The 144,179-nt window shown below is 41.2% G+C and overlaps 2 long non-coding RNA genes across 3 annotated transcripts; both read right to left on the bottom strand.

The window, feature by feature from the left end:
- Positions 1-64,617: 64,617 nt before the first annotated feature.
- LOC122462299 lies at positions 64,618-108,792 on the bottom strand. Its single transcript, XR_006284771.1, has 4 exons — positions 108,722-108,792; positions 87,760-87,846; positions 65,057-65,127; positions 64,618-64,934 (listed from the first exon to the last, which is right to left on the bottom strand). It is a non-coding gene; the product is annotated as an uncharacterized LOC122462299 (long non-coding RNA).
- A 14,688-nt stretch (positions 108,793-123,480) lies between these two features.
- LOC122462298 lies at positions 123,481-130,224 on the bottom strand. 2 transcript variants are annotated; one of them, XR_006284768.1, is made up of 3 exons: positions 130,034-130,224; positions 125,655-126,096; positions 123,481-125,118 (listed from the first exon to the last, which is right to left on the bottom strand). It is a non-coding gene; the product is annotated as an uncharacterized LOC122462298 (long non-coding RNA). The 2 variants fall into 2 exon arrangements; XR_006284769.1 differs by having other exon boundaries at positions 125,928-126,096.
- Positions 130,225-144,179: the final 13,955 nt, after the last annotated feature.

Here is a 144,179-nt window from a genome sequence, read left to right as displayed (position 1 = left end):
GGCGGTCTATAGCACACCCCAAGCACTATCCCAGGGGAGGCTCTAATAGTTTTCTTCCCCAATTTAATTTTTGCCCAGACAGACTCAGTCATACCCATTTCATCGCTTCTTATTTCTTTACATTCTATCTTATCATTGATATACAGTGCTACTCCACCACCTTTACCTTTATTTCGGTCTTTCCTAAACAGCACATACCCTTCAATACCTGTAGCCCAGTCATGACTACTATTCCACCAGGTCTCTGTTATACCTATGATATCTGGTTTCACTTCCTGCACCAGTAACTCTAGTTCCTCCATTTTGTTACCTAGGCTCCTTGCATTAGTGTACAAACATCTTAATTTTTGCTGTTTAGCCTCACTCACATTCTGTACCCTATTAGGCACGGTTATTTTACTACCAGTATAACCTATTAGACTTGTATCTACACTGCCCTTCCTCCTACCTACAGCTGTATCCACTCTTACTTCATTTTCTTTCCACTCTATGCTGAATTCTGGCGTGGAGATTACCTGGACATCTCCCGACCATCTCCCCCAAATTCCTAGTTTAAAGCTCTCTTAATCAGTTGTGCCAGCCTCCATCCTAGAAGTCTATTTCCTTCCCTACTCAGATGAAGTCCATCCCGAGAGAACTGTCCTCTATCCATGAATGCCTCCCAATGGCCATACATCCCAAAGCCCTCCTTATAGCACCACTGCCTAAGCCATCTATTGATAGTCATAATCTTGTCACACCTTTGTTGCCCTTCTCTAGGAACAGGCAGAATCCCACTAAAGATCACCTGAGCCTCAATTTCCTTAAGCGTCCTCCCCAGCCTAGCATAGTCTCCCTTAATACTTTCCAGCGAGAATCTAGCCGTATCATTTGTTCCCACATGAAGGATAATTAGGGGATTCTTTCCCGCTCCCTTTAGAATCCTTTTCAACCTCAGGTCTACATCCCGTATCTTAGCACCCGGAAGACAGCACACCCTCCTATTTTCTGGATCAGCTCTGGTTACAGGCCTATCTATTCTTCTCAGTAAAGAGTCCCCAATCACATAGACCTGCCTTTTCCTAGTGACGGTGCTATTCTCCAGTCTATCCCCTGTTCCCTCTGGCTGCAAGTTCTTTCCATTCCCATTCTCCCTTGTAATCCTTTTTAACCCATCCTGTATCCTATTGGGGCTCATATTTGGTGTAATCTCCATTAACTCTTCCCCTTTTCCTATAGGACTAACCTCTCTTCTCTTCTTCCTTGCCCTGTCACCCTCAGTGACTACCTGCTGAGCCCCTTCTTCATTTTCCAACTCTGCAAACCTATTCTTAAGCTCTATTTCTCCTTCACTAGCCCGCCTTTTCCTCTGCCTAGTTCTTTTAGTCACATGCTTCCACTGACCACTTTGTTGTCAGACTATTATTATCTCTGATGACTCTGGCTCTGTATTCATTTCAGCATGAACTAAAAGATGGTTGGGGAGGTGATTATGGGTTTTCATGTGGAAACAGAACTCAAGTTTCTTGGTACCTAGTGTAGTGCCCTAGCCACAAGACCATGATGCATTTTAGCTATTGGTTTCATTCTTCCCCAAAGTAAGTTATACAGAGTGCTGCTTTAACGGCATGTTCCTGAGAGCAAGGGTGACCTGGGATTGAGCTTCTAGTTTTAAAAAATGATGGTCTATTCTAAGAGAAATCCAGATTTGGTTTTGGTCTTTTAAAAGAAGTGTTTAGAAGTTAAGAGCTTCCAACATAACAATCATGTGAAGTTATTGGAGGGAAAACCTCAGAGGAGCAAACGTGTAAGGATTGTATTAATTATTACGAAATCAGAGCTTGCTGGATCCATGACCCTTTCACCCTCTCACTCTACTGGTTCTCAGAACCAAGTTTTTAACTAGGAGAGATTCTCTTTCTTCTGCTGGAATTGCATACGAAAAAAGTACCTGAAAACAAGAGCTTGGTATCCTTGCTCAGTGATGGCTATGATGATAATGCTACTGCGATTTCTTTAGGATTACATCTGATGGTTGATGGCTAATCCTAATGGAAAAGCAACTCTGAACCTGCTAATCCTAATGGAAAACCAAAACCATGTTCATTTTTAATCTGAAACCCGCACATCAGATGAGCTGAAGCAAACTTGAATGTTCTCTGTGTTTCTAGGGATTAAAGGACACTTTTGTCCATGTAACTAGAATCCAAACTTGATTCAGATTATTGTATATAATTCTGACCATTCTGAAATATAGCAAGTATATAAATGGGACTTCAAAAAGTCTTTCAGTTTATAGAAATCACATAAATATTCTTGAAGTATATTAAATTAATATCAACTTTTATTCTGCTTTGAAAGCTTTCAATATCAGAACTTTTGTTCCTCAGACTGCAAAAGAAAATTTAAAAAAAAATAGCACAAATAAGTGGAGAAAAGAGTTAACAAGAATGCAAAAATCTTTCCAATGTGTAATTAATAAAATCCTTCCCCATGATACAGAAATGCTTGACTTTTGATACTCTAATAATTTACAGTTTACAGCAAAATTTAAATTATATTTGATGCAGTAATTATTATACATACAGCCCTATTATGTCTTTTGTAGTTTTGTAGGATAAATTGTGTTTTCTCTAAAAGATTAAATTATAGATTCTGGTATATTCTGCTATTTTATGTACTGCTTCAAATAAGGTTATGTCAGCATTTCTGAGATAGAACCAATTTTTCAAGGGTTTACAACTTACATGTACAAATTCGTTCCAGGCTGAACATTTATTTGATCATTTTATATTTAGAATATAATTACTGTATATTTACTGTATATGATTTTGTTAGATATACATATATATTGTATATTATACTATATTTTCTTAATGTATATTTTTGATTTTATTTATTTCAGCATCAAAAAGCGCATTCATTTATGGCTAATATATTTTGCTCTTCTACAAGTTAAAAAAATTACCTCATGTTTTAAACTGAATTTTGGGCTGCAATTAGCACACCATGTGCCTGGTCTGCAAACCAATCACAATTAATATATACCTAACCATGGACAGCTGACAGCCAGTGCAAGGATTTAGGTGTGCTGTGATATTGCAAGAGGATTGATTGAGTGTAAATCTGAACATAGAGCCAAACCTCTGTGCTCATTTACTCCCATTGCAAATCAAAGGAGCTATGCACTATTATAGCTAAGTGTATAACCAAGGGGCTATGCATTGGCCTCTATCATTGAGCAGAGGAGACAGATCATTTATGATGGCAAAAAAGGGGGAAAGGATTGGAACTATCATCTAGGGACCCAATTTTGTATTTTTGTGCACATCCAAAACTCCTATTAATTTCAGTTTTGAGTGCACCAGGAATTCAGGATTATAATCTAAAAGTGCAAATTAAAATTTCCCTTTGACATTTTGTATGTACAAGGGCCATGGTAGGTAGACCACACTAGAGATATGGAATCTACATTTAAGAAAAAACTGTCTGAACAAAAATTAACAAAACCTAGCAGCACTGATTTGAGACATCCCAATGAATTGCTGTAATGCCTAGAGGAATTGGACTGATATAGAAGGACCCAATGACATTCAGCAACAATAGCCCCATGTGGTACATTGACCTCTAAAATTATATTGGATAGTCTATTGCAATACTTTCTGTGCAGAAAGCATCACCACAGAGAAAGAAGTGAAGGAGACAGTAAGTTTGCAAACAGGATTTTGTAAAAATGTTGCTTCCTTGTGGACCAGATTCAGTCATTCTTACTCATTTTGAGTGGCATCTTATTTCCCAGTAGTCACATTTTCTTCTGTAGGACTGTGGTATGGCATTACTATACAGGCCAGATCCTCAGCTGACATCTTCATTGTAGCTCCGTTGCCTTCACTAAAGCTACACTCATTTACATGAGAGGAAAAACTGATCCTATGTAAGTAAAAGAAGTAGGTGCTTGCCCGAAATAGACAAAAACTGACATGAATTCCAGGAAGAATTCTCTTATTTATTATCCTGTGAAAAGGGATACGCCTCACATAATATCTGAAGCAAGGGTTTCAAGCCAAACCTCCTCTTGATTCTTCCATTCTCTACAACGGATTCTGAACATACTCAGAATGTTCTACATACAAAACATCCTGCTCTCCATGGTGGGAGAAGGGTATTAAGAAGACAGTGTACTCAGATGGCCTCTTATGCCTCATTCAAGCCTGACTTTGCAGGAGAACAGATCAGTGTAAGACACTTACAGCCAACAGGCCATAAGTGAATGTGATGTACCAAATAGACAGAAATCATAATCCTGTATACACTGAACCTGAGATATAAACAGCAACTACTCCATTGGTCTTAAACTTTTCAGCTATTGGCTTTTTTTAAAAAAAATAGTGATAATTTTTAGGGCCAAATTCTACCCTTTTGTGGCCAGGCCCTACCCCGACCATATTTCCTTCATTCTTATTTGAATGCCACATGAAACAATTGGATGTTTTTTTGGTTAACTGTAGTGGTTTGAGTAGTGTAAAGTTTGTCACTATGTGTATCTTTCACAAGGGTTCTGTTGGTCTAATGCATCAGGCTAATATAGGCCCGTGTGAAGTGCTCTGTTACCAAGTATATGATCCGGCCCTTATTCTAAGAGTTTATTCAGTCTATGTTTGCACTGCTATTAAACATCTGTGGCTGACCTCTGTCAGCTGAGTCAGGCTTGAGCTGCAGAAGTGCACTGTAGACATTCAGGCATAGGCTGGAGCCTGGGCTCTGGGACTCTCCCCCCCTCGCAGGTATTTAATTGTGGTGTAAACATACCCGTAGGGGCAGAGTTCAGGTAGCTATTCTATTTAGGATTTCATTGTAGATCCCAGCTACATGGGGGTGGGGCAATGAGCAAAATACAGTGTCATACCTATTCTCCATGAGGACAGATGGTGGAGGGAAGTCATTTTATACTGGCTGGTATAAGACACAAAAGCCTGTATTTGGACAGTTATATGTGAGTGAAATGTCCTTATTTAGCTCTGAACAGGAGGTTGTACTGGTGTAGGTTTGAATCTGTCACTTTCATGCTGGGTTTGATTGGCAGGTTGTAGGCTAGTACCATTTAAGCAGGGATATTGACAGTTTTGTTACTGAAAAATGGCAACTAACAGGAGGTTAGTGCTATTTATAGGGTGTCTGTGACCTCAAGGTGGAATATGCATGGGAAGTAATAAATGAAAATTTTAAGGATGGTGCTGGAATTTTAACCGTGACTTTATAAAGCTTAGTATTTTGTAGCTATGTGTTTAAGGGAAAAATATATTCAAATTTACTTTAGCTTGACAATTTTTTTATTTCTACCTTTTTCTTTTTGTCCTTGACATTTGTTTTTTTAAAGGAATTGTATGCGTTGGGTCAGATTCTCAGCAGGCGTACATTGACATGGATCTATTTATGTCAATTATGCTAGAATGATTTGTACCATCTGAGGAACTGGCCTTTTATTTGTACAATCTTCTGTCCAGGAGTCCTATAATGCAGGGTCTAAGGAAGTTTACAAGATCTGTCAGCAACTTTTAACTACCATGAGTCTCTTGGCAGGCCTTATAACAGCTACGACTCCTGTGGCTCATAGATATATGTGCTGTCAGCACTGCACTATAGGACCTGAAATGGTTAAAAGCTTCCATCTAAGTTCCAGAGTTCCGTAGTGAAGGCTCATGGCTGTTTTAAGCATTCTTGGAGAATGGATTGCACTTATAACAGTCAAGAATCTTGCAACGTTGGTCTCAGCAATTGTAAACTCAGAAGCCAGAAGAAGAAATTAGCCTTTAATCATGGTGGAGACTGGAACTATATGACACCGTTATATGGTACATGTCATTTTTATTTTGAGGCTTATGGAGATGGCAAGGTACATTCAGATCAAAGCAGACGGTATGTCACGCAGGATGGCTGCAATCAATGGAAACTAAGCAGTGGAGATGTACAGTAAGCATCATGACAAGTATTTCAGTTTTCACAGCTGCTGTGTACATAGCTGAGAAAATGTTAGATCTCTGAGTTACAGAGCTTTGGGCTAACACAGTTATCACAGACTCTAAATAAAAGCTAGTGGAATTGGTAACCAAACCGAGTCATGTATCCCAGGGCTCATGATTATTAGAAGCTCTGCCACTCAGCCAGAAGTGCTTGTAAACTGAGTTGCTTACCTGAGAATTCACATTCTTTACAGGCCCTGCCAGCAAGCCTGTATTACTGATATTAGCCCATATCTGTATTTATTCATTATTGTTATTCCTATAGTAAGTTTCTTGTGCATGGCACTTCTCACTTATTATTTAAGAGTTTGTAAAGTCCTCACATTTAGAAGTGCCACCGGCACTCAGAGCTGCTGAGAACATTTTTGTCAATGATAATGGTGCTTACAAATGCCTTGGGTGTTACAAAGATTGTGTCACACTAGTCAGAACAGCCACTTAGCAGATGAACATTAAGCTGAGCATAGATTCCTAGCGTTTTCCACCCCCCGCCCCCCAGCCACATGGAAACAGTGCAATAAACACAAGTATTAAAGTGTATTTTAAGGTTCATATACTTAGAGATACTGTTGGTTTATCAGCAGCGCTTATATCAGGGCTGTTTTGTCTATGGTAACAGGACTTAGAAACATTGTTGACAGGCCAATGACATTTATAATATTTGCCTGGTGCCTGATAAAAAGTGTTATTTTATTTATGTATTTCAGTTTATTAAAATTGGAACTTTCAGAACTCTAGCAACTTTACCTTATATTAAAAATACAGGTCAACAAAAATAAATGCAGCAGCAAAAAAGGGCTTGGAGAGAAATACTCCCAATACAGAGCCCAACTCTAAATGTGCAAATTCCAGCACTCAGAGCCTCTTCCTTCTACAAAACCCCGTAGAAAGACATGAACTTTGCAATTTGCCCTGAAACTCAACAGGTTTGGGATATGTGAGAAGAGTGAATTCCAAAGTTGAGGTCCTCCTGGAGAACACCTTCTTCCTTCCTCTTATAAGTCAACAGGTCAAGGACCCCCACTGATGGCAGCTGTGGCATATGGCACAGGCTGAGAAGCAGTCTCTCAAAGAATTAGGCTATTTAGAGCATTATATGTCAAAACCAACACCTTAAACTCCACCTGGAATCCAAAAGGAAGCCAATGCAAATCAGAGGTCTGGTTTTAAGTGTTCATGTGAGAAATGTAAGAACCAAGCAGCTCATTATGTTGGCTTTGATTTCCGAGTTGATTTAATGTGGAGCCTCATGTACAGTACATTATACTAGTCTGGTTTGTAGATGACAAAGACAAGAAACCCAGCAGCAAGGTCAGCATTCAGAATAGATGGTTGCAACCATTTAGCCAGAACTACATGGGAAAAGAAATCCTTGTTACAGCTGGTATATAATTGTCTAACAGCAGCAGGAGATCCAACAGTACTCCCAGATTACAAATTTGAGTAGCAAAAAGTGGATGCAGGGATTTCCCTACAGCCCCCTATGGGGGTGTTTAACCTCTGAATTTCCCCAACACCCTCCCCCACAGTTTTGTGAACTAGTTACATGCAGTTTTGCCAATTTAGTGATTGTTTGGAAATTTGAATTGAAATTGAAACATTAATACACACTTTAAAAGCATATAAAGTGTATCATAAAATACATGTATCTGAAAATGTATAATAGATTTGAAACGTATGAACATAGACTAGCTTCCTTATACAGCTGTTGTTTTTTATGACAATGTCAGAGCATTCATTTTGGTGATGTTGGCCAACCTAATAATTTCAAATTATGATTTGTAAACAAAGTCTATATGTGCTCTCCCTGATAGCTAGTGATGAGCTGGAGGCTGTGGGGAAAGGCTTCAGGACCAGATTGTTTTTACATTCACACCTAATCTACCTAGTTATCCAGCAAATAGAACTGTGTTGCCCAAGTGATAGATTTTGGCTGGGGTTGGGTTACAAATCACTTGAATGTGGGGGGTAAAGAAATGTTGTTATCTTTGTTGAATGAGTAAAGGGCAGTAGAACTGTACTTAGCCTGTGCTGATTGAGGGCATCAAGAGAGAGGGTGAGGGAAGGTGTTTTGCTTGAGAGTCTGCCTGAGTCACAAGTATGATTTCACCTGCCCGTCTCCACTGTTTAAAGGCAGAGCTGATTAGGCTCCATAGATAGTCTTTTGTTTTGTTAAGTGACCACTACAGCTGAAATCACTGATAATCAGGTCTAAGTGCTTAGACCTGCTGTGGGACAGTATTTCTGTGGAAGAGGCGGCCCAGTCTGCACTAGCAGCGAGGTTCCCCCAATGAGAGCTCAGCTGAAATCACTGAGAGCTGGTGGAACCTCAAGAGACCAGGTCATAGAGGTCACAGTGGCAGGTGGCAGCAGAAGCTGATGGCGCAGGGCCTTTGGCAACAGAGTGATGAAGTGAATGGTGGCACAATGAAAAACAGTGGCCAGAATGAACAGTGAGCAGCTGGAGGAGTGAGCAAGGTACCTTCTTGCCCCTCACCTGGGAGGTGAACTCATGTGAAAGCACCTCTGAACTCTGAATCTCCACTGACCAAGGACAACACCGGTGAGTGTTAATGAGGCTGTTAAGAATGCTGGAGACACAACACAGTTCATGCGAACAAACATGGCTGTGGCATCATACTTTCTATTTAGGCAAAAGATGCCACACACTACAAACTGGAGGCCAATGTTAAGTGCATTGTCACTTGTTCATCCTGAAGTTGAACGCTGGTTCCGAACAAGACCAGCAAATGCTCACTATCTTACTGCAAGAAACTCAAATGACTGGCTAGACTCATGTGGTGCAACAGTGAAAGACTCAATAGCTGAAAAAGTAAGGAACTCTCTCAACACATTCAAAAAATTGGCATACATGGCTGATGAATGCACCAATGCAAATGATCATCAAGTATTAAGTCACTGTGTACGTTATCTTGATGTCAGTGGTAGGCCAGTACATGCATTTCTAGATGTTCAAGTTATAGAAGACAAATTGGCTGCATCTGTGACAACCCTCATCTTAGAAGAGTTAAATGCTTGTCAGTTGGACCCCAAACAGATGGCTACTTGTGCATTTGATGGAGCTGCAAACTTCTCTGGAAGACATAGTGGAGCACAAGCTTTGCTCAGAGAAAAGTGTAACCCTAGTCTCTCCTATACACACTGCAGCGGCCATCTACTCCAACTAGTGCTAGTACAAGCTGCAGATTCCTCAAAAGATATTAAAAAAGCTATACATTTAATGTCTTCATTATATTCTTTTTTCAGCAAGAGTCCAAAAAGACTGAATATCTTGGAAAATATAGAAGATACACTGGGACTGAAGTTCAAATTAGTCCAACATGGGAAAAACTTCTGGCTTTCTCAGGAGCGATCCTTGGCTGTTGTCTTAAAATTACTCCAGTCATTATTACTGGCTTTGGAAGGTATCTACCAAGATGGGACGGATCAAAGTAGTGAGGTTGGTGGATTACTTTTGCTACTACGTTCAGAGAAGACTATTGCCATTCTCTCTCTTGTAAGTCTACTGTTGAAACCACTTGGGGCATTAAACAATGCTGTCATAAATATAAAGGGAAGGGTAAACCCCTTTAAAATCCCTCCTGGCCAGAGGAAAAATCCTCTCACCTGTAAAGGGTTAAGAAGCTAGGATAACCTCGCTGGCACCTGACCAAAATGACCAACGAGGAGACAAGATACTTTCAAAAGCTGGGGGGAAGGAAAAACAAAGGGTCTGTCTGTGTGATGATTTTGCCAGGGACAGAACAGGAATGGAGTCTTAGAATTTAGTAAGTAATCTAGCTAGATATGCGTTAGATTATGATTTCTTTGAATGGCTGAGAAATTAAGATGTGCTGAATAGAATGGATATTCCTGTCTGTGTGTCTTTTTGTAACTTAAGGTTTTGCCTAGAGGGATTATCTATGTTTTGAATCTAATTACCCTGTAAGGTTTTTACCATCCTGATTTTACAGAGGTGATTCTTTTTATTGTTACTTCTTTTTTACTGTTTCTTCTATTAACATTCTTCTTGTAAGACCTGAATGCTTTTTTTCATTGTTCTTAAGATCCAAGGGTTTGGGTCTGTGGTCAAATTGGTGAGGATTTTTACCAAGCCTTCCCCAGGAAGTGGGGTGCAAGGGTTGGGAGGATTTTGGGGGGAAAGATGTTTCCAAACAACACTTTCCTAATAAAATAAACCCAGATAAACGTTTGGTGGTGGCAGTGGAAGTCCAAGGGCAAAGGGTAAAATAGTTTGTACCTTGGGGAAGTTTTAACCTAAGCTGGTAAAAGTAAGCTTAGGAGGTTTTCATGTAGGTCCCCACATCTGTACCCTAGAGTTCAGAGTGGGGAAGGAACCTTGACAAATGCCATCCAGACATCTGCTACAACAGTAGCAGATCTTTGTCCAGCAATAGAAGCTACATTTGGATCAATCAGAGAGCTATCCATTGAAAAAGTACTGGAGGAAACAAAGACTTCAGTACAGAAGTTGACTAATGAAGGATTTATATTGAATCCTTAAGTGAAGAGGACAAGAAGTGTTTGTTAAGACAACTGAAAAAGTACACAGATTTGATTCTTAAAAATCTACAACAGCGACTTCTAGATTCTACTCAACCTCTATGTAGCTTTTACAGATCCCTGTCTTATAAAACACTGAAGTTGAGTGGAGTGAGGCACTACCAGCAACGGGGCTGCTATGTGCTCAGGACAGAATAGAGAATTTGAACACAAAGTGGAATATCATACGACGAATGAATGAAGATTTGACTTCAACTTCTTTTTTATCATCACTAGTGGCTCGACCCGATCTTTATGCTATGTTTCCTGGGCTGAAAGAAGTAGGAATTCATCTCTTGCTACTCCCAGTCACAACAGCTACAGCTGAGCGTTCTTTTTCATCATTGAATAGAATTTTGTGTTTTGAAAGAAGTCGCCTTCTGCCTGATCACGTGAATGAACTAATGAGCATATCAATTGAAGGAATGGAAGTACCAGAAAACACGAGAAGCCACCAAAGATGAATGCATTGCATTCAAGAAGTTCATTAACAGAGTTGTGCAAAATTATAACAGGAAACCAAGAAGGATGTAGATGTAGTGCTTCATAGAAGGCTTGAGTAGCCAACTTTAATTTGTGTGATGATTTTAAAATCTAATAAAATGATCATGAAACATTTTTCAGTTTTTACTATGGTGCCATACAGCCCACTTCACCCTCACAGTTTCACCCCTCATTGGCCCTGACCCCCCACATAAATTTGAAGACCCCCCCAATTTCAATTCCTGGGGGAAACACTGGGTGGATGCATAACCTCAGCTAAAGGCACAGACTTCCTCACAATATCTTTCATTGGCTTTCCCCAGCCAGTCAACATCACCTCAGTCTTATCTGATTTAAGCTGTGGTGGCAACTATTCCACACATTGAATTCCTCAGTAAAAATTATTGGCCTCAACTTGACCAAAGATGACTTGATATTTGTCTGCTTCAGAAGTCATTCTGTACCCATAGTATCTGTCTGCTATTCAGTGTGAATTCACTTGCTTTTGCCATAAATTAACATGAAATTTCCTCATAAAAGGAGGGATTCTTATTGGTCATAGAGAGATGACATCTTGCCTTTATCATATCAGGCTGTCCACAAGTCAGATGGAAGCAGAGAAACCATTTTCTGCCCTCTCACATAGACATGACACAAGATTTCACAAAACCAGTATACACCATTCATCAGATTCAGCATGAGACTTCAGGATATTGGGATTCTCTTTCCTTTTGCTTCATTCATTAAACTGTCATCCTTAAACAATGGTCATATGTGAGCTGGAATCAGGAAGACAAGACCTAGGGACCACTTCATCAGTAGTTTAGGACAAAATATCACATTATCCTGCAAAAACAACAATAGAATGATATGTTGAAGGAAAATACTCTACCTCAGAGGTCGCCAGGATATTCAAGTTTCATCAGCTTCCAAGAATGGACCATCGAAACCGGTACCTCTCCCTGAAAGGACTGTCCCAAGCTCAGATGGTAATTGGTCTATGATATTGGTAAAGTTTCAGAGTAGCAGCCATGTTAGTCTGTATTCACAAAAAGAAAAGGAGTACTTGTGGCACCTTAGAGACTAACCAATTTATTTGAACATAAGCTTTCGTGAGCTACAGCTCACTTCATCGGATGCATCCGATGAAGTGAGCTATAGCTCATGAAAGCTTATGCTCAAATAAATTGGTTAGTCTCTAAGGTGCCACAAGTACTCCTTTTGATATTGGTAAAGTGTCTAATTTCCTCACCTCTATTTTCAGCCCAAACACTTGATAAAGAGTATGACCAGAGGTATGAGTTAAGCCAGCGAACATCTGGGATAGTCCCATGGTCATCATGTTAACCGTGAAATCTGGAACTGTCTCGAGTCATCATCTATGTGGAAGGTAAAGTGTTGAAGCACTATCATCCTTGACTTCTTCAAAAGCATCTCACTGAGTAAACTCAGCAGATTACACAGGGACTTTGCAGTGCAGCGGGGCCATCTTTGCACAAGCATTTATCCCATTTCAGCATCATGCCAAGACAAATTTACAAGATGGACACTATTTAATCCAGTTTTGGGGAAGGAGATCTCCTATATTTGAGGCTGGATGCACATAGCACAGCCCTCCATCAGCTATCCATTGTTTCGTATAATATGGCTTGCATGGAAGCTGTGATCTGGATGGCTCAAGAAGCTTTCTTCTTAGGTAATTCTCTCCAAACTACAATATGTGAGCATTAATGTCTACTTACTTATCCAACCAATACATCACACATTGCTCCTTTAGCAAAAGTTAAAGTGTAAAATAATCAAAGCAAGAGAATGAAATGTGTAAGATTAAAAATCCTTGTAATGTTACCTGAAGATTTTCCAAAAGTGTTCAGTCTCTGCAGCAGTGTTGGCCAAATCCCAACATTAAGGAATTTCACTTTCAATAACTGCAACAACTTGAGACCAACTTTATTCACTATTTTCCTTTGAATGGCTTCTCATCGTGACCACACGAGTAGGGTTATTCTGAATGCATCTAAAGCACACTTTTTTTTCTGAAGATATTTCAGACTAATGAGGTTGTTTTTATACTTTAAAAATGAAAATAGAGTCTGGAAAAGAAGGGTGAGAACAAGAACAGTCTTGCATAAAGAAAACTGTCACAACATTAGCTATGGAACCTACACCATGGCTCCAGAATTTCAAGGATGCTTGTCAGTATTTTAATAATTAGCTACACAAAGAGCCTAAAATTCATTTCATCTGTCATGATTATATTTCTACATATTATAAAATAAGTATATATGAACAAATGACCCTGATAAACAGGTTAGGTTAGGATCATCACTTTATTAAGTATAATAAAGTATCATGTCCTGACTTATTTTAGAAATTTATGACAAGTTTGTCTTTACTTTCAGCTATTCAGAAAAGGAAATAAATGCTATTCAAATTAAAATATCTGATTAAAATCTGAATCATCACTCTTAACTTACTCCATTCTGTCTTGGTGGATTTGTTTTTTAAAGCACATTATAATACCTACCACAATATTGCAACTGCTTTTCAGGGTCCCCACAGAAAAATGTCTGCAAAATATCGATACTTCAGAATAGATTTGACATGGAATGTCTTGGATTTTGTCAGTTCAATCCAGGCCTTTCACATTATTTATCTCTTTTTTTCTTTTGTTTTTATGACTGATAATGATATGAATCTGGCTTTCCACCAGCTGGGCTTACTGGGAAGAAAAAAAAATCATTATAACTCAGCAGTTTCCATGGAAATAAACATTTCCCACATTTGGCTCCTTGTGAAATGTGGTGATGTATTTGCTTGTCAAATTTCAGAAGTTCTCCATCTCTGGAAGGTGAGTTCAGGACACTTGCAGCTCTGTTAGAGCAGTACCTCGTTACTCCTGGGTGAATTCTGCAACAAAAAATTAAACATTCTGCAACAAAAAATGAAAAATTCTCTGCATATTATTTTCAAATTCTTCAAAATTCTGCGTATTTTATTTGTCAAAATAACACAATATAATCAAACCAGATTCAATTATTTTTGGTTATTTATTTCAAAATAGCTGTCAGCAAGTATGTCTATAACAATACAGACAACAAAAAAGATTCAAGAAATTTTTTTTGACAAATAGATTCCTTATTAGTCATATTAATAGAGAACTCTGAATAATAATTCATTTTAACTACAATACAGAACCTTATTTGCTGCACCCCTCAGAAGCAGTGCAAAGACTTGGGGGAGTCAGGGGTGATGGAGGAGCTGAGGGAGAGGAAAGGGAAGGAGCCTGGGTGTGGACTTGGAGGGTTATTGGTTATGGGTGGGAGAAGTATGGAACAGGATTTTTTTTGCGGGTGGGGGAGGGATTGTTAGGGAGCTTCCTCTATGCAGACCCTGGCTGACCCCTAGCCTCTCCCATTCAGTCAGGCACATCTGCCCCATCCCCATGTGTCCCTTCACCACCATGTGTTCTTGCACCCCTATCCACATGTATGCCTCCACCCCTACTCAAACACCCACTCCCCCCAGCCCCATGTGGTCCTGCACCCCCTTCCTCTGTCCCGATGTGTCTCTGTGCCCCCATTCAGCCACCCCCTGTCCCCATGTAGCCCTGCACCTCCCTCCCCCCCATAGCTCTGTGCCTCCACTCCCATTCAGCCCCTGCCCCATTCTGTCCTCCCCCACTAGCCTTTATGAGCCCCTCTCTGACCTCCAAGCAGCCCTACACTGTCTGTCTCCCCATCGTCCGTGTCTCCTGACCTGGCCCAACAGGCACTGTGAAGAAGGCACTGCAGGCTCTTTCTCTTCCCCAGCTGGCTGGGAGTGGCTGCTCTGTTCTAGCACCACAGTACCCTCTGGTGGGCAAAAGGTGTTACTGCAGCAACATTCTGGCAGAAGAATTTTTTGGAGCAAAAAATGTAAAATATGCATGGCTCATTAATTATGCATATGCACAGTGGTGCCTAATTCCCCCAGGAGTAGCTCATGTGTATTGTGAATGTTAGTACTATGATGCACAAAACTCTGATATGCTTATAGATGCTCTACATTCACCTTACAATGATATTATCACTCAAGAACACATTTAAGGCAAGAAATACTCATAAGAAATAAACCTAAAAGCTACCTGAAAAAAAGAAAGCACTTTTCAAATGTATTTAAAATGGAGCACTCCTAATGTGATAATATAACAAACTAAAGCAATGCATTGCAGAGTGCTCACTCAAACAATAAATCAAAAACTGAAACAAATGGGCAGAAGTTACAAGGGAACTACCAATTCTAACTCATCACAAGACAGTTTTAAGCATAGGAAGAAGGTATGGATTTTTGGACAAATAAATAACCTGACATTTCAATCTTAAATTACAACACAGCAGTAAACTGTTTTGAAAACTATCTGGACAGATTTTATTACTGAATCCTGAGAACTGACAGAGGAATTTCTGACCTACTGTCTTAACAGGTTTCTCTATGTTGCGTCTTGCTTCGTTTCCTCTCTTTTCCTGCTGGCTCTCTGTGGCTTTATTCTCTTTTTTTCTTTGTTTGGACAGGAGCTGTTCTTCAAATACCCAAGTTCTATGACTGAGAAAGAAAGATTGTATTTCATCACCTCTTCAATACTGGGAATGACGTGCAGTTTTATGCAGAGGCAGCATAAGGTGTATGCACCACTCAAGTCCTATTTTGAACATTTAAGCAGTTCATAGGCCTTGCATTAGATCTCTATATTGAAGAGAATTTCAACCCTTATTTCAATTTCAAAAGATAATATAAATGAATCCTATGCCTAAGTGCTAGGTGCCTTAAATGTTAAATTGCAGTCAAGTTATAATACAATTATAGTGACTGTATTCTCATCCTGATACTTTTGTTGCCTACCCCTTCTTCTCCCATATTTCATTTTATTTCAGATACACATACTGGCTAAAGTGGAGTTGCACGTAGCTGAGTGCATCTGAGAATCTGGACACTTTTATTTAGTTGCCTGACCTTCGGTACCCATGTTTGAAAAGTCGTCCTCTGTCCCTCTTTGTGAACTTTGACTTCTTTTCATGTTTGAGTCTTCCCAAAATGTTTCCAAAATTGTGTTTGAATGAAACAGATTTTGGATCTATAATTCAAGTTTACCCTTTACTACCAGTTATTTTATCTAATCATTAATTAGTAACATCAGATCCAGGGATCGTTAATTTAAAATGTGTTCCCACTTCTGTTTGAAAAACTCATCTTTAAAAGCCAAGGGTGGAATGTTTCTGCAGTCTCTCAGTCCCCTTGAGGTTCTTTGTTCTCTCTTTAGTACATTAACAAGGGAACACTATGCCAAGTAAATCTAATTTTCTTTCTTCAAATGTTCCTCTAAATGCTTCTAATATTCCTTTCACATCTTTTTAATTGATTCAGTTCCAAAAAGATCAGTGCACTATTGCTTTCTTCCCTGAACAGAGGAGTGTGGCCCACTATATTAGCAATTTTTCAAACCATTTCCTGATACTATTTCCAGTGTGTTTTCATTGTTGACCTGGAAGCATCAGCATGTTTGCAATAATGCCATCCTCATGGCACTGCAGGGCATTAATATGTAAAGGATCTTGAATCTTTTCAATAACAAAGAAGCCACTGACTAATGTAGCTTTTCAAAACATGACATTGTCAAGTTTTTCGAGTATCAAAAAATGTGCTATGTGTCTCACAAAGAGGTAAAAATGTCCTTCCTGCCCTGAACAATGTGCAGTCTGAATTCAGTGTGACATAACAAGTGAGCTTCAGGAACAGATGAGGTGAAAGGGAGAGTAAGGATGAAAGTGACAATAGCATTCTGTGGTTGACACATCCTAAGGTGTTTTAACACAGTAATTCAGAGACAAATTAAGTAACAGGAGAGGACTGAAAGCATCTGTCAACTTGGTTGTTAGTGTTTTGGTGACCGTCCTCTTGATTTTCTTATTTCCCCTCTAAAGATAGAGGTATAAAGGATATTAAGTCCATGAGTCTCAGGCCATGGGGTCTCTTGGGTTACAACAATGTACCGAAGACACCTTGGATGGGGTCCCAGGCTACTCATTTGATGTTAACTCCATTAGTTCCTACTGCTGTCAGAGACAGAAACTTTGCTTTTTAACATAACTTCACCTCCAGGTTTTTCACCTTCTCTGGCTTGTGGCTTCTTCCCAGTTGGCACTAATTTGCAATTATCTTTGAAAAGTCATGGAACATAAGGAAAATCCAGGGAATTACAGACCAGTCAGCTTAACTTCTGTACCCAGAAATATAATGGAGCAAAAAATTAAGCAATCGATTTGCAAACACCTAGAAGATAATAAAGTGATAAATAACAGTCAGCATGGATTTGTCAAGAACAAATCATGTCAAATCAACCTGATAGCTTTCTTTGGCAGGGTAACAAGCCTTGTGGATGGGGGGAAGTGGTAGATGTGGTATATCTTGACTTTAGTAAGGCTTTTGGTACTGTCTCGCATGACCTTCTCATAAACAAATTAGGGAAATACAACCTAGATGGAGCTACTATAAGGTGGGTGCATAACTGGTTGGAAAATCGTTCCCAGAGAGTAGCGATCAGTGATTCACAGTCTTGCTGGAAGGGCTTAATGAGTGGGGTCCCACAGGGATTGGTTCTGGGTCCAGTTCTGTTCAATATCTTCATAAATGATTTAGATAATGGCATAGAGAGTACACATAAAGTTTGCTGGTGATGCCAAGCTGGGAGGGGTTGCAAGTGCTTTGGAGGATAGGATTAAAATTAAAAATGATCTGGACAAACTGGAGAAATGGTCTGAAGTAAATAGGATGAAATTCAATAAGGACAAATGCAAAGTACTCCGCTTAGGAAGGAACAATCAGTTGCACACATACAAAATGGGAAATGACTGCCTAGGAAGCAGTACTACAGAAAGGGATCTGGGGGTCATAGTGGATCACAAGCTGAATATGAGTCAACTGTGTAATGCAGTTGCAAAAAAAGCAAACATAATTCTGGGATGTATTAGCAGGAATATTGTAAGCAAAACACAAGAAGTAATTCTTCCGCTCCACTCCGCGTTGATTAGGCCTCAACTGGAGTATTGTGTCCAGTTCTGGGCACCACATTTCAGGAAACATGTGGACAGATTGGAGAAAGTCCAGAGAAGAGGAACAAAAATGATTAAAGGTCTAGAAAACATGACCTGTGAGGGAAGATTGAAAAAATTGGATTTGTTTAGTCTGGACAAGAGAAGACTGAGGGGGGACATACTAATTTTCAAGTACATAAAAGGTTGTTACAAGGAGGAGGGAGAAAAATTGTTCTTCTTAAACTCTGAGTATAGGACAAGAAGCAATGTGCTTAAATTTCAGCAATGTTGGACATTAGAAAAACTTCCTAACTGTCAGGGTGGGTAAGCACTGGAATAAATTGCCTAGGGAGGTTGTGGAAAAAATCCATCATTCGGGATTTTTAAGAGCAGATTGGACAAACACCTGTCAGGGATGGTCTAGATAATATTTAGTCCTGCCTTGAGTGCAGGGGACTGGACTAGATGACCTCTCAAAGTCCCTTCCAGTTCTATGATTCTATGAAAGCTGGTAAAGATGTAGTGCAAAAGTACTGCAGTCTGGGATTTGTAGTCCCAGATCCTCTGTACTTCCTGAGCTGTACTTAGAACGGCACCTGGGAAGGGAAGAAAGGTAACTTAAGGCCACCTTTGAATTCCTGGAGCTGGCCAGGATAAAATTTTTCCTTCTCATTGCAACTTAGAACAACCTGAAATCTGCTCTAAATTGTGTCTAGTTGCATATTTCCACAAGTCATTCTGATTTGCCAGAGCTCCACAGCTCTGTGAAGTACTTGAATAATTGACCACTACATCAGTGATTGGGAAGGCGTATGGCATAGACCCTCTAGCTTGGGACTCCCTCTGCAATGGAAATCTTTCTGAAGCTGATTAAGCTGGTTTTATTGCTCCTTTGCTTCTCCAGATGCCTAGATGGGATCCTTTAAAAACACCAATAAAAAGGCTTTTCTTTTTTCTTTTACGTACTTATTCTGAGTTCACAAGCTGGTTTTCTATCTTCTGCATGCAAAGGCAATGTTTATTAAGAGGGGGTGGACACGATTTTGAATACTGGTAAACTAAAGAAAAAGGCATCAGAATGTCCTAAAGATGCTAATAAATAAGCTTGCAAACATGAAAAGTATAAGGCAAGCTCAACAACAGTAGGAGAAACACAGAGCGGTGGTGTTAGTAAGGAAATTGAAGAGATCCTGCTTAGGGAAATCACAGCAATTGAAAATATTTGTGTGCTGATTTTGTGTGATCACAGAAGATAAACAATAGACAGGTCATAGGGGTGAAAGGTCCCTGTTCTCCTGACCTTGCTTGTGGTGTGAACTGTTCTATATTTAATTGTGTTGCAATGCTACAGTTACATGGTTACTAGTACTATCCAAGGAATAAGGGAGAACCAAAAGAGAGGATGAATGGTTGGTTTTTACATTTGCTTTGATAAGGAAGATCGAGATTAGGAAGAAGTAAGAATGAAGCAAATATGGTATATTCTATACAGTGAAAATAAATGTAAACTTCATACTAATCTGTTCAAAGCAGCTTTTAAACGACAGAAGGATCTTTTTAAAAGATAAATGATTTGTCCTTCTATGTCTTTGTTACATTTCTTAAGTGAATATCGCAATAGAGTCAGTAGCATCAGGCAATTTTTACAAACAACACTTTCCTGCAAATAATTTGAAAAGATGCTGTGAGTCTTGAATTAACTAGGAAAAACTAATTACACACCTACCGAAGCACATTGATAAATCAGCTAACAGCAGATTAAGAATTTGGTGGTTGTGGTTATCTGGGGAAAACATTACCTGTGTTTCTGTATCCATTATATTTGTAGTGGTGACAGTTGGTATTGATGGAAGACTGGGTTGTTGCACCACCAGCTAATAACCTCCAGTGACTGGAAAGGCTGTTAAATGTATATAAGGCCGACAAAGGTATATAAATCGGTTTCTGAGGCAGTGTTACTATAAGTTCTCAGGAGTGGAGTTCTGGATATTCTTCAGCAAAATACTTACATGCCTGGAAATATTATGACTCCCAGCTCACAAAAGAAGGCTTAACAACATCTGAAGAAAGGGAGGAGAAGGGGCTAATAGATGAACAAATGGAACTCAAACAGATCAGAAGTGTGTGAAAAGGGGTGGACAAACCAATCAGAATAAAACAAGACTCCACTTAATCCAGCGCCACAATAAGGGACAGATTCTGCCACCTTTCCTTACACTGAGCAGTACTTTAAGTTCTGAACCTGCAAAGATTTATGCACATGCTTAACTTTGTGCACTTTGAATAGGTTGCAGCAAATTGGACTACTCACAGAGTGCAAAATTAAGCATGTGCTGAAATCTTTGTGGGATTGGGTCCTTATTGTACAAAGTGGGGGCATTTATTTCCATGGGGCTAATCACAGAGTAAGATACTACTTAATTTGAGAAAAATCTGACCCTACAATATTTTTGAGCTCAAAAAGCCCTGGCTAAATTCCTATATATCGTGAACATAATCTTGCAAGATAGCTGGTTTTCATATTTTCTCACATGATTTTCCAGATCAAGGCATCCTATTTTTTGAGTTCTTATCTAGATCGAACTAAACCTCTAGACCATTTGGGATTTCACTATTTGTAATTAATTGGAACTTTAAAAAACATGTATTTTCCTGGGTTCCGTATATAGCAGTTTACTGTGCTTTATAGTTCAATGTGTTATTTAAATGCAGGACAAAGTATATGGGAAGGAGGGTTTGAGCAACAGTAAGCAGCCTTGCTTATCAGGCTGAAATTCTTGTTATGATACTTAGGTTCCGAAGAACTTTAATAAACCATCTCTCTGAAAAGTTATTCAATTTGATGAAAACATTTAGCAAAATGGATTGGGGCAAGAAGTTGATGCTGTTACATGCTAGTTTTCAAATCATTGCAAAATGACTTCCATATAATGATTACTCTTCACGTGAAAAAAGCGGAGATGGTTAAGGCATCTTCCCACATCCTCTTTATTATTATTATTATTTATTATTGCTGTCAAGCCCTGACAGCTTTGTCAAGAATCAGGGAGAAACAAAAAAACATTTACAACATAGATTCATAGATTCCAAGGCCGGAAGGGACCATTGTGATAATTTAGTCTGACCTCCTATATAAGACAGTCTAGACAACTTCCCCAAAATAATTTCCAGAGCATGTCTTTTAGAAAGACATCCAATCCTGATTTAAAAATTGTCAGTGATGAAGAATCCACCATGACACTTTGTAAGTTGTTCCAATGGTTAATTTTTCTAACTTAAAATGTGCACCTTATTTCCAGTCTGAATGGGTTTAGTATCAGCTTGTAGCCATTGGACCATGTTGTATCTTTCTCTGCTAGATTGAAGAGCCCATTATTAATTATTTATTCCCCATGTAGGTACTTAAACTTTAATCATCTTAACCCTCAATCTTCTCTTTGTTAAAATAAACAGATTAAGTTCCATGAGTCTATCACTAGAGCTGGAATCAGAGAGCCAAACTGTTGCCTATACACTTACTGAGCTGTGCCTTGGGTTTATACAGGGCAGGGAGGCAATCAGGAGACATGAGGCTGCTCTCTGTTAAACCTTTGAGGTGAATCTGCCAGTGGTCTGTGTCCACAGGAGGTCATGGTAAGTAAAGCACAAGCTACTTACAGCTGCTGCTGTGTGGCAATCTGGGGCTATCCACAACCTAGTATTCTAAAAGCCTGGGCTCTAGGCCCATGGGTTCTTACATGAATTCAAGTTGCAAGTGTCTTCATTTCATGTTATTTTTTTGGAGTATTTTACTCTATCTAGGGCTTTCTACAATCACTCTAACATTTAAGTACTTCTATTTGCATAAAAATAAATTCCACTGTCTAGCTACTGTATTAAAAATCATATGACTATTTTCTATGGACCCATTTTCTAAATGTGGCATAACTAAGATTTCTGCAATGTGATGTGTGATAGGCCTTTCCTGTGATACTTTGAACTCAGCATATCGGGTCTATGAAGGGTGGAATTTTCAAAGGCACCTACAGTCAACTAGGAACACAAGTCCATTGATTTTCCATTGTCAATGGGACTTCTATTCTTAACTCACTTAGGTGCCTCTGAAAATCCCACCCTGCGTCTCACAGGTCCCAATCCTTTGTTAGGGTTGTTGTAGCAGGTTACAGATATGTTTCCTACAGTGATGAAATGCTGGAAAGGGATTTTTGTAGGTGGCTGCTTGACTGAGTTCCTACTGAAAATGAGTAATTTAATGCTACTGAGATTTTATTTCATTATTCATGATGTATTAGGCTACTGAGGCCCAGATCCTTGAAGATATCTAGGCTCCTTGAAATCCATGGAAGCTAGGAAACTTAATAGCTTTGAGGATGAGCCTTGGGTAGCCTTCTTTTTATTATTATTTAAATATAAATAAGTAAATAAAATTCTGCATACACTTAATTGTATGCATATGAGTAGTCCAATTGAACCCAATAGGGCTACTCAAGTGTGTAAATCTAAGAATGTCCCTAAGTGTCTGCAGGAAAGATTCCATAACTAAGAACCCATCTACCTATCATCTGCTAACAACAAAACCTTTTAATGATACTATTTATGATAAAATATAGAACATTCTCTTCTCATGATGAGGATATAGATTTTCACCATAACATTATACATAAGTCTCCATTTTTGCAATGGGGCTTTAGTCTTGCGACTCATTGACTTTAATAGGAGTTGTCTGCTTAAAATCTCATGCACAGCTTTAAAAATTCAGAAATGTGCATTTTCCTAACTAGCTCGACATTTTCCATGTGTAATTAAACACTCCTTTGATACATGTATAGAGAATGTCATAACTATACTTAGGATTATAAGTTAACAGCCTGTAAAATTTCATTTTTTAAAATGAAAGTGTATTACTTTGTTTAAAAAATTGCTCCCAGGTTAAGAACTTTATCTATACCAAGTTTCATGCCAGAGTGACTTTTTTTGCGGTAAGTTAAGAGCCCCTCAGAAACTATGTTTAAAACGGAAACACTCTCTCAGTGCTTCAGCTTCTGCTATAGTAGCAAGTGCAGATATGATGAGAAGTATTGAATGCACACAGTATTAAAATGAGGTTTATTTATGTTTGGACTCTCCAGTGACTTTTATTTTCCATGGGCTTTAGTGCTTTTATGTAAACCCGTTAGGATGTTTTAGGTTATTTTCTCAACCCTTCCTCTGTTGTGTGGTTGGATTTTTGCTTGCTATATTGAGGAATATTGTCTCCTTACCTGCCTCCACACCTTTAATTCATCTTTCACTTCTCTGGTAAAATGTTACACTAAACATTTTATGATACTTTTTGAGACTTCAGTTATTTTACCTAACTGTTCTGTATCATTCCATGAAAGACAGGAAAATATAGCAACCACAAAATATAACCAACTATATTCTCACAGTGGACTAACACCCCCTTTTCTTTTCTTTTCTTTTCTTTTCTTTTCTTTTCTTTTCTTTCATGTTCAGCCAAAAAACCTTGTTGCTGTAATTACAGCAGCTGTTTCTATGTTCTTTGAGTTGACATGGAAACATTCCCAGACAAGATGGCAGTATAAAGGCTTGAGTGACTGGAAACAAGCAGTTGCTATTTCAGCATACTAGAGGGAGTGCAGGAAGTTGTTAACCATGCTCTGTAGCTTTTTTGGAGACAATGTGGAAGGCTTCCATAAGAGTTGACATTCCTGCATGTACACACATTCCCCTTAGTTAGAAGCTGGAAACTCCTGGCCAATCAGTGAGTTCTATCAGAGGTACAAAACTGGCAGCCATTTTGAGCACCAGTCAACTCCAACTCAGCCCTGCAGGGAGAATATAGAGCTATGAGAGTAGGTTAACCATGTGAAAATAGCTGATTGGATTTAAAAAAAGTATAGGGTATATAGTAAAGGTATATAGTAAGGGGATCTTTCAGCTCAGTGTAAAAACAAAGAGCAGGCTGATAAGCTGCTAAAAACTAAAATGTTAGGTAAAGTTAAAATAAGTTGACAGCTGCCAAAGTATTTGAGTGAAATGAAGGGGTAATATATGTGATGCCATTAAAACTGACCAACGATGAAATGACAAAGAGCAAGGGAGAAAATAAAGTGTTAGTAAGTAAGTGGCTAATTAGAAAATGAGGAGAAGAAAACAAACCATCAGCAGTGATAATTTCCCTGAACTTACTACTTTTTCAAGGACAAGGTAAGGTTGAAGGTATTACCTTTCTGGAATTACCCACCTGGAATTTTAAAAGAGCAGACTGGGAGCTATTTACCAGTAAATGTCCTGAATTTGTGAATGATCATTGTGTGAGTGATGACATACAGAATTTCAGTGACAATGTAATAAAAGGATTAATAGTAGCAGCTACTGAAGCTGTACCTAAGACACTGAAGTACCTCAAAACTGGAAATTCACTTTTATGGTGGAATGATGAGTGCAAAATGGCAGTTAGAGAAAGGAAGAAAGCATTAAAAAAGCAAAAGATACAATGAATAGTGAAGATGTAAAGAACTATAAAAGAAGTAAGGCAATAGCACAGAGAACTATAAAAAAGTCAAAGAAAGAGAGTTGGAGGAAGTACTGCAGGAAGATAAATAAAGATACAAAGACATTAGAAATACACTAGCAAATTAGAAGAATGAATGGAGTTCATGCTTATTGGGACAGGCAAAATAGAAACTTTGATAACAAGAAATCAGAAATGCTATGATGAAAATCAAAGTTCAGTTTCCCACCAGAATAAAATACAATTCATTGAAGAGAATCAGGAGCTATGATGTAGCTGGGGTAAACATGGAAATACTATACTGAAGTAACGGTGTTGTATGTGGGAACTTGAGAAAGTTATTGATATCAGCAAGAATACATTCCCAGGTAAAGATAATATGTGCAACATAGTGTTTAAATATCTCTCTGAAAGCAGTTTGAGAGCTCTCTGAGAATTATATAATACTATTTGGGGAAAAGGAGTGATACTGGTGGATACATGCTGTAGTAATTTCAATATGAAAACCAGGCAAACTATTCACAAAAGTGGATGCATATAGACGATTGTTCCTTATGTCCTGTCTGGATAAAATTATGGAGAGAATGGTGGATGAAAGATTGGTTGCCTATTTGGAAAATAATGGCATTACAGATAAGGCACAGAGTGGTTTTAGGAGAGGAAGATGCACCATTATTCACATTATCAAAATAGAAACTGAAATACAAAAGAGTTTGAGGTACAATGGTTTCATGATAGCTGTCTTTATAGAGATTGAAAAGCTATAAGACATGGTATGGAGGGGAGGTTTGTTGTACAGAGTAGACACACTAGGGATAAGAGGAAGAATGCCTGGGTGGATTAGAGAATTTTCACTTAAAAGGGCCAGGCAGGTCAGTGTTAGGAATGTTACATTGAATATATAAAATGTTAAACATGGCACACCACAGGGTATTGTTGTCAGCCTGATCTTATTTAATATTATTATAAATGATCTCCCAAAATGAATATGTGCCAGAGTAGGTGTCACACTATTCACAGGGGATTGTGCTCTGTGGGTTAAGAGCAGGAATACTGAACTGGCAAAAAAAAAAAAAAGAATCAATAAAGCATTACAAGAGACCTCTGGCTGAAGAAATGCATAAGAATCCAAGTTCTCCATTGCTAAAACCAAAGGATTGGTCTTTACAGAAAGGAAAATGACAAAGGAATGTAAACTCTGTTTGTATGGAGACCAAACAGACATAGGTAAAAGGTTAAAATTCTTAGGGGCAATATTTGATACTAAATTACTTTGGAAAGGTCATATAGACTATGTTAGAGATAAGTGTACAGGAAGCATTAACCTGCTTAAAAGTCTTGCTGGGACTACTTTGGAAGGTGTAGATAAGAAAACACTGCTGATGGTCTACAGAGCCTTAATCAGATTAGATACTGACTATGGCTGTGAAGCTTTTGGGCCAGCCTCAAAATCAGAACTTAAAAAATTATATTTAATACATGACCAGGCACTATAAATTGTGTGTGGTGCATTTATTACAATGCATATATATGTGCTACAAATAGCTTCTACTGAAATGTCAGTTACACTATGAAAGTAAATAATGGATGCACATTTCTGGGCCAAAGTTAATGGGAATTGCCAGGATGAAAGTACCAAACAGATGTGTGAGGATTACTGGGAATTTGATAGGTGAGCTATAGCACACCATGGTAGAATTCCATATGCCGCTGGAGCTAAGGGTGTAGATGCAGAAGTTGAAAGACAAGGAAAAGCTAAATGAAGTCAGAAGTTTTAGTCATGGGAAAATTAGTTATGGATGGAAAGTTGCATGCCAAAAATTTGAAGTTAGATTTATTTTATAAACTTAAGGATACAAAAGTGACAGTAGGTTTTAAAAATGAAATATACAATATATGGATGAAAAGTGGAATCATACAGATGTGTCAAAAAAAAAGAAAAGAAAAGAAAACCAGGAAGAAAAGAAAACCAGGGCGGCATACTGTGTACCAGAATTTGGAATTACTACATCTAAAAGAATATCTGACTTTATAGTTGTCATGACATCTGAACTAGTAAAAAATAATGCTAGCACTAAATTGGAGCTGGGATGTATGCCCAACACTGGTGGTCATTTTTTCTGACTGAATCTCTGGCTTTATGGAGATGAAAAAGGGTGTCTCAATATATAGAAGTGATTTAATCAATGGAATTATATTTCCATTAACAGAGTGCAGCTGGGAATACATGCAACATTAGCTTGGATCCCAGCATATATTGGGGTAAGAGGGAATGAAATGGCAGACAAAGCAGCTAAAAATGCTGTAAGAAATAGAAGTATTGGCACAGAAATACAGGAATTTAAAAGCCTAGTACAGAAAAATCTAAAAGATGTATGGCAAAAACTTTGGATTAATGAAAAAATTGGGAAGAAGATTTTTTGAATTGTGCCCTAGAGTTGAGAAAAAACAACATACTTCAGGGCCTGGATAGGAAAAACAAAGATATTTTGTTTAGAGTACTAATTGGCCATTGTGGTTTATTCAAAAATCATTTTAGACTAAACAGACAGAAAGATGGAATATATGCTCTCTGTAAGATGGAAGAAACAATTGATCACCTTCTATGGGTATACAAGGGCTTTGATAAAGAAAGGGAAAAGCTTTCTGAGGAATACAAATGTTTTAAGGTTACAAAAGTTTCACTGTGTTATTTAGTAAAAGTATCAGGGAAATGGGGAATTATTAGAAAGGCATTGTTATGTTATCTGAAAGACAGAGAGCAGAGCGAGAGAATATAAACCGCTCTGTCTTTTGTTGGGCGCTGCTATAGACTATTCAGTCAAGTCTGCTTCATCATTTAAAAAACAAAACAAAACAAAGATAGAGCTGCTAGGGGTAACCCAGACTGAGGGCTTGTCTACACTTAAAACAGTGCAACTGCACCACTGTAGCACTTCAGTGAAGACACTGTCTACACTGATGGGAGAGCTTCTCCACCTCCCCGAGAGGCAGTAGCTAGATTGATGGGAGAATTCTCCCATTGACCTAGCGCTGTCTATGCAAGGGCTTGGGTCAGTTTAACTGCGTCACTCAGGGGGGTGGATTTTTCACACACAGAGTGACATAGTTATACCAACCTAATTTCCTAGTGTAGACCAGGCCTGAACCTGTGGGTTGGGTCTTAATATGGTTTCCTGTAATTTTATAGAAGTCAGTGGGATTGAGACTGGGAAAACACCATAAAAGGGGGAATTGTAGACTGGAGGCCAAATGTCTTCATGAGTTGTATTACATCACTGAACTAAAGATACTGCAGCTACAGTAATTGCCAGGCTTTTCTCATGTGAAGATGTATATGTGCTCAATACTTTGGAAACAGTAAGAATTGGTTATGTAGTACAACTAAACGTTTTATCACATTGTCAATATAATACCCAGGGTAAACCTATGTGAAAGCAGAAGATCTCCAATTGTCAGAAGTCATAATCCCTGTGTTTATTTGGTAAGGTTTAAATACATATATTTTAGGGTATAGGCCTGGTATTATATTCTTCATTTTAAAGGAAGATAACAAATCTTTAGTTAATGTTATTACTCTAAGTAGGTGTGTTGTAATTGGGGTGCTGTAGCAGTTTACCTTTGGAGTATTATTCAGTAAAAAGAAATCTGGAACTGCTAATTGTGTGTGTGTGTGTGTGTGTGTGTGTGTCTGCACGCGTGCGTGCATGCAGCTGTCTTGTGGTAATGACTGGTATTAGATTTCTAAGAACAAAACAAAGTGAATCCTATTATAATTTCCACTTTTAGTATTCAAAGGGTTCCTATAAAAATCCAGCTGTAGTCTTCTTCAAGGATATGAATTCATGGTCTGTGCAAATACCTTAAGTCATACAGAGGAGTTCTGTAGCACAGAATTGATAAGTATATCGACTTACCTTGCCTCTATATAGGTTACACATAAGTGACTCCATTGTGTGCAGCTAGGCAGAACTCTATAACTCAGTAAACCTTGCAGACATAGAGTCATAAGCAAATTCTGAATGGGATGGCTGTGCAGCACATACAGACGCTCCCCGGGTTACACAAGACCCGATTTACGCAAATCTGCACTTTTGGGAAAAGTTCCGTAAACTAGAAATAGGAGGGTTTTGTTTTGTTTTTTTGCGTAATGGTCGGGTATATGTTTCCAACTTATGCAACATTCGAGTTATGCAAGACGTTCCAGAACGGAATGATTGCGTAAGTCAGGGAGTGTCTGTATCCAGCTTTTCCTTCTATTTAGGCAGCAGAGTCCAAGATTGTGACCTGCCAAGACACCAGGGGACTTTGACCTGATAGTTTCACCCAGGGAAGATTTTCAGAACCAGCAAACCATATGTATATGTCCCTTTATAACCTTTAGCCCAGTGAGAGAGCACAGGAGGTCCTTTGTAAGTTTACCTCAGTGTCTAGGCAGTTGCCTGGGTTGTAGCAGAGCCAGATTTGAATCCCACATCAGAGCAGTAAGAGAGAAGATTTGAATCCACATCTTCTACTTCCCAAGTGAGTGCCTTCATCATCAGGCTATAAAACTGCTCTCTGTAAAATGGAACAGCTACAATAAAAGCAACTGAGAGTCAAATAACCGATAGTCTGGTGGTCAGGCTACTCACCCAGAAGAGGAAAGCTCTGAGTTCAACTCACTGCTCCAGTGTGGGGATTCAAAGCTTGTTCTTGGACATCCAAGCTGAGTGCCCTAGCATAAAGGGGACACCTTTATATGAGGTTTAGTGGTCTGAAACAAACTTTTCCAATTTGCTGACAAATTTTGAACATTTTGAGAACTAATTTCACCCCCTGAGATTTGCTGGTCAAACTGAAAAAATCAACTATTTGTCCATCTCAATTTATTAGGTTGAAGACCAACCTACAGGTAATGAAGCGGTAGAGATAAGAAGACACACTACTTTGGGATTCCCATATTTTACCCCAAAATGTAGCTATATTTTATGTGGTGGGGACTGTTTGACTGTATTTGTTTGTTTGTTTATTTGAAAAGTGTGAATAGGGAGTGCTTTATTCCAGGTGGGCCTTCAGTGGTTGATTGAAGTGTGAACCAGATGAGGCTTTGAGCCAGAGCAAATGGGTCAAGCCAGCTGGGGACCAAGTGAGCAGCAAACGTAGGAGAAGCAAACAGGGGGAGTTTGCCTGGGATTTCACCTTGCGGGAGAACCCACAGAGTTTTTGCCTTTAAATCTTTTGCAAGCAGTAAATACCTCATTTGAAGAGGCTCTTGATACATTACAAGGAAGAAAATATGGTAGTGAGGGATCAGCTGTTGTGACCTATCTTTCTTCTGGAGAAAAGAAGTGACTTTGTCTGTATGAAGTGCAAGCTGGTAAATCCACACTGGAAGAAAAGGTTAAAGGCAGTGATGAGCTGCCAAAATCTTAACAACTGGTTCCCTCCTTACCCCACGAGGGGGTCGTGGCTCACCCCGGGACTCCTGCCCCATCCAACCCCCCGCGTTACTTGATGCCCCACCCCAGGACCCCTGCCCCATCCACCCCCTCCCCGTCCCCTGATTGCCCCCAGAACTGGGCAGGAGGGTCTCGTAGGCCACCGTAGTGGTGTCCGCCCCGCCCCTAAGAGCCAGGGGGGCAAGGTGGGGAGTCCCGGCGGTGCTTACCTGGGGCAGCTCCCAGGAAGCATCTGGCAGGTCCCTCTGGCTCCTAGGGGCAGGGTAGCACAGGGTAGCACAGCTAGGGGGCAGCAGGGAGTGGACGCTCCCCCCACTGATCACATCAAAAGTGGCACCTTAGGCGCCAACTCCCTGGGTGCTCCGGGGTTGGAGCACCCACGGGGAAAATTTCGTGGGTGCAGAGCCCCCACCGACTGGCAGCTCCCAGCTCCACCCTGCCCCGTCCCCGGCCCCAGCTCTGCCCCGCACCACCTCCGCCTCCTCCCCTGAATGCGCTGCCCTGCTCTGCTTCTCCGCCCCCTGCCCCCCGCTTCCCACGAATCAGCTGTTTGCGCGGGAAGCCGGGGAGGAATGAGAAGCAAGCAGGCGGCGGCTTCGCGCTCAGGCCCAGGGAGGCAGAGGTGAGCTGGCGCAGGGAGCGGTTCCCCTGTGACCCCCCCCCCCCGGGGTTACCTGCTGCAGTGCAGGCGGCCCTCCTCACGCCCCGCCCCCCCCGCCCCAGCTCACCTCCGCTCCGCCTCCTTTGGCCTGAGCGCGAAGCCGCCGCTTGCTTCTCAGCCCTCCCAGGCTTCCTGCACGAACAGCTGATTCGTGGGAAGCTGCGGAGGCAGAGAAGCAAAGCGGGGTGGCGCATTCAGGGGAGGAGGCGGAGGCAGAGCAGAGGTGAGCTGAGGCCAAGCGTGGGGCGTGGAACTGCCGGTGGGTGCTCTGAACCCACCAAATTTTCCCCATAGGTGCTCCAGCCCCGGAGCACCCACAGAGTCGCCCACTTTTGGCCAGTTGTTAAATTTAGAAGCCCTTTTAGAACCAATTGTCCCTCACTGGACAACCGGTTCTAAAAGGGCTTCTAAATTTAACAACCGGTTCCAGCGAACCCATGTGAACTGGCTCCAACTCACCACTGGTTAAAGGACTAGAAACCCAAGTATTGACCTGCATTGCATCAGAGAAAGTGAAGACTTCCTGGATAGAAGTCAGGATTTTGTACTGCGGGCACAGCATGCCAAAGAATCATAAAGGGCATTTCAAGGGGGACTGAAGAATGGGGAAGAAAATTGACAGTGTGACCTCCAGAAGAAGGAGGAGAACCAATATACCCCCAACACAGATAGAGGTAAGCAACTGTTTTCAGGTTCTCTGCACAAGCACTGTTGCTGAGAATGCCTTGGAAAAGTCCTCTGAAGGAAGGGATCAAAAGGAGACCCTGTCGACCAGAAGGCATGGGATGCAGGTCCTAATGATGGGGGTTCCATGACCACCACTCCCAAGAGGAGGAGAAGGGTGGTGGTGACCAGGGACTCCCTCCTAAGGGGGACAGATTCACAATTAATAGACTAATGTCAGATTGGATGGAGGTCTCATGTGGGGTTTCACAGGGATCTGTTCAGGGCCCAGTGTTTAACATGTTTATTAATGCCCTAGATGTAGGTATAGAGAGCATACTGGCCAAGTTTGCAAATGACACAAAGCTGGGGGGGTTGCCAATACTTTGGAGGATAAAGCTAAAATGCAGAGAGATCTTGATAACTTGAAGAACTGGGCTATATTCAACAAAATGAAATTCAACAATGAGAAATGTAAGGTGCTACACGTAGGGAAGAAAACCAGTTGCACAAATACAGAGTGGGGAATAAGTGACTTGACAGTGGTACTGCTGAGAAGGATCTGGGTGTTGTGATGGATCACAACCTCAACATGAGTCAGCAGTGCGATGCTGTGGCAAAAAAAGCAAATTCAATTGTAGGTTGCATTAACAGAGGCATAGCATGCAAGTCATGGGTGGTGATAGCACCACTTTACTTGGCACTGGTGAGTCTCAGCTGGAGTACTGTGTCCAGTTTTGGTCACCAATGTTTAGAAAGGATGTGGAGAAACTGGAAAGGATCCAGAGGCGAGTGACAAAGATGATCAAAGGGATGGAATGCAAGCCATGTGAGCAAAGACTGAAGGCACTGGTTATGTTTAGTTTGAAAAGAGAAAATTAAGTGGGGGACGTGATAGCTGTGTTCAAATACTTGAAAGGCTGCCATGAAAAAGATGGAGAAAAGTTGTTCTCTTGCCACAGAGGGCAGAACAAGAGACAATGGATTCAAACTACAGCATAGCAGAGTTAGATTAAATCTCATGATAAAGAAGAGTAAGACAATGGAGCAGTTTGCCTCGGTAGATAGTGAAAGCTCCTTCACTGGAGATTTTCAAAAGGAGGCTGCATAGCCATCTCTCTTGGATGGTTTAGACACAACAAATCCTCCATCTTGGCAGGGGGTTAGACTAGATGACCCTTGCAGTCCCTTCTAACCTCATGATTCTATGACAAACATCTATTTGGAAACCCACTATTGTTTCATTCTTCCCTGCCACAGACGTCACTGGCAGCCTCCTTAGCCTCCACCGGCCTTAGCCTGTGTGAGAAAGAAAGGAAAAGATTTCATGGACTGCAGTCTGATAAAAGAAACTAGTTTGCTGTGCTTGCAGTTTCCCCAAGCAGCTTCACAGCAAGCGCCGATGCAGAAAATTTCGATTCTATGGTTGCCAGAAACCTTGATTGCATAAATGCAAGAATTAAAGAACTCATGCAAGAGGGAGGCACTTCTGTAGCAGACAGCTCTACACTATGCAAACTTTGTGCACCTCAGTGCAGAGTAGCTTTTGAATGAGGAACGAGGGCAGAGGAAGCAGACTGGCTGTGAGCGATACAGCAGCCCTAAAGCTGCAGTAGTGGTCTGTGGAACATAGTCTGAAGGTATGTCTGCACTTCAGGTTGGAGGTGTAATTTCTGGCTGAAGAAGACTGAGCTAGGATGCTAAAAATAGCAGTGTAGCCTTGGTGGCTTGAGCGGCAGGATATGCTAGCCACCCTAGAACACACCTATGATCTTGGATGGGATCTTACTCAGTGCAGCTAGGCCCCTCCTGTCACTCACGCTGAACTGTAGCTCATGAAAACTTATGCTCTAATAAATTTGTTGGTCTCTAAGGTGCCACAAGTACTCTTTTTCTTTTTGTGAATACGGCTGCTACTCTGAACTCTATTTTTTGTACACTGGCTCAGTCAAAGTTAGTGCATTGTGATGGGGTATACAAATCCCATACTGGACAAGAAGGGGTTAAGGAGTTACCCTACCACACCTGCAAGGCATGCAGAGGCTGGAGGAGGAGCTAAAAGTGGGCCAGATTCAGATGCACCTTGCGAGGGAATCATTCCCCTCTATTTCCTATGAACTCAGGGTATTTGCATTAATTCTCCTTGCTTTTTGTTCATGGACTACCCATGACTTGGTGGATGGTCAAGTCACAGAAAAAGGCAGACCATGGCAGAGGTAGAGTGGCTGTTGGCAGGAGACACCCCATGGGGAGAGAGCTGCTATTCTGTGCCTGGCCACAAGGGGGCATCAGAGGTGAGTCAACCCCTTCATCATCAGTAGGTCTTTTGGGGCTGGAAATTAAACCTTCAGCTTGAAGCATAATAGTATCCTTAGTGATAATTCTGTTCATCCCCTACACCAGCTTCCATTAATGTCCTGGTACCCAGTCAAGCCATTCAGATTGCATGCTTTGGTACAAGATTTGGCCCTAATTTATAAGTTGGAGTGACTTAATACATGTAAATGGATGGACATTGACATCTTCTGATCTGTCAAGCTTTCTGAGAGTGACTGAACAGCTCATTTTAGATTAATAGAAGAATGTCTGAGGCAGCAGTGTTGATTAACCAAGCAATGCCAATGAGAGCTCACTGATATATACAAGTCATTTAGAATGCTGGAAAATGAGAAAGCTGAATGGCTTTAGGTAATGATCTATCTGTATAATATGGCTAATGAATTAGACAAGTGCTAAACTATTTGGAATTTATGTGAATAAATGGTTCATGAGCAAGCAGGCCAATTTAATGTGGAACAGTGCTGAAAGCCTGCTATTGTACGAGCCAATGACCCATGATCAAAGGCAAACAAAGGCTTTTTTTCCCCCCACTAATGTCTGTCAGTTCAGAAAATATACCCTATTCAAACAACCATTACTCTAATTGACAGATACTGCTGGATTTGGAAGACTTGTTTCTAACTCATATGTATTGGTTTAATATACTGTTGGATCATGTTAAAAATCATATCAATTGGTAAGCTGTTTAATGCATCCAATGCTTTGTCATAATTTAACATAATACAGCATAATTTGACATAGTGTGTGTCACATTTCATCATGGCTTGACACTCAGATCACTTACATTTAAGGAAAAAATCTGAGCCACTTAAACTGTTATTCTATTGATATAGCAGAAATATTCATTATCTTCCCGTGTTAATGTTTTCTGTCTTTGTTCTGTTTTTTTTTAAAAACTGTACAAGATGTGTTTTCTTTGTTACTCTGTTATGATTTTGTGAAATCAATTTAGATCACATACTGGTAAATAAACATATTTGAAAGGTTCATTCCCCCCTTTCTCACAGCACTAGAGGAATCCAAACAATTAAAATCTATAGATTGAATGAGGATGTGTTAAATGAGCACCATTTATCATCCCATTGACAAGCATTATCATGGCAAGTTATTTTCAGGGCTCATGACAATTTAAATAGAGGAATAAGGCATTTTTAAATGTTGGCTGCATTGTGTGAAGGACAAGATACTGTACATCTTAGATTGCTTCTATATTCTAGTATGTAATTGGCCCTTTATCCTCATATTAATTTTATTCAGAGGTAAAAATTCATATAACAATTTCAAGGAAACAAAAGTATGTTCTGAAGTATGTCAAGGTTTTTGGATAAACTGCAAATAATCAGCCCAGTGCAATTCTGGGAAGGATCCAAGTCCAAAGGCAGTGAAAGATGAATGACCCACTCACCAAAATCCCCTCAGATTCACCATCCAGCACTTTAAATGAATAGGAAAGTGGAGGAGGATATACTGTTCATTTCTGCCCACAAAGTGGAGTGAGGAGGAAGACTCCAGAGCTGAGCAGCAGTCTCACGAAAACCTGTCATAAGAGGAGGGTGGGTATGGAGAATTAGGAGTTTGGTGGGTAGAGAAAAAAATAAAGATTTTTTTTCTGAAATGAAACTTTCTGAGCCACTATAAGAAACAAGTTCAGGTTGGGTTCAGGTATAAGGATGGTTGGACATTCAGGTAGCATGGTTCTTACCTGTAAAATTAATTCACCAATCTCTACTCCTGACACATAGAAAACAGCATTTTAGAGTGTGTGTATTATATTTTATACGAGATTGTGATAAATATTCCATTGATTTATCACTGTAGGAAAATTAGAAGAGGATTCTGAAGCTTATAAAGTACCTCTACACACTAAGAAGCACATTGAAGACTCTGAGAAAGGCTAATAACTTTCAAATAAGGAGAACAACATTAAGAGCTAAGAGGATGAGTGACTAAAAGAGTACATTACAAAACTAGTTGCACCAGAAAGGCCTGACTGCTGGTAAAATTTAAGTAGCTCTGTTGAGGTTTTCAGGGAGATACATGGATTTTCCCCAACGTCAGTGCTTGTCCACAGTCAATTTGATTCCCACACACTCAGTTTCCCATCCCTTATTTTCCCACCTGGATTGCCTATATTCTCTCAACAACCACAGCCATTTCCAGAATGATTTGATTTTGTTTGTCATAGTTATGCCGAGTCAAATACAACTCTTCTGTGACAGGCAAGGGCAAAGTATTTGGGGGCATGTCAGTGATAATCCACTTTGCAGTAAGTAAGTGAATAAAATGATACAAGTACTCTCATGTGAAGATAAAAGTCTGAAAGGGAGAACTAAACAAAACATTCTTTAGAAGTTAGTCCATGGTTTGGGAGCCAGGAGTTCTGGATTCTATTCCCAGTTCTGTCACTGACTCACTGTATTGCCTTAGGCAAGTTACTTAGGCCTGGATCCAAAGGGATGTAGGCATTGCAGTGCCTAACTTTTAGTCACTAGAAAATAACTGGAAAAACAAGGGTATCCACAAACCTGGGTCTTGGTGCCTAGGCTTCCTATACAAGGACTGGGAAGAGATAGGCATCTAAGAGTGGGATTCACAAAAGCTGGCCCACTAGGTGGGGAGTTGCCTAAGCTAGACAATGGGAGATGGTGAAGAGAGGGGTGTGTAAGAAGCCCTCCCCCTCTCATAGAGTTAGTGCCAAAGTCCAGGCTGCAGGGAAGTACCTGTCTTTGCTTGCGATCTACAACCTGGAACCCATCTCTTGGCGCCAGGTCTAAGCTGTTTTTCCAAGAAATGGAGAAGGTGATGCAATCACCTTACTTTTAGCTCAGCGGTCAGTGCACTCACCCAAGAGGTAGGATACCCAGGTTCAATTCCCCACTCTCCCAACAGGAGAGAAGATTTGAACAGGAGGTCTGCCCTGTCACGTGAACATGCCCAAGCTGCTGGGCTATGGGTTAGTTTGACATGGGTCTCTCTCAATATCTCCTGTTTAAGGTGTTCTACCTTTATGTATTTATCCTAAGTCCTTAGGATGCATTTATCCTTTTGTGGATCTGGGCCTTAAACCCCTCTGTATATTGTCTAGAAGATGGGGATGGTAGACTGGAATGATGAGGGATTTCTGAAACACTTTGAAATAGTGTTTCTGAAACACTTTGAGATTCTCAGATATTGGGAGTGTAGCGGTACTGAGTGCAGTAATGAAGGAGGATGCTTGATCTGGTAGTGGGTAGGAATAATTCTGTGGGTATGTTATTAAATATTGAAATTGGGACCAATGGCCTGGAGGAAACCAGAGGAAAGTGGTGAATTGATTATACTACAATAAGTTGAGCTGATGAGTAGCAGCAAGTGGATAGAGTTATTGGAATAATATTCTTTGATGCAGCTGGGATTTGATCCGAGTTGGGATAGCAGAAGCTAGATGAGTAGAAAGATAAGGATCAGGCATGCAAAACCAGTGCTATGAAGGATGATGTTGGAATTGGATATGGGCTAGAGCATTGTAGGAGGCATTAAGGCTGAAGAAATAAACTTTATGATACAAAGTTACAGTCCTGGATTCATGTATTTCTATACTCAAGTTATGGGATAGACCAGTGATCATATGGATGGGAATGTATCTGGAGGAACAATGAGGAGCAGAGCCAGTGAAGGGGGAGAAGAAAGCAAATAACAGAGATGGAAAGATGTGAGACAAAGAAGAATGTCCCAATGTAACAAAAAATGAAGGGGTATCAAAGAAGAAAACAAAAAGAGCAGATTGATTGATGCCAGTTTGCTGGCTGTCAGCCTGAGGGAAAATAGCCTGATTCACCAACCAAGAAGAAAGTCAGCATTTGTCAGTCCATCACCAAGAGACAGCCAGATGTCAGACAGCAAGATAACAGCAAAATGATTACTTTGGTGGCATTCATATCCCTTTGGATGGTGACTAATCTGGATAGTTACATTGCATTACATGTAGTGGATTTAGTTGTTAGCTGTGTAACAGTACAGTGCAATTACAGTTACTTGTCATGGCTGGTATTTACTCTGTGTGATGTGGTTAATTTTTTATTAGTAGTATTATTCTGCTATCTTCTCAGTCTCAGTTCTGAAAACTCTAGCACTGCCCAGTCTTACTCCAAAGAGTACCATCATCCTGAGTTGAAGGATGACAGATGCATATTTTTCTAGTGACAGTCTTGGAGGAATGGGTGGATACAGTTGCGCCTCATTTTAGAAATAAAATGTCAAAAATGTATCAGTGTATTACAATAAAGTATAACTTAGCAAATGCAAATTAGCATCTCTACCAAATGATCTGGTTTTTAAATGGAGAAGTAATTATTATAACAATTCACCCCTGCAAAATTTAAGAAAGACAAACAATGGTGGAACTTGAGTTTAAAGCACAAGTCTCCTTCTACTGTTGTAAAGGAAAGGGGGGAAAGATTAGGAAGTGCTCTATGTCATGTGCTGCAAGAATTCTGCAGCCACCCATGGGTAGCAGCAAATAATGGAGGGTATAACTCTACTTATGTCACAAAGACACATGCTGGAGAATTACAAAAAAACCACTTTCCTTTCTCATATAGAATGCTATTCGTATTGTGTTTGCCCAAGTATGGCTAACATGAACAGAGCTCAGAGATTAAATAGACAAGGTTATAATTGGTGTTGCTCTGTGATTGATCAATCCCATTTTACTGAATATGATAAACTGTGAATTATGCATCATTTAAAGATGCTCTTGGCTGTGTAATTTGGTAGATAAATACCTAAATTCAGCTACCTAGAGAAATTTAGAAGACTGATTTTCTCTAAGTATGTTCTCTTTGGCCAATGACAATAACAGAGGCTTTAGGAGAAAGTTAATTAAATTAAATACTGTCAATATAGTATAAAGAGGAATGAATTTGAACCTGATCCAGGGCTTTCATGCAGCTCAGGAAGAAGATTGTGAACTTCAATTAGGAAGTATTTAAACAGTCAGACTTCTGCAACTTTTAGAGCAGGCGCTCAGGGTAAAATTGAGCCCGGTGATGAGGCCAGTTCATGGTCTATGCACCACTTTGAGGGCTTATGTGGCATCTACATCTTGCACTGGCCCGACTCAGCTGCAACTACAGAGTTTTGCATGTTTTTTTATCTCCAACTAGAAATGAAGCCCTGCCGCTTTACAGATCTTTAGTGTCACACCTCTTACCACTGTTCCTTGGAGCTCTTTGGTGGACAGAAGCATCCAGACAGCTGGTTTGCTCCACCCCACCCTTTTGTCATCCCTCTCCAAATCTACAAAAAATCCCTGCATCACAGTAGGTTCCCTGGCTACTGGTGCATTTTGTAATGCAAACCCCAGAAAAGGACAAATAGAAACTTCAACAGCAGGCATGGTTCGAGAGGTCCTCAGAATTCCATTTCTGCTGAATAGGGGCAGACGGCTGCTTTGGGGGCTTCCCCAAAGAGCAGAAATGTTTTTTGTGCTCACTGGGACTGTATAAGGGCAACACACTATGTTGCCTTACAACAAGTGCAAGTATTACATACATTTTTTTTAAATGGTAGCACAGGTAATTTTCCTCAAAGTGGCATTTGAAACACCAGCCTCCAGTTAACCCTAACCACCCATCATTTCTTTCTGTTCTAATGCCAAGTTCTCTAATATCTTAGAATCATTCCAGTTTATAAGAAAATTACGTACTTGCATTTGAAGTAGTACTAAAGGAAGGCAACTGTTTTCCTATAGTAATATTTCTTAGCCTGTAACATTCACTAATTGTTTTTTATGATTATCCCCGTTTTACTGAGATCAGAGTCAATTAATTAGTTCTTACTTAGATTGTGAACTCTTCAGGGCAGGGACTGTCTTGCCATTATGTGTCTGTACAATGGGGACCTGATTCATGACTGGGGTCTCTAGACACTACCATAATACCAATAATAATAATAATAATAATAGTGCAAGGCCATAGAATTAGTCAACGTGAGAGCTGAAATTAGAACTCAGGAGTGCCTGGCATAAACTCAGTCCCCCAGACAATCCCTCTCTCAGTATGAACTCATACTGTTCCATATTCTCTCTTAAACTGATAGAACTATTAGGGTAACAGACGACAGTATTCTGCATATACCATTTGGCTCAATGTGAGTGGAAAAAGAAATAAGACCGTGCAATCGGTGTTTGGACTAAGGAGAAAAATGACTGGTGCACTGTCTTCTGTTACATGGAGGGCTAACTTAAGGATCATTGGTGTTTAACATAAATACATTTTGTTGCTGGACCCTAAAGCAACCCTTTTCCTCATCCTCTGGAATATAATGCACTGCAGCCGGAGCCTAGGTCAGGGTGTTAATCGCTCTGTTTGCCCATTAGGAAGGATAAATTGTTCTATGTAGTGGCTGATATGGTAAGCACTCTTTATTTTACTGTATAGATAGTCAATTGGAGCTGCTTTTGAAAGCTCCTGTATAAACTGAGGCCTTTTTTTCCTCCAAATATGCTTGTATACCCCCTGGAATAAGTGGAAATTATTTATTAAATCTACAAGCAACCCTTAAGCTGACCCAGTTTTTGACCCTCACAGTGATAGAGTAGGTAATGCAGAAGTTGCCAATGACGGGTATATTTCTAGGAGGGTAGGTGGGGAATTTAGCCTCATGTCTCCCATTTACATTAACTGTGTGACTAGCTCTCTACATTCTATGGTCCAAATGCGCCCCCCTTAAGACTGTATGTGAGTAGGCAGAGAGTGCAATATGTAACCGGAACCAATTCTACCTTGAGATACTCAAGCACAGCTTTTGTATTTAAAAGGGTGTGTGTACAAGAATCTGAGGACAGAATGTTCCCCTCCAAACAACATTTCTGGGGGCCAGAACTGGCCCCCGAACTGGCTTCTATATACCATCCTTGCGGCACGTATAGAGGTTATAACTAGCCTGGGGAGAATTCCTTCAGCACAAAAGCAGCATAGGGCAGTAAGTGATCCCTACACCACTGTCTGTTTCTGAGGGGGATGGGAACAAGGTGGGAAGGGGCATGGCCAGAGTGCTAAGCACTGCAGGGATAACTTAGAGCAGCCCTTGGGTCCTTCACACCACCTGGGTGCTGCTATAATTCAGAGTAACCTTTCCAGAATCTAGTGAGTATAAGCTCCCTTTGCTCCTGCTCTACCTGAGCTGAAATGCTCAGGAGATTACCACTGGATCTGCCCCTGGCATTCTGGTATTTTAGAGCCAACCCATCTTATAAGGAGATGAGCACCATCAGCATTCTGCAGGATCAGGCCCTTAAAGAGGAAATCCTAGCAGAGAGAGAGGGAAAAAAAAAGTCGAACTGAACAAAAGTTCCTTAGAGTTACAGGTCCAGATCCTCAGCTGCTGTAAGTTGGCATAGTTCTACTGACCTAAAAAATAAGTGATAGGGCCTGATTATGCACTCACTTAAACTGGTCTAAATAAAGAACAATGTAACTGAAATAAGGAATAACTTAACTGAAGTCAGATTCACACACTTGTAAAACTTGTCAGTGGAAACAGTGCAGTGAGAAACCCATTAAAAGAATATAGCTCCTATGTCCCACCAAGCACCACATTATAGATAAAATATTCAGCAATATTGTGAAGTTCTCTTAACCTGATAAGAGAACAAACCAGTTACAGGAACAAGGGTCCAGTGCATCAAAGTAAAATAAGATTAAATAAAACCTGCTCAGTAGGAATAGATGTGCACTTTTGAATATTTCCTGAGCATCTAATTAAAATGCACCACCAAATTGAGCCTATTTTTATTATTACTAATAATAAGAGATAAATCACAGTATTAAAATACTTTTGCACAAAGGTTAGGAATTAAAAATACTTCTGCTGTACTTAAGTTTTAAAAAGCACCAGATGGTTTAATTAACTCTGCTATATGTGGACCAACTAATTATGATTTTTTATTTGTTCCATTATGAAGACATGCTATATTTAAGCATGCATCAATTATGACTAAGACTATAAGGGCTTTGTGATGGGGTAGGCAGACCCTGCGTTGGAGTTGGCAGGAGAAAGGTTAGTATTATTTACCAGGAAAGGGCCACAGCTGCTTCCACTGTTTACAAAGACATGCAGGAGGGAATGGGACCTTTCTTCACTCTGTATAAAAAGTGCAGTTGCTGTAAAATGTAGGAGCAGAATGAGGTACAGGGGTCCTGTCCTATAAGACTTGATGAAGAATTAATTTGATCTCTCATCCCAGGATCCTTTTGAACCTACAGGGGGCAGTATGGGAGAGGCAGCCTAATACTGATTATCAAATATGTTATACTGATTACTGTTATTCTATTTTCTCTGTGGGGAAACAATCTAGAGTCAGACTGGAAACTAGGTGGGAGAACTAGGCCTTTGTTCTTGTTTTTACCTGGTCTAGACAAGTACCAGTACAAAAGAAAGAAATGAGAAACAGCCCAGGGACTGTCCGTAAATTGCATAACACATTTTTGGTGATTTTTGAAGACCCTTTCTAACACTGAGACAAACATGCAAAATTAGGGACCTATCCACCCCCAATGTGTTATGTAATTTTTGGGCAGCCCCCAACCTAACAACTGGGACAGCTGTGCTCTAGAGACCCCAATAATGCAGCAGAGACTCCAAAACAAAATGAAGTGATCACTACTTTAAGATAATCAAAAACAGATCCCCATTAGGCCTTCCAAAGGAGGCAAAGGCAGACCCAGGGGTACATCAGAACTAAGAAGCCTGGCCTGACCAACATCAGGCAGCTTACGTCAGGGAAAAATAGGCTGTCACACTCAACCAGTGGTCCTGCAGGGATTGGTCCTTGAGATTCTGAAGGTGTTATATAGTACCATGGCTGGGGGACACTTAGGAGCAGAAGAACTTTCCCAAAAGGCTCAAAGTCAGTACTGCTGGTGTGGTTGGGACTGGTCTGTTAGGGACTTGGTAAAGTCCTGCTATAACCCCTTTGGAGTTTGCTATCTCCTGGAACACTGAACTGGGCCTCTAGGAGCTGAGCCTCTGGACTACAGCAGTAATGACTCCAGAGACCCCAGACACCATTTCCCTGCATGTTTAAGGTCTGGGGCAGGGACAGAACAGGCTGCAAAAATGAAGGGTTAAAATCCATTGCTGATGTAATAACCTGGTATATGGATTTGTGTACAGACCCAAAGTCCCGCATTTGGTCAAGAGGTCAGAGGCCTAACAAATAGTGATTAGCTAAGAGAAAGCAGAATAACCAGAGATAACCTTGCTTTTGCTAAGATATGCCTGGTCAGCAAAACGCCAGATGTTGGGGGCAATAATTGTGTCTTATTCAAAGTTGCAAATAGAACAAAGAAGCCCTGTTTCTGTTGTGTTAGTTTCTTCTGTAGGGAGATGATCTTCCCACACATCCAACCTTGAGTTTATGAAAGGTTCAAGCATGTCAGTGTAAGATATGGCCTCCTCCCACCTCCCTTTCCCAGGGACCAATGCCTGCCTTAAAACACAAATGAACAACTTGAAAGACAATCTTTATTGGCATATACTTTCACTGTTTCTTTGCTTTTACAGATATGTATCTGTTGGACAATCAAAGGAGCTACTTCATTCCTATGGACCCCAAATCAGAATTCAACATATATATTTTATACTAATACATTTATTAAAGTACTAATTATATGTTAAATGTTAATCTGTTAACTTGAGATCATGGGCAGAGACATTATGTAACCTTTGACCATTGGCTACTGTGCTATCATGTCTTGATGCTAGACCTATCCGGGGTTGTGGGACTACCTACCCCGTCACTTTCCCCTGCCCATGGAAAATCCATATATTCCATTGTAATCAATTGATTAACAGTGTCTCTGAGCCTAATAAGCAAGGTGACACTCCATCAGCGCTGTACGTAATAAACTCCTGTGCTTGACCTCTACATGGTGTGGATTTATATCCTTCAAAAAGCCAGAGAGGAGCTCCAGATGGAGCGATTTATAGAGACAGTTTGTTGGGCCAATTAGGAGCCAGGAGGGGACAAGCTGCTTCAGAGACAAAGGTATTAATTGTGGTTTCACTTGTGGGCTGCTGTTTGAGTTTGGAGGTGACTCAGGGAAAAGCAGCATGGCCTGGGGAGTCTCTGATTAACTCCCACTCCTCACAAAGGGAAACTTTGATCTGTTGTGCAATCTAGTGTGTGGCTGGATGGTTCCAGCCCTGTGGACACCAGCAATCAGGGAGACAGAGAACTAACTCAGTGCCAGCTACCAAGAGTTAGCCAAGACCTCCATTGGTCTCCAGAGCAGGGAACCAAGGGAGGACTCTGCCCCACTCATGGTTAAGACACGATAAGAGAACCCATTTATTTTTGTTTAAGCCAACCAGCATTCAGAGTGTGGCAGCACTTGTCTCAGGTCTTATCCTCTGCATGCCAGCTGCCTGGACCCATTGTGCGGAGGGAGCTGGGCAGTTGTGTAAAATGGTGAACATGGGGGGGGATTTGTTATATTGTTGATGTGTTAGTATTTTAATTAATCTTAATCCTGTCCTTTCCTAAAGCCTTTGTTTCCTGTCCCAAGTAAAATCCTTTGTGTTATACCATTCTTTTTTAATCTGGCATTGGGGCTTGTCTTAATATATTGTTCATCTACAAGGTTATATTCCTTGTGAATGCAGTGGTAGTATTAGTTATTTCCCAAGGACGAGCACCCTTTGTGGCCCAAGCACAGAGAGGAGTCACCTTGGGTGGAGGCACCATGTGCCAAAATAAAGAACCCAGGACTCAAGATATGTGAGGAGGGGGAGAAGCCACTCTGATTAGCAAACAATAGGGCAGAAACTGGAACCATGCCTCAGGGGAGGGACTACAACTCTGTGGCTCAGATGATAGTACACCCAGATCACTTATTCTGCTAATGTTCGAGTGTAGCTACAGATATACTGCTACTTCTACCTGTCACTGAGAGGGGCAACTGGCACATGCTTGTTGTAGCAGATTTATTTTCCAAGTGGTTCCACTGCCCAGTCAAAAAACAAACAAACAAACAAACAAAAAAACAAATTATTAGTGCCCATTCAAGAAGTACAAACTATTTGTTGAGCTGTTTGCTTACCACTGTGGTACACCGTAATCTGTGCTCACTGATCAGGGCTAAAACTTTGAGTCTCAGTTCTTGCAAAAGGTTTGGGCTCTGCTTGAGATAAATCAGATCAGTACTGCACCTTACCAGTCACTGTCAGATGGATTTGTGAGGCATCTGAACCATACACTGAAGGGACCGAGGAGCACCATTTAAAGTGGGGACAGGGATAGATTTGTCACCACCCCGAACACCTGACCCGCCTCTTCCCATCTCAGGAACCCAAGTTAGAGCCCAATCAGCCTGACCGGCCCTGGCCCATGAGCCCGTACTCCTTGCAGATCTGAGGGAGTGGTATTGTGATCTTGTGTATGGATTTGCAGTGTCACTCAGTTTTGGCCCAGCCACACCTTGGTTGGACCATGGCCCGGGTGCCCCACCTCTGAAGCATATGCACTGAATGCTAATAGTGTCATCTTTTGTAGGTGTCTGTCAATGGCTTGCCATGATGTTCTGTAGATCTAGTATTCAGTCATCCATGGGGTGTATGCCATACATGGTGATACTTGGGTATAACAGCATGATGGAAGAGTTGCTGGAGGAGGCAGATAATTTAGAGGGATACACTCATCCCATAGAGTACCCAATACAATTCCCAGGCCAGTTTAAGGGCATCTACAGCATGGTCAGTCAGGTGGCTGAAATACTTTATGAACAAGCGGATTTTGAATAGCTTTGTCCTAAATTATAATAGGCTAAAATCTACCTGTAAATTGAGCCAACCCATGCTATGGCCAACATGAAACAGTAGAACCAGGGTAATAATTGAGAGCATCCTTGTCAGCAAAGGAAGAGATTGGCAGTGGTCAGTGTGTTCTGTGTATCAAATCTAAACATCCCACACAAAACCAAGTCTTTTCTGATTAGAAATGAGATTCAGGATTAAAATTTGTAATTATCTGTTAATATTTCTACCATACCATAGTTTTTAAAAGAACCAGCTGGTTTAACTATTTCTACTGTATATGGACAAAGTAACAATGATTGTGTAAAATTGTTGTATTTAAGAGATACTTCAAGATCATAAGAGCTCTATTACATGTATTTTGTGTAATGCATATGTTGTACGCTGTACCTTCAGTTTTATATGTAGCGAACAGAGGACCACAAACAGGGGAGTTTGAAAGAGGGTGAAGGAGATCCCCCTGCTGAACTAACAAGGTGCGAGTACTAGTGTTGCGGTGAGTGACTTTGTTTAGCTGTTTGTGTTTTTCTTTTTCTTTCAGGTTATTTCACTTACAGGGTCAATTGGGATTGTGTGATTGGGGACAGTTTGAGCCTTTGTTTCCTTGACCAGCCTCAATCAGCCTTGTGATCACCCTCTCGCTGTGTAATTAATGAGGGGGTAGAGCTGACCTAGGAAGGAAGGCCTTAAAAGCCAGAGGCTAAGCAACCAAGGGGAGCTAGCAAACAGGGGAGTTTTTAGGAGGGAGTCATAATATTATCATTATGGTTAGGAAGGGCCACATCGCCAGTGCCAACACAGTTCCTGTCTCCTCCACCTGTGCCTGTATCCAGACAGAGAACCTAACCAGGGATGCCTCCACACAGATCCTGGTTTGGAAATGCAGAGACTGTGGCCTTCATTTCCCACTCTCAAAAAGCCAGGCTGGGGGGACCATCCAGTGTGACAGGTGCCTGCTGGTGGAATCTCTCAGGAAGCAGGTGGGAGAGCTACAGAAGGAGGTGGCTAGGCTGAGGAGCATCCATGCACATGAGAAATTCATTCACAGTATTCATATGGAGACTTCCAAGTCTGAGGAATCTATCCAGCTAGAGAGGACTGCTATCATGCCACCAGGGAAGGAGGATAAGGCTCTAGTACAGGGAGGACACTGGCTGCTGGATACTTCTGGCAGCAGTCAGTGCTCCACCCCTACTTCCAACCCACCCACCATGGTGATGGAGAACCATTATGCTGCCCTGGCAACGAGCGATGAGGAATCACCCCCAAAGGTTGAAGAGGAGAAGCCATGTACCCCCAAGGCTGGGAGGATCACAGCCACCACTCCCAGGAGGAAACATAGGATAGTGGTGGTTGGAGACTCTCTTCTGAGGGGGATGGAGGCACCCATCTGTCACCCTGATATGGCATCCCAGGAGGTATGCTGCCTGCCAGGGGCCCATATCTGAGATGTTACTGAGGGATTTTTGAGGATCATCTGGCCCTCTGACTACCCCATGCTACTCATCCATGTGGGCACTAATGATACTGCACGGTATGACCCTCAGCAGATCAGAAGTGACTGCAGGGCTCTGGGAGTAAGGGTGAGGGAGCTGGGAGTGAAGGTGGTGTTCTCTTCAGTCCTTCCAGTCAGGCCTCAGCAGAGACAGTCTCATCCTGGAGGTGAATACCTGGCTGCTAGGATGGTTTAGCCAGTAAGGCTTCGGCTTCCTTGACCATGGGATGCTGTTCCAGGAAGAAGGACTGCTAAACAGAGATGGAGTACACCTATCGAGGAAGGGGAAGAGCATATTTGGCTACAGACTGGGTAACCTAGTGAGGAGGGCTTTAAACTAGGTTTGATGGGGGCCAGGTGACCAAAGCCCACAGGTAAGTAAAAAACATGGAGACCTGGGAAAAGGGTTGGAATCTGCTGGGAGCATGGGCTGTTATAGCAGAAATAAGGGAGAGACAAGACAGAACTGCGGGGGTGGGGGGGATCAAGTCAGTATCTTAGATGTCTATATACTAATGCGAGAAGTATGGGGAATAAGCAGGAAGAACTTGAAATGCTAGTAAATAAACACAACTATGACATAGCTGGCATCACAGAGACTTGGTGGGATAATACGCATGACTGGAATACTGGTATAGAAGGATACAGCTTGCTCAGGAAGGACAGGCAGGGAGAAAAGGGAGGAGATGTTGCCTTATATATTAAAAATGTATACACTTGGACTGAGATTGAGATGGAAATAGGAGACAGACTTGTTGAAAGTCTCTGGGTAAGGATAAAAGGGGTAAAAAACAAAGCTGATGTCATGGTAGGGGTCTACTACAGACCACCAAACCAGGAAGAAGAGGTGGATGAGGCTTTTTTAAACAGCTAACAAATCATCCAAAGCACAGGACTTGGTGGTGATGGGGGACTTCAACTACCCAGACATCTGTTGGTAAAATATCACAGCAGGGCACAGATTATCAAACAAGTTCTTGGAATGTATTGGAGACATTTTTTTTATTTCAGAAGTTGGAGAAAGCTACTGGGGGGAGGCTGTTCTAGATATGATTTTGACAAATATGGAAGAACTGGTTGAGAATTTGAAAGTGGAAGGCAACTTGAGTGAAAGTGATCATGAAATGGTAGAGTTCATGATTCTAAGGAATGGTAGGAGGGAGAGCAGCACAATAAAGACAATGGATTTCAAGAAGGCAGACTTTAGGAAACTCAGGGAGTTGGTAGGTAAAATCCCATGGGAAGCAAGTCTAAGGGGAAAAACAACTGAAGACAGTTGGCAATTTTTCAAAGAGACATTATTAAGGGCACAAGAGCAAACTATCCCACTGCATAGGAAAGATAGGAAGTATGTCAAGAGACCACGCTCGCTTAACCAGGAGATCTTCAATGATCTAAAATTCAAAAAAGCGTCCTACAAAATGTGTAAAGTCGGTCAAATTACAAAGGATGAATATAAACAAATAACACAAGTATGTAGGGACAAAATTAGAAAAGCCAATGCACAAAACAAGATCAAACTAGCTAGGGACATAAAAGGAAACAAGAAAATGTTCTGCAAATTCATTAGAAGCAAGAGAAAGACCAAGGACAGAGTAGGCCTGTTACTAAATGAGGGGGGAAAGACAATAACAGAAAATGTGGAAATGGCAGAGGTGCTTAATGACTCCTTTGTTTCAGTTTTCACCAAGAAGGTTGGTGGCGATTGGACGTCTAACATAATGAATGCCAGTGAAAATGAGGTAGGATCAGAGTCTAAAATAGGGAAAGACCAAGTCAAAAATTACTTAGAGAAGTTAAATGTCTTCAAATCACCAGGACTTTATGAAATGCATCCTAGAATACTCATGGAACTGAGTGAGGAGATATCTGAGCCATTAGCAATTATCTTTGAAAAGTCATGGAAGACAGGAGACACTCCAGAGGACTGGAAAAGGGCAGAAACAGTGCCCATCTATAAAAAGGGAAATAAGGACAACCCAGGGAATTACAGACCAGTCAGCTTAACTTCTGCACCTGGAAAGATAACGGAACAAATAATTAAGCAATCAATTTGCAAACACCTAGAAGATAATAAGGTGATAAATAACAGTCAGCATGGATTTGTCAAGAACAAATCATGTCAAACCAACCTGATAGCTTTCTTTGACAGGGTAACAAGCCTTGTGGATAGGGGGAAGTGGTAGATGTGGTATATCTTGACTTTAGTAAGGCTTTTGATATGGTCTCGCATGACCTTCTCATAAACAAATTAGGGAAATACAACCTAGATGGAGCTACTATAAGGTGGGTGCATAACTGGTTGGAAAATCGTTCCCAGAGAGTAGTGATTAGTGGTTCACAGTCTTGTTGGAAGCGCATGACAAGCGGAGTCCCACAGGGATTGGTTCTGGGTCCAGTTCTGTTCAATATCTTCATAAATGATTTAGATAATGGCATAGAGTTTGCTGGTGATGCCAAGCTGGGAAGGGTTGCAAGTGCTTTGGAGGATAGGATTAAAATTAAAAATGATCTGGACAAACTGGAGAAATGGTCTGAAGTAAATAGAATGAAATTCAATAGGGACAATTGCAAAGTACTCCACTTAGGAAGGAACAATCAGTTGCACACATACAAAATGGGAAATGACTGCCTAGGAAGGAGTACTGCAGAAAGAGATCTGGGGGTCATAGTGGATCACAAGCTAAATATGAGTCAACAGTGTAACACTGTTGCAAAAAAAGCAAACATAATTCTGGGATGTATTAGCAGGAGTATTGTATCGGGGGTAGCCATGTTAGTCTGTATCCACAAAAGCAAAAAGGGGTCCAGTGGCACCTTAAAGACTAAGAGATTTATTTGGGCATAAGCTTTCGTGGGTAAAAAACCACTTCTTCAGATGTAGGAATATTATAAGCAAAACACAGGAAGTAATTCTTCTGCTCTACTCCATACTGATTAGGCCTCAACTGGAGTATTGTGTCTAGTTCTGTGCGCCACATTTCAGGAAAGATGTGGAAAAAATGGAGAAAGTCCAGAGAAGAGCAACAAAAATGATTAAAGGTCTAGAAAACATGACCTATGAGGAAAGATTGAAAAAAATTAGGTTTGTTTAATCTGGGGAAGAGAAGACTGAAAGGGGACATGGTAACAGTTTTCAAGTACATAAAAGGTTGTTACAAGGAGGAGGGAGAAAAATTGTTCTTCTTAACCTCTGAGTATAGGACAATAAGCAATGGGCTTAAATTGCAGCAAGGGCGGTTTAGGTTGGACATTAGGAAAAACTTCCTAACTGTCAGAATGGTTAAGAACAGGAATAAATTGCCTAGGGATATGGTGGAATCTCCATCATTGGGGATTTTTAAGAGCAGGTTGGACAAACACCTGTCAGGGATGGTCTAGATAATACTTAGTCCTGCCTTGGGTGCAGGGGATTGGACTAGATGACCTCTCAAGGTCCCTTCCAGTTCTATGATTCTGTGATTGTACACTGAGCAGCAGGATCGGAATGGTACTAAGAGACAATAATTTTTTTATGTGGGTAGATTATATCCAGGCAGCTTTATGTGAAAAATTAGTCTCCTTACATTGGCTGTCCATTCTTGCACTTCTGGTGCCTTAATATACATGGCTGCAATAGCAGATGCTTTAGCCAAATCTGGACAGTATTTGTGGAAGATAGCAAGTAGATCCAAAGTTGTGCTGTGCCCTACAAGCATGTAGATACTTCACTATGTGAACCATGCATAGTTTAAGTTCTGTAGGTTTGGGGATAGGGGTAAGTGGAGATCGGGCAGAGTGTAGGAAGTTTCCACATGAGTCATCAGCCCTTGGCATCCCACAGAATTTCCCTTGAGAATCTCTTTGTGAGCCAATGTCAGCTATAGGGCTGAACGAGGAATAGGAAGACCAGTGGGGAAGCCGACTGTGCCTGGTGGATGCAGCTCTGTGAAGAGCTCACAGAGAAGAAGCAGAGACTGGGACAGGAACCCAGCAGCCAGGGAGTTGAACTGAGAAGGGCCTGAAGATATCCATCAGGAACACAAAGCCAACAGCCGTCAAGGCTCTGAAAAGAACAGGAATCTGAAAGTGACAATTATTGCCACAGTGCCCTAGCCACAGTAGATCAACCTGGGGAAGGGGTCAACGTATTCTGTTTTGCTTGAAGGGAAGAGGCTGCTGTCCTCATAAAGGGCAGGTGTAGGCATATTGAACTGGGATGGGAAGGAGGGATTGAAGCCTGATTGTTGCCCACATCTGGAGCAGCCTGCTAGCAGGAGCCATGCAGAAACCACTGCATCAGCAATAGAAAGACAACCCAGAGGGGCCTCCAAAAAGACGAACTAGGATCTGATCCCTGGCCAGGAATCCTAACCACCTTGAACTGAGGAAAGGACTGAATAGGGCCAGTAGTGTAGTTGTAGAGTTTACCCACTTCTCATTTGGGGAATACGGAGTTTACCACTGCCTGGCCTGGCTCCCCGAAAAGGTTAGTTTACACACTTCTCTTTTTACCACTACACGACTGAATAGAGCATCTCCAGTACAGAGAGCCCTAACCTTCTCCTGAGTAGCATTTTCAATGACAGTAAACTTCCCTGAATAAGCTTTCCACGTGTGCAGGTTTTTCCACAGCACAGGATGGTTTATCCCTTAGTGTTATAGTATATTAGCAGATAGGCAGGTGTTTTTAATTTCAGTGCATGTTATATGTAGTGTATACAATATACAACTGTTGTAATTAAACAGCTGACTGTGTAAATGACAGCATATTCCCTTCCAGGTAAGGGAACTTTTTTAAATTCAGAAAATTAATGAATAATAGAATTGCCCCTGCAGAATTAAAAACTACCTGTAAAAACAACAGGGCAATTTTCTGGTCTGCTTTTGCAGTACTCAGCTCAAAGTGACTACCAGTGAATCTGCCTGGTATAGCAGAACTCTTCTCACTTACTTATTCCTTGTGAATGGGCCCCCCAGCTGCTGTAACTAACAGCAGGACCAGTGAGGTGCACTTGGTTCCCTGAAGCCTCTAACCACCACTGAGCCAAAGTTTGTCTCAGGCACAGTGTTTTACCTATCTATGTGCTGGATGGTGCCATAGGCTGGAGCACAAGATCCAGCACTCAAGAGAAAGTGAAATGGATGGTTTCTCATACAAGTTTCCTGTTCTGATTTGATTCAACTTAGTTATGTTATCATTTTGTTTCTCTCCCAGACCACCCCCAAAGGCCAGGTTAGGGTCTTTGCACTCACCCAGCCGCTGGTTTGCAATGTCCAGGCAATCCACCACACAAGTTCAGTCATGGGAGAGAGCCCTCTGGCTGGGGTCAGGATCATCCACTCTTTCCAGGGTTGTCAACAAACAAAAGGAAATAGCCCTCCTATGTCAGTGTAACGGTGCACATGTGACCATCATTCCTCAGAGAGCCCCTAGAAAGCCATGGCCTCAATGACACAGTAGTCTATGACAGACCCAGAACAGTAGTTCAGCATCAGGCCCTCCCTTCAGGGGACGGAGCTGTCAAGCAGCAGTCATTCAAGAATCTCCTGCCTTCAGCCAGTCATTCTGTAGGAACTGAGAATTGGATGCCTGCCCTCCTCTCTAGTTTGTCCCCAACTTTGGGATGTTCTGCATTTCTAAGTTACTCCTGCCATGTCTGATGTCTCTCATAGGTGTGGCCAGGCAGGGCCGGTTGATCTCACAATGGCTCAGTAACCCCATATTCCCCAGTGTGCAGTTTGTATACCTCATCACATGTTTCACATATGGCCCTCTGAATGACTCTCTTATCCCCTTGACATTCTGAGCCTGATACTGCTCTCACTTATATCCATTGTACACTGGCATAATTCCACTGAGCCTACTGGAGTTACTTCTGATCTGTGTCAATGGAAGTGAGAACAGAATCAATATATACTTTGTTTGATCTGCCAAATTTAGCACCTGTATCCAACCTATGTGTTAGTCTCAGGCAGGGGCAAGTGTTTTGCTTCTTGCTAGTAGGGGGAGTAGGCTATGAGGACCATAGTTTTAATTTAGACCCAGGAGAAAAGAAAGTGTTAATCAAAAAACAAAACAACTTTATGACCCTTTTCCCCTCACCAAATAGCATGAATGCTAACTTTTGCTGCAGTATACACATATTTTCTCTGATGAGAGTACAATCACATAGGAAGAGCTCAGAGAAGTAATAAAGGCTTTAAGCAGCAAAATATATCTTTAAAATACTACCCATTAAGATTACAAAGTGGATTTTCTGACAAAAATAAAAGCTTGTCAGTCAAAAAAAATTATTTAAATAGCTCCATTTTCATACTTTCTCAGGAATAAGACATGTCATGGGTGAATTTTGACATAACCTGTGTAGGAGAGATGATTTAAATGGGATTTAATCATGATAATACTACTACTAATAATAATAAAGAAAAACCTTTTCCATAAGGAATCCTAGTGCAAAAACTCAGAATTAAAGATGTATGAGTAAATCTAACCCTGTAACCAGCTTCTCTTGCTAGGGCCTAAGTCTGATACTCTTATTTCTGTTTATAGCACCTTACTCCACAAATAGACCTGTTGGGCCTGATTCCTATTCCTTTACACTGTTCTGGGTTTACACACACTTTAAAGCCCTGTTATATAGAGAGGCCTTGTGTAAATGAGAATCACTATCACTGACCTCAGTTAAGTGGTTCACAAATACTCGTGAAGTAAGGTATCATTCAGTATGAGCAATGTTACCCAAATTTGCCCCATTTCTCTTACCCCACATATTGAGTGCTGTCTTTAAAATTGTCTAAATTATTGGTAATTGCATTACACCTGATAACTTCCACCCACAAAACAAACAAGAAACACACACAGTTATATTCCTGCATCATAATAAGCTGTTATATATCAGGCTTAAGTTTGAGAGCATCTTCTAGAGGTTGCCTTCCTGGAACATTTCAGAAGCAACAAGCCAGTCGGCTGAGAAGCAAGAATGCATTCAACTACCTGCTACCAGACTCTTGGAAGGGCTACAAGAATTCTGTTCTTGGAAGAGACCCCATTTCTGTCCTATCAGCCAGAGTGAATATTATCATAATGGTGGTTTTTCAGAGCAGGACACAACAGGCTTATTATACTCAACAGAACGGGAGACATAACCCAAAATGATGATTTGATCTTGTTTGCCAGCAACAAAAAAATCTAGTCTGATGAAAGGGCTGCTAGCCTGTATGTGTATTTCCAGTTCCTCAATTATCGTACCTGCTATGTAATCACTACATCTAGCATAGGTGGCTATGCAGAAGTCCGGGATTGATTCCGTTGCACCTGAGCATGGCAGAGAAGGAGAGCTCTGTAGAGATGACACCTATAGTATCAAAGTCTCAAAAGCAATTGCCAACCCTCAGTCTAAAGATTGTTCTGACAATGTGCAAATCCTTGGGACAGATATAGTGGGCTAAATTCTGCCTTCAGAAACAATCTGTTTTTAACTTCAATTGATTTCAGTGTCTATTCTATGTCTGTTCTGTTACTGACTTCCAAAGATAAAATACTCATCCACAGACTTAAACATGTTGGACTGTGTAAATCTGGAGAAATTCCATAAACTCTGGATTTAACCTATTGTAACTGAGACTAGAATCTGGCCCATAGACCAGCAGGATTGCATTAAAGGCGAACAATGAAAGTTTGTGTGTCCCATCTTCCCCTGCTCCCTAGCTTGTAATATTTAATATATGGTGAGGACCAATGTTTTAGTCAGTGCTTAATTTGTAATGAAAGAGGTGCCAAGGCTCAAGCAATTTTTTTTTTACTTTCATGACAGATGCGGCTAGCCCAGAGGTGCCATGACTATGAACTGCCAAGCCTAAAGGTGCCGGGGCTCAGCTCTGGCAAGCCCCAGCACAAATTAAGCACTGGTTTTAGTTGCTAATCAGCTAGGACATAAGGAAAAGATGCTACTTTTGTCCAGACAGCAGTGAATAAAATGGGATGATGACAGGAAGTTGTAACCAATACTTCTCTTCTCCATCCAGAGAGAACCTTATCCTTTAGGCACTTCCTTCAGAAGACACAGATTTCTTGCTTCCACTGCAAAACAGCTCTCTAGTTCTACAAATAAATGAGTACACTGACTGCTTATTCAGTCTGCTTTCAAGTGCTATCCACAATCTGAGACAAAAACGTTGTACCACACAAGTTGTCACATCCACCATAGAACAGTCTTTACCCCTGTGCACATGAATGTTAAATAAAAGTATATTTTACATAACTTTTCCAGCTATTGATCCTATAGTGATTCTCCATTAAAAGAGGTGAGAGGATTTAAATGTGTTTCTCACATAGACTGCTATGTACAGTGGCCATACTTAAGATGTTTCTACCATTTTGAAAGATTATACTGGTCTAGGAGATTTCCCTCAACTTAAAATGGAGAATACTGGTAGTAGTGGCAATATCTTTGAAACCGGCAGAATCATTTAAAGTGCATCCATCATAATTACATAGAAATATCTAAAGTTCGAAGACACTTTTTAATAAAGCACATTTCTGCTATGTCAGTTCAGTCTTGATTACAAAGTGTCAAGTGACAAGGACAAAAAAAAAAAATTCCTAAGCAGCTGGTGACCGGCAACATTCACAGTGGATAGATACAGGCAGAACCAAAAAGGACCATTTATCAGGCCACCCAAACCAAACCTCTGGAGACTTGTGCTGTACCATTTACAACCTAGTTCATGCTCTAAGAACCACCAATTCATTTTCTTCTATGATATTTGAAGTCTCATCTCTTAATCTTGGCTGTAAATTTTTAGAGGTGTTTAACCTGTGCCAGGGATTATGCCATTTAAATCAGTGGAGGTTTTTATTTTTTTGACACTATCTTGTACTACTTTTACAAGGAGTACTTTAGAGCGTAGGAATTACACACTCGTCCAATGGGAGAGAGGCTGGAAGATTTATGAGTGCACATACACAACCTACAGCAAGTGATTTTGATGAAAATGGTAGTAGCAAGTTCACATGGGCATGGAATTCAGAGTTAGCTGCCTCAATAGCCTTGCTCTCCGCTAGCTGTTTTATTTTATTGTTCTTTTTATAAGCTTTTCTGATTTGGAGGCACTCCATAAGCAAGCAACAGCCAATTTATAGAGTATTTATAAAGCCCCAGATGACTGATTTCCTATAACACAATGAAGACCACAGACAGAATGTGAGTATTTACATAACAGTATAGTTCTCATATCTATAATCTCCTCTCCAGAGACTTCAAATGTTTCACTAACTTAAATGAATTAAGTCTCACAGCATTCCGGTGGGTTTGCTATTATTATAACCATCTGACAGATGAAGAAACTGACATATAGAGGGGTGACTTAAGCAATGTCATACAGAAAGTGAGTCACTGTCCAGACAAATATTTAGGAGCTGTCTAGACGACATATCTCCTTCTTACATAGATTCATAGATTTTAAGGCCAGAAAGGACCATTGTTTTGTGACCATCTAGTCTGACTTCCTGCATAACACAGGTCCTTGTAATTCTCATTTAAAGCCTAGTAACTTGTTGAACTAGACCATATTGATGCTGGGTAAATAGTCCAAGTGGGAACATGAATCTGCCTGAACTCATTGTGTTTGAGACTGCTAGACCAAAACTTAACACTTGTGCATTTGGGTGAGGCACGGGGGAGGGGGGGTCGATTCCCTACATATTGCACTATGGGAGCAGATTCCTGAGGATTAGACTGCAAAAGAGATTCTGGCCCAAAGGAACCTTCTGCTCCTTTGCCTCTGATAAATTCCTTAAACTCCCCCAAATATCAAACTCTCTCAGTATTTCACCAGGATAAATGCACCCACTAACATCCAGATAGCAACAAAGGGACCCAACTTCTTACTCAGCTGTCAAACCCTCGCATCAGGGAGAAGAAGTCCAGCAGACCTATCACTATTCATGTATTCAGGACAATGGGCCCCCCTCTTTGGAGCACACTCAGAAGAAGTGCACTAATGTCATGAGAAGCATCTGGCTTTGTGTTATTGCAGAAGGGAATTGGGGGGTCACCTTCCAGTAGCTGTGGCTGCATCCTTCATCTAGCACAATATTTTGTTTGTTTGTTCCTTTTTTCCCCATTCTATCATTGAACAAACATAGCAAGCAGTGTGACACGGGACTCCACATCCTGCATTTCATCCATTACAGTCTCCTTGCACCTAGTATGGTGTATCATGTTGTAGTGCTGCCAGAAACAAGGGATACACAGAAGTACTTGAACCTATAACGGGCTTAATGGCTTTCGTGAAAATAACCCATAATTCCCACACACAATACATCTTGGTCTTCTCTAGGAACTGGAAGAACAAGAGCTGCCCAATTTTGAATGTAACTCCCCAATTCTCACGGTCTCAGAGCACCCCCTTGCAGTGAGACCTGGTGTTGTTGCAGCTCTGCCTATGAGTTCCCACCACCCTCTTTAGCCTTCTCCTGTTTTAGAGGTAACTTGGCCCTATGGTCAAGCCCCTTCCAGGATAAAAACTCATTTAATCCAAGTCCAGAAACATCAAAGCAAAACAGTCTTCAGTCCTGCTGGGTTAAGCCCCTTCCCTACAAGTAGGCGCTCTAAAACAGCTGCCTTTTTCACTGCCTAACAGCCAGCTCCTGTGCTCCAATCAGCCAAACCAGTCAGGTCAAGCCCACAACCAATTCTTAGCTCAAGGCCAACGTTTTGGTTCCCATTAGAGTAGCTTGTCCACTTTACACCATGCAGCCAGCCTGCAACTGCCGGGCTTTTGTCCTCAGTCCCAAGTTCCAGTCCAGCCTCAGGTTCCTCTTGGGATCAGTCTTTACATGCATCCCCAAATCCAGCTTTCTCCTAGCCCAAGCATCCCAGTTTTGGACTTTGGATCCCCACCTCTTCCCATTTACTCAGGCTTCCCAGCCTCCTAGGCCTTCCCTAGGAAACTGCCTCCCTGCATCCTCTCCTCCTCTTAGGTCTCACACACACAGGGCAGTCTGACTTAATGGTCAAAGCCCAGAGTAGAGTCAAGATCATGGCCAGGAATCACGCCTAGGGTCACAGCCTGAGTCAGAGGCAGAATCCATGCCAGGGGCAAAGCTGGAGTCAATAACTGGGGTCAGGACAAGGGAGAGGGATCAAAACAAAGTAAGAGGAACAGCAAATGGGAACCAGGCAAGGAGGTAGGAACTTGATCTTAAAGGGTGCAGTCAGGCGCAGGTCTAACAACTAGTTGCTCAGAAAGGGGTGTGGCAGGAACAGGAAGTTTTATGTTTGGAGGTGACCAATCAGCAGATGGCTGTTAGTCAGCTGATTCTGCTCAGTCAGTGGATGTAGCTTCTGTTTGCAGGGTATCAATTGCAGTTTCCCTGTCTGGTTGGCAGTGTGGAATTAATGGCAGTGGGTACCAATTGCATACAGTTATTTGGTTAAGTGCCCTTTAGTCCAAAGTCTCAGAGAGCTGTCTTTCTTTTGAATGGAGATTACTGGGGCATCTGCGCGGATGGTAGAGCAGCAGAAAAAGTCTTTGTTTAGGTTTTCCTGGATGCACTCTCTTAAGACTTCAGAGTGGTAGCCGTGTTAGTACGTATCAGCAAAAACAACGAGGAGTCCTTGTGGCACCTTAGAGACTAACAAATGTATTTGGGTGTAAGCTTTCGTGGGCTAAAACCCACTTCATCAGATGCATGGAGTGGAAAATATAGTAGAGAGGTATAAATACACAGCATATGAAAAGATGGGAGTTGCCTTACCAAGTGCGGGGTCAGTGCTAACGAGCCAATTCAATTAAGGTGGAAGTGGGCTATTCTCAACAGTTGACAAGAAGAGGTAGAAATCACTGTTGTAGTGCTAATGAGGCCAATGTAATCAAGGTGGCCCATTTCAAACAGTTAACAAGAAGGTTTGAGTATCAGCAGGGGAAAATTAGTTTTTGTAGTGACCCATCCACTCCCAGTCTTTATTCAGGCCTAATTTGATGGTGTCCAATTTGCAAATTAATTCCAGTTCTGCAGTTTTTCATTGAAGTCTGTTTCTGAAGTTTTTTTCTTGAAGAATTGCCACTTTTAAGTCTTTTTGAGTGTCCAGGGAGATTGAAGTGTTCTACTACTGGTTTTTGAATATTATAATTCTTGATGTCAGATTTGTGTCCATTTATTCTTTTGCATAGAGACTGTCCGGTTTGGCCAACATTCACGGCAGAGGGGCATTGCTGGCACATGATGGCATATATCACATTGGTAGATGTGCAGGTGAACAAGCCCCTGATGGTATGGCTAATGTGGTTAGGTCCTATGATGGTGTCCCTTTAATAGATATGCAGACAGAGGTGGCACTGGGGTTTGTTGCAGGGTTTGGTACGGCCCCCGAACCTAAATCAAATACTCACCATCAACTACACACCACACAACAAAAACACTAACCCAGGAACCAACTCCCATCTTTTCATATGATGTGTATTTATACCTCTCTACTGTATTTTCCACTCCATGCATCTGATGAAGTGGGTTTTAGCCCATGAAAGCTTATGCCCAAATACATTTGTTAGTCTCTAAGGTGCCACAAGGACTCCTCATTGTTTTTTCTCTTACAACTGCTGACTTGGGCTTGGACATAAAATATATGCACCTAACCAGAATTTTAACTCCAGGTTGAAGGTCTACAGGACAATTGTAATCACAACGCTGGGGTAATATGTTTGCATTATGTTTTGTGAAAGCATCATGGTAGTCTTGGTATTATGTGGGGAGGGAAGGTTCATCATGAACAGCTGGTGTTTCTGCATCCAACAGAGTGACTGCGATGGGGAGGGACATCTTGGTTCTTGGAGCAAGGTTCTCTGGCTTGGGCTCTAGGATTGCAGGTTCTTGAACCCGGACAGTTTTCCCTACAGAAGCTCCATGGGAAAGAGGTATTGTGTTGGGAGCACAGATTAGCCAGGGTACCTCCAAAATCAAGGTAAAATGCAGGGAGCTAATAAAACTGAATTGTAAGACTTCTTGGTGTTAACAATCACCACTTCCAAATTAACCAGGTCTGATATCAGGGGGAACGCATCCACTGTCTCCACCACATCAGGGGTGGATTTAGATTGTGCTAGGAGGCTGAGGACCTGTGCTATGGAAAAATCCAAGAAATTTCCCCTGCTCCTGAGTCAATCAAGAGCTATTATCCAGGTCATTAGTGAAATTACTGAATAGTATCAGACCAGGACTGACACCAGTGGGACCCCACTAGATACATCCTCCCACTTTGACAACCAGTGACTGATAACTATACTTACAGTATGCTTTTTCAACCAGTTGTGCACCCACCTTATGGTAATTTAAAGTGGACCACATTTCCCTAGTTTGCATATGAGTGCGGGACTGTGTCAAAAACCTTAGTAAAATCAAGATATATCATGTCTACAGCTTCTCCCCTATCCACAAAGCCAGAAACCACATCAAAGAAGCTTAATAGGTTAGTCTGGCATGATTTGCTCCTGACAATTACTTTATAACCCTATTATTCTTGCTATTACTTTATAACCCTATTATTCTGTGGTGCTCCCCAGCTGATTGTTTTCTAATTTGTTCCAATATCTTTCCAGGTATTGATGTCCATAATTCCCAGCTCCTCTTTGCTTCCTTTTTAAAAAATAGGTCCTATGTTTGCCCTTCTCCAGTCCTTTGGGACCTTGCCTGTTCTCCATGAGTTCTCAAAGATAATTGCTAAATCATAGAAGTTTTAATGTGATTTTTTTAGAGGCCTGGATTTCTGAATTTCTTTTTCCATCAATTCTTTAAATCCATGGGGAAAGTTTAGACTATTTCACAATTCATCATACATACTACAATTAATCAAGTTCTTAAGGCTAAAACCTTTGAAGCCATGGTCTAGATTTGTTGATTTTTTTCTGTATTCAATAGGCTTTAGATCAGGTCCACAATGCTCATGCAGGATTCAACAGACTTTCTCCTAACTGGTACATTGCAATCTTTGTAGTAGAAGTGTTTTCTAAAATGAGTTGCACAGGAGCAGTGGCTTTACAGGCATGTAGATCTGTTGGTTTGCCTCAATTTTTTCCCCTGTCAATATTTTCTCACAGATTTATACAATCCACTTGACAACAAATTTTGTAGCTTTGTGTAATAGGCTATAAGGGTGATTTTAGCACACCTAATTTCCTGCAGTCACTTTCCTTCCATATGTTTTATTTGGTATATTGTATTATTTACACACTGGTTTTCTATCCGTATTAATTTTAATCTTGTTTATTTCTCCTTTTTACTTCAGTTTAGGAAAGAGCTGGATTGGTCAAGCCTGAGGGCACCTACGGCAATATCTTTAAGAGAATGCATTATCACTTATTAGACAGCTGCTGTTAAGGCATAGAGAGAGAGATCTGAGTGAATGATTTCCAACAAATAATCTAGTCAATATATTTGTTCACTTTTTCCTCACATTTATTCAAGAAAAACTTATCAAACGTTGTATTCTGTGGATTAATTGTGATTATTGGAAATCTGGGCTATGTTGCTTAGGTGTGAGTGGGCAGACAGTATCGCTCCAGTTCCTTGATTGAATGAGCAAGCAAGTTTAACTCACTGTTCAGTATGTGGTATGTGTCCCCATCTGTGCCTTATCCACAGAAGGTATGAGTCTGTTACAGCTCCCAGCTATGAGACCAGATTGTTTACTTCAAGATGAAGCTAAAGAAGCTCACGCTTTTAACTCTAGAGGTCCCTGGTTAAGTAACCAGTATGTCCATGGATCCAATATAGATGCTTACAAGTGCAAAGCTAAAGTCTGAGTTGAGTGAATACTCATGCATATGACTGTGAAATTTGCTTTCTATGTACATTTGTTGTCAGTAATACTTAGTGCTTCAAACATTTATGGAAATTCAACATAAAAGGGGCATGAAAATAGCTAAAGGAAATCCATTTAAAAATTTGAACAAATATTCACAGCAAATATTTGTATTTTCTCCAGTCTACTCAAGGGCCTATTACAATTTCTTAGATTGGAATTAACTTGTTGAAAGAATAAGAATCTTCAATGTAAAATACTGCCAAATAATCCTGACCTCTCAGAGGATTTAAGTGCAATCTGTTTAAAAAAATGTATCACTCCCACAAGCATATACATATTCCTGAGTTCCTCCTAATAAAATTATTAAATGGTACTTGTTGAATAGAGAGAATTAACATTTTATTTAAACAGGCATTGCTGAGTGTCCAAACATCACTGCAGAGAGAATCTTTGCTACTGGGTTATGAATGAGAAACATTGTTCATTAACTAACTGTAATGCTGTTGTATATGTTTTTAGTTTTCTTTTCCATTTTCATGTGAGTTTAACACTCCAGAAACATGCCATCTTGACAGCTGTAGAGACTGAAATTCTTTATTTTCAGAAAAAAAAAAAAAAGTACTGGCAGCCACAGGACCATTTTCCCAGTGCCTGGGTATTGTTCCTCAACTCTAACCTGGGGAGGCTATCCCCTACTCCTAGGGGAATGCTGCACTGCTGCACATGTGCAGAATTCATGTCCCGCACAGATTTCTTTGCGTCCCTGCAGAAAAAATGACTTTCTGATGGGGAAGCAAAGGAAAGCTGCAAGATTGGTCATGTGCCCCTCTCCAGAAGCGCAAGCACATTGTTTTGATAAATCGTGTAGGGGGAGTGCGGACTGGGGATGCCCCAGCTGGTGGTTCCTACCCTGCACCAGGCTCAGCTGCTAGTTCTGGCCGGGCTGGGGGTGGGAGAAGATGGGACTTCCTCTTCCCCTGCAAGAAGCAGCCGGGGCTAGGTCAGACCCACCCCCAGAAACATCCCCAAGTTGCAGGAAGCTCTGCACCTTCCTCCCCCTGCTTCCTGCCCCCATCACTCCTCACCTCTGGGGGAGGGGTCACTGTACATGGAGCTGCTCCCCATCTGCCTAACCCCATGCATCTGAACCCCTCCCATACCAAGACCCCCCGTCAAGCCTCACCCCCTGCACTCACCCCCCCCCACCGAGGCCCCTATACCAGATCTACCACCCTGCTAATCTTCACCCCCCTGAATCCAAAGCCACCCTTCACCCAGGCCACCCCCACTGATCCCCTCACACTCAACTCTCCATCCCGACAAGCCACATACCCCCTGCACCTGGATAAACCCAACAAGCCATATATCCCCTGCATCTGGACCACCCTGACAAGCTCCTCACACTCAGACCCTCACCCCATTAACACCAACCAGCTTCACCTGGACCCCCACCCCGCTAAGCCCCACTCCCACAGCACTCGGACCCCCCCCCTGCTGAGTCCCCCATATCCAGAACTCCCTGCTGAGCCCCAACCACCTTCACCTGGACCCCTCTGCAGAGTCCCATTGCCCCTGTACCCAGAACCCCTGAACAAGCCCCTGTTCATCCAGATCCCCCTGCATCCAGTCTCCCCACCGAGCCACCTGCACCCAGATTGCCCCACACAGAACCCTCTCCCCACACCTGGATCCCCTCCCAACACTAAGCCCCTCCACACTTGGATCTTGCTGGGCTGAGCCTGCCTGCCCACATCTGGTGTGCCTGGCATGGAGGGGCAGGACCCCAGGGTGTTTCTGAAGCAGGCCCGGCCTTTGCACTGTGTCAGGGTCAGGTGCAGTCTCACTCTTAAGTCCATGTTCCCAGGAGGGCTGCAGAGTGAACTCCCACCTCCGTGCAGCCAGTGGCCTGTGCTCCCCACTGCCACATTTATTTACTGACAAAATTTGCAGAATTTTGCTGAATTTTAAAATTTTGTGTGCAGTATTTTTATTTTTTTGGCGCAGAATTTCCTCAGGAGTAAGCCTCTTCAAGTGAAATTCTGCGAGAGAGTAGTTAACTCTGTATGCTATGTCAAACTGCAGCCTTTCAACTGTGACTGTTATCAATGATTATCTATCATAATGGTGTTTTAATCATGTGGACACCTATCCATAGGGAACAGGACTGAGATTATCAACAGTTTTATGAGCCATTCAAAAGTCAGCACCACATAACTTTTAAACCCTAGCAACTAGGGTAGATTTGAACCCCAAAGCTAGTAGTGAAAGTCGTTACATTACCTTGTGGGGCCCTCAAGTTATCCACTCTCCTAAAAAATTAAATTCTTTATAGTAGGCTCATAAAAACCTTGGGGAAGAGGTATGATGCAAGCATCACCTCTCTCCCTCTGGAGTGAACACCACCTGGTGTATGGAGGCCACTGCTGGTACAGGGTATGAACAAAGCCCTAATTATTTAAATAGAATACAGCATATATTTAACTAGAACACAAAGATACAGGATATAGATCCATGATAGAGCTGGTCAGATTTTATTAACTGACTACATTATTCTATTAACTTGAATACATTATTCAATTAACTGAATACATTATTCAATTAACAGTGCTATCATTTATTTAACATTACTATTTTTTGCAGAATCATTTATTTGCTTAATCCTTTTTGTCATTTTCTAGAGTTGTAAATAATGTTTTCCCTGAACAATTCAGCAGATTTTAATAATATTCAAGCTATTCAAAAACTATTCAAAGAATACAAGCAATACTCATTAAAGAATTTATTTGACTAATATTTCCTCTTGCTTTTTACCACCTCTCATTCGAGGGTCAGATTAGTGCTAGCTTGTTAGAGGATGGGCACTTGTTTAAGAAGTGTCCATTTCTAATTAGCTGGTAGAAGAGTAAAATGTTCATGCTGTTTGCTCAGGCAGTGGCTTAAAACAAGACAAACCTTGAGACAACCCCCCATTAGTAGCAGCGCTTTCTGTTCCACTCAGCCATATCTTTTCCACTTCTGAAACCAGTAGGATTCTGTAGAACAGAGACAAGCTCCTTACCAAGACAGCCACCATCAGATTTTTTTCTACAAATGCATAAAATGAATCCTCTACAATGTCTGCTGTGAGGGAAATAGAAAAACAAAGACAAATGTTACACCTGTTGTACCATTAAATGGTCCACTCTAGTGACATCAGAGTAGACCTGGAATCGTTGAGCCTGATCCTCAGAAGCACAGCCCACCTGCAGCGTCCACTGAATTCATGAGCAGTTGAAGCTATGTGTCAGATGTAGGTCAAGCCCTTTCAGTTTTTCTGGGAAAAAACCTCCATTTTAAAAGTTTATTCAAAATCTGTCAAAGTTCATTGTTAAAAAAAATAAATAAAAGGTGACAAAACTTGGTTACCCAAAGATAGGCACTTGGGCCCAGATCCACAAAGGTATTTAGACACCTAACTCACTGATTTCTTTGATGATCTGGACCTTATATCCATATTTAAGCACCTAAATAAAATGTCTTGATTTTCAGATAAATTGAGCACCCTCAAGAGCACCCAGTGACTTAATTTGCCACCTTTGTTAAATCAAAAATTTAAAAACTATTCCACCCTGTGATCTGGGGTGTGTGTGAAGGCTGGAGTTTGGAGTTCTTCAGCTGGAAGCATCTGATAAAAGAAAAGTCCATTTTTAAAAAGTTTCCTTTGCCAAAGTTTGTAAATATTCATCCAAATAAATATAATGGAAAATTCAAATGGCCCATGAAAGTCGTCATGTAAAATTTGGATGCTACATTGTAATTTTAATGTGTGAAATAGAGAGATTTCAGTCCTGCTTTAAATGCAAATCTCAAACTATAGAGTCACTAACACACCTGAATAATTAGCCAGTAAACATGCAAGTTATTTATCTTTATCTAAAATTCTTGAGGGTATTTGCCTATACAGTGAACATCTACAAGCTGAGGTGCAACAAAATCACATAAACATGCTTATATCTAGTGTTTGAAAGTCCATCCTGCTTTCCTATTGATTCCAGTATAGAATAATGTTCTATCTTGTTCTCTCTATTGTACTTGATATTTATTGCATTTTGCCTGTCAGCAACAAATTGGTAGCTCCTATGCTGGGAGCTGAAAAACATTCACAGCCATAGAAATTTTAACAAGTATTGCTTAAATGATAATATTTGGCATTCTATGATTTTTTCTCTCTCTCTTATGCACACATGCACACGTCTATATATAGGTATACAAATATAAGTATTCTTAAAGAATAATGTAACTGAGATAGAAGAGAAAAATAAATGAATATTCTACAACTTTCAAGACAAAAGAAAACACCTGATAATTAAGCTTTAGAAATGTGTTAGTGTCCACTATTTATGTTTTTAAATTAACACATGGGACATTTGGTAGAAAAAAAATGGAGTTTTGTTTTACTTCATTAGGTGTGGGGAGATTCAGCCTATTTGTTTAATTAAAGGGGCAATAGTATCTTATATATATGCTTCCCGAGCAGGGTTCTCAGCACAAGTCCCAGGTACTACTTAAATCCCTGTTAAACCCTCAGACTAGGGCTTGAGTGGGTTCACCTACAAAAGGGTGAATTTCACTGATAGAGTGTTTAGTGTGAGAGGAGATAATTGGCATGAGAAAACCTGGAGACCAAATTCTGATTTCAATTCATTTTACCAGTGCCACTGAGATCAGAATTTATCCTCTGGTGAATAAAGTGGTTAGGAGCTAATATCTTTGCATTTTTAAAGAACGCAAATATGACATTCAAATTGTTATTATAATTCTACCTATTGGATTGTTTAGTAATGAAAAGATGAAGAGAAGTTTTAATCCCCCAATTGAAGTTGTCAAAGTAATTTAATTTGGGACTTTTTTCAGGATGTGTTTTCATTAGTAAAAGAAGAGAAAGGGTGCCATGATGAGCATATCATATCCCTGAGAGATGAAAAGCTCTTGGAGAACTCTGAGTATATGCTTCAGCAAATAGTGTTGGGAAAACTGTTACAAGCAATAAAGTAATTTATACGGACACATATGACTGAATCATAATGTATGGTACTGAGTCATATATATGTATCTAACTTTAGACATATCAGAGTCTCCACAAAAATCCCTTTATAAGTCTCATTTTAAGATTCAGAAAGTTTTCATTAAAATATATCTGTAAATTCTATAATTTTTATAAGAAGCTTAAATCAAGGCCAGTCAAGGAGAGTGAAAGTATTGGGCTGCCTGAAAAATAAGTTACTTTGGGGAAACCAATTTGTGATCTTGAAATATCTTATAGTTGTCTACCTGCACAAACACACTCAACTCACTCCCCACAGGAATTGCCAGTTCATATCAGACCACTGCTCTGCGTAGTCCAGTATTTTGTCTCCAATAGTGGACAATGCTGAATGTTTTAGAGTAAGGCATATAAACTCTCATAATGCACCGAACTGTGAAATGAGGGGAAATTTCTTCCTGACCTCAGCTACTGATAGCTTTTGCCCTGAAGCATAGTGATTCTTGTAACTTCTTGAAGACTCTATTTGCATTCATATGTAAAATTTCTGCCACGTGTTGTTGGCAGCAACAATAAATTGCTAAGGGTCCCTTGTAAAGTTAACAAACACCACCAGCTCGAGCTCCCACCTAGAATTTCTGGGATTGCTAAATACCCTTTTTGGGCACCCTTAGTAGGCAATACTTCTCCACTGGCAAGCACTGAATCTGTGAAGGAAAACTTTATTAGGAAAAAAGGGAACACAGCATCAACTTGGGTAACACATCGGTATAGATAAATGAGTAATAAGTAAAACACTCCCTAACAGTAACTTTGGCAGTAGTCCATTAACTCAGTTCCCCACCTGCTAGTGTGAATGTCCAATGGGCAAATGTCCCTTTACCATGTCCCATCTTCCGTCCCTATCTGCGAAACACCACTCACAGTTTGGAGTCACTGGGTAACATAGTCCCCAAATCCTGAGGGCCACTTAAGTAGACCTGTTTACAGGAGGGTAACCAGGTGTCTGCTTTTTGACCAGTTTTCCTGTCCTAGCTACACCACTGGTGAGAACCCCAGTTTGAGTCCCCCTTCCACCTGAGGAGCTAAGAAATTTGAACGGGGTCTACCACCTCTTAGGTTAGTGCCCTAAGCACTGAGCCATAGGATATAGTGTTCTCCTATTGAAGCTCTTCCACTGTGGATAAATAATGAAGGAGACATTGGACAGAGAGAGACTGAGCACAAGCATGAGAATGACTCTGGCCTGGTGCTCACAGAACTCAGCCAGGAGGTGGGAGACTCAGGATGCAGTCCTCCTGCTCCAATGACTTTTTAAAGAAGTTATCCACAGTGGAACAGCTTCAACAAGAGAAACTAAGGCAGGCCTTCATTAACATATCTTATAGGTCAGTAGTTAGGGCACGCACCTGAGAGGTAGTAGAATCCTATACCAATCCCTTTTCTGCTCGGGGGGGGGGCAGAATGGGGGGACTTGAAGCAGGGGTTTCATATGCCCCAGGCAAGTACCCTAACCACCAGGCTAAAAGTTATAAAGGAGGCTCTCGTTCCCCCCCCACCAGCTTCTTGCAAAAACAGCAGCAGAGGGAGGTGGCTCCCTGAAGCCTGGACTTGGGTGCTGAACTCCCAAACAAAGGCCAGGCTTAGGACACATCCCTCAACTTGGCACCTACTGTTGGCTAGTTTAGGCAAGAAGCCCCTGAAGGCTTTTGTGAATCCCACGCTTAGGCACTGTCTCCCTCCATTCACTGATCGCCTGACTCAAGCTTTGTGAATCCCAGTGGTTTTTTTAAGCAATGCTAAGTGCCATCACCTCTAAGTTCCTTTACGTTTAGCCCTTACTGTTATTGGCCATCATGCTATATTGTAACACAGAATCCCACAGGATAATTGTATTTTATCATTAAAATGAGGCAGTTCCTTTTCTCTGTTTCAATTTTTTGGCTTTTAATTTTCAGTGTGTTCTTTTTGTCTTTGTGTTATGGGATAAAGTAAAAAGAATCCTAGGCTGGCAATTTATTTACCATTTAATATTTTATATACCACTCTCATATAATTTCCTATGCTCCTTTTTTTCTGAATTGACACTATTCCTGTCTTTCCAATCTCTTCTCACATCATATCTTTCCACACACACTATCTTCAGTGGCTCTACTATATTATTTTAATTTTCTTCTTTTTATTTTTAGCTTGTGTCTGGACTTGGTTTTTATAGCTGTTATGTCTTTTTCTAAATGAGGCAACCATATCTGAATACATGCAACGGTTCCCTCAATAAATATAACAGTATTATATTTTCAGTTTTAGTCTCTACAACGTATCTTCACTTTTTTGACCACCATTTTGTACAAAGAGGATATCATTGCTGTGCAGTAAATAATGACAGCTACTGTCGATCTTTTCTCTGAGAGTGACAACTAATTCAGAAACAGTGTGTATAAGTAGTTTAAATTGCAACTGACTGAATACGCAATAATTTTCACTTGTCTACGTTGAATTTCATCTGCCACTGAGTTTCCAATTATGTCAATCATTCAGTGGTTCTTCACAACCCCACCTTGCTTTTGCTAACTTTTGTCACTTCACCAACAGGTTCAACTCTTCTCATTAATTAGTAACCATAATTGTAATATTAATACATATGTCACAGTTACAGGGCAAACAGCACTTGAAACCTGTTTTAGTCCCTCTCGGTGCACCCCTTCAATGACAGGCTCAGCTTCCTTCACTTCACTCTGGATCGAACCACATAGTCCAACCACTCTGAGATTGGATCTTTGGGCTGTAGCCCCTCCCCCACATTTCCTAATCACGTTAACGTGACAGACCCAACTTAATTTGGCTCCTGTTAGCTCTCTCACTCTAGGTACCTGTGACCCATGACATGGTTAAAGGCACTCCAAAACAGCGTCTTCAAAACACAGCATTATTTATTCATTCACCCAATGAAAGCACTCAGAGTAAAGGGTACAAACAATAAAGAACTCCAGATGCCTATTTCCCTTTACCTACATTTTAATCTTTCCTTGCCGGCATTGTAAGTTTTTCTCAGCCCAGCTAACCTCCATCTCTGGCTGGGAGAAGCAGACTGACCTGTTACACAGAGACAGAGAGAGCATGCTGTGGTCTCCTTGCCTGCCTATCAACTGGTACTCACACCCTGGGTAGCACTCAGCCATGTACTCAGTCCCCTCCCTCTTTCTAGGCCAAGGAAATGTCTAGTAGCCTCCTTTTGATCCTAGGTTTAGACTCGAGAAGACCAAATTGTTCTCAGCCTGGCTTGAGCTACGATGGGGGTAGATTCCAATGAAGAGTTTTTCCATTGTTTCCTCAAGAACTCATATCTGTGTCATTGTTTTATGTTTCCTGCTTGGTTCCTTTTTTTAAAAAAAAAGTGACAGGGTGTATAAATACCTAATTGGACAGGAAGGGATTAAGAAGCAACTCTGGGCTAAGGCGGTCCCACCCTTTGCCCATGCCAAGCACGTTCGGGTGGGGGACGGGATTTAAAAGACAGCCAGACAGTTTAGTCAGGAGCTGGCAGGCCAGGGAAAAGGACGTGCTCTGGGAACTCCAGGGAAGAACATGAGCTGAGCCCATATTAAACCAGGGAATGGGGGAGCATCAGCACCTGGCGAAGGGGACCGGGGCTGGAAGCCCAGAAGGCAGTGATCCCAGGGACAGATGGTGATGCAAACTGAGGTAGGAAGTGACCCAGGGAAGTTGATTTGAGGCTGATGCAAGATGCTGCCAGGTGAGCAGTTGAACCAGCCTCCCAGGGCCCTCGGTTGGAACCTGGTGGAGTGGGAGGGCTTAGGTTCTCTTACCCAACCCCTGAACTGTATCCACTAGGATAGTTGCTGCCTGAGGACTGCACCCATTAGGGGCAACTGCTGCCCTGGGTGCTAACCACTAGGTGGGTGATCCTACCCCCTAGACCACACCCCCTTTGAGCTAACTCCATGGTAAAGAACCCATCACAAACAAACACATAGAGGCATGCTCCATATTCATTAAAAATAGTTATTTCTGTATTCATCGCAACATGATTCTATTGCAACATGTTATAGTGCCAAATTCAATCACTATCAATCAAGTTATGCATGAATTGAAAGCCATAATTTGTAAAAGATTCATGTTCAGGTGAATGCAAATCCCATGTTTTACCATCCTCAGTGATCATGGCCACATTTCACTGCAAAGTCAAAGGATAATGTGTGTGTTTGCAGGGTCCCACAGTTGTTACAGTGCAAGAAACACATTACTGAACTGGTCCTGTGTGCTGCATGCAGTTAATCACATGAATGAAGATGAGCCAATCAAAATTTAATAAAGATCATCAGCCCGTAAACTAGCTTACTCCTTTACAGGGTAGAACAGATGTTTCAGAGAATAAAATGCATTTTGGTGATAGTATATAATTATTTAATTATTAATTTATTACTATTATTATTATTATTACCATAGTACCTTGGAACCCATTGTGCTAGGAGCTGTACAAACACAGAACAAAAAGAGGGTCCTGTCTCAAAGATATTACAATCTTAGTATAAGACAAGATACAACAGATGGACACAGACAGATGGGGGAATGCAAGTAAACAATGTGTAAAATGAAATTAATTGGAACCAAAAGGAAAAAAAAAAGACCACTTTCCTTCATCCAGACCAGGAGATCATCATTTTACCTTTAAATGAGCAACTGAATACAATTGTTTAACTACCTTAAAAATAGTGAATGGTTGTGTGTGTGAGAGAGGCTGACCTGGTATCACTTCGGCTGGTAAATGTTTGATGCACTGTATGCACTGAAGACTCTCTCCCTCCTTGTCCATCTCACACTATTCCTCAATGTGATGACACAGTAAAAGTCAGATAGCAGGAAAATTTCCCCTTTAGAAACTTAGATATGATCATAGGGCCAAATATAAAACAAAAACAAGATATTCGCCTGAAGCTGGTGGAATTAGAGAAGGTTATGACATTGAAGGGGTCAGTGTCAGGGGACACCAAATCTTTGCAATTAGTTGGTAGCAAGCCAGGTGTCCCATCAGTTCAGGGACGAGTACTGTAGATACTTAAAGGGCCCTAACAACTGCTGTGTTACAAATAATCACTCATACACAGCTTAAGCAAAAGGATCATTTACTAGTAAGGCTACGATTTTGTCACGGAAGTCGCAGAAGTCACAGAATCCATGACCTCCAAAGACCTCCGTGACTTTAGCCCTGGCAGCTGGGAGATGCAGGATCTTGCTGCCTCCCGCAGCAGGGGGAAGTGGTGAGGTACCGTCACTGCTTGAGGCAGCAGGCACCCAAGCTCCCAGCCACCATGGCAGCGGGGATACCCCGCAGCCACTGCAGGCAGGGGTGTACCCCGCAGCTCCCGGCTGCTACAGAAGACGGGGGACCCCCACAGCTTCCCGCTGCCAGGTGTGGGGTAGTCCTCTCTGCCACAGGGGTATTAGGGGGACCCTGGAGCTCTGAGCCCTCATGGGTGGCAGGAGCCCCAGAGCTCCTAGCCACTCCACAGCTTCCCAGTCCCTTCCCATTTTATCATAGATATTTTTACTAAAAGTCAGGGACAGGTCATGGGCTTCCCTGAATTTCTCGTTATTGTCCATGACCTGTCTATGACTGATACTAAAAATATCCATGACAAACTCTTACCATTATTTACTAGCAGAAAGAAAAGGGAGACAATGCCCTATTACAATAGCTGCAGAGGCAGATTAAGCTTTTGTGGGGCCCTGGGCCAGAGCAAGTGCGGGTTAGGGTGTGGAGGTGCCCATTTTTCTGAGGCCCCCAATTGGCCGGGGCCCCTGGCCTAGTAGCTATTCAGTGGTGGATTAGCCATGCCAGTTACAATAGAACAACAACACAATAGTGCATAATGCAGCTGCTGGGACAAACCAAAACAGGTGAAGACATTTGGGTAACTATACCTCACTGGGCTCCTCAGACCTAGTGCTTGGTGTACTCCCTCTAATTCACTCTTTGCCTGAGAGGTGCTTAATGATTAATCTATTGGCTGCACTGGCCAGAGTTCAGTCCCATTTGGAGGCCTTTTTGCACTGCCCTGCTCTCAGCCAGATACAGCAGTTGTCCCTCATGCCTCTTGCTCGCATGATGCTCCCATTGTGACAGTTAAGCTGCAGGCCCCCTTCCCTTCCTCCCTCCCTCTTTCTGGCACACAGGCCCCATCTTCCTGACACACCTCCCTCCTTTATAAGGGTAATGGCCCTCCTCTTTGGCCTATATTGAGATCAAACTGACCTCTTCCCCAACCTAATACCCAGTGTCTGGGGCATTTTGGCTGCAACAGCCTATTGCAGGTTTCAGCCTTTTATGAACATTGGAAGGTAGCTGTTTCTGTGTTCCAAAGAACCACCGTCAGCCTCCTCTCTACATCTCTGCAGGGCCTTCTTCGCCACCCCAGTCTTTGTTGCTTTGCTCAGATTTGTATCCGACTGTTACTGCTTTCCCCCCTCACTGCTGGTCTATGACCTTATAGGTCAGGCGCTAGGCTAGGAGTTTGTGGAAGAAAAGTACCAAATCTGCTGCTCAAGTACTTAGTTGCTGTAATAATGTAAGAGGCCACTGCTGTTAAGTCAATCTCAAAACACAAGAAGATTAATTATAAGGTTCCTCTGTGACTTACTTACTGTGCCACAAGAACAAGATGTGGGATTTGTAAAAAAAATGTTTCTAGCTGAATCATATAGTTTAGTTGAAATGGATCCCTCCTCATAAACAGGAAAATGGCTTCTCCTATGATAAACCCCTTCATTGCTAGGAGACATGGGACATGTACTGTATTATGTTCACCTATGTGACTTGCCTATTTCTTTAAGATAGGTCAAGTGGGTCTTGAGCTTGAAATACACCATGAACAGCAGCCTGAAAAAGTTTGTGGGAATTCAGAGAAAGCAGAAAAGTTCACAAAGAGCTTCAATGACCAATTCACAAGAGAACATTTTTAAAGAAACCAATGCTATTCCGCAGGTATGATTAGAATGTGAACCCAAGCTAATTTCAAGTACTGTACTTTTATGGTTCGAGTCAAACGGTTCACATGGGTCAACACCACTTGCCTGAAGGCCTCTAAATATATTGAACAACATTGTTTTTTATATGTATTGTACTAATCCCAATGACATCTCATAATTAACCTTTTCCTTTTCTGAGAATTGGCCATTTATTCCTACTCTTTACTTTCTTTCCCTTAGCCAGTTTTTAATACAAGTCACGACTTCACATTTTAGCCAGAGGTTACTAGATTTTTCTTAATAGCTTTTTGTAAGCAGCTTTATAAACTGCATTTTGAAAGAGAAAAACAATTGTATATCAGCCCATTTTCCTTTTTACAGCATTTTGTGAAGTCTTTTCAAAAACTTTTAACAAATGAGTCATAATTTACTCCTTCAAAAGCCATTTTAGTTTCTGCCCTCCCCCCAACACATCATACTATACTCATTTGCTGTGTTTTATAATGTTAGCATTAATTATTTTTTCCATTATTGTACTGATACTAGAAGTACCCTAGCACTCTTGCAAAAGACCAGTGTAAGATTGGCCACCTTCACCGCATTATAACATCCCTTTATTGTAAGGGAGTGAAGGCAGCAGTGAAACAGTTAAATCAATGCATATAAAGGTCACAGTGGTAGGTTATATGTAAATTAGATAAATAAACTATAAAATATTTACTTAATTAAAAGTCTACTGGAGAAGTTGTTTTCTTACTAGAATATACTTCTCCTCACATACTCTGACCTCTGCACTTTGACATTCCAGGATTGTTATTAAAACTGGAGTGGAGTACGTAAAATGGACTGGAGTCAATAATACTCTGATATTAATGCTCTGATAATAATCCTCTGATATTTTAGATGCTTTTAACAATTTTTCTCACATACATGAATATTATTCACAAAGAAACGCAAGAATAAATATATTTAGGATCCCAGAATTATTTGTGGTGATGTTTTAGTTAACCTTATAAGGATCTACAAAATCATTGGAAAATGGGACAATACTTGTGCACTTCTAACCAACCTTTGACCTCTGTTCACTTTATCTACAGTGCTATGGTCATTTTATCCAGGTAATACCTCTCTTGCTACATAATTCCATTCATAAATTGACTTCAGCTAGAGGTTTAAACATGTGAACCAGCATCTTACCTTCAAGGTTAACAATGAAAGTATGGGATTCACATTTCTTCACAGAGTTATTATTGTGTAGTGAGGAGCAGTGTTCTAATTGCTAATCTAGAAAAGACTATTAAATTTGCTACTAAATTAGAAGCTGCATGTGGAGCAAAGAAACCACACACACGCCACCAAGTAAACAGAAAAGCAGCTATATACTTCCTTTGAGCAGTTTTCAGACGTTTTTCCTACATACATATTGCATGGTGTTCATTTCACTTCCATTGGCTTCAAAGTCATCTACTGAAACTGCTTTTGCAATCTGCCCCAAAATGTTTAATTTTAGGAACTGTTATCTTAAGTTCCCCCCACTGATCAGAACTGTCATGGCCACACTAGGCTACTGGGCAGCACACAATTATGATTTAATGGGTGAACATCTAAGGGAAAGTTCTCTGCTGTCATGTGCACCACAGAGTTCTGTTTCATATTCTGAACCTCTTCTTCATTCAAAACTTCTGCTGATGTCGGTGAGAATTCTGTGTGCTCAGCGTGGGAGACACCCAAGAGATTCACTTTCTGGATCAGAGGGAAGAATTTTGCCTTCCTTTTATATATTTTTTTCAAATTGCCTCATCTGTAATGTCAGAAAATCTGCAGCATAACTAAACCTTCTAAGAAGAATATTTTTTTTCTGGAATGTCTAGCGATGTTCCTATTTTGCTACAATTATTCAAGTCTGCTCTCAGGCATGTGTGAAGATCTCTATTCAATGGGCGTATGTGAATTTAATAATTTGATTCCACGTTTTTTAGTTAGTCCTCTTCAGTTTTCTTATAGAGTCCTAAAAAAAAAGTGCGTGGAACTTTAACCAAGCCAGCTAGAAAATCATCAGAATGTTTTGCTTAATATGTGCACTCTAGTCTCATTTGATATAACTCTTTCATCAAATTCAAAGCATAGTTATTAAAAAGGCTCTCATATTTATTTCCTTAGATAAACCATTTCATTAATCAGCACAGCCGATTATGTCAAATTGTCAGCTGTATGGATTAATGAAATAGGTATCTGACAAAATAAATATGAGAGCTTTTAATAACAATACGTTGATTTTTGCATTTTTTTAAAAACCAAGTTGAGATGGAGCACAGCTAATCTAGGTTATTGCCATGACAATTCCAAACCTCAAGATGTCATTCTTTTTTGTGGTTTGGTACCAATCTATTCACACTCATATCACATGTAAAAACCCCATTTTAATAGGAGTTCTCATTAAAGAGAGAGAAATATTCCCATGCTTTTACTTCCTCTTCTTCTCTTGTTAAAGTATAAAAACAAATAGTATTTCAAGGCCAATTTTCATAGAATTGCTCATGCTTCACCATCCTTGCCAAGTAATAATATTACTTGAGTGTAGGGACAGGTAGTATATTCTAGCTAGAAATGTGAATCGCAGTGGGTCACTAGTTCCATGGTACGGTTGTGCGTGTGTGTTACGTTTTCCCCCCCTTGACTTGATTGCGCTCACTTTCATGTAGGTGGTTTATTCACCTTTATATAAAATCTTACAGCAACAACAGGAGCCCACATTAGGTTCTCTGTCTGTATTAGTGTGGCTTTTGTATAGGGTCTGTTCTTTCCACATTCACTTTAACTTATGTCTGCAGTATTGAAGCACTGGGGTGGCAATATAAGCAATGCAACAGCCAAAACAGTAGGGGACCACAGCTTTTACCTCTGATATAACTGCCCCTTTTGACATGGGTTCAGAGACCCAGCTCAGGCATAAAAAAGAAAGTGCCGAAGAAGATGATAAAGAAATAAAGCAGTCTTATAAAATGAGACAAGTTACATTTTCTAGGCTTGTATGTAGACTGGGAATTAACCATGTAAACTATAGAAGAATGTTTAAGAAGAGGCAGGCTCGGAAGATGATTGGAACTGATCCACTGAATAGAATGTGACTGTGGCTATTAATGGCACCGGTGCCCTGTGAACAAAATGCTAAAAAACAAACAAAAAAGCTTAAGAATAAACATTTATATTATCCAGCAAAATTATATACAAAACAAAATTGAATTCTGCCAAGCCTAACTCTAAGCCTCGAGCATGGAAAAATGTTATCTGAAAAAGACCTACAACTTGTGGAGTCTTGCCGTTAACAGACACTGTCATGTTACTACTTCCTCTTTCCCTCTAGGACATGGGAGACCCAAGTTGAAGTCCCTGCTCCAGTGAGTATTTAATTAGTCCTAAAAAGTAGAACAGTTTCAAGTGGAGAGACTGAGAAAGCTCTCTACCAGAATCTCCCACAGCCCAGCAGGTACGCTACTCTGCTGCCCTGTTGGATACCCAAGTTCACATCCTTTTTCCACATCAGGCAGATGAGGGAATTGAACCCAAGAACCTCGGAGTGGGAGTCCTGACCTCACCAGAGTGGAAAAATGTTTGTTGTGCTCATTGCTAGGCTCTGCTGCATTCTGCTTTGGTTAGCAGCTCCTTTTGGAAATTTTGGCTTATGGAAAGAGGTTTTTGTTTAAGATTTCAGATCAAATACTCTAAAATCCACTTACATACTCAGATTGTTTGAAAATTCCTCTGCCTCATCAGGACCAGGACCAGAGTAAGTGGTACCTGTTTGGGGTAAGTTGATCAATGTATTCTTCATACTGAGCCTTCCCCAATAAGTAGCTGATTTTCATATTCAAATTGCTCTAACATTCACTGCACAGGGAGATTGTCTTGAAAACACGTATTCCGCAAAAGGGGCTGGAGTACACTTTGTGGTACAAAATGGGAGTAATTTGTTCAAATGGTTCCAGAGATACAATCCCCCCCTAAAATGAGCTACTTACAGTTTTTAACTGTTCTGAAATCCATGTGCATGGTAAATTGCCTTTAAAATTGGTATGCTGTAACAGAGACAAGAGTAGGAGTTTGTGGTGAAAATTTGGGGTCATTTGATCAAGAGCTTTCCAGGGTATGACCCCACCCCACCCCAAGCTTCTTTTATAATGTTTTAGAGTGCTCTAAAATCCACATCCATAATGAGAGTGTCTTGCAGTCTGGAATGCCATAAGAGGGTCAGGGGTGTATTCCAATGTGCAAATTTGGGGTCACTTTTTCAAAGGGTTCCACAGATTCAGTTCACCCACAAAGGAGCTGATATTAATATTCAAATTGCTCTAAATCCCACATGCATAGAGAGATTGTCCTGAACATAAGATGCTAAAGGACAGCTGCAGTGGCACAGGAGTCATCAAACAGAGCTGTAAATAGGGGAGTTTGAGTGGGAGTTTGTAAGGGGAGTTTGTATTGCCGTGCTTGTTTGGGGTTGCTTTTGTTGTGGGTGGTGGTGTTTTGGTGTGGTTTGTGTTTCCCGGACTAACAGGATTTAGGTGGGAAGGCTATGACCGATACAGAGGCAGCAGTGGTAATGACCCAAGCAGTGGAGGACACAATGAAGATGATTGGATGTGGAAGCTGCGGCATGTACATGATCCTGGAGGAAGTACCTGGAAAGAGTTTCATCTGCATGAAGTGCCACCTGGTAGAGCTGATGGAAGAAAAGATCTGAGGATTGGAGATGCAGGTGGAAAATCTGGTTGAGTTTAGAAGGGTGTTCAAGTGGATTATTGAGCAAAGACATGAGGACGATGAAGGGAAAAGCTCAGACTTGCAGATGGAAGCAGGACCAAAGAACTCTGAGGGGAGACTGCTGAGTGAAGAAAATGGACAGTGGAAGCATGTGAGTAAGAGAACCAGGCAGAGGAAAAGATGGGCTAGTGAAGGAGAAATAGAGCTCAAGAACAGGTTTGCAGAGTTGGAAAATGAAGAAGGGGCACAGCAGATGGACACTGAAGGTGGAAGGGCAAAGAAGAAGAGAAGAGCGGCTAGTCCTATAGGAAAAGGGGAAGAGTCAATGGAGACAACACCAAATATAAGCCCCAGGAGGATACAGGATGGCTTGAAGAGGATTACAAGGGAGAATAGGAATGGAAAGGACTTGCAGCCAGAGGGAACAGGGGATAGACCGGAGAATCGCACCATCATCAGGAAAAGGCAGGTCTACGTGATTGGGGACTCCTTACTGAGAAGAATAGACAGGCCTATAACCAGAGCTGATCCAGAAAACAGAAGGGTGTACTGTCTACCGGGTGCTAAAATATGGGATGTGGACCTGAGGTTGAAGAGGATCCTAAAGGGAGTGGGAAAGAATCCACTAATCGTTCTTCATGTGGGAACAAATGATACTGATACATATGATCCCTGGAACATATCAAGGGAGACTATGCCAGGCTGGGGAAGACACTTAAGGAAATCGAAGCTCAGGTGATCTTCAGTGGGATTCTACCTGTTCCTAGAGAAGGGCAACAAAGGTGTGACAAGATTATGATGCTCAATACATGGCTCACGCAGTGGTGCTATAAGGAGGGCTTTGGGATGTATGGCCACTGGGAGGCATTCATGGACAGAGGACTGTTCTCTCGGGATGGACTCCATGTGAGTAGGGAGGGAAATAGACTTCTAGGATGGAGGCCTGCACAACTGATTAAAAGAGCTTTAAACTAGGAATTTGGGGGAGATGGTTGGGAGATGTCCAGGTAATCGCCATGCTGGATTTTAACATTGAGAGGGAAGAAAATGAAGTAAGAAAGGATACAGCTGTGGGTAGAAGAATGGACATAAGGAGGAAGGGCAGTGTGGATACCAGTTTAATAGGTCATACTGATGGTAGAACGTCTGTGCTTAATCGGGTGAAGAAAGTGAGTGAGGCCAAACAGCAAAAATTAAGATGTTTGTACACCAATGCAAGGAGCCTAGGTATGGAGGAACTAGAGCTACTGGTGCAGGAAGTGAAACAGATATTATAGGGATAACAGAAACATGGTGGAATAGTAGTCATGACTGGGGTACAGGTATTGAAGGGTATGTGCTGTTTAGGAAAGACAGAAATAAAAGCAAAGGTGGTGGAGTAGCATTGTATATCAATGATGAGGTAGACTGTAAAGAAATAAGAAGTGATGGAATGGATAAGACAGAGTCTGTCTGGGCAAAAATCACATTGGGGAAGAAAGCTACTGGAGCTTCCCCTGGGATAGTGTGTGGGGTGTGCTATAGACCACTGGGATCTAATCTGGATATGGATAGAGACCTCTTTAATGTTTTTAATGAAGTAAATACTAATGGGAACTGTGTGATCATGGGAGACTTTAACTTCCCAGATATTGAGTGGAGGACAAGTGCTAGTAATAATAATAGGGCTCAGATTTTCCTAGATTCAATAACTGATGGATTCCTTCATAAAGTAGTTGCTGAACCAACAAGAGGGGATGCCATTTTAGATTTGGTTTTGGTGAGTAGTGAGGACCTTGTAGAAGAAATGGTTGTAGGGGACAACCTTGGCTGGAGTGATCATGAGCTAATTCAGTTCAAATTGAATGGAAGGATAAACAAAAATAAATCTGCGACTGGGGTTTTTGATTTCAAATGGGGTAATTTTAAAAAATTAAGGAAATTGGTTAGGGAAGTGGATTGGACTGAAGCACTTATGGATCCAAAGGGGGAGAAGGTCTGGGATTACTTCAAGTCAAAGTTGCAGAAGCTATCGGAAGCCTGCGTCCCAAGAAGGGGGAAAAAAATCATAGGCAGGAGTTGTAGACCAAGCTGGATGAGCAAGCATCTCAGAAAGGTGATTAAGAAAAAGCAGAAAGCATAAAAGGAGTGGAAGATGGGAGGGATCAGTAAGGAAAGCTATCTTATTGAGGTCAGAACATGTAGGGATAAAGTGAGAAAAGCTAAAAGTCAAGTAGAGTTGGACCTTGCAAAGGGAATTAAAACCAATAGTAAAAGGTTCTATAGCCATATAAATAAGAAGAAAACAAAGAAAGAAGAAGTGGGACCGCTAAACACTGAGGAGGGAGTGGAGGTTAAGGATAATCTAGACATGGCCCAATATCTAAACAAATACTTTGCCTCAGTCTTTAATAAGGCTAAAGAGGATCTTAGGGATAATGGTAGCATGACAAATGGGAATGAGGATATGGAGATAGATATTACCATATCCGAGGTAGAAGCCAAACTCAAACAGTTTAATGGGACTAAATCGGGGGGCCAAGATAATCTTCATCCAAGAATATTAAAGCAACTGGCACATGAAATTGCAAGCCCATTAGCAAGAATTTTTAATGAATCTGTAAACTCAGGGGTTGTACCGTATGACTGGAGAATTGCTAACATAGTTCCTATTTTAATAAAGGAAAAAAAGGTGATCCGGGTAACTACAGGCCTGTTAGTTTGACATCTGTATAATGCAAGGTCTTGGAAAAATTTTTGAAGGAGAAAGTAGTTAAGGACATTGAGGTCAATGGTAATTGGGACAAAATACAACGTGGTTTTACAAAAGGCAGATCATGCCAAACCAACCTGATCTCCTTCTTGGAGAAAGTAACAGATTTTTTAGACAAAGGAAAGGCAATGGATCTAATTTACCCCGATTTTAGTAAGGCGTTTGATATGGTGCCACATGGGGAATTATTAGTTAAATTGGAAAAGATGGGGATCAATATGAAAATTGAAAGGTGGATAAGGAACTGGTTAAAGGGTAGACTACAGCGGGTCACACTGAAAGGTGAACTGTCAGGCTGGAAGGAGGTTACCAGTGGAGTTCCTCAGGAATCAGTTTTGGGACCAATCTTATTTAATCTTTTTATAACTGACCTCGGCACAAAAGTGGGACTGTGCTAATAAAGTTTGTGGATGACACAAAGCTGGGAGGTATTGCCAATTCAGAGAAGGACCGGGATATCATACAGAAGATCTGGATGACCTTGTAAACTGGAGTAATAGTAATAGGATGAAATTGTCATGCATTTAGGTATTAATAACAAGAATTTTAGTTATAAACTGGGGACACATCAATTGGAAGTAACAGAGGAGGAGAAGGACCTTGGATTATTGGTTGACCACAGGATGGCTATGAGCACCAATGTGATATGGCCATGAAAAAAGCTAATGTGGTCTTGGGATGCATCAAGCAAGGTATTTCCAGTAAAGATAAGGAGGTGTTGGTACCATTATACAAGGCACTGGTGAGACTTCATCTGGAATACTGTGTGCAGTTCTGGTCTCCCATGTTTAAGAAGAATGAATTCAAACTGAAACAGGTACAGAGAAGGGCTACTAGGATGATCCGAGGAATGGAAAACCTGTCTTATGAAAGGAGACTCAAGGAGCTTGGCTTGTTTAGCCTAATCAAAAGAAGGCTGAGGGGAGATAAGATTGCTTTCTATAAATATATCAGAGGGATAAATACTGGAGAGGGAGAGGAATTATTTAAGCTCAGTAACAATGTGGACACAAGAACAAATGGATATAAACTGGCCATCAGGAAGTTTAGACTTGAAATTAGACAAAGGTTTCTAACCATCAGAGGAGTGAAGTTCTGGAACAGCCTTCCAAGGGAAGCAGTGGGGGCAAAAGACCTATCTGGCTTCAAGATTAAGCTCAATAAATTTATGGAGATGGTATGATGGGATAACATGATTTTGGCAATTAATTGATCTTTGACTATTAGTGATAACTTGGCCCAGTGGCCTGAGATGGGATGTTAGATGGGGTGGGATCTGAGTTACTACAGAGAATTCTTTCCTGGGTATCTGGCTGGTGAGTCTTGCCCACATGCTCAGGGTTCAACTGATCGCCATATTTGGGGTTGGGAAGGATTTTTCCTCCAGGGCAGATTGGCAGAGGCCCTGGGGGTTTTTCACCTTCCCTGTAGCGTGGGACACGGGTCACTTGCTGGAGGATTCTCTGCACCTTGAAGTCTTTAAAGCATGATTTGAACTTTTAAAATGCCAGATTTTGACCTCAATATGTACACATTTTCCAGACAAGGACACTAGGTCCCAGTCTTAAATTTTGGTAAGCTACCGTCCATGCCATGATTTTGGATTTAATTTCCCTGTTGGACTTTGCAGTGCCTCTAGGAGAAACTTGGTAATATGTGTTTGTCAGGTGTGACCAAAATATTTCTTTAATCCTTCATACTTCTGAACAATAGACTGTCACAAAATGTCATCCCTTCGTGAACATATATGGTCATACTGTTTGTAGCTTTTGATTTTTTTAAATATCTAATTTTACTTAGCTATAATATTTTTCTCATTGTATTAAACAGGGGGTGCTGGTGCTAAGTACAACGTATTATGGGAAGTTTTTGAGAAGGGGAAATAATATCAATAGATGATGCTCTAGAATGTGGCCTGCAGTCACCCTGTCCCTTTAACTGCAAGGAAGGGACAAAGATGATCAAATTCACTGTTGGTTTAAGCTGGCACAACTCTTGTTGCCATCTACAAGATTTGCACCTGTATGCCCCAGGAATAACTTTATTCCCCGGCTGTTAATGTTGATCAACTCAAATAACAAGCAGTTTATATTCATTTACTGAGGAAGCTGCATTGATCAGAATATGGTGGTTGTGTGGTTTTGATAAGGATATTTACACACATTTTTTTGGAAATGAAGGGCCCAATCCTACTCAATTGAACTCAATGGCAAAATTCCTATTGATGGCAACGGGTCCTAACGTAAATGTGGCCCTTTATATCACAATATTTGAACATGCTTCATTTTCAATACCTGGTATCCCCTATACATGTTTTCTAAAGGCAGATATTCACTTCATTAGGAGCACGATTTTCAGCAGTGTTGTAATCCAACCTATAATTTTGGGAGCATAATCAGTAGCATTTAGGTATCTAAATGTCTGATTTGTGGGTACAAACAGGCAAATGGAATCTAAATTTTAACAGTTACAAAATTCTTCTGTCGACTAGCTACCGCCTCTTGGGGAGAAAACCCTCCTATTGTTGTAGGTAGCGTCTCCACTGAAGTGCTACGGTGGTGCAGCTGCAGCGGTGCCACGTGTGGCTATAGTGCCTCAGTGTAGCCTCACTCCAGCAATAGGAGAGGTTCTCCCATCAGTGTAGTTAATCCACCTCCCCAAGAGGCAATAGTTAGTTCAACAGAACAATGCTTCCATCCACTTAGGGCAGTCTGTACCGGGGGTTAGGTTAGCACAGCTACCTCTCTCAGGGTGTGCATTTTTCACACCCCTGCAAGATTTAATTATGCTGACGTAATTATCAGTATAGACCAGGCATTTTATAAACTGTTCTGGAAGAATCAAGTTGTCTGTACTATATTTCCTCAGGAGGTCATCTAGTGCAACCCCCTGCTCAAAACAGGACCAACACGAACTAAATCATCCCAGCCAAGGCTTTGTCAAGCCGGGCCTTAAAAACCTTTTAGGATGGAGATTCTACCACCTCCCTAGGTAAGCCATTCCAGTTCTTCACCACCCTCCTAGTGAAATAGTGTTTCCTAATATCAAACTAGACCTCCTGCACTGCAACTTGAGACCATTACTCCTCATTCTGTCATCTGCTACCACTGAGAACAGCCTAGCTCCATCCTCTTTGGAACCGCCTTCAGGTAATTGAAGGCTGCTAACAAATCCCCCCTTACTCTTCTCTTCTGCAGAATAAATAACCCCAGTTCCCTCAGCCTCTCCTCGTAAGTCATATGCCCCAGCCCCCTAATCATTTTTGTTGCCCTCCGCTGGACTCTCTCCAATTTGTCCACATCCCTTCTGTAGTGGGGGGATCAAAACTGGACACAATACTCCAGGTGTGGCCTCACCAGTGCCGAATAGAGGGGAATAATCACTTTCTTCGATCTGCTGGCAATGCTCCTACTAATACAGCCCAATATGCCACTGGCCTTGGCAACAAGGGCACACTGCTGACTCATATCCAGCTTCTCGTCTACTGTAATCCCCAGGTCCTTTTCTGCAGAACTGCTGCTTAGCCATTCGGTCCCCAGCCTGTAGCGGTGCATGGGATTCTTCCTTCCTAAGTGCAGAACTCTGCACTTGTCCTTGTTGAACCTCATCAGATTTCTTTTGGCCCAATCCTCCAATTTGTCTAGGTTACTCTGGATCCTATCCCTACCCTCCATCGTATCTATCTCTCCCCCAAGCTTGGTGTCATCTGTGAGCTTGCTGAGGGTGCAGTTAATCCCATCATTCAGATCATTAATAAAGATGTTGAACAAAACTGACCCCTGGGGCACTCCGCTTGATACCGGCTGCTAACTAGACATTGAGCCATTTATCACTACCCATTGAGCCCGACAATCTAGCCAGATTTCTATCCACCTTCAGTAGGTGTGGGGTTTGTTCCCAGTGAAGGAACATTTAAAAGGACACTGGTGGCCCCGGGAAAGGGGAGAAGAGCTGCATGCTGCACCAGAAAGCTAGACTGGTACTGAAAACTGTCTCAGGAGAGGCTACAACTTTGTAAAGGCTGCTCTAGCACCTGGGATTTGGATTCCTCCCCATCCCCACTTTGCCAATTGAAAACCCTAAAGGAGATCACTTGAACACTATATTAAGAGACCCAGGAGAGTCTCCTAAGCCACTGACCATGTCCCAAACTGAAGGGCTCCAGACTCTTAGGAAGTGACCCAAAGGAAAGCCTACTTTGGGGTAGCTAACTAACTAGGCTGGATGCTTTGGAAAACCCCTTGGGCCCTGGGTTGGGACCTGGTGGAGTGGGTGGGCCCGGGTCCCACTACCTTGTTCCTCCTGCCTGTTCTTCACTAGGGACAGAACCTCTGGCGGGAGATGAGCACACAGGAGTAATTGAGACCACAGTCAGGGAGCCCCCTCTAGGATGACTATGCTGGCAGAAACTGTAGGACCCTGGCCTGACCAGTAGGCCAGCTAGTCATTGGACAATCCTACTATAGAGTTTCCAAACTACAATAGACCATCTAGTGTGATCCTAGAAGTGGCTACTACCAATGCTTTATAGAGGAAGGCGTAAACCCTCCACAATGCACTTAGCAGTGCATTACTATGCAGTGTACTGGCCTATTGCCTCTCTTCCCAGTTGATGATTTGGGCCCAGGAAGATTGATGCTTATTGTAAGTTAACCTGCCTAGTGAGAAGGCCAGATGGTATTCGTGCTCATTTTTAATATAAATTTTTTAAACATACTAAACTATTTACTCGTAACAGGAACACGGAAATTGCCATACTTGATCAGACCAGTGGTCCTTATAGTTGAATATCCTATTTATAACAATTTTCAACGTCAGATGTTTCTGAAGAAGAAAACCTGCATATGGACTGTTATGCAGAGGGTGGAGAGGGAAAATTGCCCTTCAGGAAAGTTTCTTTCTAACCTTCGTTAAATAAGAAGTTAACTTTTGCCTTGAAACATGTCTGTTTATATACTTTCCAAAACTCTCCCAGAAAGGATCTGCTTTCACAGAAAATCTTTGATTTTTAATCAGAAAATTGAAAACCCGCAAACTGAACAGTTCTGGACAAAACCCAGAAGTTCTGGTTTGCAGTTGCTGAAAACACACACATATATACACACACACACTGCAGTAAAATACCCCATTTTCCTGCCAACTCCACTTCTAAGTACTGACCACAGTGCTATCTTGTTGCAGTGAACTCCACAGCTTAACTGAATGTTATGTGAAAAAGCTTGCTGCTGCTGCTGCTGCTGCTAATGCTATGTAAGGGTAGGGCTTTGTCAGTTTTGAATTTGCCTCCTTTCAATTTCAGAGTGTCCCTTTGCTCTTCTACGAGTGAGCCAGGGCAAATGGAAGGTTCCTGATCTCCATTCTCTTACCATTAATTGTTACACCTATCTGTATCCTGTCCCCTCTTATTTGTCACCCATCGAAGGTAAACAGCCCCAGGCCTAGCATTTTATTTAAGAATCACTATTCCACAGGCATGAATTTTACAGCTTATTTTATTATAAATATATGTAAGAATATTTGCTTACATTTGTTTTATATTTGTTTCCTTTTAATATCGAGTGTTTCCTTATCTGTTAATCTTTAAAAATACGTAGAAATAGTATTGCACCTATAACAGTATACGTACAGTTGCATACATAATAATTGCTATGTTTAGCAAAGATATCAGACTTTAGGACTCAGTGCTTGGATGCAGAACTATTCTACTGACTCACACTGACAGCTAGACCACATGGATTTCTTTGGCTCCAATTTAGAGTCATAAAATGCTGTGTGGCATTGAGGAACCAGAAGTCCAGCTGAGAAAACCCCTTTTGTCTTTGCAAGCACATTCCTGTCAGAGGGCTTTGTTACTTTATTTAAAAACAAAAAGAGGCCCTAGGGAATGGGGTGAGAGGTTGAATAATATTTTGTTTAATGTGTGCATAGTGCAGACACAGGAACAGAGTGGGAAATCCCTGTTAGCACTATATAAGATTTTAAATACCTAGTGCCATTGCAAAAGCTGAAAAGTTAATATACAAGAGAAAAATGTACTACTCACAAGTTGCCTTTAGTGGAGAGCTGTTGACGAGCTTCTCTGCCATCAGCAGTTATGGTAATAATAATATTACACAACAATGACAGTAATGAAAACTACGTAGAAAGCTCAAGTGACATGTGACCAATGGATATGAAAAAAGCAAAGCTCGAAGCTAATCAAGAAAGGCCAGAAAAATGAAATGAATCACAAAACAGATTTAAATCCCATAAACATTTTCTGTAGTAGTTGATCTGCCAAGGAAACTTAATCATTAGAGGGGATGCACCCCAGGCACAGGCTTGAGACTAAATAATGAGCACATTTAGTCAATGAAACAAGGAAAGGCAAGATCCCCCCCAAGAGAAGAGACGGAAAATCTATAAAATGATAAATAACCTACCGTTAATGTCCCAGTGGAAAATACTGTAGAAAGGTCATAAAGTAGGAGTATATTCCTAGCTTTCCAATAGCTGGTAAAAAATGGAACCTTGACCAAAACAGAGGAAACTGTTAAAGTTAAAAAAGAAATGAAATTTAGAATTCGTATTACAAGATTTTACAACAAACCCTTGCCCTAAAAAAGGTAGCTTTTGGAAGGACATTCTTGATACAGGAGTAACTTAGGACTGGATTAATTCTGCACTGTTCTGAGCACTGTTCTGCACGAAGTGTTGAGCACCTCACATGATTGAGCCCTTCTTAATATTCCCTAAGGCCTGGTCTACATCTAAAATTTATGTTGACTGTGAAAAACATCACTCCCTATGCGACAGTTAGGTTGGCTTAACCCCTCACTGTCAGTGTACTCATTAACCTCTCAAGGAGGTGGATTTACTACAGTGACAAAAAACCCCCTTTTGTCACTGTAGCAAGTGTCTATACTATACAGGCGTAGCTCTTCTGCTATAGAACTTGTCGTGTAGACATACCTTAAATCCAACACTCTCCACAGGAACTTACTAAAACTAGATTTAAAGTAGGTAATTCAACCTCCTCGATTAACCAGGGTGAATAGGGTTTATGCAGGTCTTCTGGTTTTAACCTTAGCTAAGGAAATGCAAATAAGTTGTGCTCAATGAAGAGCTCACATGTGTGGATTCCGCAGGGAAAAAGAAAATGAAAAAGAAGTGTCATTGGTGGGGTGAGAGAAGTCATCCCAAGGAGTTTAATTTTCAGTGCAGTACAGCAGTAATAACTACAGCTGCAACACTGTAGAACTGACCCCATAAATGATACCTTTGCTAACATTGCTCATTACGATATCTTTGACAGTATTAGAAAGGAACCACGGTAATTGGCATGGCGCAATGAATTCAAGAGGCTTTCTGCCCCCACACTGCACCAGCTGTAACCCTAATGAGACTGACATTTTTGCAATTTTGGGAACTGCACAATACATTAACTCAGTGTGTCAAGTTTCTGCATAATAACCAGCTGAGGTGTCTACTCAGAAATTTTACTTAAATTCACCTGGCTCCTGAAATCACAGGGGAAAATAGATACCCTGTTACATACCAAATTCTTTCCCAGGATATGTTTGAAGCTACATAGCTGAGGTGCATAAGGGATAGTTGTTTCAAGAGTAATTTAGCTGAGAACCAGCAAGCAAATATGAGGAAATCTGTTGTTCACAATAAACATACTGCCATTATTTTTATCTTTATCAGCTAATGCTGTTGAGTTTCTTATTTTTTATTTTCAAAATAAGATTTGTTCAGTACTTTACTGTTAATTGAAATCTTCTGTATCACATTAAAACAATACATTCTCAGAGTATGCTTGAAGAGAAGAGTCAGAGAAATATGTCTGGGCAGTAACAGTAAATTATCATCTTCTGCTATTGAATATTGGTACTTGATACTGGCCAACTTATTCCAGTCCCCCTTCCAACCCATGCCCCATGGTACCCTTTTAACATTCTCTCCTTAGATTTTTTTTCAAAAGCATGCCATTGGCTGTTGATCTGCATCATCGGTAAAAGTGATATAGACTAGCACCATGCCATTTTAGCAGACTACCGAATGAAACTAGATGATGGAACATGCATTTAAGATGCTACGGATGAGGCACACCAGTTTGTTCCAGTAATATATTCAAGTAATTGCGAAAATCAAAGCTATTTTCTTTCCACTGAGAGTAAAAGGGAAGTGCAAAAGGTATCACAGCAGGTCAGGCAGAGCCACTAATAGAATTCAGGTCTCCTGACTTGCAGCCCCTGACTCTAACCACTGGACACATTGCCTCAATCTCAGAAGCGTTTCCAGTATGGAAAAAATCATTAAATAAATTTGATGATGGCTACAAAGGCTATAGGTTTAGAGGAAGGAAAAGCTCACAAAGCCCCCACAGTATGGAGAGCTCCAAAAGGAAATACTCAGAAAAAATATCTGAAAATAGTGCTGGGATAGTGTACCATGTACACATTTGTATTTTTCCATATTACTATATATATATAAATAAAGCAGCTCTGTTGCTTATGTAGAAAGTGGCTTTCCACAAAATGATGGAGTGAATTGAAACTTGAAATCTAAATATGTAATTCCAATAGAAAGAAGGTCTCTACAACCTGGAGGAGACCTATAGGGGAAAAACAAAAGGCGAAGACGAAACCATAAGCCAGCAGATACTATGTTAGGCATCGCTTCTGTGAAAAATACTTCAGAAGTGCTATAATCTTCCTTTTTATTATAGCTGATTGAAACTCAGAATTTCCATTCTGCAGGAAATTCCAGCATTCTGAAATTTCATCCTGAATTGGAACAAAACATCAAAATTTTTAAATTTGCTGCCAAACAAAATTTCTGAAAAATGTCACCTCAGAAATATTGAAATGAAATATCAAAGCATTATATTATGCTATATATAACAGCTGATATAAAGTCAAAATGAAGCACTTTGAGCTTATCAAAATAAAACACTTGGACTTTATCACAATAAAATGCTTTGATAATTTTTCATTGTAAATTTCAGTGACATTGATAAGTTCTCACGAACCATTTCAGTTTTGTCAAGTCAGTATTTTCCAACGGAAAATTATTCCACACGACATTTTCTGACCAACTCTAATTATTATTCCTTACCTCCTACACACACAAATAGGTTTAGCAGATGATCTACTTTGAAAAAACACATTTGACGTGACAACAAAGTGTGGTGGAAACCATGTTACCGTATATTCTGCATATTAAGGTGCCTGTCCTGCAGTCTTGACTTAAGGGACCCTTGCAATATCATTTATGGCAGTTTTCTCTTCAGAAAGGCTGCAGGATTGAGGACCCCTGTATTATATGAGCCAGAACATGAGTGGTTGACTAGCAGTCTTTTTTATTTTTTTTAACATATTGAAGTTTTAATATTCTATGGGTGGTTTCTAGGAAGTCATGATCTATGCAAGTTGTTGCTTCAGATCATAATTTCTCAACGTAAGAGTCATAATTACAGGTGGTAAGGAAGGGGTCATGAAGAGGCCCAGGTGTGTGTGTATATGTATGTGGGGAAGTGGTATGACCACCTTGCCTTTTTAATGGCTAGGTGGGAGGGGGTTCCTGAACCCATGGGAAGAGGATATTGTCTTTTTTTTCCTGTTGTAACATAGAGTCATAGTATATGACAGGTCGAGAACCATTGCTTTAGATGATGTTGTTAATGCCTTTCACTCAGCTTCCTTAATTACTGTTTCCTGTTGCACTACATAATGAGCAACAACATATGTTCTGTGAGCTCCCACTGTACTCCACCCACCTTCTCTCCCACAACAAAAATAAAAAAGAAAGAATTTTACAGCTAATTTTCTTGAGGCTGATAATTGTCATGGATGTTAGTTGATTTGTATGAATATTTGCTTCCAAATCACAAAACTAAAAGTTTCTGTAAAACTCTGGAATTTTTAGTTAACCCTTTCAGTGTTGGAATTCTTTTCTTTAACAATAAGTGTGGGCTATATTTTTCCCTCCCCCTGCCAATTCCAAAGAGTACAGAAGGCTATAAATGCAGCGTTGACCACCAAAATTAATTCTGTTTCCTAGACATGACCACCTCAGAAGTTGATGGCATGAAATCCAAAACACTGGAACATGCTGCAGGACTTGGCTCACCAAGACCTTCTCAATGACTTTCATGCAGAAAAGGGAATTTAGGAGCTGACTGATAACTAGGTAAATTGTGAATGTGGAGTGATGATTTCCTGAAAAAAAAACATGCCAGCAGGTCTTCAGGAGCTTGACTTCCATGGTAGTTGGATAAGACTCTCATGGAGATACTATCAATTCCTGTTAACACTGGGCTAGGTATTCCCGGAGGGTTTTATCACCCATAAAGGGACAAGGTTTCAGCTCACATGTGCCTGAGCAGACCTGGCAGTTTATTTATGACATATGTCTGTGCAATCAGATGAAACTTACTCAGAGAGGACAGTAGAATCTCTAACTCCTGCTTGGACACTGCTGGAACAGATAATCAGCTTCACTGTTGTTTTTTATCCATTGTAGTCAGTTTCACTGTTAGCCAGTGGAAAGGTTCAGAGAAATAAAATCCAACTAAGGCCCTTCCTCAAAGGTTATTTCTTGAGGAAAAGAGGGCTACAACATAAAAGTGGAATGGAGTCAAAACCAGAAAATAAACAGAAAAACTCACCAGGTCAGGATTCAACCCAATCTTATGAGTCCTGGGTGTGAAATCTTCCCTTCTTGAAGATATTCACCCCTTTTTGTCTTCCAAGAATCTTTTCTTATAGACCTTCCCTGAAGTATCTGTGCTCGGGGAAAAGCTAACCTGGAGTTTATCTCCTGTTCATCAGGGAGCAGTTAAGCTTCTACCTCACTTTGCAATTCTCATGCACACACACAGTGCTGAAATATTGGAGCAGCAATCACTACAGGCAATGTTTAAATATAACAACAATAGATAGCTATGTCATTCACTAACTCCTCCTGGGTCCCCATTTCATTTCTTAGTGTTATGTTTTCTATTCATTTTCTTCATCCTTCCCTAACCCCACTTTGAATAGTTTGACACATTTCAAGTGTTGTTTGTTATAATTGCTTGTATATTTTTTCTCTTCAGGTTTTCCATTTTCTTTTATTTCTTCTTTTATGTTAGAAAGTGATCTTTGTTAGTCTAGAATAATAACAACAATATTAATAATCATACTCTGGATGGTGAATAGGAAAATTTGAACTACAGTATACACTATTATATAATAATCCCTATAGTACGAAGAAAAATAAAAGCAGGATTTAGAGAAGAAAAGTCAAGATAATTTTCACTTTTTAGGGCCTGATCCTACAACCCTTCTCTTTTCAGATGAGTAAATCTAATGCAAAAATTCCACTAAGTATACAGGTAAGGATTACTCACATGAACGAGGATTGCAGAATTGGGGCCTGGTAGAAAGCTTTATCCAAAAGCTCATTGAAATTAATTTGAGTCTGTCTGAGACTTCAGTGGGTCTTGGATTAGGTCTTTACTATTAAACAAACAATATGCACTAATCTAAACATAATTTTCAAAACATAAAAGTTAGATAGGAAATAAATAATTGTCAACTCATTAAGAATATACAGTAGAAAAATATCTCTTTGCTGTATAATATAACTGACATGACACTTCACATGTAGCCTCTGTATAAATCCATGGTATGCCCACATCTTGAATACTGTGTGCTGATGTGGTCGCTCCATCTCAAAAAAGATATATTGGAATTGGAAAAGGTTCAGAAAAGGGCAACAAAAATGATTAGAGGTATGGAACGGCTTCCGTATGAGGAGAGATTAATAAGACTGGGACTTTTCAGCTTGGAAAAGAGATGGCTAAAGGGAGATATGATTGAGGTCTATAAAATGATGACTGGTGTAGAGAAAGTAGATAAGGAAGTGTTGTTTACTACGTCTCATAACACAAGAACTAGGGGCCACCAAATGAAATTAATAGGCAGTAGGTTTAAAACAAAGAAAAGGAAAAAGAAAAGGAGTACTTGTGGCACCTTAGAGACTAACCAATTTATTTGAGCATAAGCTTTCGTGAGCTACAGCTCACTTCATCGGATGCATACTGTGGAAACTGCAGAAGACATTATATACACAGAGACCATGAAACAATACCTCCTCCCACTCCACTCTCCTGCTGGTAATAGCTTATCTAAAGTGATCACTCTCCTTACAATGTGTATGATAATCAAGTTGGGCCATTTCCAGCACAAATCCATGTTTTCTCACCCTCCGCTCCCCCCCGCCACACACAAACTCACTCTCCTGCTGGTAATAGCTTATCCAAAGTGACCACTCTCCTTACAATGTGTATGAAAATCAAGGTGGGCCATTTCCAGCACAAATCCAGGGTGAGAAAACCTGGATTTGTGCTGGAAATGGCCCACCTTGATTTTCATACACATTGTAAGGAGAGTGGTCACTTTGGATAAGCTATTACCAGCAGGAGAGTGAGTTTGTGTGTGTGGTTTTTTGAAAAAAGGGGAGGGGGTGAGAAAACCTGGATTTGTGCTGGAAATGGCCCAACTTGATTATCATACACATTGTAAGGAGAGTGGTCACTTTGGATGGGCTATTACCAGCAGGAGAGTGAGTTTGTGTGTGGGGGGGGGGGCGGGGGGGGGGGGTGAGAAAACCTGGATTTGTGCTGGAAATGGCCCAACTTGATTATCATACACATTGTAAGGAGAGTGATCACTTTAGATAAGCTATTACCAGCAGGAGAGTGGAGTGGGAGGAGGCATTGTTTCATGGTCTCTGTGTATATAATGTCTTCTGAAGTTTCCACAGTATGCATCCGATGAAGTGAGCTGTAGCTCACGAAAGCTTATGCTCAAATAAATTGGTTAGTCTCTAAGGTGCCACAAGTACTCCTTTTCTTTTTGCGAATACAGACTAACACGGCTGTTACTCTGAAATAAAAGGAAGTATTTCTTCAAACAACGCACAGTCAACCTGTGGAACTCCTTGCCAGAGGATGTTGTGAAGGCCAAGACCATAACAGGGTTCAAAAAAGAACTAATTAAATTCATGGAGGATAAGTCCATCAATGGCTATTAGCCAGGATGGGCAGGAATGGTGTCCCTACCCTCGTTTGCCAGAAGCTGGGAATGAGCAACAGGGGATGGGTCACTTGATGATTACCTGTTCTGTTCCTTCCCTCTGGGGCACCTGTCACTGGCCACTGTCAGAAGACAGGATACTGGATAGATGGACCTTTGGTCTGACCCAGTAGGGCCATTCTTATGTTCTTAGTGCCAGTAGTCAAGGAGTTTGATATTATATCCCCCTCTGGGTTTAACCCACATCTTCACCATTTAACTAGTAAAAAAAAAAATAGTAATAAGCAGGTATTTAAATTTTCTTTAGGTACCTAAACTTCAGAATTCAGATACATTAAATTCTAAGAGGGAGAGAGAGCCGCTGTAGCTTTGCTTTTCTATATAAGGTATTTTCAGATCTAGGAGTAAATCTTTGGTTGTCAATTCCATTTACTGACATTTTCCTGTGCTCAGTCATAAAGGGAGGGTTTATTTTGGATTCAGTTGGACAACACATCAAGCAATCTGAGATTTCCAATTCAACTGTGTTTAAATCAAACTGTTTTTTACTGCTTTCTGTGTATCCAAAAACTACTATCAAATCACTCCATCTCTTCTGAGAAAATAAATGTATCCAGTATTCTTTTGTTAAAGTTCTTTTGTTTGTTTGTTTATTTACTAAGGTAGAATTCCTCTTTAGTTTTGGTATACACCAAGGCTTTCACATCTAATAATTCCCATTAACCTTAATGACCCCTCGTCTCCTACCCCTTGTAAAATGTTAACAGGAAAATGCAACACATCACATTCTCAATACTGCTGTCTGACTCACACATGATCTATTTTTGTGTCTTTCATTGACCCATATGTTTGGCATCCAAAAACAATTACAAGGCCTATTAAAACTTGATGTAACAACAGTAAAGATATTTGGACTGTAACTTATTCTTTATCCAAACTACATCCGCCTAAATTCACTTTAGATGTACACTTTTTCACTGTTCTACATTTTATCCTTTTTTTCAGCTGCTCACGATTGGTTTACCAGAAAATAGACCCTCTATATTTCTTTAGTGAATATAATATATTATTGTACTCTTAGAAATATTAAACCTTTATTTGACTACCCTCCAAATTGCCCAGACTCATATTTCTAATATGATAGGAAAAGGCTGATTTAAAAATGTTACGGGTTTTCAACAGTCTGTTATTACTAAGCACCAGATTGAGAATTCCTTATCAGTATCTGTGAGCAGTGAATCACATGAATAGTCCCATTGGTTTCAACCTACCTGAGACTTTAGTGACTAGGAGTGTTTGTGGGTAGAGCATCTAGCCCTATGTCCTGTCAAATAATCCCGTTTCCCTAGGTGATTCAGGAGACCATGAAAGAACAAACACAATCAGGATTCTCCTGGAGAAAACAGGAGACCTAACAGGTCTGCAAAGGATGCCTTATTGTGAGACAACTCCAATGTTTATGCATGAAAGGCAAATTCAGAAGCAGAAATGAGAGTGCATCCTTCCTAAACATGGATCACAACGTGATGCAACAAAAATGTGGATAAAATTCACAAGTCCTGGTAGGGTGAGGGAATCTGACACATCTAGGAAAGAGAAAGGTTTGAGTTACAGCCACCATATCTCTCAACCTGCCAAGGCCCAAATGGGGAGAATAAAGGGGAGAAGAACTGTGCTTAACCCATCCCAAATGAGGGGGTCACCCTCAGCTGAAAGGACTTCATTAAGCAAGGACCTCGAATGCCAGACCCCTGTGAAAATAAGACGGGTGGGGACAAGTATCCCAGCCAAGAGGTATGGACTCTCCCTAAGGGTCCCCAGTCTGGTTTAACCTGTTCTTCCCCACTGTTCAAATATAGAGCTAAATAGGCTTTATTAGGAGCCTTTTGTTATTTCAAGTACTCAATAAGAGCTGAAATCACTTGTGATGGGGCACTGTTTCTGCCCAGCCTGCTGAGAGCTAAAAATCACTAAGAGATTGACCTACAGAGGTCACAGCAGAGAGGCAGGTGGCAGCACAAGGTAACTGATGGGCGACCAGCAAAAGTGGCAAGCAGTCGGCTGGTGGGGCGGCCAGGTGGCAAGGAACTGCAGCTGGTGGGGCGGCCAGCCAGAGCAAGTGCTCAGAGGGCAGAGCAAGCAAGGTGCCTTCTTCACTGGGTGGGAGGTGAACTCACACAGATGCACCTCTGAACCCTGGGTCCTCACTGACCAAGGACAATCGCTGTGAATGGGGTAGGGTGAGGGACCAGAAAGAGGCACAGAAAAGGAACTTCTGGTTGTAGAACTCAAGAACATGAGGCGGAAGGCACTGCCCCACGCACTCTGGGCTGGGTGTCCTGCTCACAGTTTTATGATTATGAATCCTGATGGTGGCATTTTCCCTAGTTAATGTTGTGTGACTTCCCTCCTTTCATTAAAAGTTTCTTTTCTACACTCAGACTCTGTGCTTGTGAGTGGGGAAGTATTTCCTCTCAGAGGCATCCAGGGGTGGTGTGTAATTTCCCCAGGTTACTGGGTGGGGGGATCAAGCCAGTTCTGTGTTGTGTTGTTGAAAAGGAACCCCTAGATATTGAACTCTGCCCTGTTTGCTGCTGTCTTCACCTGGCAGAAGGGTTACAATAATATAATTTGAATCTGGCCCCAAATCTGCATAGTTTGCTCATAATTTTCACTGCTTTTTGGGACCTTATTTCCTGAACATGAGACTGAAAAACAACAAATAATATCAATTAAATAACCAAGTCAAAATAACAATGGATTATCAACCTTAACTCTGGATTTCCTTCATCAATGACTTTAATAATCTTGCTGTCAATTCAAGATGAGCTAATAGGGGGTGTATGTTAATTTTTTAAACAAAAATGGCTCTTTCAGAGAATCAGAAAAATTCAACTTCAAAATGAACTAAACGAACCATTAAAATTAATCTAACTCATTGATCACCACATAGCCTGAAGAATATAAAGAAAAAATAGTAAATGGCAGCATGCCTGGGCAAGAGTTTGTATCTCTTTCAACAGCAGAGATTAGTTGTCACTGAGAGAATGAATCCAAGAGGCCAATGGGACTTGGTGAACACAAGAAACTGGTAAGGCACTGGGGTACTGAGCTGGCTGCTTGTCTGGCAAAGTAGTCAAAAAGGACAGTGAGAGTGTGTCTACACTGCAGTCATGGGATGTGATTGCAGCTCATGTAGACATACCTGAGCTAGCGTTAATTGAGCTACCTCTGGTACCAGAGCAGTGAAACCATAGCAGCACAGGCTTCAGTGGGGGCAAGATGCCCAAGTAATTGTCCAGGGTTCTGGACTGGCTTATACCGCTTGCAGTCAAGCCAGTGCTTCTGCAGCTTCACTGTTCCAGTACCTGAGCTAGCTAGATTAAAGTTAGCTCAGGTATGTCTACACAAGCTGCAATTACACCCCATGATTGCAAAATAGACATACCCTGAGACACCTCTCACCTATTCAGCAGGTAACTCACCACTTTGGAAGAGTTTTTAAAGTATATTTTTCCTAGGAAGCTCAGATGTGTAGGCCTACAAGGTATGCTTTGGTTTTACATACATGATTAGTAAAGTTGATTATAAACTAAAATAGCTTTCATGGGAAATTTTCAATGTTGTGGTGTTTACAATAATGCCAATCAATAAAAAAAAACATTTTAAAGTAAGTGAAAACCTAGCTCTCCCCTTTTGGATCTTGGGCATTGCAGGGCCAGGGCCAGAAAGTTGAGACAAATAGGGATGGAGGGAAGCAGTACAAATGATATATCTTGATTTTAGGAATGCTTTTGACACAGTGCCACATCACATTCTCATAAGCAAACTAGGGAAATGTGATCTGGATGAAATTACTATAAGGTGAAAGGTTGAACTGATTGAAAGAGCATACTCAAAGTGTAGTTATCAATTATTCACTGTCAAACTTGGAGAGCCTAACTAGCGGGGTGGCAAAGGAGTCAGTTCTGGGCCCAGTACTATCAATATTTTCATTAATGGCTTGGACAGTGGAGTGGACAGCATGCTTAGAAAATTTGTGGATGATACTAAACTGGGAGGGGTTCAAGGATTAGAATTCAAAATGATCTTGACAGATTGGAGAATTTGTCTGAAATAAGGATGAAATTCAATAAAGACAAGTGCAAAGTACTTCACTTAGAATGGAAGAATCAAATGCACAAATACAAAATGGGGAATAGCTGGCTAAGCAGTAGTACTGCTGAAAAGAAGCTGAGGGTTATGGTGAATCACAAAATGAATACGAGTCTGCAATGTGGTACAAGTGCGAAAAAGGTTAATACCATTGCGGGGTGTATGAAGAAAAGTGTTGTACATAAGACATAGGAGGTAACTGTCCCACTCTACTCAGCACTGGCAAGGCCTCAGGTGGAGCATTGTGTCCCGTTCTGGGTGCCACACTTTAGCAAAGATGTAGATAAATTGGAGAGAGTCCAGAGCAGAGCAACAAAAATGACAAAAGGTTCAGTAAACCTGACCTCTGAGGAAAGGTTTAAAAAAATTGGGCATGTTTAGTCTGAGAAAAGAAGACTGGGTTGGGTTGGGGTGGCAGCGGGGGGTGGGGGAGGAAGATGATAGTCTTCAAATATGTTAATGGAAGTTATAAAGAGGAGTGTGAACAACTCTTATCCACCTCCAGTGAAGGAAGGACAAAAAGTAATGGGCTTAATCTGCAGCAAGGGTGATTTAGATTAGCTATTAGGAAAAAACTTTTTAACTACAAGGTTAGTTCAGCACTAGCACAGACTTCCAAGAGAGGCTGTGTAATCCCCATCATTAGAGGTTTTTAAGAACAGGTTGGACAAACACCTGTCAGAGATGGTTTAGGTTTACTGGGTCCTGCCTCAGTTCAGAAAGCTGGCCTTGATGACCCCTCAAAGTCCTTTGAAGCCCTGCACAACTATAATTCCAACTTTCCCTTCTTCTTGCTTCACTAGGCTCCCTTATCCCTCCAAATCCAAGTTCATGTCTAATTCTGGTGACTTCCCAAGTGTTTCTGAAGGAATTGCAGTAGGGTGCGTATGCAAATAAAGCTCTCCATGGCAACCCTTTCCCCTTTTTACCAACACAGGGAGTTTAGACCTCTTTCCCCTGGACATTGGGTTTACACAAGGAAAAACCCTGTTCACTGGAAGACCATTCCCATACTGTTAGTGGTCCAAAAAGTCCGGCCATATTTTATATAGCAGACCAGAAAAGCCTCTGTTGTGGGAGCTGACTACTCTAACACTTTACAAAGACTTAAAATTCTTATTCACAACATGCCAAGGTTATTGAAATTTCTAATCAGATAAAGCTGTCACAGTCATGTTGTGATGTTACACCCCATATTCTTCATAGAAATATTGTTGTGATCTGAATACGGCATAACTAAGATATGTTTTATGCAAGATGGGCCATGTAAGATATCATTGTAAAGGTTATGGTTTGCTGAATGTGATTATCCAATTTGTATAAATGGATCATTTCTGTATCTGACGTTAGTAATCTTGACTATGTAACAATTGCAATTGTATGTGTACTTAGGGGAACACCCACCAGTTAGTAGGCAATCAGCCTGAATAAGTCATTTAAGAAGGACAATAGAACTTTGAAGATACTAATCTCCCACCTTCCTGAGGAGCTTCCTGGGATGCTGCTTTGATACTGCAGGGTGATCTGATGATGTCACCTGGTATGGAATGCCACCTTGGACACTACTGGTATTTTTCAACTGGAGATAAAGGGTTCCCACCTTATGTAAATTCTATTTAAGGCTGGGGAGTAAATCAATCAGGACTCTTCTCCATTGCCTCCCCATCCAAGAAGAAAGATTGCTAAAAACACTTGAAGGGAAAGGCAGGGGCTGAGTCCAGGCTGAGACAGGGGTCCAGTCTGTAAAGAGTAATAACTGGAACTCTAAGCTACAGAAACTCTTCAACTTTCCTAAAACAACATTGAGGGTGAGAAATTACATTTTGTAACCTGTATCTTGAGTGTATTAAGCTTAGTTTGCGTTTTGTTTTATTTGCTCAGTAATCTGCTTTGTTCTGTTTGCTATCCTTTTAATCACTTAAAAATTACCTTTTGTAGTTAATAAACTTATTTTTTTTGTTTATTACAAATCCCAGTTTTTACAATTCATATCGGGGGGTGGGGGTGGTGAGCAAAAAGCTGTGCATCTCTCTCTCCACATTCAGTGAGGGGGCAATTTTATGAGTTTGCACTGTGCAGCTCTCTTTATATAGCACAAGACAATATTATTTGGGGTTTACACTCCAAAGGAGGTATGCATGTGAGTGCTGCGTAAATCCCTGAGCTGAATCTTCCCACAGAGAGTTGATTTCAGTCTGTGTCTGCAGCTGAGTGTGGCCTTACCTGTGTGTGTGCTAGAGAATGCTTGAGGGCCTGGCACAGCTAGCACAGGGTGAGGAAACCACGGCTGGTGGAATGGGCAGAACCAGTGGGACCCCAGCACATCAGGTGGCATCCTGAAATGGGGTGGTCCAACCCGTCAGACATGCATAATATAATCTAAGAATCAATTTCTGCCTTTCTTTATGTATAAGCATGCAGGTCCATGGACTTGAAGACATTGGGGTTCAGGGATGTAAAGAGGACAGATTTTGTTCTTTTGATTTTTCAAGAGCCTGTGAATTTAAGGATGTGTTTAGACATCCCCTTTCCAATCGGATAATACATTAGTCAATGTGCCCCTTTTTAGACTACTTAGTTCAAAATAATTCAAAGTAAATTGTTAGCACAAATCTGTCACGTAAAGTTGGCTCATTGGAACACTGATCACTGACTGACTGTCAGCACAGAAATTGAAGACTTGTTTCTAGCACCTGAAGAATAGAAATAATTAATGGGATTAATTCAAGCCCATCAAAAAACCTGCAAGAGCCTTGTACCAAATCAATAAGATTTCATGACTTTCATATTGATATATACCTCTTAGGAGACTAAAACACATCCTAGCAGTAGAGCAACACTGTAATCATAGAGACAATGTTGTACCTATAAGGCTGTTTACACTGGTGCCCATACCCAAGTAATGGATCCTGTTCATGCTCACTTATGCTCTCCCTGTTCACGCCTGGGTGTCTATATATGCCGTGATAGACACAAGTATAATGCTGTGTACATGTGTATTCCTGCCTTTCATGCTGCTGCTCTAGGTGTGCAAGGTTACTGCTACCATTTCAATGGTCATATCACAGGGTTCTGTGCACAACAGGGAGCCACTCTAGAAATCACTTTGTTGTGTGTTGTTGGTTCTTTTCCCTGCCTTTACACCTGTGCTGAAGGCATTTCCAGATCTCATAGCCCGTTGTTTGTTTCACTGAAAAACTAGGTAGAAGTCATGGATCAGCTGGATGATGGTGTCTGGCTCTTCCTTATGGCAAAAAGGTTTATGCAGTGTAGGTAGCACTCTGGGAGATACCGGATACCATTTCAACAGCAATGTCTGACTCATTGAAGACAGCAAGCCCTGAGGGTCAATGAAAATTCAGTTATGTCACATTTGACAGATAACATTGATTGCTGCTATTCTCATACCAGTGGGCACAGCAGGGAGGCAGAGGATGACATCTGAGGCACACATTTACATCCTTTCTGTGCATCTGCTTTAATCATACATGAGGGACCATACTACATACTTATGGGGCTACATAGCTGTCATAAATATAAAGGGAAAGGTAAACACCTTTAAATCCCTCCTGGTCAGAGGAAAACCCCCTTCATCTGTAAAGGGTTAAGAAGCTAGGATAACCTCGCTAGCACCTGACCAAAATGACCAATGAGGAGACAAGATACTTTCAAAGCTGGAGGGGGGGAAACAAAGGCTCTGTCTGTGTGATGCTTTTGCCGGGACCAGAGCAGGAATGCAGGTCAGAACTCCTGTAAAAAGTCAGTAAGCAATCTAGTTAGATATGCGTTAGATTCTGTTTTGTTTAAATGGCTGATAAAATAAGCTGTGCTGAATGGAATGTATATTCCTGTTTTTGTGTCTTTTTGTAACTTAAGGTTTTGCCTAGAGGGATTCTCTATGTTTTCAATCTGATTACGCTGTAAGGTATTTACCATCCTGATTTTACAGAGGTGATTCTTTTACTTTTTCTTTAATTAAAATTCTTCTTTTAAGAACCTGATTGCTTTTTCATTGTTCTTAAGATCCAAGGGTTTGGGTCTGTGTTCACCTATGCAAATTGGTGACGATTTTTATCAAGCCTTCCCCAGGAAAGGGGGTGTAGTGCTTGGGGGGATATTTTGAGGGGGAGACGTTTCCAAGTGGGCACTTCCCCTGTTCGTTGTGTAATACGTTGGTGGCAGCTTTTAACCTAAGCTGGTAAGAATAAGCTTGGGGGTCTTTCATGCAGGTCACCACATCTGTACCCTAGAGTTCAGAGTGGGGAAGGAACCTTGACATGGTGGCAGAGCAGTGGGATCAATCTGAGATTTTTTGGGGATCATTTTGAACCAGAAGCACGGAGATTTTTTTGAGATTTTTTTTTTGAACCAGAAGCACAGAAAGATTTTAAAGGTCATTTTTTTCCCCTTTGGGCTGCTTGGAAACAGGTTTTAAAAAGCAGTTTTAGAGTTAGAAAAGCAGTTAGAGGTTGTTTTTTTTTTTTTTTGGCTCTGCCTGGGGGCCAGAGCAGAGACAAAAGGGAGCTTGCTTTTGTGAGCTGGAGTTTCTCTACCTAAAGGCAGGGTAGTTAACCTCCTGCAGGGAAATTCACAAGTTCTTCACAGCCCTGAAGAGGTGGGTTGTTTTTAGCTAAGAGCAACTAGAGGGTTTTTCTGTCTATTTGCCTGGAGATTTTGGCTGACAATCACTATCAGAGAACATCGGTATCAGGTTACAGCACAACCTATTTTTTTGACAAGCCAAGTTTTCTGTTTGTTTGTTTGTTTTATTTCTAACTCTCGGGTGTAAAGTTAGTTAAGAACAGAGAGGCAAACATGACAGAGCCCAAGGCAGAAACAGCCAAAGAAGCTGCCCACAGGAGAGCTATGGAGGCAAAGGAAAAAGAAATGGAGGAAAAGGAAAAAGCCCAAGAGGCTGCCCACAGGAGAGCTATGGAGGCAAAGGAAAAAGAATGGAAGCATGCTGAGGAGGAAAGGGAGGCTGCCCACAGGAGAGCTATGGAGGTAGAAAAAAACCAACAGGCTGCTCACAGGAGAACTATGGAGGCAAGGGGAAAAGAAATGGAGGAGAAGAAAAAGAGAGGAAGCATGAACTGGAGTTGGAGAAGGTAAGGGCTGAGCGGAATCTACTGGATAACCCTAACCATCCTTCCCCAAAGATCCACAAATGGGAGCGACTATGTCCACAGTATGATGAATCCAGTGATATTGCTGAATATTTTCTCACCTTTGAGAGACTGTGCACTCTCCATAAAATTCCTGAAGCTCACAAGATGAGCACATTGGTCTCAAAATTGACTGGAAGAGCTCTGGACATATTCAATAAGATGCCTGTTGATGAGGCTTCTGACTATAATAAGTTCAAGGGTTTGGTTTTAAAGCAATTTCAAATTACATCTGAAACGTACAGAGTAAAATTTTGAACCCTTAAGAGAGGGCCTGGACTAAGTAATGTGGCTTATCTAAACCAGATGAAGGATCTGTTAAATAAATGGATCCAAGGAAGGGGTCACTAGCTTTGAAGGAATGTGTGATTTGATAGCTCAGGAGCAATTCCTGAATATGTCCAAGGAGGAAATAAAACAGTGTTTATGGGATAAGAAAATGGACTCAGCAGAAAGTCTTGCTTCTTATGCTGATTGATACAAGCAGTCCCAGACCGCCAGAGAGGCAGGGCAAGCCGGAACAAAATGGGTGGAGGGAGGAGAGAGGAATAATCCTGGTTGCAGTTGGAGCGGATACCAGAAGGGACACCCTACTACCGGGGGCAGCCCAAGGCCCCAACTACACACTAAGGAATACTCCAGACACCTTATCCTCCTGCCACACCGTTCTCCAGCAACCCATCTCGCCCCAGTGACCCAACAGCGGAACTATGTTTTAAATGTAATGAGCCGGGGGGGAAAAAGGCATGCCCCAAGAACCCCAACAAATTACAGCTCATTGCACCAGAATCACAACAGAGGTCCTCAGGCCCAGATACCTCCCAGAAACCCTCGGAGCGGAGGGAAACTGTGAGTGTGGGCGGGAAGAAGGTCACTGCGTGGAGGGACACTGGAGCACAAGTGTCAGCGATCCATGCTTCCTTAGTGGACTCCAATTTAATCAACCCAGAGATCCAAGTGATGATTCAACCCTTCAAGTCCAACTCTTTCAATTTGCCTACAGCCAAGTTGCCCGTCCAGTACAAGGGCTTGTCAGGAACGTGGACTTTTGCAGTCTATGATGATTATCCCATCCCCATGCTGTTGGGGGAAGACTTGGCCAATCATGTGAAGCGAGCCAAGAGGGTGGGAATGGTCACCTGCAGCCAGGCTAAGCAAGCCGTCATGCCTAGCTCTGTTCCGGAAACTTCTACCAGGACCCGTCAGAGGTGATGGAACCGGACCCCATGCCAACATCTGTAACAGCAGTAGTGGATCCAGTCCCAGAGACCCAGACAAAGCCAGTCCCAGAACCGGAACCAGTGGAACAACCAGCACCAGACCCACTGCCATCACTGAATCCAGTACTTGCAACCCCAACCCAAGAGGGCCCCACCAAACCTGAACCGGCAGCAGCCGATAACCCTACACATAAACCCAACATAGTGCACCAGCGCAGAGCAGTTCACAGTCAACAGAAACAGCCCCATCCCCTACATCGCTTTCAGAGGGACCAAGCCTAGGTCCACAATCCAATGAGGAACTGATGTCTCCAGCATCAAGGGAACAGTTCCAGACCGAACAGGAAGCAGATGAAAACCTCCAGAGAGCTTGGACGGCGGCATGGAGCAACTCACCGCCTCTCAGCTCTTCTAATTGATCCAGGTTTGTTGTAGAAAAAGGACTTTTATACAAGGAAACTCTTTCTGGTGGACACCAGGAAGACTGGCATTCTCAGAGACAGTTGGTAGTTCCAACCAAGTACTGGGTAAAGCTCTTGAGCTCAGCCCACGATCATCCTAGTGGCCATGCTGGGGTGAACAGGACCAAAGACCGTTTGGGGAGGGCATTCCACTGGGACGGAATGGGCAAGGATGTTTCTACCTATGTCCGGTCTTGGGAGGTGTGCCAAAGAGTGGGAAAACCCCAAGACCAAGTCAAAGCCCCTTTTCAGCCACTCCCCATCATTGAAGTTCCATTTCAGCGAGTAGCTGTGGATATTCTGGGTCCTTTTCCGAAAAAGAAACCCAGAAGAAAGCAGTACATACTGACTTTCATGGATTTTGCCACCCGATGGCCGGAAGCAGTAGCTCTAAGTAACACCAGGGCTAAAAGTGTGTGTCAGGCACTAGCAGACATTTTTGCCAGGGTAGGTTCGCCCTCCGACATCCTCACAAATGCAGGAACTAATTTCCTGGCAGGAACTATGGAAAGCCTTTGGGAAGCTCATAGGGTAAATCACTTGGTTGCCACACCTTACCCCCATCAAACAAATGGCATGGTGGAGAAGTTTAATGGAACTTTGCAGGCCATGATACGTAAATTCATAAATGAGCACTCCAATGACTGGGACCTAGTGTTGCAGCAGTTGCTCTTTGCCTACAGAGCTGTACCACATCCCAGTTTAGGGTTTTCACCATTTGAACCTGTATATGGCCATGAGGTTAAGGGGCCATTACAGCTGGTGAAGCAGCAATGGGAGGGATTTACACTTTCTCCAGGAACTAACATTCTGGACTTTGTAACCAACCTACAAAACACCCTCCGAACCTCTTTAGCCCTTGCTGAAGAAAACCTACAGGATGCTCAAAAAGAGCAAAAAGCCTGTTATGATAAACATCCCAGAGAGCGTTCCTTCAAAGTAGGGGACAAGGTTATGGTCTTAAAGGCGCTCCAGGCCCATAAGATGGAAGAATCATGGGAAGGGCCATTCAGGGTCCAGGAGTGCCTGGGAGCTGCTAATTATCTCATAGCATTCCCCACCTCCAACCGAAAGCGTAAGGTTACCATATTAATTCTCTGAAGCCCTTTTATTCCAGAGAATTAAAGGTTTATCAGTTTACAGCCCAGGGAAGAGATGACGCTGAGTGGCCTGAAGGTGTCTACTTGAAGGGAAAAGTGATGGTGGCATGGAAGAGGTGAACCTCTCCATGACCCTTGGGCGTATGCAGTGACAGCAGATCAAGGAGCTGTGCACTAGCTACGCAGCAACATTCTCAGCCACCCCAGGACTGACTGAACGGGCATACCACTCCATTGACACAGGTAATGCTCACCCAATTAAAGTCCAACCTTACCGGGTGTCTCCTCAAGCTAAAACTGCTGTAGAACGGGAGATCCAGGATATGCTACAGATGGGGGTAATTGTTAGAGAGCTTATTCCTTCACTCTCCCACTTCCCTGGTCCTTCTCGCATGAACAGAGAGCAACAATACCCGAAGTCCGAAGGTGCAAACAATTCGATGTTTATTGGGGTGAACTTCCAGCAAGCTTAAATACAAGTTCCTTTTCCTTATTTTCGAATCCCAACTTACTTCCTGTTTGCCCCTAATTTATATAGTAATATTCTTAGCTATACCTTAACCAATCATTCTACTGAAATTTAACTAACCAATCCTAACATATTGTAACATGATTAGCTAACCAATTATATCCCATCACCTTAATTAGATTATACCCAGCAAAATTAATTATACAGCAGACAGAAACAATCACAGGACCAGACAGAGATTATACAGACAAACAATAGCAAAGTGGGAAAACAATACAGAAGTGAGGATTTCACATCCCAGCTATTGATAAGTGAGTTCTTGCCAGACAGGATGCTATCAAACTAAGTTTCCTTTTACATTTTCTAGGCACTTCCCTTTCTCTGGAGGTGATAGGAATTATCAGGACAGGATTGTATTCAGGACAGGATTGTATTCCTAACAGCCCAATAGCACCTTCTTTCAATGTGACTAGTTTGGAATGTGAGGATGTGACTGTTCGCTTCCTGGTTTATGGCTGCCTCTGCTGCTTAGCCAAAGGCCTTAGCCTAAGAACAGGGCCTCAAACTGTCACAGTAAGAGAAGGCCCTTACACCAGCAGACAGTGATTTTGATTCTTTCTTTTATACCTCTAGAACTAGCCAAGTGATAAGAATACCCCTAAATTCCTAAAGTACAGGCCTTTACAGACAGGCCTGAATATCTATATCCTAACAGTAATCCGCCAGTCCTGCAGTGCATGGGCATCTCCAGTGGTTCTAGTTCCCAAACCAGATGGGGAGATACTTTTTGCGTGGACTACTGTAAGCTAAATTCTGTAACTCACCCAGACAACTATCCAATGCCACTCACAGATGAACTATTAGAGAAACTGGGACGGGCCCATTTCATCTCTACCTTGGACTTAACCAAGGGGTTCTGGCAGGTACCGCTAGATGAATCTACCAAGGAAAGGTCAGCCTTCACCACACATGTCAGGCTGTATGAATTTAATGTACTCCCTTTTGGGCTGCAGAATGCACCTGCCACCTTCCAATCATGGCAAAGACTTGTAGATGGTCTCCTAGCAGGATTGGGAGAATATGCAGTCACCTACCTTGACGATGTGGCCATATTTCTGGATTCCTGGGCAGAACACCTGGAACAGCTACAAAAAGTCTTCGAGCGCATAAGGGAGGCAGGACTAACTGTTAAGGCTGAGAAGTGTCAAATAGGCCTAAACAGTGTGACTTACCTTGGACACCAGGTGGGTCAAGGAACTATCACCCCCTACAGGCCAAAGTGGATGCTATCCAAAAGTGGCCTGTCCCAAAGTCAAAGGGTTGTGTTCCCATTTGATAGGCTGTTACTGTAGTTTGTCATCTGTTCCTGCATCTCACATTGCAATAATTTGCAAAGCCAATTATTAAAGGGTGCCTACACTCTGTTATCACCTTGGGATTGGTTCTTCTTCTCTGGAGGGTGGCGGCCATGTTGTTATATATTCATTGTTTCACGCGTTTGTCCTTCTTACTAGTGACACCTGAAAGTAAGCCAGTTTATCATGTGTGATTCATTTAAAAGAATATACAGAGTGGGTCTGATGACGGGGAACAGTATCAGCCTTCCCCCTTCTCCCTAACTGCATTTACAACAGTGTAAGGAGCCCCCATTTCATACAATTTACATGATGGTTTCTGGTTTCACTTTGAACAGGTGAAGGACCTGTTAGCACGTCTTTTGTGGAATACTGCATTTCAAAGTACTTACCTGAATAATAGAAGTCACTGCTGCCTGTAATCCCAAACTGTACTCTTTTGTTTAAAGTCTGGGGGTCTTCCTGGATGATGGAGACAAATTCTGTCATTAGTATGCCTGCATACCTTTTACACAATTCACAGTTTTGAAACCCCGGTTATTGGGATTACTAAAAGGTTTGTAACATGTTTATGAGGGAATGTTGGGAGGGGGTGGAGAAATGCAGCCATTGTGTTAACTTATTGACTAAGAATTGTCACTAGTGCCAAGTGCAATTCACAGCTGTTAGAGACACCCTAATCCAAGGTCTGCCTGCAAGTGCTTAAGGTTTGGGAGAGGGGAGATGGGGAGAAGAAGGGTTTGTGACAGGTACTGATAGAAGCTGTCAGATAGCTGGTATGTTACTTTAAAAAATAATTTCAACATGTTCAACAAAGGCATTAAGAATTGATCCACCCTTTACTATATATGTATAAGATATCTGCTATATTGAGAATCAAAAGACTTTTTAATAGCATAAAAAACTTACACTCCACTTTCCCCATTCCTCCTGTGTATCCCTAGGACTTCAGATATTTGTGACCACTGGGGAGAGACTCAGAAATATTTCCCTTTATGACACCAAATTTTGTACACATTTTACCATTACATCACTTAAAAGACACAGGGCCCATTCCCAAGCCAAAAAATACACCTTAACTTCACCATAACAGGAAGAAGAATCACATAGCTAAGAAAATATGAAATGTACTGAAATTTTGAGGTAGAAAATTAACTTTTTAGAAAAATGTAAAAAGAACAATGCAGGCAAGATATGCAACCACTAAACCCTTAAACAATTTCAAAAGTGAAATTATCTTTAGAACTTTTTTGAAAAACATACTTTGAAAGTACAACAATTTTTTTTTAAATGTAGTGATGAGAACCAAGAACACCGTCCACACTTTAATTCTTGTCAACCATCTCCTGCCTGTCCTCATTGGAAGGGGTGAATGATGGGGGATAATGGCTCTCCGTGGCATGTGGGGACACTTCCTCTTGGGGCTCTGAGGGCCAGTACATGCTAGTGTTCTGGGACACCTGTAGCCCCATCATTGTCCTCCTGTCTGGTTGTAGGGGTATTTGGCAGAACTCTCCAGGCTCAACACAACCCTGGGCAGCAGAGGGAGAAGGAGAAGGAGGAGGAGGAAGCAGCAGATGGGCAGGTCCTGGGATCTTGGCACTCTGTCAGACCAGCCCCATTAGCCATTCCATTAAGGAATGTTCCTGTTCCCTAAACCATCTCTTTTCCTCCCTATGCCTCATCTTCCACAAAATGGTTCATAAATCTCTCATGTTGCTGAAGCGACCACTCCTTCCTTTCCCCGAGGGACTCAAACTGCTCCTGGATTCTCCTCTCTATCTCTGAGAACAAGCCTCCATGGCCATTCACCACCTTCCCCTACCTCTCCGGGGTTCTGCTCCTGCCATCTTGGCAGCATCGTTTTACATTTGGGAGCCAAAGATCCTAGCAATGCAAAGAGACGGAAAACACTGTGTTCTGGGCCTTGGGAACAAGCTGAGATATCCCCCCACAAAACACAGCTTTGTTGTTGGGAGCCAAAGATCCTAGCAATGCAAAGAGATGGAAAACACTGTGTTCTGGGCCTTGGGAACAAGCTGAGATATCCCCCCACAAAACACAGCTTTGTTGTAGAAAGCCACAATTTTGACATGTTTGAGCATTTCAGGAATGTGACCATCTCAATTTCCTTAGTTCCCATAAGCCATTTGCAGCCCATGAGGACTGAGTGGAGGCACATAATGGTGAGAAACATTTAGTATTGGTTTTAATAATTTAAGCTGTTTATACTGTCTCCAGGGATCGGGAGAGATGGGAAAAGTCCTTCCAGGGCCTATGTTATCAGCTTACAATTTTGTCTTTTAAGGCTGGCCAACATTTGGAGACCATAGCAGTATTGTAAGTGCCAAAACGGAAAAGAGAAGTGGCTTCCACGTCCTGTGGAGGGGATCCATTAATCTATGCCAGAAAGATGTTTCTGCTAATGACTACCCCGCTACATATTGCTGAATGGAGGGTTTCGTGAACCATGGAGGCATATTGTCTGGCTAACCTAATAAGGAGAGTTTTAAACTAGGTCTTATGGGCGATGGTGACAAATATCCAGCCAATGAGCATCTAGGCTCAAGTAATGAAGACAAGGGAAAGAAGCTAATTTCTGGAGAAGGGACTAGAAACCACAATTGTATTTAAAAGACAAGAAGAAAAGCAACAGGCCAGTCTGCAAAATATCTTCAACCCTCTATACAAATGTAAGAAGTATGGGAAACAAGCAGGATGGACTGGAAGTCGTGGTATATGAAGAAAATGATGATTTAACTGGCATTACAAGAGACTTGGTGGGACAACTCCCAGGATTAGTGTACCAGCATTGAGGGATATAGCTTGTTCCGAAAGCAAAGGTATGGGAAAAAAGGAGGAGGTGTTGTATTGTAAAGCAGAAGATCAGCTGAGAAACTTGTGTGTCTGACAGGGGAGAAAGAACTGAGAGTTGTGGGAGGGGAAGGGAAGGTGAGCTGATATGCGTGGGGAAGTCACACTGTATTTTGTCAGGGTTTTTTTTGGAAGACATCAGCAAGATCCTATGCGGATCTAGAAGTGGAAGTGGTAGGAGGGGAGGATTTGAGGAGTGAGTCAAAGGTGATGAAAAGGCAGCTGGGATTGAGACGTGGAATTCAGTCAAGTTGGAAGTGTGTTGTTTAGCTAGGGAGATGGCAGACCTGAAGGAGGAGAGAATGAATTTGTAGCAGAGGAGAGCAGGCTTTCCACCAGACATGTTTTGCAGTATGAGAGCAGGTATGCAGGAACCAGATTTGGGGCTGAGCCAGGGCAGACTTTGCAAAGGGGAAGAGGAGAAAAGAGTTAAGGGTGGAAGAAAAGAATGGAGAGAAGCAAACAACCATATCAGTGGATGAAAGGGAAAAGAGGGCAGGGAAGAGAGGGGTAAGAACTGTTGAGAAGTCAACACCGATGGACTGGAAGTGACAGAAAGGCCAAGGGATAAGTATGAGTGGTGGCTTATTGGCAATGCTGAAAGAAACTAGTAGTTAGTCAGCAAGGGAGAACTCAGCAATAGAGAGGTCAGAGAGAACAGTGTTTTGTGAAGATCAAGTCAAGCGAATGTCCCTTTTTGTGAGTGGGAGAGCTGAATCAGGGCTGCAAGATGAATGAAGACGTGAGGGGAAGGAAATATGAAGCTAAGGGGTCAGATTTGTTATCAACATGAAAGCTGAAGTCACCACGGATGAGTGTGGGGAATTGTGAAGAAAGGAAGATAGGGAGCCTGGAGACCAAATGAGAGGAAGACTGATGGCGAGAAGCTGGAAAGAAGATAGATGACAGCAACATGAAGGGGTTGAGGAAAGGAGACACAGATGTAGTGCAAAAGAGGGGAAAGAGTTGGAAGGGCGAGAAGGGAGGGATTGGAAGCAACAGGAATGGGAGAGCAGAAGTTCATCACTCTCACCATAACCTGATCCAGGGTTGGGAGTGTGAGAGAAAGAAAAGCCTCTGTAAGAGGGCAGCTGCAGAGGCAGTGTCAGATGAAGGGATCCAGCTCTCTGAGAGAACCAGGAGCTGTAGGGAGAGTGATATGAAGAGGTCATGGATGCCTGTGGTCTTTTTAGAGATAGCTAGGTACTCCAGAGACAGCAAAAGAAAGGGAAGAGGTAGATGGGAAGGAGAGGGATGGGTGTGATTTTAGGAATGGTGGCACCAGAGGGATGGAGGTGGGAGAACAGGTGTAGGAGGTGGCAAGGGAGGGGATGGAGAGAAGGCTGGGGTGGAGGAGATGGCACAAGAGGTGAGGAGGAGGATGTGGGATTTGTGCTGGCAGGAAGAGGGGGAAAATCGGGGTGGAGAGAGGAAGAGGAGCAGGTAGAGCTGGTGGGAACTGTAAAGGGGTGAGGGTAATCAGGAAGGGGAGATGGAGCTAGTGTGAGGAAGGGAGGGGGAGGGGCAGGGAGGCTATGATTTGGAATAGGGATGAGAAGCAGATGGACAAGATTACAATATCAACCCCCCCCCCAACCCCCTCCCAAAAAACCTTAAAACCCACATGTTACCTTATAGCTCTGCATTGTCACGTGTGGCTAAAAAACAAGAAAAATGGACTAGCTATTTGAGAACCTCCTCCTGTCAGATTTGAACAAATGTTAGAGATTGTTATGTTAATGAGAAGCTAGAAACTCAGGAATTAATATTGGGATCTTGCTTTATTTTCAAGATGTGCAATACCAATAACACTGTCCTATTAAGCCTTTTCAAAGAAGGCTAGTAATTATTTTAACTTTGAATATAAAAGTGTTTAGTGGACAGACTGGAAAAGCTGGTTAAGGCATTAGAAGGCGGAGAAGACATCTGTATAAAATCACTTCCACAAAGACAGTATTAACTGAGTTCCATAGTGAGTAAATGACACTCTCTTTTCATACATATGGAAAAGAAATGTTGACAAAGAAGAGAGAAATATAGGGAAATTGTAGCCCGTACTTCAATTTGTCTTGCCAAATTTTTCACTTATCTGCTGAAAATCTACTGAAAACAAGTCATGTCTGAAGTAACATGATGATTGAACCAGTGGGAATTGTAGAAGGGTTCAGGACACAAAGAGCAAACCAAGTGCCAGTGGGAAATCAGCAAGGTATTGATATATTAAGGACAGAGGGATAAGACAGGATTAGCTGGAATAATCAAGAATTTAGTCACTGGCAGGAAGCTAAGGGGAAGAGCGGGCTACAGGGCAAATATATACATGAGAGATTATAAAATGAAGGAAAGAAAGTTGCTCTCTAAAATGTGAATTTAGGGCTTATGCAAGATAGCTGATAGCCCTGAATATTTATCTACAGAACAGACAGAACACAGGCAGCCACAGGGCAGGCTTCCTTACAGTGCCCTACCAAGGACCTCTCAACTCCCCATGTCCATTAGACACTGGGTGTCTTTGCTGAGACTGTCAACAAGAGTGCCAACTGTGGTGTGTCATGTATGTACCTATTGGACCTTGACTGAGATCAAACTCGTTTCCCATGGACATTTGACAGGACTGTTTTTGACTTTTCTATTCTATTCTTGTTCATGTACCACCCTCATCACCATAACATCTGTATGCCTTCCAGTAGGGTATTGAGTGAGATGACTAATATCTGTCCATGTGTGATTCATTCTCTCTCTCATCCTGGCACCTGGAGAGAAGGCCTTGTGTATGTTGTGTAATGTTTTAGAAGCATTTTAAATATATATATAGATACACACATATGAGAGAAGGCAAGGTTGAAGAAGCGCACCTTGCATTTGGAGTGGGAGATGGTGAGGTCTGTGGTAGGTTTTAGCCCCTGGGAAAGTTCTATCGCCCACACAAACAAGCACTATCTTTATGATAAAAATGTCTGCCATGCATGAGGAGTAGAATTGTCAAACACACTCCTCACACCAGAGCTTTAGGCTACCTCCTAGATATCCCGGGCCCAGGCCATTGATCACCTTGAAGATAAGGACTGAGATTCTGAACTCAACTCAATATTCTATAAGAAGCAAGTATCCAGAGTGGAGGACATGTCTGATGTGGTTGTGGCAACCTACGTTGTGACACACCTGTATTGTAGAATTTGGTACTACTCGGAGTTTTCTAAAGGCTGGTGGCTACATAATCAGATATATTGCATTGCTGGAGTCCAGAGAAGAGGTGACAAAGGCCAGGTTATCACTGATAAGAATGGGACACAGAAAGCAACTGTGCTGGATGTGAAGCAGTAACTTAGCAATGAAAGACTATAAAGCCATCACCAGTCCCACTAGCAATCCAGTCCCCATAACTACTGTGAGATGAACTAGAGACAAGCCTAAAAGAACTTCTAGAGACAATGGGTCATATACATCCTAGTGTAGTAAGCGCAGGACAGTTACATAAGAATGAACCTTGTTTTTGAGGATATCAGTGGTGCAATTCTCAGAAATATTGTGTATTCAAGGTGTGCACTGAAGCTAATGGAACCAGTTACTTTAAAAAGAAGATGTAAGTGTATTTTCACCTGGTGAAAGGTGTCATGTTGGTAGCCCTGGAGTCCTCTCTTTCTCCCTGCATGGGAAGAGCAAGGCAATCTTCCCCACAGTACCAAGCCAAAGTGGATCATCCCTGATCTGGAGGGACCATCTCTGGAGTAATTCAATCCCCCCATTCATTCAGTCCTTGGTACCTCTCCTCATGCTGTCAGTGATGCCAGTGCGGGACACATGTTGGCCTTTCTGTGATGTAGGCATTTTTCCACAAGCAAATGGACCGAGACCAATTCACTTCTAAGAGATCACCAGATGGCAATGAATTTTGGACTCTACCAGCCTATTCGAGTGAAACTTTGGAGATGCCACAATATCATGTTACCAGTTCCCTGAGCCAGAACCTGTAATATGATACACTTGTCTCAAGAGCCACCCTCTTGGAGTGAAGTCACAGAAACAGTTGTGGGCTCAGAGCACTCTTAATCTGCACACAAGACAGCTGAGGATAACCAGATCAAGAATATTTTTGAGGTGTGTCTCCCCACCCCCCCGGAGCTGTTTTCAAATCCATGCTCTGCCTGATTTGGAACAGGTATATGAACTCAGTTCTCCCACATCCCGGGCGAGTGAGGATGAATTTGGCCCATTGGTTTAAAAATTCTGGACTAGATTTACTGGTCTAGTTTAGAATTATTAAACAGTGGATCAAATTGAAAAAAGTCAACAAGTTGATACACACTTTCATCTGAAAATTAACATTGTTAATGATTGTGAATGCTTATTATTTATTACGTCTAATAGAGTAATACCTACAAACCCCAGCCAAGATAAGGACCCATTATGCTAGGCACTATATAAACCTGTGTGTTGTATAACACATTTATACACTTTCATATTCAAGGTCTAGATTGTTACCTGGACTACATGCCTGTGCAGAGTATTACTCAAACCTTGGGTGTGGGTATGAAGTAGTCAGTAGGAATTACTCCTTCCCCAGATCTTGGAGCTTGAGAGGGGTAGGGAATGGGTATAGCTCCCTGCCCAACATTTATTGGCCAGTAGCAAATTATTACAGCTCTCACCTGTTCCCCAGACCAAGGAGGGGACTGCAGTGCTCTGAGCCTACAGCTCCTTACCCAGGATGCTCATTGGATGGCACAGCTACATGTCAGTGGGCCTTGTAATGAAATCTAGCTCCTAATGTTTACAGAAAACCAATACATAGTATATAATATCACAATGTTAGTCTTATAAATTGATGGTTTCCTGTGAAAGCTTCATAGTCTGTATTATCTTTGTAAATTCCGTTCGCTGTAATTCAAACAGCAGAATTAAGGACATTGGGGAATGAGAGAAGTAGGTACAAGTGGTATTTAAAAATCATTATTCTTACTGCTTCTATTTTTGTTTGTTCTGTAGAGCTACATAGATATTCCTTCCTAAAATAAAGATTTTTTTTGAAGAATTTGGAAATTGTAAGATCAGAAGTTAGAAAATTCAATCTCTTTGGAGAGCACTTTTTATTACCTCAGTGATTATTTCTAAATAGCTTCATCTAAACAGAATGCCAATTTCAATTATAAATCTGAGAGTTAACCCGAGGAGCACAATACAATATTACAACTGTACGTGCGTGCATTTTCCAAACAAATCACAGGGTTGCATTTCAGACACTAATAAAACTGGAATAACATACCATAATAAACTTTTGTCTGTTTTATACCACATTTTTAAAGTGGTACATGGAAAAAAATGAAAGCAGGAATTATGGTTCCAGACAAGAATAGTAGAAGCAGGGAAGACAAACAGTGGTTCATTCTCTGAGCTATGTATAATCAGGACTTTTGGAATTTTCATACAAGATGGTCAAAATGCAAGAGAACTCTGTGGCAGGGTGTGTTCAGAACTGCCCTCTCTGTTTATAAATTTTTTGTTGGCTTGCCTCAGACAACAAAAATTACTACACAACCCCAGGAGGGGGGACCAAAGCCTGAGCCCACCCAAGCCCCATGACCCAGGATGGGGGGCCAAAGCCTGAGTCCCACCATCCCATGCGGGCGGTGTGTGTGTGTGTGTGTGTGCAAAACTGAAGCCCAAGGGCTTCAGCCCAAGACAGGTTTCAGAGTAACAGCCGTGTTAGTCTGTATTCGCAAAAAGAAAAGGAGTACTTGTGGCACCTTAGAGACTAACCAGTTTATTTGAGCATAAGCTTTTGTGAGCTACAGCTCACTTCATCAGATGCATACTGTGGAAAATACAGAAGATGTTTTTACACACACAGACCATGAAAAAAATGGGTGTTTATCACTACAAAAGGCTTTCTCTCCCGCCACCCCACTCTCCTGCTGGTAATAGCTTATCTAAAGTGATCATTCTCCTTACAATGTGTATGATAATCAAGGTGGGCCATTTCCAGCACAAATCCAGGGTTTAACAAGAACATCTGAGGAACAGTGGGGGGGGGGGGGGGGGAGGAATAAACAAGGGGAAATAGGCTTGAATAGAGACTGGGAATGGTTGATTCATTATAAAAAGTAACCTAAGTTAATTGTATCCAATTTGCAAATTAATTCCAATTCAGCAGTCTCTCGTTGGAGTCTGTTTTCGAAGTTTTTTTGTTGAAGGATAGTCACTTTGAGATCAGAAATCGAGTGACCAGAGAGATTGAAGTGTTCTCCGACTAGTTTATGAATGTTATAATTCTTGACATCTGATTTGTGTCCATTTATTCTTTTACGTAGAGACTGTCCAGTTTGCCCAATGTGCCAGCAATGCCCCTCTGCCATGTACATGATGGCATATATCACATTGGTAGATGTGCAGGTGAACGAGCTTCTGATAGTGTGGCTGATGTTATTAGGCCCTGTGATGGTGTCCCCTGAATAGATATGTGGGCACAGTTGGCAACGGGCTTTGTTGCAAGGATAGGTTCCTGGGTTAGTGGTTCTGTTGTGTGGTATGTGGTTGCTGGTGAGTATTCGCTTCAGCTTGTGGGGCTGTCCGTAGGCAAGGACTGGCCTGTCTCCCAAGATTTGTGAGAGTGTTGGGTCAACCTTCAGGATAGGTTGTAGATCCTTGATAATGCGTTGGACGGGTTTTAGTTGGGGGCTGAAGGTGACGGCTAGTGGCGTTCTGTTATTTTCTTTTTAGGCCTGTCCTGTAGTAGGTGACTTCTGGGAACTCTTCTGGCTCTATCAATCTGTTTCTTCACTTCCGCAGGTGGGTATTGTAGTTGTAAGAATGCTTGATAGAGATCTTGTAGGTGTTTGTCTCTGTCTGAGGGGTTGGAGCAAATGCGGTTGTATCACAGAGCTTGGCTGTAGACGATGGATTGTGTGGTGTGGTCAGGGTGAAAGCTGGAGGCATTTAGGTAGGAATAGTGGTCAGTAGGTTTCCGGTATAGGGTGGTGTTTATGTGACCATTGTTTATTAGCACTGTAGTGTCCAGGAAGTGGATCTCCTGTGTGGACTGGACCAGGCTGAGGTTGATGGTGGGATGGAAATTGTTGAAATCATGGTAGAATTCCTCAAGGGCTTCTTTTCCATGGGTCTAGATGATGAAGATGTCATCAATATAGCGCAAGTAGAGTAGGGGCATTAGGGGACGAGAGCTGAGGAAGCGTTGTTCTAAGTCAGCCATAAAAATGTTGGCATACTGTGGGGCCATGCGGGTACCCATAGCAGTGCTGCTGATTTGAAGGTATACATTGTCCCCAAATGTGAAATAGTTATGGGTAAGGACAAAGTCACAAAGTTCAGCCACCAGGTTAGCCGTGACATTATCGGGGATAGTGTTCCTGACGGCTTGTAGTCCATCTTTGTGTGGAATGTTGATGTAGAGGGTTTCTACATCCATAGTGGCCAGGATGGTGTTATCAGGAAGATCACCGATGGATTTTAGTTTCCTCAGGAAGTCAGTGATGTCTCGAAGGTAGCTGGGACTGCTGGTAGCGTAGGGCCTGAGGAGAGAGTCTACATATCCAGACAATTCTGCTGTCAGGGTGCCAATATCTACTACCCAAGATCCATAAACCTGGAAATCCTGGGCGCCCCATCATCTCAGGCATTGGCACCCTGACAGCAGGATTGTCTGGATATGTAGACTCCCTCCTCAGGCCCTATGCTACCTTCAAAGATCTCAAAGTGACTGTCCTTCAAAAAAAAACTTCGAAAACAGACTCCAATGAGAGACTGCTGAATTGGAATTAATTTGCAAATTGGATACAATTAACTTAGGCTTGAATAGAGACTGGGAAGGGTTGATTCATTATAAAAAGTAACCTATTTCTCCTTGTTTATTCCTTTCTCCCCCCACTGTTCCTCAGACGTTCTTGTTAAACCCTGGATTTGTGCTGGAAATGGCCCACCTTGATTATCATACACATTGTAAGGAGACTGATCACTTTAGATAAGCTATTACCAACAGGAGAGTGGGTTTGTCGGGGGGTAGGGGGGTGGGGAGAAAACCTGGATTTGTGCTGGAAATGGCCCACCTTGATTATCATACACATTGTAAGGAGAGTGATCACTTTAGATAAGCTATTACCAGCAGGAAAGTGGGGTGTGGGGGAAAGAAAACCTTTTGTAGTGGTAAACACCCATTTTTTCATGGTTTGTGTGTATAAAAACATCTTCTGTACTTTCCACAGTATGCATCCGATGAAGTGAGCTGTAGCTCACAAAAGCTTATGCTCAAATAAACTGGTTAGTCTCTAAGGTGCCACAAGTAGCCCAAGACAGGGGGCCTGTAACCTAAGCCCCATCACCCAGGGCAGAAATCCTCAGGCTTCAGCCCCAGGTGGTGGGGCTCGGGCTTCGGCCCTGGGCTCCAGCAAGTCTAAGCCAGCAGAGCATGTAGCTATCCAATCTGCTGGATTTAATGTTACTGTACATGAAAGTCATTGTTTAGATTTCATTATATCTACTTAAACTACTTGTTTTACTTTTTAGTGAGTAGCTTTCATTGTAGTGTTGTCATGCCTGATCTAGGGATAGAATGATTTGTCTTTAAAAGATGAAACCTCAGGCTAATGCACTAGCTTTTCATTTCTTTAGAGTAAGCTCAAAGACCAAAACTCTCAAGCTTGGGTGCCTAAATCTAAGTGCCAAAGCCCAGATCCTCAAAGGCATTTAGGCATCTAACTCTCAGTTGATTTCAGTGGGAAGGATTTAAGCACGTACTTAACTTCAGTCACTGAAGTCAGTGGAGCTACTTCTAGTCTTAAAGTCAAACATGTGCTTAAGTGTTTTACTGGACTGGGGTCTTAGCCCAGTTATTCACCTCAGTCAGTGGCTTGTAGAGGTTCTGAGTACCCATAGCTCTGGTTAACCTCAATAGGAACGAAGAATGCTTGTGTAGGAGTAGGATTTTATAATTGTGCTATAAGAATAGAGGTACTAATGTATGTCTTGATTTCAGTTTACTTCCTTTTTGACTAGCAGAAAGGAATGACCCTCTGGTACATTGGTAGGAATGCATCTGACAGACTGCCAGTGTCTGTACTGATGTTAAGGCAGGGACAGACCAGAACAATCCTTATGACTGATTATGGTCACCCTTTTGTTTTAGGATAAGTTATAATGTCTACTATGGTTTCCTATATATATTAAAAATTAGGCACTCTAGTTAAATATACATTTCTTTGTTTTAAGATTTAGTAAGTAAAAGACAGGATCTCGTATTTTGCCTATGTTAAGGAGATTCAAAATAAACTGATACTGTTTGTATTCTCAAAGGTCTCTGTAAAAAGACTGTTTGTGTGAATGAGGAATGTATGCATCAGGAAAAGATAAGGTGTGAAGGCCATTGTTATAGCCAGATGGTCAAGGAAAAAGGAGTAAAGAGACTTAAGGACACCAGAAAATCATCAATGAGCATCCATAATGAAGGAAGGGCAAATTGACAACCCTGAGGTGAAGGCTGGAACCCCTAAAGACAGCACAATTGATTAAATCGGAACCAGGATAGGATAACCCTCTCGGAGGTGTAGTGGAATGTTTACATCAAAAGATGCACCAATTAAGAAGTAACCAGTCACAAACTAACATAGCAAAATCCATAGACTTCAACAGAGAAAAAAAAGACTATAAGAACAGGGTGCTTGGCCATGGGACTTTGGGTTCATCTTGCCACACTCCAGGAGCATCAGATCGTGACCGACAGAGCCCTGCTCCCTTCTGCGACCAATCTGGCTGGCCACTAGATTGATCCAGACTCTGGACTGGTAACTATAAACATCAACTGGGGTGGGGGTGGGGGTGTGTGTGTGTGTGAGAGTGTGTGTGTGTGTGAGAGAAAGAGAGATTGAAAAGCATATGCTAACTGTTGTATTCTCAATAAATGCGGCGTGCTGCCTTCTTCCCTATAAAGATCCCATGTGCTTCTTATAACACTTGCCACCCCTGAAAAAACAGACCAAAAGTTTGAAAATGTCGGTCCTAATTAGGTTACTCTTTGATGCTTTAGAAAGCTGTTACACATTCTTTTAGATTTCAGAGCTGGATAACTCCCATCTCCTCCTCTCCTACCAGTGTCAAATAAAAAAAAAATTACTTTTCATTAATAAAATAAATTGGGACTATTTTATTATCAGATTTTTATTTTAAACCATGGATCTTCTGTAATTGATATGAAACTATTGGGACATGGATAATTAGGTCTCTGTATAAATCAATGTTGTCAAGCTGCATCAATGATTAAGGCAAAAAAATGGATAATTTCACAGTTTATCTGTGACATAAAATTCTCAAAAAGGGTAATTTATATTGCCAAAAAGATTCTTAGCTATTTTAATGTTTTTTTCAATGAAACATAGTTATAAGGAAGATTAATGCTGGCTCTCAACTGACCTATAATTTATTCTTTTTAATCAAAAAGTGAATACAGAATATTATGTGATACAAATCTTGACCAACCTTATATTTTATTGGATAAAAGACAATCCTATACACTGGAGTTCTTGGTACTCAGATCTGAAAACAACATTTGCAAACAGCAGTTGAACTATTAATAGGCAAGATGCATCAAATGCAGATTTCCATGCCCAGCAGCAGGCACAACATTTGAATAACTTCTATTTGCTCAGCGATATCGGATCCCTGTGGTAGGACTTGTGGAATTCTCTGCATCTTGCTCGGAGTCTTTGTAGAATTTTCTAGACATGCTTTATGAAGCAAGCTGTTGAGTACTATCTTGGCTGTACTTGACATAAGGATATTTTCCCCACTGCCATTGTTGCCCTGAAGAACCATTTGTTTTCATATTACACTTATGGCATTGCACTTCTTTAGTATAGTTTCTTTAGATAAAGAGAAACATTGTGATACACTATACGTGAGAAATAGCAGTGAAATATCTGTGCTTCAGATTGAAACATGAGGATCTTTAGAGTGCATACAGGCTTTGGCACTATCAGAGTGGGTCTAATCGGAAGGGCCACCCATTTCAGGAACATGGGAAATTACTACAGAAAAAAATCCCCTTTGTTTTTGTTAATATCAAAAGTCAAGTTTATTAAACAGGATGCATTTTAAAAAAAAAGATCTAAGTATATTTTCATCTGGTGAAAGGTGTCATGTTGACAGCCCTGGAGTCTTCTTTTTGTCCTTGCATGGGAAGAGCAAGGTAATCTTTCCCACAGTACCAAGCCAAAGTGGATCATCCCTGATCTGGAGGGACCATCTCTGGAGTAATTCAATCACCATATTCATTCAGTCCTTGGTACCTCTCCTCATGCTGTCAATGATGCCAGTGAGGGACACATGTGTTGGCCTTTTTGTGATTTAGGCATTTTTGCATAAGGAAATAGACCGAGACCAACTCATTTCTAAGAGAGTACCAGATGGCAATGAATTCTGGACACTACCACTCTGTTAGAGTGAAACTTTGCTGAAGCCAAAATATCACATTACCAGTTCTCTGAGCCAGAACCTATAATAGGATACACTTGTCTCAAAAGCCACCCTCTTGGAGAGAAGTCACAGAAACAGTTGTGGGCTCAGAGCATTCCTAATCTGCACACAAGACAGCTGAGGACAATCAGATCAGGAATATTTTTTTAAGGTGCTTATGTGTTCCAGAATCCCCAATAACCCCGTGGTTAGGGCACTCACTTGGGACGTGGGAGAGCTGTTTTGAAATCCACGCTCCGCCTGATTTGGAACAGGTATATGAACCCAGTTCTCCCAGCTGAGTGCTATAATCACTGCCTCTCTGCTGTTTGTGGAAAAGGGCTGATCTGACTTAGGTGCCTGACTCCAGGAGAAGGTTCACAGCTATGAATCCAAAGTAGAAATAGGAGACTGAGTTAGGCTCCTAAGTCACTTTGAGGGGCAGGTCTTAGACTGAACCCCACTCCTCAGCATTTTCTATTGAGTAGTTAAGGCAGTTCCCTACTCACTTGCTAGCTTTCGCGAATCTCTTTCTCAGTGGCCTAACTGTCCCCTTGAATTGTATGGTGAGCCTGGGCATGTACCTCAAGGCTGGGGATTTCAGTAGGTGGTGGGGTGCCTAAAAGTTAGGCAGTGCAATGTTCAGCATTGCCCTTTGTGGATTTAGCACTTGGTGCTTTTGCTGGTCCATGCTTTTCACAAGCTCTAGAAGTTTCTTACCCAACTAAAATGATCCATTGATCCAAACACAAACCCGCATATACTTCAACCTCCTATGTCGTATCTCCAGCAATCACCAATTATTTATTCTCTTCCTCTGTATACATTCTAGATTCCCAGTCCAAAAACCTGTTTCCTTGAGCTTTGTACAGGGAAACGGTTTTGTCTTTTTGGAAACAATCTCAGAAAAATACACAACTCTTCCAATAACATGACATTAGCAAACCTCATTAACTTCCTTTGTCTAATGACACTTGTTTAATTTTTAAAAGACTTGCAGCAATGTTTCCTATTATGAAAAAAAAAAGTTCAGTTTCCTTCCACTTGTTACTAAACATTCAGTAAAACCCTTTGAGGGTTGTGGAGTTCAAATATTTTATACAACCAGTTTCAATACTAAAAAGCCTCTTTTGATTCTGTTAATGGTGAAACCAAACACTAGTGTGGTGGAGATAGGGTGGTAGTGAAGAACATAAATTAAACAAAAAATGGGGACAAGCATCTATAACAGTAATGGCCTAGAGTTACCACCTGTTTGGGAAGTTTTATCATTAGTAGAATTTGTTCAAAACACTGTTGTACAGATACTGTCCAATAATGACGGCTGACTGCTAAAGCACTGCCCCACACAGAACAAATATGGAAAGAAATACATTATAATAAGTTTACCCTCATGTCAATGACATGTGTCGCTCATGACTAATAACTTAACAGATTAGTACTTCTGTCTTGTGGATGAAAGAGTCATGAGGGGGCAACTGCTTCCTTACCATTGCGTGGATAGTGTTAGTTCCGGTAGGGGGCTCCAAAATAGCATCCACAGAAGTTCAGGGAGGGCACTCACACTTAACTGAACAGCCAGACAGCCCCAGCAAAGGACTAAAAGGCACTTTTAAGATGGCCCTTTCATTAATGAACATGGCTAAGGAGTTAGGGTATGTCTACACTGCAATTAACAGCCGGTGGCTGTCCCGTGCCAGCTGTGTTGGGCTCACAAGGCTCGGTCCAATATGCTGATTAATTGTGGTGTAGACGTTTGGGCTCAGGCTGTAGCCTGAGCTCTGGGATCCTCCCACTTTGCAAGGTCCTAGAGCCCTGGCTCCAGGCCAAGCATCTACACTGCAGTTAAACAGCCCCTTAGCCCGAGCCCTGTGAGCCTGAGTCAGTTGGCACGTGCCAGCCATGGGTTTTTAATTGAAAGTAGACCTAATCTTTCTGTCTCCCATGTGAAATTTTGATCCCCTGTAATCAGTGTGTCAAATAACAGGATTGACAGCCTATACAATTAGAACAGCTGCAATAAAGGTCAAAGCGCATGTCTGATTTGATTATCAAAATCTACTTGAAGACCTTCCAAGTATAGTGGTAGACTGGAGCACCTCCCGTTCAAGGATGAGAAATTAGCAGGTCATTTCAAAACGAACTGAAGTTTGTTTGAAGAATTAGTGCTAACAAGACTTTGAAAATCTTCAGACATGACAATTTCCCTCTGTGGAGATTCATTTTCCAACAAAAGTGAAAAGCGCTGTGCCACAATGTTATATTTCTTGACTCATACAGTAGATCATGCATCTCTTTCCTTCCTAAACAATGTCATAGTTCGTTTATGATATCCTAGTCTACATGTTTCTACACTCTCCTCTGGTTCCAGTGCTGTTGCAAAGATAATAGATGATGCTAATGAGAAACAAAACATTGTCATTCTTCAGCAATCTTCAAGACTTTAGTTCTTCAGATGCTAACAGCATTAATGGGGATAGAGGAAGATATGAGCACATTAAACAAATTATAATTCAGCAATATATTCTACCAGACTACAGAATACAGCTATTTAAATTGTAAGTTTGAACTGATATTTTTACTATTATCTGTTGTACTATTACTGTATGAATATACCAAATTACTTTTATTACTTTTCATGCAGTGTGATCTAAACAATGTTGATTAGATGAAATATGATAGCAAAATCAAGTTCGGCAAATGTTCTTCTGCCTGAACAGCTGATGGATGCATTCCACTTGGAAATGTCCACCACATTTAAAATAACGATTTATCAACAATAACGATAAGGAATAGGTTTAAGGATTCAGAAAAGCACCGTGAGTGCCAAAATCAGAGATGAGTTCAGCTCAGAAAAAAATAAAAAGGAGCGGTGAATGGAAAACTGAGCGGTGAATGGACAGACATGAGAGAGCTGTACTTAAGGAGAAGCAAAAGAGAGTTGTAAAAGATAGATGAAAAGGGAAAAGCCAGTTAATAATAATGCAACATTACCAAGAATGTGGGAATCAGCAGGAAGAATTATTGCTTCAACAAATTCATCAGTTTCATTCCATATTTTTCCAAGAAGTGATAAAGGACATTCTTAGGGCACTATTCTTCACCTGATATGTAATGAAACTTAGTTTGATGTTAATGGGAGTTGCACAAGCAGACCAAGGACAATGCAGTAGATGGCAGTAGACATTATTACAATCGCTGGATTCTAGGATGTTCTATGTTTGTTTTAAAAATGAACATATTCAATAAATTATGGTAATCTTTTACCCTTTATGAAGGGGTTGACTCACTGTTGGCACTTGCTGGTGACTGGGCATGTAGTAGCAGCTTTCTCCCTGTCAGGTACCTCCTGCCCACAGTTGTTCTGGCACTGCGGTGGTCCACCTCTTCCTGTGACTTAGCCCTCCGGCCAGGCCACTTTAAAGTCTCTTCCCCTCTGGGATAGTCAATGAACAGAAACAAAGTGAATTAACACAAATAATTCATCCCAAAGTTGGAATAAAGCTCTCTTCCTTCAGAGAGTGTATGTTGGGCTCTGGTCCTGAACTGAGATTATGTGTAATAGAAGGGAATGGTTCCCACTCAAGGTGAGTCAGTATCAGGCCCTCCCTTTCCTCAAGGAGGGCCACTGGGCAGTGGTGACCTACAGAGCTCTTCCTTCAGCCAGCCTTCGCTCCCTGGTCTGCCATTAACTGATCTGGGTTTCTCCCTCTTAAGCTCCTCCCTCCAATTTCTCACAGGTGCAATGGGGCGGGGATACCTGAGCCCACATTTCCTTGTTAACTTGTCGTTTCCAGAGTGGAATCTGTATACCTCATCATACCATGGATGGATAGTGGGTGGCAAATAGTGCTGAACAGCACTGTTCTTCCTAGCCTGTGTGCTTACATGTGTAGGCATCTCACCAACATGCACTATAAAAAGCAATTTGTCTGCTGAACAGGAGAGGAAAGGGTGAGCACTCATAGCTTTAACAGTGGAGCTCTGAAAGTCATTCATTCTACTCACAGAAAAAAACCACAAGCAACATGGCTGCACCATATTTATAATGTACCCAATGAGTCACAGGAGAAAAACAGGAATTGTATTTGCATTGTTGTCCATTATCTCTTGATGACTCATAAAAGAATATGGTGTTAAGAGGCTTTCTTCAAGTTGAAGTGAAAGGCAGACAGCAGAAATTGGATAAGGAACACAAAAAGGAGGAAAAGAACAGTATGAGATGACAGCATGTGGCATCATACCCTTGGAAAAATGTTTTTGTCTTAATTGTCCTTCAACTTGAACATTAGAAATGTATTTGTTCCTAGCATCGATTAGGCCAAAACTGCACCTTTCCTTGTCTACAGCATCTACCTACATATCTCTAGTAAACCGTATAGTATGAAATTCAATCACATTTCAGTACTAAGGACACTAAATTGTCAAACAAGATGGATCTCAGAGTATGAGCTCACTACCAAAATTGACAACTGTAATGGGAGACTGAATGTTTAAATTACCTTCAGTATCTGCCAACAGGCAAGATAATGAGTTGGTCTAGATGAGCTTGAGAGAAAAAAAAATCAATAGAATAAAACTATTTGTTTTTAATGACCTGATTACCAGCATTTGTTTAATTTCCTCATAATTGAGTACAACAGCTAGGTTTCTTATTGGGGGAAGATATTTTTATAATTTCTTTTTACTGATGAAGCAGGAATAGTATAAACAGTGATGGCTTTTTACAAAGCAAGCACAACTGTGCAAATTTGTAAAATTTTGCATGGATAATTTTATTGTGTTATTTTGGACAATTGCACCTCAGAAATTTCTCTCTTCCATAAAATTTCAAGTTGGTGGTTGCATTTGGCTTTGAAATGGGTTAGAAAACGCTACCTTTTGCGCAATAGATGTTACACAGGAGCCGTTTTGGTGCATTGAAGAACGAGTGAGAGAGAAATGTAATATGCTGCTACTGACATCTCTTTTTGCCCATGTTCTCTCTCTCCCCCTAGGTTGTCCCAGTGGGAGCTCATTTTATACATGTAATAGTCTGGCCATTGGTCTGTAAGTCCTTCCTGAAGTGAACTGTTTTACTCAGCCTGATCCAAACTCTCTGTAGACAGTATAAATCTTTCCATTGACTTCCATAACTTTTCAAGTAGCCCTCCAACACCTAATGCAGCAGCGGAAGTGCAGAGACTGCCCATGTTGTGGCCTCCTGCTCACAGAGATTTGGACATGTCAGATAGGACCTTTCAAAGTAATTGGTAGGGAATTCTGAGAACAGGATTCTGGAGAAGTAACAGAAACAATAAGAGCCAAATACTCCCCTCATCAACATAGGGTTAGCCCCCTGAAAGAAATAATAGAAAGTTTCATATGGTTTTGATGCAAAAGGGAAGGAATAATTTAATTTGTAGAAAATACTATAAATTCAGAGTTGACGGGTTGGGTGCAATATGGCACAAATCTTACATGGTAAAAATATTAGCATGATGTTCTATGGACCACATGTTGTGAATTTCACACCTACGCAGTGAATGAGCAGAAATCAGACACTTTAGGCAGGCTTGATTTAAAAAAAAAAAAAAAAAAACCCCAACCCCCCCACAGTCACTTCTGCTGACAGCAACTGAAACCTTCATTAACTGTTTACTCAGCTTTGTTTGTTCTGCCATTTAGCTCCTCCTTGCTTGGCCTTTTCTCTACTGTCAACATGATATTCTTATTTTGTCAGTTTCAGTTTCCAAAACTGCTAGTCCAACAGACATCCCTTCACACTTCCATCTCTGTTGTTAAACCGAAGTGTCTACAGTATTTCAGTCTCTGTGGTAAATGACTCATACACTTTTTACTGAATTCTCTTATTTTTGTGTTACAGACCAAGGAGGTAATATGGGTGTTGGGAGAGTGACAAGGTGGCCACTGCTGGGAGGAGACAGATAGTGGATTTAGAAACAAACAAAAACAAAGAACCCCCTCCACTCTCCAATTTCTAAGATGGTTTATTTTTTTGACATCTTGAACCAAACTGTGGACAAGTAATCCAGACACACAGTCATTTGAAATGTGGGCAGCAAATTCATCATGATATTTAGATTAAAGTCCCACATGAGAGACTAGAGCAACTGAGAAACATATTTCCTCAGTTTGGCATTAGGCTCTGCCCCCTCCTCCCATTTTGTTTTAAAGAGATTTATAAACTCCAGTGCTGATATTTTGTATGTTCTATTTTATAGCTTTAGTGTCAATATTATCTTCATTAGGGAAGACCAACTGAATGTAGAACACACTTCTTTGTTTAGTTAACTAAGACAAATCTATTCCAGCTCTATCCCCTTATGTTTTCTGTAAGTATGTCTGAAAGCTAGTGTGAATTGAAGCACACTGCTTAAAACATAATAAAGCAGCTAAAATCAATAAACAGGATGAGATAGTCATTGTTATTCCAAACTTGTTTTGGCAAATGGGCAGTTAAGCCTTTTTTAAACTAAATTGAGATCCACAGTGGATGACATCCCATTGACTAGAGGTAGTCACATGATAGGGATTTTCTTCTTATGCTTTTCCCTGAATTTTCCTGTGATTTGTAAGCAACACTAAAATTCAACTAGAGTATTGCATCAAAATATACTATCTGTAACAGTGTACAATGAGAGAAGAGATTTAAAATAGCATTTTGGTGATTTAAATATATATATATATATATATATATGATTTAGCTTTAAAGGCCTCAGAATTGAGCAACAATCAGTTTATAGGACCCAAAAGGTCAGTAGGTATTGATTCTTGTAATGATCCTGTTCAGACTGTCTAGGTTTAAAAAAAATAAAAGTCCCTTGTATTATTTGAAGGCGGCCTACAGTACAAATCAGAGGTAATATCTTGGATAAAATAGCTGCCTCTGAATCTTTTCTCCATTAAGTGAATATTAATGCACCACAAGGAGTCAATTAATACAAACAAACAAATGCTAAACAAGCGTAAGAGTTTAGAAGATTTTCCATTATTTAAAATATACATCAGTGAGAAAAGCCAGCACAAGTCACTCAGCACCGCTTAAGAACTGCACTGTGGCTGGGTGTGGAGGGGGCACAGGTCAAAGGGCTATGATAGGAGTGGGTGGTGGACAGGGCCAATGTTAGACTCACTGGGGCCCAGGGTAGAAATTAAGGAGTGGGCCCTCACCCCACCGTCTGGGGCTGAAGCCAAAGCCCCCCGACACAGGGTTGAAGCCAAAGCCCCCAGCCCTGAAACCTGAGCTGTCTGGCATCAGCACTTGCCCCCCGAATGTTCCTCTGTGCGGCACCCCACAATTTGAAAACATCTGCTTTAGTGTGATTTATTTCCACTTTTAGAGATTAAATTATTGTAATACATTTACTCACAGTGACTCTGAAGATATGATGTAACTTAGCTGCATGAGGCCCCAGGCTATTGCTCTGCTTGCTACCCACTAATTCTGGCCCTAGCCATAGGAGCCATGTTTATCCAAATCCAGTGGTTCCAATACATCAGACATGAAATGCATAATACATTGAAGCTCCCTCTCCAGTCTATAGGAGGTTGCAGCCTTTGATGTCCTGCAGCCCCATGCTATTGTCCTGGATTGAAGGGGAGGATATTTACCACTCTGAGCCCTTTGCACTCCCTCTGAATCGAGCTTGATTACTCTGAGTTTACGCAGGTGAAATGAATTTCACATGTGGATTGTACTCCATCTAATTCTAATGGGTATTTCAGACTGAGAGTCTGCTCTTTTTCAACGAGTAGTAGGACTTAAAGAATTCCAAAGAAGCTCTAGCTGTGTATTTAAACACTACTACTTTCTTATCGTATTTAGATTTGTTTGAGGATCTTTATTTAGGTCCACAATTAAAGCAAATTACAAGCACAATGATTTTAGATATTTTTAACTTCCTTTTAACTACCCTCTGATTTCTGCTGGAGCTATCCGCAGGACTTAATAATCACCCATGTTATATAACTCAGTATGTGGTATATGCATGTTAATTGTATAAAACATCTTTATCTACGGCTTAACAAAATCCAGAAAGGAGCCTGCTGTATCAATCTAGTACCAGAATACAGTACATGAAAGCTGACACCTTTTCCCCAAAGATTCAACAATTTTTTAATGATCCATGCTGACAGTAAACAGAGGTTATATTTAGATCTGGCTACAAATCAGGTTATAAACTTTTGTGAACCTAGATACCTTTGCACATCAGCAGCCTGGTATTACCAGGGAGGGCTTCATCAGCGTTTGCTTGATAGCTAGCTTTCCCACTCAGTTGCATTAAGGTGAAGCTCCTGAAAGATAACATCAAGCACAGGTGAGCTAATCTAAATGCAACCCAGTCATTCAGATTTAGATAATAGTCACTGCCAGGATAATTTACAGTTTTCAGCTTCTCAGCATTACTAACACTAGGCCACAGCAGCTGTATAAAGTCATGGGCTTACATGAATGAAAGTAATTTGCACAGACCATGAAAGGATAGTTGCAAAGAACTTTAATAATGTAAGTTTTATTTGGACTTTGCCTTCACCCTCATTTACAGCAGTTAATTCCTACCCTCATTTCCAATAGACAAAGATTAATTGGTGCTGTTTATCAGAGCATTTGGCGATTAGGAATGCACTTCTCTCACCCATATCTTCCATCACGGAGTGTAGCCGCTCAATAAAAAAGATGTGCCCCAAACCAGCACATCCATTTTTCAACATAGCAATATATAGCAACACGTTACTGCTTTTGTAAAGCTATTACTTTTACTGTCAACATGACTGCTACCATAAGTTGTCTCATTAGATGGAATAAATTGGAACTAAATGAAAAAAATCTGACCAAACAAAAACCTGAGCTATAGGGAAAACAAAAACAAAAAATAAAAATATTAATATATCTCGAATATATGATAGTAATGTGTATATATGACCCATCTTCTACTATATTGAAGTAAATGGTAGTGAGGAAGATGACCCCCAAAGACTACTGTAGGGAGTTTATGGATGGGCAAAATTAGAAGAATATGAATAAAGACACTAGGAAGATGAAGAATGAAAGAGTGATGTACTAATGTAGTAGATGACTCATTTTAATATAAAGAATTGAAAACTGTTCTGGGATGTAAAAATAAACTTAATAATCTGAGAAGTAATTGATTTCCTTATGAAAGTTGTTTAACCATGTTATTGAATCCTGCTGATACCTCAGCTCCAGCTGAAATCAGATAGGGAAGGCATTAGTGAGCTCTCATCTGGAATACTGTGTGCAATTCTGGTCTCTCACGTTTAAGAAAGATGAATTCAAACTGAAATAGGAGCAGAGAAGGGCCAGAAGGATGATCTGAGGAATGAAAAACCTACCTTACGAGAGGAGACTCAAAGACCTTGGCTTGTTTCGCCTAAGCAAAAGAAGACTGAGGTGAGATATAACTCCTCTCTATAAATACATCAGAGGGATAAATACCACAGAGGAAGAGGGGTTATGTAAGTTAAGCATCAATATGGATACAAGAATATATGGCCATAAACTGGCCACCAACAAGTTTAGGCTTGAAATTAGGTGAGGGTTTCTACCCATCAGAGGAGTGAAATTCTGGAACAGCCTTCCAAGGGGAGCAGTGAGGACGAAAAACGTAAATGGCTTTAAGACTGAGCTTGATAAGTTTATGGAAGGGATGATATGATGGGACTGCTTATGATGGCATGTGGCCCATTGGTGACTGCCCGTAGCAAAAATCCCCAGCTGCTGGAGACAGGACACTAGATGGGGAGGGGTCTGAGTAAATTTTTTCCCAGATGTCTGGCTGGTAAGTCTTACTCTCATATTCACAGTCTAACTGATGGCCACATGTGGGATTAGGAAGCAATTTCCCCCCAGGTCAGATTGGAAGAGACCCGGGGCGGGGGGAGGGTTTGCCTTCCTCTGCTGCATGGGGCATGGGTCATTGCAGGTTTAGTGTAAATGGTGGATTTTCTGTAACTTTAAATCATGATTTGAGGACTTCAGTAACTCAGCCAGAGGTTAGGGGTCTATTACAGGGGCGGGTGGGTGAGGTTCTGTGGCCTGCAATGTGCATGATGTTCCCTTCTGTCCTTAAAATCTATGAGTCTAATTTCCCCAGTGACAGAGGCATTACATTTTAATTTCTAAGGGAAGAGAGATGAAAAAGTGAAGTGAGCCAACACTGAAGTTCTGGCTTGGGCTGCCACTAGTAATTATGTCTACAAGTGTCTGGTTTGATTACATATTGAGGAATGGTTCAATCTGCTTTAAATATTCAGTCAAAAGAATAATTTGTACAAGATCTTCAGGGTTTGATAATTGGCAAGGTAACCTTGCATCTTAAACCCATCCTAAGCACTGACCCTCTTGACTCCCAGACAGTAATAGCTGAATGCCAGATACACAAACAGACAACAAAGTATACACCACATATATAATTGTCTATATGTCTGTATATAATACATATTTATAAACAATCAGATAAAAGAGCTCTATTCCTCACTCTCTCAATCATCTCTCTCTCTCTCTGTGTTTGGGGTGGGGAAGGGGTGTTTCAGTGTGTAACTACATCTGCCAGTCTATCTATATACTTTTCTAGAGATTCAGGGTCAATTTGTTCTTTTAATAGCATTTTAAAGCAATTGCTTATCCAAATATGTGTGACAATATTAGCTAAAGCAAATGATCAATGTTTTTCTCTCTCTCTCAGTAATTGCTTTTCAGATATATAAGATATCTTCCTGAAGCAAGATGTCAGCATCAGATAAACTCTGTGAGATGTTTGCTAGGCAAACGCACTGTGCTGTTGAGGTGTATGTTCCCTGGTCTCTTGCTGGTGATTCATTCCACTGTATAGAACATCTCTGGAGAAGTGAAATAGAAATCAGAGACCAGCTCATGAGCAGAAAGATAAAATAGGTGAAAATATTTGACTAGGTCCTTAGCTGGTATAAACTGGTGTAGCTGCATTGGCTCAATGGAGTTACACCAATTCATACCAGCTTAAGGATTCAGCCAATTAGATCTTTCTCTCATTTGTGAAATGGAGGGAGGTTTTATCTACCTGAATTTGGTAAGTAATGGGCACATCTATACAATTCTACATATCTTCCCACCTGAAAGCCAGGTTCCCTTCATAACATGAGACCAACTGCACAAGCTTTGAAGGGAGAGGAAAGTGATAAACTTTAGAAACTGCTCAAAAGTGACTTAAAATAGCTTTTTTGTGCCTAATAATGTAACAGTGTTGTGGTTGGATATCTTGCAATCTTCCAGGGCTAGAAACAAAGGGCAAGATCCTTAGCTGGTGTAAATGGGTGTAACTCATTAAAATCAATAGTCCCAGTTGGTATCGCACCCAAAAGCTTTTATGATCTCTCATCATATTCCTGGGTATGCTGTCCCCACAATGAGCCCTTTCCACTCCCTCGTGTGCCACTTTGGGGTTGGCTCTTGCAATCCAACCGTTCTCCAAAGCGGGTTTCTGGTTGCCAAGCATATTATTTAGCAGGTCCATTGGGCTTCTCACCTGCAAGAGTTTCCCTCTGGGAGTCTGTGAGACCATACTTTTGCAGTGATACAGTAACAGCTCTCTCAAAACAAAGCATGTTTTATTTTGACCAAAAGGTACATGACACTTAGAGTAGTGGGTTTAAAATAACAAAGAGACCAGCATGCATAAATTTACCTAAGCTTAACCTATCTAACCTGGGCCTGGGAAGGTCTGGCTCATTCCCCATCTCTGAGTTTGGAGAAACAGTCTATATGGCTTGCAGCATTCTCCTTCTGTCTCTGTGTGTGTCAGATGGTCAGCCTTTCCACCTGAAGAAGAGCTTGTCTCTTTCACCAGCAGAAATTTATTCAATAAAAGATATTACCTCACCCATCTTGTCAGCCTTTTCATTGACACATCTTGACCAACCTCTGACAACTTTCCCCATCTCTTTCTGCCAAGGGCAGCTTTTTAACTGGTCTTTTGACCTTCAAGGGTCTCCTTTGATTCCAGGCTCAGTCTTGGGAAGAGTAAAACATTCTAGCATGGATGGATCCAGCGAGGTAACATCTCCCACTAATGATGGCTCAGCCATTGTCGAGCTGGGTTCCTGAGGCTGTGTCATTGTTTTACCTTTCCTGATTGGCCTCTCAAAATCCCCTTTACAGCCTCCTTTGATTTAATTCTGTGCATTTGGACAGGCAGTGATACACAACTGAACAAGGAAACTGAGTCACACATAATATTTTATAATATTTTAATATATAATATATAATAATATTTTATAATATAAAAGCAGATATTTCCCCAGGTCATCACACCTTTAATCAATAAACACATCAGAAAAGATACTTTGTTCTAGAATGATTTATGAAACAGTTTTCCAGCATTAAAATACTGGGGGAAAGGATCATGTATCTCTGTGAGTGTACTTTAAAGAGTTTATTCCAGTTACAAAAGTACTATTCCAGTGGTGATCCCCATTATAAATAAAAGAATGATTGAATCAGTAATATATCTATAACCAGGATTTTATAGTGCATCCACTGTACATCACATGGAGTAGGATTCACATTGTAATAAGTTCTGCCCTTATCTAGCCAATTTCACTAATAAGACTAAAGTTGACTAAAACAAAATCATAGTGTGTGGTGTGCATGCCAACTAATAATAAACATTGGACACATTTTCATGTCAACAATCAGAAAACTGGGCAAAATCAAAATGGCACCCATGCCTTTTCAAATCACATGACAAGGAAAGGGAGCCAGCTACAAAAAACAAGAGAAAGGTTCCAGGCCCCCACAATACAGAAGGTACTCACTGCACTAAAAGTCTAGAATACCAAAACCAATATGCAACTAGAATCGTGGGTCAATCCTCTGTGCTACGGAGTTCACCTCTGTGGAGGCATCTTAAATGTCTCCACATAGAGGACTTTGGGAGATGGGTCAGAGGCAGGTCTGCTGGAAATACCATTTTGCAGATACACTGTTCATTCCCCCTTGCAAAGTAGGGCTACCACAGCAACAAGGGGCTCCTGCTGTCTTTGGCTTTCTGGTGGTGTTTAAATTGGAATTTTTTCGCAAATGTCCCACTGTTACAGCACTGTTTCAGATCCACCGGTAGTAGCTACTGAGGGAGCTCTAGTGTAGACAGAGCTTCATGTATCGACAACCATTCTAGGCACTGTGTTGTCTAACCCTGTTCAAGACAGGTCTACATGACATGGTGCTTAAGAAGCCCGTGGCCACCAATGCCTGTCCACAAGTGTCACAATCCACATTCTATATATTTCCTTAGCAACCTGTTATGCAGCCACCATAGCCTTTCCCAGCACATACCCATTAAACTTCACAAGCAATGCAAAATGGATGCTTGCACTTCTTATCCCTCCTCTAATTCTGAATTCACAAATACCATGTTTCAATCTAAAATTGTTCCTGGTTTCACCCAGACCCTTTATAATGAGCTTTAATGCAGTTGAGAACCACAATAAGCTAGGTTGATTTTCACGAAAGTGAGTCTTGTATCCTGGTGTTTAAAGGTGAGATTTATTCCATAGAGAGATGTAAATATATTCTAAATAGTACTTTAACAAAACTCTGCTTTTTGTCTTGCCAAAAGATCTAAATAATTTTTGCAGCCAGCAGCAATTCCTATGGGAAGCTATGCAAGATGAAGCAAATGATCTTGTCAAAGAATAAGTAAATAAATGCCTCTAGCTTTCCCAGTTTAATGATTTTATCCCATCAGTGAAAGCATTACATGATTTATCTATTGGTCACAATCTTTTAAAGAAAAAAGCCCAACTACAACTTACTTGTTTGCACTAATTCTAATAGACTTGACAGGTATGTTATTCATGCAAAGTAAAGGGAAAACATTAGAGCAGATCAGTTTATAAAAATGCGTACAGATGAATACATTTATTTATTATATATATGGCTTCCCCTTATTGCAATGATTACTTAAATTTGCTAGGCTTCTCATATAAACATTTTTATAAGGAGAAATGGTGTTGCAGTATTCTTCCTAGGAAATACAGTAGGTGATCATCTCACAAAATATTAAACACAATATTTCCAAATGAATCAATCTATCCAAACCATTTTTTCCAAAGCTAAAGAAGAAAATGCTGATGACACACTATTAGAGAAACACTTTATGCCTCCCATTCACTGTTAGCTACAGTAGGGTGTAACAGTTCTAAGGATTAAGCACCCATACAAACACATTCAATTAAAATGTAAAGCGGATTTGTTGCGGTGCTTACGATGGCAATTACTTCTTCCACTTATTTGCTTAAATCCAGTCAATAAATATGCCAGTCCACTTAATCTAATGTTCAATTAACAAGGCAATGCTTGCATTGTCAGCCTCTCTGTAGGTTAAAGTAAAGAAAACAGACAACAAAGAATCTCTGAACCCCATGCCCAGTCCTTGTCAATGAGATAGTGTTTTACAGATTCCAAGTTCTTCATTGAAACAGGACAAGTATGGACCATGAAATACATGACTATGGTTAACAGTCTCTTCAGGGGTTAAAAGTAATTTCCATGTCAAATGACTGTTGTAAACGTAATGAATTTCCAAATAGTTCTAGGAAAAGCTCAGGTAATTTTATATTAGAGTAAATATTTTAAATGCAAGTCTTATGGCAGAAGTTTGATTTGCTATTTTTTTTTAAAACTTTGTATTACAAAATGATCAGGGATGGAAGGATGGAACTATTTTGCATCAAGAAAGAAAGGCCACAGCAGATCACATCTCAAACAATGAGCAGGTTTCCGTACGTACACTTGGACAGAGATGGAAAACGAGCTTGAAAAATTATCTGAGAATTTCCCAGGAGCGTCCTTTTTTTAAAATCAGAAGCTTGATCCATGACTGTTCTTGTTTCCTTGACATTGTTTGTACAGGATTAGAGATATTCTTTCCCCCCAGGCATCAAAATTTGATTAATTTTGAATTTGTATACAAACAGAAATTTATCTTTGTCACTGTTCTTATCAGACAGAAATATGAAACTTGTTTCCTTTTATGGCAATAAATGATAATTGAGGGATGGGAAAGCTATTTCTACAATTTTCCAGTCAGTAGTTTGTCATCTTCTCGTATGTAAAATTCCTTCCCTTATTGTACCAGGGAAAACAAACTATATTTTTTCAGTGAACTTTTATCACGTAGGTTGTTGAGATTTTGCACTTACTAGGGATTAGTAATCCCAATCATCCTTTTTGGAAGTTTGAAAAGTTATGGTTAAATCTTCATCCTACCATTATTTTTATGTGTGGGTGCTGAGATTAGAAGCGCAAATAGCAAATGCTGCAAGATGAGCTGTCTTCAAGGTTTGCCAGCTAAGGGGAAATACTGCATAATTTATAACACCGCCTATCCTGCAAACAAAAACATGTGGGCAAATCTGTAGGGGATCCCTCCATTGGCTTCAGTGGGAACCTGTGCAGATATAAGAGTCTACTCATGCAGACAGAACAGAAGGCCTGGGGGCCTAATTTTGCTAACTCATTATGGTTGAATAGATTGGATAAGATCTGGACAAGTATATGAACTTTCTGCTGCTAATTTGAGCTGAAATCAACGTCCAAACCTTTTGCCCATTAGTAGCAGTTATTACAGTTGTTGGGTTTTTTTAAAGATAACTCTGGTAGTGACTTTTCACTCACCAAACAACCTGATATTTACCGAGGTTCTTCTGTCCCGTTTCACTAATACAGTTATTTTCACCATGTCAGGGAAAATCACTTTTATTAAAGCTTTGGAAATATTACAGGACCATCAAGATGAAAGAATTCATTTTTGAAATTTAAATCAAGGCCTCTAGAATAGAATTATGTCAGCGCTCTGGTGTACACCATTAAGTACAGTAACACCTCACTTAAAGTCATCCCTGTTAACGTTGTTTCATTGTTACGTTGCTGATCAATTAGGGAACATGCTCGTTTAAAGTTGCGCAATGCTCCCTTATAACGTCGTTTGGCAGCCGCCTACTTTGTCCACTGCTTGCAGGAAGAGCAGCCCGTTGGAGCTACCTGGTGGGGGCTTGGATCCAGGGTGGACCAGCAGCCCCCCATCAACTGCCCGCTCCCCTAAGTTCCCTGTGCGGCAGCCACCCAGCAGGCTATCAATTGCTGGGCAGTTCAGCTGTCCCTCCCCCCATTGCCATGTGCTGCTCTTTCCCTCTGCCTTGGAGCTGCTCTCCAGGGCCTCCTGCTTGCTGTGCAGGGGTGGGAAGACAGGGACTAATGTCAGGGTGTCCCCCTTCCCTGGCTCCTTCCCCCCCGCTCCTGTACCCCTTCTCCACACAGCAGGGCGGGACACAACAGTGCTCAGGACAGAGGGAGGTTGCTGGCAGGAGTTGCTTTCTCAACTTGCTGATCTACTTAAAAAGGCAGGGTGCTTAGACTGGGGTCAGCGTACTTAAAGGGGCAATGCGCATCTCTCTCTCTCCCATACATGGTGTGTGTCTCTGTCTGCCATGCTGTCTCCCCTCCCTCCATTCCTGCTGCCTTGTAGAGTGTGAGGCTACATTAACAACAACATGTTAACCCTTGAGAGCTCAGCCGAGTGCTAGTTCATCATTTAGCAGTAAGGCATTCCCCTGGGAAATATCACACCCCCTTCCACCACCACCTCAACCAAGCTTCACAATCATCATTGCTGTGTACAGTATTAAATTGTTTGTTTAAAACTTATACTGTGTGTGTGTGTGTGTATATATATATATACACACATATAGTCTGGTGAAAAAAAATTCCCTGGAACCTAACCCCCACCCCATTTACATTCATTCTTATGGGGAAATTGGATTCGCTTAGCATCATTTCGCTTGAAGTAGCATTTTTCAGGAACATAACTACAACGTTAAGTGAGGCGTTACTGTATGCTGGTCTTATTAAATTAGTCCATTAGTATCATGAGATGTACAAATGGTGTTTTGATTGCGATACAAAACATCACTGTTGGGAGGATAGGGTGTTTTTCCCTTGTAGATGGCAAAGATAAGAGGCTAAGACTCAATGACATGACAGCTATAATACACATAAAAGAGTAATGGTAAACAATCCATATTTTATGGAAACAGAGTGATTTAAGGGTTAAGGAGCCTCTGATCAATAACTGTCAGTATTTATATTGATTAGCTATCTACAAAGCACATTGTAAGGAATTAGAAGCACATGATATGATATATATCCACTAGGAAAGATAAATATTGTGAAAAATAGAAAGAAAGGGGAAAAGTAACTGCAGTCTGATTTGTGGAAATTTAAACTTTTTATGTATATATCAACAATAATTTGCAATACATGAAGTGAATGTGATGAAATATTGCAAAATAGAGAAATTAATATTGTCATGAATATAGGGGGAAGCGTAGCAACCTTTATGTATGCAGTAGCATAAAATTCCTCCTTGGCAGCTGTATTGGATTGCCTTATCTGTAAGGAGTTAAGCAGTTCAAATAACCTAGTTGGCACCTGACCAGAAGGACCAATGAGGAAAGAAGATACTTTCAAATCTGCGGGGGAAGTATTTGTGTTTTTTTGCTCTGTATGTTGTTCCATCTCCGGATGGAGGGAGAAGCCAAGAACGTACAACATCTCCTGAAAATATACCTGGAATAATCCATCTTTAAAACCACAGAAACTGTGAGAAGGGCAAGGAAATGCGTTGGTTATCTTTTGTTTTGGCTTGTGAATTTCCTATGCTACAAAGGTAGTTTCATTCCTGTTTTTGTAACTGTGAAGCTGAACCCAGAGGGGAATCCTCTGTGTTATAAATCTTTTTATAACCCTGTAAAGTTGCCTTCCATCCTGATTTTGCAGGTGTGATTCTTTTATTTTTTTCTTTATAAATAAAGTTCTTCTTTTAAGAACCTGATTGATTTCAGTGTCCTGAAGACAAAGGGTCTGGTCTGTGCTCACATTGCTAAGGCAACTGGTTGGTATATTATTCTCAAGCCTCCCCAGGAAAGGGGGTGAAGGGGCTTGGGGAAATATTTTTGGGGGGATAGGGATTCCAAGTGACCCTTCCCTGAATTTTTGTGTAAATCACTTGGTGGTGGCAGCAATACTGTCCAAGGAAAGGAATTTGTGCCTTGGGAAAGTTTTAACCTAAGCTGGTAGAATATAAGCTTAGGGGGTCTTTCATGAGGGTCCCCACATCTGTACCCCAGAGTTCAGAGTGGTGGTGGGGGAACCCTGACAAAGGTAAACATGGAATGTCAAATATTTTGCAGAGAAGCAGCACAAGAAACCTGTTCACTTTCATTTTAGCAATCTTGGCCAAACTAATCTAGTTCAAATATGTGGATGGGTTTTACTCTATTGATTATATCTAATGAAACACGTAAATACAGCACTGTAAGGGAACTGTGGTTCCATCATTTGATGCAATGTGGGTCAGGAAAGAAGGAGATTTCACTTAAAAAATCTCTGCCAAAACGAAATTGATTGTACATTGTAACATATAGAAACCTGCACAGTACAGTGCATGTATTTCGTATTGTATTTACTACTGTTGGTTTCATTGTTATTGGTGTTCAATACATTCCATTTTCTGCTGTAATGCTGTGTGAAAGAAATATTAACCACTGCATGCTTTCCCTCCCACTCTTACGACACCCTCAGAACCAATAGCGGAAACATGGGCATCAAACACATACCTTGGCGAGATGCTTGGATAGGGTAAAGCAGTGTTGCTTAGCTGATCTAGCTATGCTAATTTACACCAGTTGAGCATCTGGACCACAATATTTCGTACCTTTACCAAGGAAATAATATTCCTGAAGTACTCCATTCAAGCTAGCCAAACGCAAGTGGAATATCACTGTTCTGAGCTGCTCCTTCCAAACTTTAGTAGTACATGTGCGGAAAACATTTTTGTCCATTCTGGTCACGTGGGTGAAAGTGGTGTTCACCTGGCCCACTCTGAAGGATGAGTGGGATCCATAGCTTTTCACTGCCTAGCTCCTTTTCCCCTCGCCCAGCTTGCGGTGGCAGAGGCAGTTGGTGTGAAGCCAGAGGTTCTGGAAGCCCAATTCTTCCCTCAGCCCTACTTTTAGCCCCCCTACACAGCTTGGAGTGGCAGGGGCAGCTGGTGTGCTCTGTGTCAGTGTTCCTAGACAAGAAAGTGTTCTCTGAATGTGCATTTATTGGTGCACTAGTGATAGTGATGCTGAAATCAAATAGTGTTAAGCACCCCTCTTTCTCCAGTGCAGTCAAAGAAACAAAGGGATTGAACAAAATACTTGCAGAACATATCAAATATAATGGGCAAAACCACTTGGCTCCCCAAGGAAAGGTAGCGATTACCCTCCTTGTTTAAGATTTGAGCACTGATTTCTCTATCTGGGAATAACATCTCAAACTTCACCTTCAGTCTATAAACCAAAGCACTGACCTTTCCAACAGAGGATAACAGTCAATCAGACTGAAAAATCACTCACGCTCTTTCCAGCACTTAAATGGCATGTCAAGCCTTTCTGTCTGGTAATGCTGGCTCACTAAAATGAGAGGTGACTAAACTAACACCCTTGTCCATATGTAACTAAAATATGACCACATCTATTGGACTGGAGACAGGTCAAGGTGGGGATCCCGTTTACTATCTTGAGTTTTATACAGAAGAATTTCTTCTTATTCTTTTTCTTTAGATTGCAATAAAATCAACTCTCTCCTCTTTTCAGTTACAATTACATCAAAAAAGAATTCCTTATGCAACAGTGAACCTACCTTTTCCTCTTATCTATGACACTTTTTAATCCTTTTTTCCTAAACTATTTCTTTCTCCATTCCTGCCAACCGGCATCAATTATATCACCCTCACAGCACATCCTTCTGGATCAAGAGTGGGGCTCCATGACCCTTGCAGAATGGTCCACCTCTAAATTTCCCCATTTTCTCACTCTTTTCATTAAACCCTCAACTACACTCTTAGCTCAAGTAATCTAAGTCTCTAAGGCCTTAACTTTTTTTTTTCCTTTTCACATGATAACTCCTAAAGGTAAGTGCTTGTGCTACATATTATATTTAGGACTCCAAAACTCTATTCCCTGGTTGGTCATTAGTTCACATAGATGGAATCTCTTTGCCAGTATCTCTCAATGGCTTCAGAAATGTAGAGAAATTCACTATATAGGAGTTGGCATTGGATCATGCCATCTCTAGTTAGTCGTTGGCTGTGTGTATGTATGTTCTTTCTGTGTGCTGTCCCAGCTCTGCGCAGGTAGCTGACACAGCAAACAGACCTCAATCAAACTGCCCAAAAAGACCACATACCCATTTCAGTATCGAAGGCACTCAGCCAACGAAGCATGGTAATAGTATCCAGCAGACTCCATGGGGTTACTAAGACGTGTATGCCTGTTACAATGGACTCAGCTCCGTGAATGGTGGGACTTTCCATTCCCCCCTTGGCTGGCCAAAGACACTCCCTCTCTGATACCTGTTTTATACACTGATTCAAACAAGTTGTGTACTGAGCCTCTGATATGGTTAGTTACCACGCTTTACCTTGTACCTGTTGATTGAATCAAAACTTCTCTATTCATCACCCTGTCATCCTGACCTTATCTTTAAGAGGGGTTAGCATGTCCTTGTATCATCTTCGGAGAGTGTTTTTAGACCATAACCTTGTATTGGGGTGTCCTGGCACTACCCTTCTGGAATGTGTTTATGTGAATACTTAGTGCCTAGGAGTGCTTGTGCTTTTGCAACACCAGCCCTGTTCTTGCCAAGTTCTGTGAACTTACAAGGAGGTGTTTTTTGTTACAGGGCCTGACTTTTGCTCATAGCTTGACTCTTGCTAACTTTGCTTTATATCAGCAGGGCCTGACTTTAGTTCAGGCCTAAGGCCTTACACCTGACCCCTTATACAAGGCCTGATGTCTCAGGCTCTCTCTTTCTACTACAGTAACCAAATCATATTTATTGAGTTTATTCTTAATTGCTTTCTTGCCATGAACTTGTTTCATTGGGAATGTTGACAGAGAGAGAGAAAGAAGAAATATCAACAGTTGACAGGATCTGGGATGCCTCCTGGGCTTCAATTTCCCACTCCCCTCACCTATGCCGAATTTGTTTTCAGAATATAAGTTTTCATTTTTAAACTAATTAAATGGTTATTCCTTACAGTTTTGTAATTGTTCAATAGGAATGGGTGTAGCATTTTTTCCTGAGTATAGTCAGCTTTAAAGAACAGTTGTAAATAAGTTTGAACTATGACATTTTGTTACAATGGGATGTTAACTCTGAAACATAATAATAGCCATTTAAATGGCATTACCTATGTCACTGCTGAGAAAGGTTTGCTGGAGTGGGGAACTAGTCATTCAAGTCCCACCAAATAATTTTAAATCACCCCCACCTTTGCCCACAATAGGAAGGAATAGGGGGGAGACAGCCCTTCTCCAGTACCAAATGCCTCAACTGTCCTTACTTAATAAAAATTGCCACCTCCCCCTCATGACAATGTCTACATGAAATTATGTGTTGTCAATACAAGA

This window comes from Chelonia mydas, chromosome 1 (assembly GCF_015237465.2).
Source record: "Chelonia mydas isolate rCheMyd1 chromosome 1, rCheMyd1.pri.v2, whole genome shotgun sequence".
In the NCBI taxonomy this organism is placed as follows: domain Eukaryota; kingdom Metazoa; phylum Chordata; order Testudines; family Cheloniidae; genus Chelonia; species Chelonia mydas.
This window is presented reverse-complemented; position numbering and strand designations above follow the sequence as displayed.